The sequence below is a fragment of the Ochotona curzoniae genome, unplaced genomic scaffold, assembly GCF_017591425.1.
Source record: "Ochotona curzoniae isolate NIBS_2020 unplaced genomic scaffold, NIBS_Ocur_1.0 scaffold_3208, whole genome shotgun sequence".
NCBI lineage: Eukaryota > Metazoa > Chordata > Mammalia > Lagomorpha > Ochotonidae > Ochotona > Ochotona curzoniae.
The window spans coordinates 53,948,241-54,070,136 of record NW_024467106.1 but is presented as its reverse complement, the minus strand read 5'-3'; the positions used below and the strand labels follow the sequence as shown (position 1 = coordinate 54,070,136).

At 42.7% G+C, this 121,896-nt stretch overlaps 2 protein-coding genes, 1 long non-coding RNA gene and 1 pseudogene across 6 annotated transcripts; 1 reads left to right on the top strand and 3 right to left on the bottom strand.

The window, feature by feature from the left end:
• Positions 1-6,517: 6,517 nt before the first annotated feature.
• Positions 6,518-18,024, bottom strand: ISCA1 (iron-sulfur cluster assembly 1). The gene is made up of 4 exons (XM_041004329.1): positions 17,862-18,024; positions 11,848-11,901; positions 8,338-8,443; positions 6,518-6,808 (listed from the first exon to the last, which is right to left on the bottom strand). The coding sequence occupies exons 1-4, from the start codon at positions 17,940-17,942 to the stop codon at positions 6,660-6,662; spliced, it is 390 nt and encodes a 129-aa protein (XP_040860263.1). The 5' UTR covers positions 17,943-18,024; the 3' UTR covers positions 6,518-6,659.
• Positions 18,025-21,909: 3,885 nt separating this feature from the next.
• On the bottom strand, positions 21,910-77,663 carry TUT7 (terminal uridylyl transferase 7). Of its 4 annotated transcripts, XM_041004652.1 has the most exons (29): positions 77,571-77,663; positions 75,986-76,536; positions 69,811-69,992; positions 69,372-69,488; positions 68,702-68,879; positions 66,634-66,722; positions 64,758-64,809; positions 63,980-64,049; positions 62,934-63,060; positions 62,327-62,446; positions 57,961-58,113; positions 55,080-55,260; positions 52,578-53,665; positions 51,440-51,590; positions 50,103-50,189; positions 49,383-49,483; positions 47,495-47,552; positions 45,114-45,217; positions 44,424-44,513; positions 43,562-43,675; positions 43,372-43,449; positions 42,603-42,780; positions 40,646-40,693; positions 40,475-40,566; positions 37,079-37,194; positions 35,000-35,325; positions 33,328-33,404; positions 32,948-33,011; positions 21,910-22,902 (listed from the first exon to the last, which is right to left on the bottom strand). In XM_041004652.1, exons 2-29 carry the CDS (start codon positions 76,503-76,505, stop codon positions 22,835-22,837), a joined length of 4,629 nt encoding a protein of 1,542 aa, XP_040860586.1. In that variant the 5' UTR covers positions 76,506-76,536; positions 77,571-77,663; the 3' UTR covers positions 21,910-22,834. The 4 variants fall into 4 exon arrangements, with proteins under 4 accessions (XP_040860586.1, XP_040860585.1, XP_040860588.1 ...); XM_041004651.1 differs by lacking the exon at positions 77,571-77,663 and having other exon boundaries at positions 75,986-76,682; XM_041004654.1 differs by lacking the exons at positions 33,328-33,404; positions 77,571-77,663 and having other exon boundaries at positions 75,986-76,681.
• A 407-nt stretch (positions 77,664-78,070) lies between these two features.
• LOC121144889 lies at positions 78,071-80,808 on the top strand. Its single transcript, XR_005881925.1, has 2 exons — positions 78,071-78,367; positions 80,111-80,808. It is a non-coding gene; the product is annotated as an uncharacterized LOC121144889 (long non-coding RNA).
• Positions 80,809-84,149: 3,341 nt separating this feature from the next.
• LOC121144980 lies at positions 84,150-85,521 on the bottom strand (annotated as a pseudogene).
• Between the last annotated feature and the right edge of the window lie 36,375 nt (positions 85,522-121,896).

The following is a 121,896-nucleotide window of genomic DNA, read 5'->3' as shown; positions in this document are numbered from 1 at the left end:
TATCTATATGTAAGAGCCAGAACCTTTGAGGAACTGTCAACTCTGGAATCCCTGAGGTGTTGGAAAATTCTGGCATAGCTGGAATAAAATTTTTTTGGTAAATGGAATGAATAAATGGATTGATATTAGAAAATAAAAGAAATAGTGAGGAAGGTCTGTTACATCACCAAATGGGTCAGTCTGTCTTAATCTTCTGACAAAAGAGAGGGAAGCCACATGCATTTATTTCACTATATCAGACAAGGTGACTCATGCAGAGCTGGGGCCACGTCAGTGGGGTGTGCAATCCTTTGATGCTTTTCTTTGAAGTAACCCCAATTGTCCATAAATAACCATAAAGGGAAATTCCAAAGCTGCGTAATGAAGGCTCCAGCAGGGGAGACAGAACAGCAGCAGAGCGCAGGCACTCAGGCCCAGCAGCGGGATGGATCCCAGGCTCCAGCTCGACGCCAGCTTCCTGTCCGCACAGACACTGGGAGGCTGCAGTCACAGCTCCGGTAGTTGTATTCTTGACACCTGTGTGGCAGACTGTATTGAGCTCCTGGCTTTGTCTCCTGCTAAGCCACTGTAGGGACTTAAGGAGTGAGTAAGCAGACCGGAGCTCTCTTTCAAATAAATTTAAAAAATAAATAAAAAAGAAAAGAAAAAAAAGCAGTAGCAATAATGTATTTAGGGCTCAAGTTCAGGTTGGTAAAGGAGAAACTATTTATTTATTTAAAGATTTATTTGTTGTCATTGGAAAAGCAGATTTATTGAGAGCAGAGACAAAGATCTTCCATCAGCTGGTTCATTCCCCAAGTGGCTGCAATGACCCAAGCTGAGCTAAATCAGGAGTCAGGAACTTTCTCTAGGTCTCCCATGCCTTGGGCTATCCTCCACTGCTTTCTCAGGCCACAAGCAGGAAACTAGAGGAGAAGTGGAGCAGCCAAGACATGAACTGGCACCCAGATGCAACCCAGTGTGTGTAAAGCGAGAATTTAAACACTGAACCATCATGTTGGCTCAAGAAACTATTTTTATCTCTAGAGCTGTCAACTTCAGATATCAGACAAGATGTCACTGCCAAGGGCCCAGCCCTTCTGTTTGCTCACGGCTTACCACATGGTCTTTCCTCTGCATGTGCTCCACCATTGGCCCCAGAGGCCAAATCAATGGGACTGCCTGATCTCAGACTTGAATCACCTATCACTTTGTAGGTTGGTGATTTCAATGATTTGTCATTCTAAGGAAAGGTTAATGGTTACAACTTGTGAGTCAAAGGCCATCTGAACAGCAACAGACCAGCTTCACTAGGCCTCAGCTCAAATACAGAATCCTAGGTTCCACCTTGGATCTTTGGCCTCCAGGCCACTTATTTGCACCTTGAACTTTGAGAACTGCTTCAAGATGTGACTCCCACAGAGAACAATCACTTCTCAGTAGGGAGGGAGGGACCCACTAAGGCTTCCCGAGGACAGCTTTAAGCTGAGGAAGCAATGCAGGCACAAGGTCCTTGACCAGGGGAAGGCAGAACTCAATGCTGTCATCAATAGCAGCCTTCACTGAAGCCGTTTTTGGGGAGTGAACCAACATGACAGCATGTCATACAGGGACTCAGACACCCACATGAGCCCCACATCTCAGGGACTCCCCTATTCTCTCCTCTCTAGCTAAATATGCCCAGCACTTACTGTGACTGAACTTTAATATCTGAAAGCAGCAGTTGACTTCTCCCAAAGTCATCTTTCAGACTTCAGGGAGAGTCCTGAATGCTTCACTTTAATGCTAAGCTTCCTGCCTGGCACATGTTCCTAAACGGTGTCTGTGAGGACTGGTGCCCACCTCTCTAAGTGATGAAATAAAAGCCACTCAGCCCTGTCAGAAGAGCCATGCTGACTTTGGAAATCATTCCTTACTACCTGCCAATCTGCTGCACACATTGTGTGACATCTCTTCCTGGTGTGTCTCTTGATCAAACCTGCCAGGAAGCTGTGAGGTTCCTGCTGGCCCAGGAGATTCAGCACGTTAGGCACTTAGTTTCTTGAGTAGAGCAGACTTCTCTATAGCTATTCAGCCACCGAGAGAATAAAACTTCTCTGTACGATTACACTCGTTACATAGTTATTTTCAAACAAGTGACTCTGGTCATTTGAAGGAAATGCAACAAAGTCCCCATCAATTATTTTTTTTTTTTAAGATTTATTTTATTTTCATTGGAAAGTCAGGTTTACAGAGAGAAGGAGAGACACAAAGAAAGGTCTTCTGTCTGCTGATTAACTGCCCAAGTGATCGCAGTGGTTGGAGCTGAGCCTATCTGAAGCTAGGATTCAGCAGCCTCCTAGGGGTCTACCACATGGGTGCAGGGTCCCAAAACTTTGGGCTGTCCTCTGCTGGTTTCCCAGGCCACAAGCAGGGAGCTGGATGGGAAGTGGGGTAGCTGGGACACAAACCAGTACCCACATGGGATCCTGGTGCATGCAAGGTGAAGACTCGAGACACTAGGCTACCATGTTGGGCCCGTTTCCCTCAGGTTTTAATCAATGACAGTTAACTTTTAATTGTATTGCGTCTTACTCCCCTAAACTCTTTCAGTTATAATCTCCCAGCACATTTAATCCCTTTTGGTACACAGAAATGGGTGAGAGGGATATCTACTCATGGTAGGATGCTGCCTCATAATCCTCAAAATCCTGACTGTTCTGCAGAGGAACAGATGAAACTGGTAACCTGGCCAAATCCCACAGAAGCCACGACTCAAACCCAGGCTATGCCTCACTTTCACACCCACCTTCTGGAGGGCACTGCCCCCATGTCTGCTGCATTGGTACCATTTTTGCCCAATGTCCTGTCTGCCCATGGCTCAAATGAGACACTGATATTGGCTCTGAGATTTCCAGATCTGGCAAGTATCAAAACATGACAAGAAAGGTTATTTATGATTTTGAAGCATTTTCTGTCTGCTGAAACCTAAGAAGTCCTGGGAATCTGAGAGGCTTGTAGGGTTTTCCCAATACCCCAGACCCCTTTCCTCCTTAAGAAAGTCATTGTCAGTTTGCTGACACCCAGGTCCTGTTCCACATAAGGAAACCTGATGAACATTTTCAAATTCATCAAGGGGATGGTGTTAATCTCACAATGTCCTGAGCTGTCCAGTTTGGCACCCTGACATGGAAGGGCAGGAAGACACATGTCACTTGGTGGTCCGCAGGGTACCCAGTGCTGGATGAAAGCAAAGTCAACCAGCCAGCTCCTTCCTATTCAGTGCAAAGGCTGGCAGGGTAAAGTTCTGAAACAGCTGCAGGATGGAACCCCTTGGCCAGAAATAACTGCAACAGCATTTAGTGCCAAAGAAATGCTGAAGAAGTGACTGGTTGCCCATCTTCAAGAATCTCTTAACATTGTGTCAGAGACAAAACCCAAATTATGAAACAATACTGCTTGTTAAGGTACAGGGTAGGGGTGAGGCGTCCTCGAAAAAACAACACATGGACTTCAGATTTTCTGTTAACGAAATGAGTTTTTTGATTCCATTTTCCATGAATACTTTGTGCTTCCTACTGGCCCTGTCGAAGTTGGGCTGTTCGGGGCCTCACGGTGGTTTTGCCGTGGCCTCCTGCTGATCCCACAGCTGGGAGCCTGAGTGACAGCTCTTCTCCAAGCTGACAGCATTTCCAGGCTTTCCACTCGATCCCCCTTCTAATCCGCTGCTCCTGTCCATGCTTGGCTCTCCTCTGCAATGGATTCCTCCTTCCAAACTTCTTCACTTTTGTTCATTCTGTTCCCTTTTCCCCAAATCTCTAAAATCTTTGAAGTCTCAGTTCAGGGGGTCCTAGCTTCTAGATTAACTTTTAAGAAGAGCACCCCTTTCAGTCCTTGTTACAACATGCAGAATGGAGTAACTGTCAGGAGTGTAGAGAGTACGGAGACCAGTTCTGATATGATTGCTGCTAACTACAGAAAAATATTTTATTCACCATTTTAGTTTTTAAAAAAAATTTATTTGAAAAGTGTAGATATAAAGAGGGGGAGAGGGAAAGAGACTGAAGTACACAGAGACATAGATGGAACCTTCCACACATTGTTTCATTGCCCAAATGCCCAATGCAGAAGGCAGGGGCTGGGTCAAAGCCAGCAACAACTCACGGTCTCCCATGGGAATGGCAGCACCCAAACACTTAAGCCATCACCTGTTGCCTCCCAGGACTGCACATTAGCAGGAAGCTTGGTCAGAAGTAAGGCTCAGACTCAAACCTAGGAACTCTTATGTAGGAGTCTAACTTCTCAAGCAGTACCAACTCCAGTAATACAGTTTACCTACGAAAAAGGTAAGAATCAGACCTATTCAACAGATTGTTGTGGAGATGAGGTTAATAGGACAATTGCTGGAGTGCACTAAGCACGCAATAAATGCTGCTACTCACAGTTCTGAATGATGCTGTACACTGGAGCCTGTCTCACTTGTCACCTCCAGGGTGTCTGGGGGGAAGGGCTGTCTGTTGATCTGGAAGAGCTCAGGGCGAGCAGAGAGTAGGTGATCGCTAACCACTGTGCCTGGAGTGAAATATTAACAATTTTCTTGGAGGAGGTGGGCAGAGCTGAAGTGACAGAGGGAAAGGCATTCCAGATGGAGCTGCTATTCTCTGCATGCAACACAGGTAGCAGAAGCGGCTTGGATGGGAGGATGACCCCACAGTGAAACAGGGAGGAGAGCAAGGCTAATGAAGGGAGCGAACTGAGGACATCCTGACATGTTTCCTCAAGGGGCGGTTGGAGAATGCCTGGTGGCAGGGAGCCCGGGGTCGGAACATACAGTGATTATCCCTTGGTAGCTGTAATGACTATTACCCCCACACTGTTTCCCTCCAAAAGAAAAGGCAATTTTATCATCACAAGGAGGCCACATTTTTTTAATTGAAAACTGAATTTCTGCATACACACAGTAATGCATAAATTATAAGTGGATCAACAATTATATTAACAGTACAAACTCATATGGCATTTACATAAAATTACTGCTCTAGGTTGTGGAACATTTTGTGCCAGGTACTTCAGAAAACAAGACAGAAAATAAAGAACTCAGCTACTTTTATGAGATCAGAAAAAGCATCTATGTTACCTAACAGAATCCTTCATGTGTCAAACTCAGGACAATCAATAAACTAAATTGGAAAAAAGGAACACTTGAAAAGTTGGTGATGCTGGTCTGGCATGGTAGCTTAGTGCTAAAGTCCTTGCCTTACACATACTGGGATCCCATATGGGCGCTGGTCCTAATCTCAGCAGCCCCGCTTCCCATCCAGCTCCCTGTTTGTGGCCTAGCAGAACAGTAGAGGATGACCCTAAGCTTTGGGACCCTGCACCCACGTAGGAGACCCAGAAGTAGCTCCTGGCTCCAGGCTTTGGATTGGCTCAGCTCCAGTTATTGCAGCCACTTGGGGAATGAATCTCTGTATATCTGACTTTCTAATAAAAAATAAATAAATCTTAGAAAAAAAGTTGGTGACGCAATGTTAGGTTAAAAACACTGTTGAGAATGTTAGCGACTGGACTTTGGGGCCAGAGAGTGTCCTCCTGTTTGGCAATTGTAATTAAAGGCTCTGGGTTCTGCTTCCTGATTGCTACCGCCTTCTAAAGCGTAATTCTGAGTCACTGTGCAGTCTTCCCTGCTTGCGTAAATTACTCTTCACAAGTTTTAAACAAGATGGTGATTCACGTAACAGTTTTAAAGTAAGATTCTTCCCACTCAAAACGAAATGAAGAAATTCTACCAAAAAGCTGATCACATGAAGGGCTTGGGCCAACAGTTTCCTTGAACAACTGACTAAAAGTATAGAACAAAGTAATTACCTATAGGGAAGGATAGGGATTCTACAGTGTGATAGCAAGAGAAAAACCCTGGGGGCACTCATGGGGTCCTCAGAAAAAACCCATGGGGGTGCTGTGGGGACTGGTTGGTTTGAAATGGTTCTTTAACCAAAAAACCTTCAGTGGGTTCAAGAGCCCCTCTTTGAGCAGACAATTGGTGGCAAAATAAATGGATTAAGAAACGGGTTGATCAAGCTTTTTCTCACCTTTGCTATAATCAATTCGATGAGAATAGAGCTAGCTATTCTGTACTGCACTTCAAGGCAGTCTGCCCAGTACTGCTGTAAGGAGAGAGAGGCGGCATCCAATGGAGACAATTTTGATAACAATGGAAAAAGGCTGTAACACATCATCATGTTGCTTCCAGCAGCCTAGAATTTTGGCTGCTGACTTTTGAGAGCTGTCAATCTGGTTGGAGTAGCGCTGAGGGAGATGGCCAGGCCACCGCTTGATGGACATGTGAAAGTACATGCCTGCAGGTCCATTTCCTGAAGTTCCCAAAGTGGCAGCATGAAGGACACTGGTTCTGACGAGTACAGAAGGGACAGGTCACAGGCAGGTTCCTTACTTTACCAAGCAGAAAATGATCCAAAGAGCGCCTGTGTTTTGGGTTCTGTTTTCTACAGAGCACACAGCTCCCACTTCTTCCGCGATCTAACAAAATGGCTTCATCTTCAAAATGCATTGCTTTATTCTCCCCACGAGGCAGCCACACGTTACAGACCCAAAGCACGTGCCAGTCACATGAATTCGTCAGTAAGCCCCAAGGATGCATGCGCTTTCCTGGAGCTTTCGCCCAGAGGAGTCCTGAGGTCTCAAATATTAAAGCTTTCTCCACAGCCACAAGTTCCTTTGATGTTTGGGTTATTGAACACAAACTCGCTGGATAATTTGTCTTCAACATAGTCCATTTCAGTTCCTAAAAGTGTCAGCTGTGCTTTCTTTTCGATGAACACTCTGACTCCTTGGGGAAAAGAAGATACGTGTCATACAAGCTGCAGCCTGTGGATCCTGCTCGTTCAAAGCCCGACTGAACTTTAAATAGAACACACCAACAAAAGTCAAGCAGGAAATTTGCACAGGTTCACGATTTCCTTAAAGGGATGAAACACTCTGTTTCCTGTCCACCCCTCTTTCCCACACATTCATCTGTGGCAAAAACAATCACATTAGGGCAGATGTTTTACACAGGCAAATTCCATAACTATGGGCAAAACTACAGTTTCTCTTTCACCCTTTCATTCATTTGTAACATGAAGAAAACATACATTCTCAGCAACAGTTTTGTAAAGACTGAGTCAGGAGCATCTATGAACATCCTGTACCAACATCTACATACTTGACTCACTGCCCCACCTAAGGACAACGGACTGCGACTGAATGGGGCTACTGGAGGGGGACGTGCTGGCACTACGATGGTTCTGTACTGTGTAGCATATCCTACTGGCTATGTCGGTGGGAGTCGGCATCTTCACAAACACAACTGGTTTAAGAATGTTTTTATTCCTTGTAAGAAATGGAGTCATTACCTAAACATAAACTACATGCACATTAGCATCTCAAGTTGAAAATATGAAGCTTTATGATACTTGATGAGTTGATTGTAAAAGTAGCATGTTAAGCAGGCCTTTCCTGGTGGTACCCCAGCATAGCACACTCCCAGCATCCGTTCCCTGCCCTACCAGCAGCGGCAAGCGCTGTCAGAGAGCTGTGGCACTGCACCATGGCAGAGCCACCACTGTAAGCCCCTGGGCGCTCATGTTCTCGCATTGCTGTTTCATGGTTTATCTCATACACTTTATGAGATTATTGCATGGAGACAGAAGATGTGGAAAATATAACTGAAGAAGTAAAATTTTCAATAAATCGCAAATGAAGAAATGCCTCAAAGCATGAGCAGGTATTACTGATTGGAGAGTCATAAAACTGTCACTTCGCACAGATAGGTGGTTGCCTTTGAAGTTGTACACTCAGAAAACCTTTGTGGACATGATGATCCTGCACAGCCAGAACAAACGAGCTTACCCAATACCAGTCAGCAGCAGCAGAGCCTCTGGGCAGCACTGACTGGCTCCAATCCTGGCCTGTGTGACCTGAGGCAGACTGCTTAACTTGTTCGTGCCTCAGTTTCTTCCTCAGCCACAGTAGGACAAAGGGGCCGCTCCTCTCCTGGTGGCTGTATATATCCATCAGTTATGACAGCCAGTCAGTACCAAGCACACATGCTGAGTACTGCTTAGATAGCCAGGAAACTTGAACTTTACCACACATTAATCTGTCTCGAAAACAATCGCACCAGGAAAGACAGTTTTACACAGGTAAATTTTCTGACAATGTTGAGCAAGACTAGAGCTGTGTCTTTAACTCCTTCCAATCTGCAATATAAAGAGAGTGCACACATTCTCCTGGTATTACTGCTCATATCTTCCGGTTGGGCAAGCTAAACATGTTACACAAAACAAAGTGCTCTGAAAAAGTCTGCTATAAACTTACCATCCTGGACGACTTCTTCATCAGAATCTCCTTTCGTCTTTGTGTACTCTAGAGTGTAAGAAAGACCATTACAGCCCCTGGTTCGGACGCCTACTTTTACACCTACCTGGAAAGAATTAAAATATAAACTTTAGTTTTATGCTACAATAAAAACCTGGCTGTTGAACATTATTTTATAATAAGTGAAAAGATAATTACTAGATTTCTTGGCTATAAAATATGTCCCTATAGACAATACAAAATAATCGGGAACAAGCTATTAAAAATTTATTTGTACAGGTCCAGGCGCAGTGGCCTAGCGGCTAAAGTCCTTGCTTTGAGTGGGCCAAAATCCTGTATGGGCGCTAGTTCTAATCCCGGCAGCCCCTCTTCCCTTCCAGCTCCCTGCTTGTGGCCTGGGAAAGCAGTCGAGGACGGCTCAAAGCCTTGAAACCCTGCACCCACGTGGGAGACCCGGAGAGGCTCAGGGCTCCTGGCTTTGGATTGGCTCAGCTCCAGCCATCGCAGCCACTTGGGGAGTGAATCATCAGAAGGAAGATCTTCCTCTCTGTCTCTCCTCTTCTCTGCATATCTGACTTTCCAATAAAAGTAAATAAATCTTTAAGAAAAATTTAATTGTGCAAACATCCTTTAATAGTACAAATACCAGTAGGGATCCAAAAAAATAAAAAGCAACTACACACAAACAATACAGTGCAAAAACCAAAAACAATCCTCCTACACTAAGTCCTACCATAACAAAACAGCCTGTTTCACCCCTGGTGCCTTCCAGTGCCATGAGATACATAATCTGAACGTAAGTCTCATTATACCAGGAAAGGCATCTGATTCACTTTTCACCACTTTCTTTTCCTGTGATTAGCTTCCATAATTATCATTGGCAGGCACTGTCCATGTGCACCAGTGCATGGGTATTATCCAACTCTCAGGTTTTTGTTTTGGTTTAGATTTACTTATTTTGATTGGAAAGGCAGTTATAGACAGAGGCTAGACAGACAGAGAGCTTTCCATCTGCTGGTTCAATCCCCAAATTGCCAGAACAGCTGAAAGGGCTGGTCCAAAGCCAGGAGCTTCTTCTGGGCCTTCCATGTGGGTGCAGGGGCACAAGGATTTAGGGCAGACTCCTCTGCTTTCCCAGACCATAAGCAGGGAGCTGGATCAGAAGCAGAGCATCCAGGACTCAACCTGGTATAGCAGGTAGCTTACTATGCCATGGCACTGGCCTCACTTTTATTGATTTTTAAAATTTTATTTATTTGAAATGCACAAAGAGAGAAGAAGAGACACAAAGAAACCTTCATTCCACTGGTTCACTCCCTAAATGGCTGCAAGGCCTGGACCACATCGAAGCAAGGAGTCAGGAACTTCTCTAGCTTTCCCTGTGGGTATGGTTGGGCTGTCCTCTACCACTTACTAAAGTGCATGTGAAGAGAACCAGACTGAAAGTGGAGCAGCAGTCCGTGCTCATGTGGAGCACCAGCACCACAGGTGGCAGCAGTTTAATCCACTTTGTAGAACAGCCCCCCAAAATGAGATTTTCTTAAAACTCTTTTTTTTTTGCTCTACCTCTCTTGAGATGTTCTCTGAAAGTCTACCAAAGGTTGCGGTTCCCCAAGTTCTTCAGGCCTTCACCTGCCAATCATATTACATCCACGAGGGACTAAATAGTAGGGTTGACCTGCATAATATTCTGGAATACCACAAGGCAGATCTACACTGATCTAAGAAGTTAAAAAGGTGTCCAAACAACACTTCAAAAATGCCAGCACAGGGCTTGGCGCAATAGCCCAGTGGCTAAATCCTTGGCCTTACATCTGCCGGGATCACATATGGCTGCTGGTTTGTGTCCCAGCTGCTCCACTTCCCATCCAGCTCCCTGCTTGTGGTCTGGGAAAGCAGAGGATGGTCCAAAGTATTGGTACTCCGTACTAGTGTGGGAGACACAGAAGAAGCTCCTGGCTTCTGGCTTAAGATCAGCTCATCTTTGGCCACTGTGGCCACTTCGGGGGTGAAGCAGCGAATGGAAAATCTTTCTGTATATCTGTCTTTCCAATAAAAAGAAAAAAAACCTCAAAAAAAAATGCTAGCACATTTCACATATCTAACTTATTATCTCTGTAAGGAGGAAGTAAAATTCCAAATGTAAGTGGATACAAATAGTTAAGCATATATGAAAATATAGCTACAGTTAACTGCAGCTTAACAAAGGGGCTGTTCATATCTTAACTTTCACCTTTTCATGTCAGTACAACAGAAACAAGTATGATTACTGGAAGTGGATAGATCTGGACTGCTCAAATCTACCAAGCTAAAATCACTTTTATGGTTTATACTGTGGCCATTATCTGAACAGAATTGGGACACACAAAATCCTTGTGTGTTCACCCCTGAGAAAGGATTCCTGTGCCGTCCTTTTTTAATGCACATGAAAACTTAGACATTGGCACTGTGGCATGGCCGGTAAAGCTGCGGTCTGCAGTGCCAGCACCCCATATGGGCACCAGTTTGAGTCTTCACTGCTCCACTTCTGATCCACCTTCCTGGTAATGGGCTGGGCAAGCAGCAGAGGCTGCTCCAAGTGCTTGGGCCCTGCACCCACACAGGAGACTCAGAGGAAGCTCCTTGGCTTTGTTCTGGCACAGTCCAGGCCATTGTGGCCATTTGGGGAGTAAACCAGTGACTGAAGGATCTCTTGCTGTGGCTTTGTCTTTTAAATAAACAAATACATCTTAAAGAAATCCAGAAAAAAATATCAGTAGCCATTCCAAGTCTAATTATAAAGCACGGATAGTCCTTAATGAAGTGACAGGCAGCATTCTACCAGCAGTTAACAAGGCACTATAATAAAGATGACACACACATCTCCAGCTTAACAATCCCATCGCCAGGAACAGCTCCTAGCAGGAGCACAGGCTTGGAGATCTAGAACAATGGGCCCAATGTACTACAGTCACTAAGCTAATAGCTGCTGCTGTTTGTGGCAGCACTGACTATAAACAAGCCTGGCTGATGAAATTAAGCCTGCTCATAGAAGGTGCTACACAGCCACAAGAAAAGGAGGCAGATCTGTATGGAAAGATTTTTGAGCTACATCGTTAGGGGTCATCACCAAAGTGTAAAACCAGCACATACAGTGTGCTCTTACTAAAGGACGAAAAGGCAGACGTAGGAGCAACCGCACAGCCTGGCTCTGTCACAACTCAGGGAGAGAGGTCGTGCGACTGGCACCTGGTGGGCAGAGATGTCACACGGGACATAACACCACCCTTCCAAAGCATGAAGGGGCCGGAGAAGTTCCTGTCTACACAGATGGCCAAGAAGCGGGTTCCTGGAGAGTGAACGGCAGCAGAATGGGTGAGAGCGACTTGCTTTTCATTCAGTGTCTCTTTAAAAAATCACAAGCATATTCTATGTTTTAACTAAAAATTTCTAATTAACAAAATTATACTGTCATCTTGAGACAAATTCATTCTGGAAATACAGTTTCAGTTCTCTCCTTGCTTTACTTACATGCTCAGGCTTATCCTTAAGAAGTTGTTTTATCTTGTTTACTGCTGAAGGTGTCTGAAAAAGAAAATGTTTGGTTTTTAGTTATAAAACTTGGATTTGGGGACATTCCTCACCAGCTTGTCTCTGGTGCTTCCAATGGCCAAAGAACACTGCTGCCTCACCCTTGGTGACCTCGGGGCCTGATGGCAGGCCTAAACCCCAAGAGATCAACTCTCATTTTCACATCAAGAAAAGGCTATAATGCTATCATGGTATCAAAACTTTGAGAATCTGAAAAAAAATCTAAGCAGCATCTAATTAATTGTTAATGTTGATAGTATGGTCACTGTGTCCTGGACTACCTAGAGACCCAGATAGGTAATTGTAGGCTACATTCATTGAGCAAGAACAGCTATCCTCCTTAAATTTCAGTTGAGGACACAGTGAGCACTGCCTCTGCTTTCTTTCTTTCTATTCCTGTGCAACTCCTGGCAAATTCTAATATGTGATATATTCAAAACATGGAATTCTTGTTTGATTCCAGAGGTTGCCAAATGAATAAGTAATATGTTCATACTGAAAAAAAAAACCTTGGATTCTTCAGAGCTTTGTATTTACGTGTGTTTAAGACTACTCAGCTACCTCCAGCAAATTCATACAATGAATTTATGTTCCACTGTCATAGGTACCTAAATGGATTTTTCACTTACACGTGAACTAGACTCTGTTCAGAGCACTCTATCTGCAAGTCCTTTAGATCTTGCTCCCCTGACCAGGTAAGTTCTTTACTGGAATCTCTGCAGTGTTATGCACGTCATAAAGGTAATTTTTCTGAGCAACATCTATTGTGCACACCACATTGTGCCCAGCCACAGCACACCGTCTGACACACAGAAGACCTCACAAATGCTGCATGGTCAACTCTGGGAAAACCAAACTGCACATGCTGCTTTAGTTGACTATTATCTCCTTTTTCACTTTAGACTCCATCTACGTACGGCTGGAGCAAACAGTGACCAGCATAAGGGAACTTGGGGTGTGCTTCTCACTGTGCTACCATGTGCTCCTACAGATGTTCCACATGAATGGATCAATGCCTTAGGACATCCTGACGCAGCCGAGCTGGGGGCTGCTCTGCAGCCAGCCTGGAGCTCCTTAAAGGAGAATGCCATCATGGCATGTAGTGAGTGTACGGGTTTGGTGTGACTAATTCCACTTTTCCAGGGGCCAGAGCCCCCCCCCTTTTTTTTTGGTAAAATGGGGATAACAGTCTCTTCTCTCAAAAGGATTAAGTCTTGGAATTCGTTAAAACTATTCATGACAGTACTTGCACAGAGGTGCCAGAATATGGCAATGAAAAAGGGACGTCATTCCTGCCTTCTGTTACATGGGCTCCTCTAGCTAGCAATAGTGAACTGGTTCTGGGAATGGGGAGTTAAAAACTGACATTCTACTGGAGTGTGCAGTCCCAAATCTGGCTGTTAGGATCTAACTTGGCAGTAAATTGTAGCCAGAACTCAGACCTGTGTTAGGAAAACAGAACCAGTAGATGATGGCATGGCCCCAGAATGTGCTGTTCGTGCAGGACCAGCCAGATGAGAACGTTCAAATACAGTTGAACCCAATTAGCAAGTGTCACAAAACCAGTTTACAAGGCTGAGATAGACATTTAAAATAAAATAAAACAACAACAACAAAACAAACCAGAAGAGAAAGCAGGCCTTATATCAGGTACAAGTTCCTGTACCTGTAAAGCACCTGTAACTTGACACTTGTCAAGTTCCTGTAAAATGTTTAGTGAAATTTTCATTTTAGTGTTTACTATTGTGAGTGTGTACATATTTCTTGTCTGTTACTGTAAAGAAAAAGATTTAATGAATTATTACCAGCAAGTGTCCCCTAACGGCTTTCCCGCACAGTTCTACAAGAAGGGAGGCAAGCAGCCGCCAACATGGGGCACAAGGGGGCACATGGGGGCACACGGGGACAGCAGCACACGCTCAGGAACAGTGAGGGTTCCTTTAATTTGCCAAGGTCACAGAACAGCAACCTCAAATAGTTACAGAAATGGAAAAACACATTTTTCTTAAGTGGCTGTTTATCCTTCTAAATGTCTGGTAGTAAGTCAGCTTTCTTCCATTTGTAAATTTTTGTGGTCATAGCTTCCTGTATGAGTGCTAAATTGAAAAAAAAATATTCTGACAAGTTAGGGAAAGGCAAAGGCAAAGCATGGGAAACTTAGTTGGAGCTAAAATCCGAGGGGTAATCCTGGCTTAACCTTGGTTTACCGTGGTCAGATCAAGATGCAGGAGCGCCACAGACATCGTGGCTCTCACCCTACTTCACATACCTGCCCCAAATCATTTTATCTCCCAACAGTGTTCTGAAGTATCTCATTTAGTTTTTTAAGATAATATATTTTCTTCTTTTCTCAATGCTTAACAGAAAGCATTTAACACAGGGAAGAAAGTGGTTCGCGAAGAAAGGGCCACTAATCCCAAAGCTGCTTGTGATCACAGCCTTCAAAAGCACTTAATGGAAAAAGGGAAGCTCTCTGCCTGGAACTCCAATTGCATCTCAGTTTTCCTTTGCCAAGCAAAACCCAAATATACTTCCTAGGACGAGCGCTACTTAACCTAGGCAGAGATGGCTGTTAACCACCTCCACGTGACTGACCTGACTGGCTGAACAAATAAATGAGAATGACTGAGAAGGGAAGGTGTGGACCCTTCACCGCTCAGGGTCTGGCTGCCCTCCGACAGCAATGTTCTAAGTTATGCTACCGTGACTCATGTATAATTAATGACTTTCTAGCTAATGTAAGGTTTTCATTTTTGATGTGAAAGTTAAAATTGCCAAAATGCATTGCGACACAGTTCGCAATATATATGCATGTATATGTATACATAAAAATAATCAGAGCAGCATGACTCTTGAGAGTCTTCTCATATTTTGTAACAAAATATTATGGCTAAAATTATGGGAAAAAGTATTTTAAATGAATGTATCTTATAACTACACAGGAATGCGTTTTACCTTATCAGATGCCATGTGCTTTGTATTCCCTGTAAGAAAAACTTCTCATCCTTAATTTCATATTTCCGTAAGTAATCCCAGGTTGCTTTTCATCTTTGGCTGTTCAAGTAAACATACTGGAACTGATGCTAACTCCATGATTATGCACCCTTCATGTGTGTCACCAACTTAATACCTGTAGGAAATCGCCACTGCCTGCAACCTGGTGGGCGTCACCCAGAGCTTACCGGTCCTGGTCTCAGGTGCAACTTCCAGCTCTGTATGCAGGATTAGGTGTGCCTTTTATCCAATCACAGTGCCACTGGGTGAAGGCCCTCTTACCCCTCCTTTTCTTAAACCTTTATAAACCTGGAACTTGGGTTGAATAAAGGGACATTCCTCACCAGCTTGTCTCTGGTGCTTCTTGCAGCTGAAGTGACCTCGGGGCCTGCTGGCAGGTCTAAAGCCTGAGAAGTATCATAAATCTAGCATTGTTAACATCCAAAGATGACAGATAAACAGCAATCAATGAGTCAACTTCAGCACACATTGCTAAAATCACACTCTCAAAGTGGCAGCATCTACCTTTACATAGATGCACAGTGTACATACACACGTCCGTGTACACGACACACATGTATAGCTCTGTAGCATTAATCCTGTGCTTTTCAATATTGAAGATTCAAACAACGTGCATAGGGCTGCTGAGTCAAAGAATGAAGTTTTGACTCACAAACTTAGAAAAGATTCATCTACAGTGACTACATAACATCCCGCCAGCAGCACCTTCCCTAACACACCATTCTGAGATGCCCAGGGATCTGGTCCTGGGAGTGACCTCACCCATCCATCTTCCTGTGTGTGTCATTGCGCCTAAGGCGTTCCGTTCCTAGTCCAGTTAATCAACAGTTCCTTATTCAATATTAAGCATTTTCTAGTGCTTCTCAACCAGTTTCCACCACAAGTGCAGTCAGGGGCAGCCACCACACACGCCAAGTTAACTTCTCTCTGGGCACTTGAACTGCATTTGTTCTGACCCATCCCTCTCTCACAGGATTTGTGTTTTATGCACTAAGTTTGACTTGCACAATGAAGGAAATTAAGTTGTCTGCTGTCAGGGTAGTGATGAACCTTTACACTTTTTACCTTATTCTGTGTGTCAAGTTCAGCAGCTAGGGGGCATTGGGGAAGGAGACAACCACGAATTTGGGAATTTCTCTGTAGATGCCCAAGGGCATCCACACTGATGCCTACCCAGGACCTCAAGGAAGCTATGAACACACACAGCCCATTGCTGCCTGAGCCCTTCTCTCCAGCAAGTCAACAACCCCTTCCATGACCAGCGCTAGCTCAGGAAGCCCAGTTGGGGCTGACAACGTTGCATCTCCTGGCCATGCTGTCATCAGTTCCTCTGCCTAGTCTCTTCCTGATCCCTGGCAGAATCCACACTGGAAAGCCTTTTACTAATGCTGTAACATGTCAGATTCCCGCTGTCAGAATTTACACATGCAAGGAAAGTTTACCTCTTCTCACCAACTTTTATTAACCTTTACTTTGGTTTGCTCCTGTCCCCACGCACGAGATCCTTGATCACTGCTTTCACACTTAACACGAATGTGTTAGGGTTAAAAACGTTTGCAAAACACCAGCAAGCGAAGCACAGACAGCAATGTGTGTCCTGGATTTGTGAGACCAGGGTCCATACGCTCGGGCTAAGGTGACTGTTGGTTCAAGTCCACAGGCATGGTGGAAAGTAGCAGCGATGTGCTTTTTCCCCCTCCTGCACAGGAGCTTTGAAAAGCAGTCTTAGGGTTAAGCAGGATGCTGCAGCAGGCAACACAGAGCCTCTGCAAGCCTCCGAGTGCTGTGACAACCGGTAATGAAATGGAAAGGAACAAGGGAGGAGAGACTATACCTAACAAAGTGGGGTCTCTTATTATTTCTGGAAGAATGTGAAAAGGAACAGTGTAAAACCATGTCCCTGGAGGCTGGCAACTGGGTAACTCTTGTAGCAGTCATGTTTCCTGTCTCCACACAGCAGGGCCCGATGAACGGGAAAGAAAGGGATGACTTGAGAATTTTGAATTCTCAAGGTACTCCATGGTGATGAAATGGCAAAAACCCTGCCCCAGTCCCCTCCGACTTGTTCTGACCAACCCCGGATGAATTCTGAATTTCCACTCAGACGGAAAGACTCAGAAAATGAGTGTTGTCTTCATCCTCCAGACCTTGGGAAATCCTAGGTTACACGGGGCGTCTTTAAACACAAAAACGGTAACCCCAGGGGCCTGAGACAGGGACGTAGTACAGCACCTTCCTCTCCCTGGCTGTGACTCATTTCCTGACACAGGTTTTCTTAGGACAACTCTCCAGAATGTTCCTTCAGAATCAAACGCGCGCGTGCGTGACAACATTCACAGCACACGAGCTTTCCCTGTGTGTTTTGTAACTACCCCGGGGTGGTGGTGGTGGTGACGGTTGCACAACACGCCGTGCAGGTCCTGAAGGACACACCGTCGTACCCTTCGGAACGGTTCCCTTCACCCCGTGCGGATTCTGCCCCGCGTGAGAACACCCAGCGGGGCCGCAGCCTTCGAGAACCCGCGGCGAGGCCTCGGGCGCCCTGAGGGTAAACCCGAGCGAGCCCGAGGCGAAGACCCCTCGCCCTTTGTGCCCCGCAGGGCCCCTCGCCCCCGCGGCCTCGCTCCCGCCCGCGGACAGCGGCTTTGTGAGCGCGGCGCCCGCACCCCCGCGGCCCCACGCGCCCCGCACGCGCCGCACGGCCTGCCGGGAAACGTAGTTCCGGGGGCCGGGGTCCCCGCAGCCCCGCCCGCGCTTGTTTATCCTCACCGCCGCCTCGGGGGGCTGCGGGGACGGCGGCGGCGAGGCGCTCAGCCCAGCGGCCCCGGCGCCTGGACGTGCCCTCCGCCTGCCCTCCGCCTGCCCCGCCGCAGTGACCTCCCTCGCCGAGGGGACACGGGCCAATGTCACGCGCCCGTCCTCGCGCCGCGGGCACTCACCAGGGTGAGGGCGGCCCGGGTGGGCTGCAGCTTCCTCTTGCTCACAGCCCGGACGGTGGCACGGACTAGCGAAGCCGACATCTTGGCAGTCGCGGCGCGCCCCCCCCCCCGCCCCCGCTGCCTCGGGCCCGGGCTCGGACACCTCAGCCTCTCTCCATGGACACGGCGGGCGCGTTGACGCCACGAGCTCCGCCCTCGCCCGCAGACCCGCCCCCGCCGCCGCCATTGGGCCGGCCGCGTGAGTGACGGGCGGGGGCGGGGACGGCGTCCACTGCCCGGGGCGGAGTCGGCGCGGCTGCGCTCGGGGCTTGGGGACGCGGAAGGGAGGCTGGCCGGCCCGGGCAGCGGCTGTTGTCAAGGGCCGAGTGGCCCGGGCTCCTGGCAGGACGGCGCTAATAGGCCCAGCTGCAGGTCCGCCCGCGCCTTAGCCGTGGAGGCTGCCCCGGAGCGAGCGAGGTCGAGCGCAGTTTCCCTCCTGGAGAGGAAGTTTGGAGGCCTGAGCACCACATTGAATACTCATATTTAGGACCTGTACCTATCAATAACGTTGATGGCGCACCTCTTTGTCAGACCAACGCTGCTCAGGGACCTTTTGGCGTGCCAGTCATGGAACTAGGGGAACAAATTTTGGAACTTGGGAAAACAGACACCCTGGGAGGATTAAGGGCAGTGAGGTTAGCTGATGGAACTGTGGGACCTGTAGCTTATTTTAATGCAGTTGAAGAGCTCGAAGGACAAACAGGCGGGGTTCTGTGGAGAGGTACTGGGGCACAGAGCCCTAGTGTATTTGACCTGGTGTCTTTTTGTTAAACAGTGCAGTTTATGTTTGCCACCCTAAAACCTTGTAGAGTGCCAGGTACCCAGTTTTCTTCTCTGTTTCAGACTCAAACTGAGACCTGGTGAAGAACCCCTTTGGGACATATACTAGAAATCGGTATGGCTTTTATAAAGCTCAAGCACAAGTCTTCAGGTAGAATGTATTTTGGTATTTTAGAAAGCCAGGCCTAGGGCCACAGTAACCTAGTGGCTAAAGTCCTCACCTTGCATGCCTGGGATCCCAGCTGCTGCACTTCCCATCCAGCTCCCTGCTTGTGGCCTGGAGAAGCAGTAGAAGAGGATTGAGCCTTGGGATGCCACACCCGTGTGTGAGACCCACAAGAAGCTCCAGGCTCCTTGCTTTGGATGGGCTCAGCTCCAACTAATTTTTTTTTAATTGCAGCTATTTGGGGAGTGAACCAGAGGATGGAAGACCTTTCTGTTGCTCCTTCTCTCCGCAAATCTACCTTTCCAATAATAATAAAAAAGAAAGTAAAAAAAAAAAAATTTAGGCCTAGAGCTGGGAGTGAGTGGGGGAAGGTATGTGGAGCAGCGCTGTTAGGTTGCTGCCTGTCACTTGGGGAAGTTCCACAAGGAAGTCTGAGTTCATCCAGGCTGCTCCAACTGCAGTCCAGCCTCTTGACGCACATGGGGAAGCAGTGGAGGATGATCCATCTGCCTGGGTCCCTGCCGCACTATGGGAGACCTGGATGGAGATCCAGGATCCTGGCGGTGGTCTGACTCAATCTGAACATCCTGGCCATTTGCAGTTAGTCAACTGATGGAAGAAGTGTCTGCCTCTGACACTCTATCAAATAAAACTTAAAAATCCACCCCAACCTAGTCTTAAATTTCCTCAGTGCCCGTAAGTCTTCTCTCAACTCAATACACTGTTCATCAGTTTTTGTACACAGACATTAAGTTATTTCATCTATTTGGCAGAGGCTTTGGCATACCTGATGTCATGTCAGACTGCTAGGTTCTCCTGATTGTTAAAAATATGTGACTTTTAATCTCAGAGCAGCAGCTGAGAATGGAAATGTGCTGAAATGGGGGCAGGTGTGACCTGCAGATGCTGAAGAACTTGCAGGAAGGAAGCATCCAATGCTGCTCTTTTGGATCTGTTTTTGGTCTTGGCACATCTTTAAAAAAGATTTATTCTTATTGCAAAGTGGGATTTACAGAGGAGAGACAAAAAGCCCTTCCATATGCTGGTTCGCTCTCCAAGCAGCTGCAACACCCAGAGCTGAGCTGATCTGAAGCCAGGAGCCCGGAGCCTCCTCAGTTTCTCCCACACATGTACAGTGTCCCAAGGCTTTGGGCTGTCCTCTACTGCTTCCCCAGGCCACAAGCAGGGAGCTGAAAGGGAATTGTAGCAGCTGGGACACAAACCAGTACCCGTATGGGATGCTGGCACTTGCAAGGCAAGGACTCCAGTCACTAGGCTGTTGTGCTAGGCCTGGTCTTGGCACTTTAAGAATGAGGTTCTAGTATGACTTCATTTGACCCCCGTGACTGTGGAGACAGGTAGGATTTTAGTATCATAGGAATGGGAACTGGACTGCTCCAGCTTAGCTTGATAAAGACAGACCCCGTAAGTCTGCCCCACTTAGTGAAAAGTGCGCATGGTTCTTGACGGCTGCTGTGTAAAGCATGGGCTTCCTTCAAACCAAGTACCAGGAACATCTTTACAGCGTTTGGGGGCACAGGGGTTGGGGTTGGGAAGGATTGTTAAAATTCTGTTTTCAAATGGCTGTTTCCCCTCTAACACTATGGTCCTAATAGGGTTTTATTTGTGATTTTTTCCCACTTGGGAAAGATTTTTTTTTCATAGAAACCATGTGTGACTTACATGTCACTATGAAATAAGCTGAAGTTACCTAACAATTTCAGAAACATCTTCAAGCCTGCCCACAGTTGATACTGGTATTTACAAAGTGTAGCTAAGGGCTACTAGGAGACTGCAGTAAGAAATAGATGCCGTATTTTAATTTGTTTCTCAGGCGGCAGCAGCAAAGAGAGCCTTGGCAGCAGGGTGTGGGTGGAGCCTGTCCAGCTGCACTTGAAAGATAGCTACTCCCTGGGAGTTGGGCTTGGGGCGACCTGTGCTCTGGCTGGGGCACTGCAAAGGGGCTGGGAGCTGCACCCAAGATCAGAAGCAAGGGCAACCTATGCTCACTCTCACCTAGACCCACTATGGGAATGTAAAATAATACTGATAGTTTAAACAAAATCTCGCCTAAATATTATGGGAATAATCAAATGTAGAGGTCACAATACACAGGAAACAGCATCCTTAAAAAGATGCAAAAAAACATGGTGTGTCTGAGACACAAAGAATATAGTCATTTCAAGCAGTGAGAGGCAAGTGGAGGGTAGGCAAAAAGCGCAATGACAAATTCTTAGCAAAACACCAAGCCTCACCATGACAAACTCAAGCCTATCACTGTGGAACCCAAACTTGAGTACTTCTCTGTCTACCAGGGAAGCAAAGAGATAGGCTAATGCTGGGAAGTGACTCCAGTATTTGAGGGACAAAAAAAGGTCAAAAGCATGATTATCTCCCAAACTGGGAAAAGGGGGGAGGGGTACTTTTGAATTTACTTTGTGTCAGACAAGTCACTAGTGAAGCCATCCATGGTCCTACTCAGCTACAGTGACAGTCACAGAAGCACCCAAGCAGAAAAATACCTACAAGGAAAGAGCTGGGCTGCTTGCAGGCTTCTGTTAACACTAAAAGACAGCATCAACAGGCGGCTTTTCAAAGCGCAGCCCCAGCCCTGGCCACTGTCATGCCCGAAGAGCAGCCGCTGAGGAAAGTGACGTAAGGCCACTGCGTCAGCCCAGGTTGCACAAAGCGGGGGATGGGGAGGCTGTGTTCAAGCTGAGCGAGGAACCATCACCCATTTCCTCTTTGCCAGGACTTTTGCGTTCTAGTTCTTCATTTTCCTTCAGTTCTTCTTTAGCTGGAACAAGTCTTCACGTACTTTTGTAAACAGGTCTGTAGTGTTGTCCCAGTTCCCTCAGCAGGGTGTGCAGGCCGGGCAAGCACCTGCCGCACCCCTCAGGGTTGGTGTCTGTGGTGCATTCTCAGTGGCTGGCATAGGGGGGCATGTCACAGGGAACTGCACAGTCTGACTTACTGAGGGGCAGCCGATGGCTATCTTTCCTCCTTGGCTTTTGTTCCCAATGTAATTGAAGACTTTTTCACAAGAAAATAAAGTGGATAGAATTACAGGTTGAAATTGTGATTTTATTTCAAAATCATAAATAAATGGGGCATAGTTCTGACCATGTACTACTTCTGAAAGGCTTGTGAAGTTAGAGAAACAGTTCCAGCAGGACTCCAGTCAGACCCAGATGACACCGACCCATTTGAGGTTGGCAGAGGACGATCTCTTTGCCCGTCAGGGATTCATAAAAGCTCTCCACCCTAATGTCTGAGCGTCATATATGGTAAAACGCGGTTTTGCCGCTTTTCCTTTGAAAATGTTTGAGTGGCAAACAGGACTGCTTGTCTTTCTGACTTCATCTTTATGAGCACAGTAGTTCTCTATCAGACAGGGAGAAAGGCAGAGGTGTCCAGGCGCCCTGCTCCCCCTGCCAGCTCATGGCAACAGCTACGCATGTCCATGTTAGCACTTCTACCAAGGGCAAGAGAGTAATGTTGGTAAATCCTAAGTACAGTAGTAGCAGTTCACACATATTTGATATGCTTTCACACAAGGATTCCATCAACAGCAATAAATAGAATCTCCTCTCTTAAAAAACAAAACAAAAAAGGAATTTACAGGGAAAGGTTAATTTACTTGGAGTTTATCAGCACACTTTTAGTGCCCTTTGAAAGAATTAAAACCATGAAACTGTATTCATTGAATACTGACACATAGTTCCATTTTTTTCCTTTTAGCTTGGCTTAAATACATACATCATGGCTTTCTATTAAAATCCTTAAATCTATGGGGGATTAGTGGCAGGTAAGACTATATTAAATTTTTCCTCATTAATAATTTCATTAAATTAAAGAAAATTCCGACATGTTCCTTGAGTGTGAGGTTGAAGCCTGATCTATGCTGCCATGTCCCTGGAAGTGAAGCTAATCTCCGAGTGAAGGGGAACGCCCGCGTGGCCGGTCAGAGCGTGGCGCTTTCCGTCCCTCATGATTCCTGGGGGGTCCTCTTCGCCGAGCCTTTTCCCTGAGTCATATATTTACTGGAAAGGCTACCTAGAGGGGGGGGAGAAAACAGAACTCAACATAAATGAAACAAACCTGACTTTATCTCAAAAACCATAAACATTCCTTTTCATTGTTGAGTTAGAGACTGTCCCACTCTGGAATCAAGCAATCAGGCTATACATATTCCAAAAAGTATACATATTTAAAAAGCAGATGAGAGCATGATTTGCTGACCAGAAGCTTAAAGACGAGTTGCTGTGGTGGCTGCACGGCTGCCAGTTCCATGCTGGTGTAGATAGTTAGAAGGACACAGCTTTCCCAAGATGCTGTTTTGCATACCAGTACAAAAGAGCAAAGAACTTTCTGGTCAGCAATGACTACCTTACATCGTTACTCTACAGGTACAACGCTGAGAATGACAATTATGTCATAGTAAGTCACTGATACATCAAAGGAAAAATATATTTAATGGATCAGGAACAGCAAGGATTACTAAAACTAAACCACAGAACCATTAATAAATTTTGTCCTACAGTCTGAATAAATATACCAATGAAAACTGAAGAGAACAGAAATTCTTAAGTGTATATAACAAACAGCCAGTATTTTATAAAGGTCGTATTTTAAATCAATGGGAGAAGTATGGGTTATCCAGTACCTGGTATTATGTTAATGAAATATTTTTGAGTGGGAAGGTTACTGTCCTTACATCACACCATTTCTTCATCCACTTCCAAATGAGTTACAGAATTTAAGTATAAAAGTCAAAGAAACAGTGAATACGTAATTATGAGGTAGGGGACAAGTGTTTCACCACCTTTGAGACATAAACAAGCAGAGCTGAACACCAGCAGGCGACCAAGTCAAGAGAGGAAATTTAGTACAGTCTGAATCTCTCCGAAGGTCTGCCTCTGCGGCAGGCGCTCGAGGTGGGGCCAGTGCTGCAGCATAGCTAACAGCCGTCGATGCCCGTAGCGCCAGCATCCCATCCTGTATGTGCCAGTCCACGTCCCAGGTGCTCCACCTCTGACACAGCAAATGTGCCTGGGAAAGCAGCAGAGGGCTGCACCCAAGTGGGATAGCCAGAAACAGCTCCTGGCTCCAGTCTGGCCCAGCTCCAACCACCATGAGCATTTGGGGAGTGAAGCAGCAGATGGAAGACTTCTGTTTCTCTCCTCCCACCCTACCCCCTCTACAACTCTGTTTTTCCAGTAAATAAATAAATCCTTAAAAAACATACTCAAGGGGAGCTACATCTGCTGGAGAACAAATCCTCTCTGTGATTATTCTCTGGACAGTACAGTTTAATGACTGTTTACATAGCATTTACACTGAGCTAGCTACCGATCTGGAGACGATCTAAACAACACAGCAGGATATGCTTTGCCTCGTACTAACAGTCCTAATACTGCCATCTCTTAAACAAGTAATCTGTTGTATTACAATTTAAGAAATGATACCTGAATTAAAATCTAAGAAATGACATGTGAATATCATATAAAATATTTATATGTTAAAAATATGAATGAACATTAAAATAAGTCAGGGAAAGAAGGTGAACTTCATAAGATTTGTAAGCATGATTTGAAACAACCCCAAAGTTGACTGGATCAAACTATTAACACAAACATACCAAAAAAGCAAACCTATCTATATGGTGAACAACTACAGCACCAAGACTGCTATACTGAGCTCAGTGGTAATGAAGGGCATTTTGACAAATCTGACAGTGCATCAAGGGATTCTAAGAATAAGTACAGAAAAGAAATATTCTAATATAAAAACAAGAAATACAAATGAAAATGTGAAAAATGTTGAGTTCAATAGTGATTACAGAAATTCAAGAGACCTGGCAAGATAAGGTTATCGTAATAAAATCTGGGCACGAGAAACAGGTTATCATTGATTCCCTGGGACTGCCGACACTCAGCGTATATAAATCTATCACTCCTTTTCAAAATTTTGCTTCTTTTCATAAAAGGACACCATGCACATGTCATTGTGTGGGCTGCCAGAGGTGAGAAGCCTGGAAGAGAGGCAGGGTGCTGGTAACTGCGGCAGGTATGAGCATTTCGAATGAAAATTCAAATGTCAGCTTCTGTAAAATTAGGATGACATTAAAATAACTGGCATTTTATAACAATATATCTTCATTTCCAATCTCTTAAACTATTGTTATTTTTAATTTGCCATCATAAATACTACTGGGATTTGTTAATATATGCCAAACACTAAGACAAAAGATTGGGAACAGCAAGGATTATTATTTCATGTAATACAGATCCAAAGATGTATGAATGCTTGGAGAAAAAAAAATTATTTTATTTGAAAGGAAGGTTTACAGAAAGAGAAGAGAGGTATCCTCTATTGGTTGGTTCATTCTCCAAAAGGCCATGATGCGCAGCTGGGCCTATCTGAAATGAGGAGCCAGGAGCTTCCTCTGAGTCTCCCACATGGGTGCAGGGGCCTAAGCATTTATGCCATCTTCTGCTGTTTTCTCAAGCATATGAGCAGGGAGCTGTACTGGAAGTGGAGTAGCCAGGATTCGAACCAGTGCCACCTTGCAGGTGGAGGTTTAACCTATATGCCATGGTGCCAACCACAGGTCAAATATGATAATTAAAAAAAGTCAGGGTCCTGCATTTTATATAGCAGGCTAAGATACTGCCTGCAACACCAGCATCCCAGTCCCAGTCCAGCTGCTCTTTTTCCGGTTCAGCTCCCTGCTAAGGTGCCTGAGCAAGCAATAGGGGATGGGTCAAGTATTTAAGCCCCTGCACCTGAACGGGATATTAGAGTGGGGTTCCTGGTCTTTGGCTTCAGCTTGGGCCATCTGATCGGTGAACCAGCAGATGGAAGATCTCTTTCTCTTTAAATGCCTTCCAGGTAAATACTTAGTTTTTAAAATTTCATTTGAAAGGCAGAGAAAGATAATTCCATCTACTGATTCATTTCTTTTTATTTGGGGGGTGGTATTTAATTTGTCACATTTACTAGCGTCTTTCCTAACAAAAGTTTCTTTTTTTTTTTTTAAATTACATTTTTGACAATCTTTATATAGCTAATTAGGGTAAAAAGGTTCAAGGGCTACAGGAAAGTGGGTAAGACTATTATTTCCATATTGTTTCCTTCATGTATCTGAGGTAAAGGGAGATATTAAGGGAGAAACCCCACCCAGTCTCCCACCCTCCCCAGGTCGCAGATGTGGGGCATGCTCTGAGATACTTGCTCAAGTTGTTTTGATAGTTCAACAGATCTACTGATTCATTTCTGAAGTGCCCAGACTGGGGTGAGAAAATAAACCTGGGTCTTCTATGTGGGCAACAGGGAATCAAGTTGTGTGTATTAGCAGGAAGCCAGAAAAAAGTTGGAGGAACTAGGATTTGAACCATGAACTCCAATATGGCATCTCAAAGATATCTTAACTGCTGTGCCAAAATCTGCCCATTTTAAAAATAAGATTTTATTTTTATTGAAAAGCCAGAAATACAGGGAAGAAAGAGAGGAAGATCTTCCATCTGATGATTCATTCCCCAAGTGACCACAATGGCTGGAGCTGAGCCGATCCAAGGCCAGGAGTCCGGAGTGTCTTCTGGGTCTCCCACGCAGGTGGCACGGTCCCTAGGCTTTGGGCCGTCCTCCACTGCTTTACCAGGGCACAAGCAGGGAGCTGTATGGGAAGTAGGTCGCCGGGATTAGAACTGGTGCCCATAGGGGATCCTGGCACATGCAAAGCAATGACTTCAGCCATCTGGCTATTGTGCCTGGCCCTGACCATTGTTTTTCAACATAAAACTGTGATAACATGAGGCAAAGTTTAGCCATGGACTTGACATGATAGCCTAGTGGCTAAAGTCCTCACTTTGCACACACCAATATCCCATATGGGTGCCGGTTTGCATCCCAACTGCCCTGCTTCCCGTCCAGCTCCCTGCTTGTGGCCTTGGAAAGCATTAGAGGATGGCCCAAAGTCTTGGGACCCTGCACCCACATGGGAGGCCTGGAAGTGATTTGCATTATTGTAGCAAGCTTTTTTTTTTTCTGCAGTAAAGTTTTGTAGTTGCTTAAAGTACTTTAAATATGTAGGTCTTTTACTCAAAGATAATTACAGAAATCCTGACTTACTGTCAACCAGTAATCCCATTTCTAGGTATATGTCCACTGTCTTTAATTTCCCCTACTTATTAGCTCTCAATATTCTTATCAGTCAGGTATTGTTAACCGCTTTTCACAGCTGAGGTAACTGAAGCAAGTGGAGACAGGAATTTTTTTTTCACAAAGCTAGCAGTCTTGCTGTCAGGCAATTCAAATGAAGCCCTTTACACCATTTTGCCTTGCCCCCGGAAAATGTATATTGTACCCAAGCATGGGTTAATATTTTTCCTGTGGAAAGTGTTTTGGAAATAAATGCTCAAAGCTGAAGCTTGTAAACATAGCCTCCTTCTGCCCTGATTTCTGTCTATGCAAGTCTTAGAGGATCTGGGGGCGGGGTTAAGGGCACCAGCTGTACTGGAGCCTGTTTCCCACACAGTCGCCTGCTGCAGTCACTCCCGGGTTGGATCTGGCCCAGCACTCTTGCTCACCGTTCATAGTTGCTCTCAAGACCGGTCGGTGCACTTCAGAGTAGGCTCTACTTTCACCTGACTTCTGGGTGGTGGAGGGTACCCCAGCAGAAATCTTTCATTCCATGTGTCCCCCTGAGAAGGATCACAAACTTCCCCAGGAGGCAGCTGCTCCTTTCGTTTTTCAGAGCCTGCTGCCTGCCTCTCTTTTGTGTACAGCATTCAGCTTTTTTGGTGTAAAACTGGCAATTCCCTGGAGATTCTCCCCCAAATTATCCAATCTAATTCATTCTCATTTCTTTTACATTATGCTTATAAAGACATCTGATGCCCACTTCAAAGGTTTTTCCCTATCAAAAAAAAAAAAAAAAAAAACAACCCACCCAGAGATTTTGCATACCTAAAAAATAAATGTGGACCTGGCATAGTAGCCTAGTGACTAATGTCCTTGCCTTGCATGCACCGGGATCCCATATGGGTGCTGGTTTGTATCTCGGCTGACTGGCTCAGCTCCAGCCATTGCAGCCACTTGGGGAGTGAACCAGAAGATAGGAGATCTTTCTTTTTGTCTCTCCGTTTCTCTGTAAATCTGAATTTTCAATAAAAATAAAACTTTCAAAAAAATTCAGATCACTTTATATATTCAAGATAACACACTATGTTATGGGTAGAAACTCAACTACCTAAATAAGTTAACAGTTCCATTGAATTTCCTCCTGTTGAACAACATTCAAAATCGATATAGCTGAACACTCCTAGTGTGGGGCTTGCTTAACTTTCCTAGGCTGTGCATGGTGTCATAGCCGGAACCAGACTGGGCTTGGGAAACCAAAGCCAGAGCTCCCTGCTGTGGAAGCTGCAGGGGATGCGAGATGGCTGTTTCTCAATGATAGAGGCAAGAGACAACTAGGACTTCTCACACCATTTGCTCCCTGGAGAGATCCAGTACATACGAAAAGAGAGCACGTTCCTCTTAACTGCAGGAACTATCTTTTATTACCCCTCAGTAGATGCCTAAAACTGAAGACATACAGTGCCAGACCCTATCTAAATCATTCCAGGTATTCTCTTCCTATATACACAAAACTGTGACAACATGAGGCAAAGTTTAGCCAGGGTCCTGACATGATAGCCTAGTGGTTAAAGTCCTCACTTTGCACACACCAATATCCCATATGGGTGCCGGTTTGCATCCCAACTGCCCTGCTTCCCGTCCAGCTCCCTGCTTGTGGCCTTGGAAAGCATTAGAGGATGGCCCAAAGTCTTGGGACCCTGCACCCACATGGGAGGCCTGGAAGTGATTGGTTCAGCTCTGGCTGTTGTGGCTACTTGGAGAGTGAACCAGCAGATGGAAGATCTTTCTGTATCTCCTTCACTCTGTAAATCTGACTTCCAATAAAAATAAATCTAAAAGAAAAAAAGATTAGCCATAAAACCAGAAATGATCAAATAGAACAATTATAACTGTATGCTGAAATAAAGGTTGTGTTTGTGGTTATTCTCCCCCTTTCAAAATATCTTACTGTACTGTTTTCAGATCTCAGTTGACTGCGGGCAACCAGAAGCTCAAAAAGGGATTAAAATATATAGGTAATTCTACATTATGTATAAATATAAACATCAGATCATACCAACAAAGTTCTAAAACTTGGAAAGCTTAACAGATATCATAAATTATAAAATCATTTCTAAAGCTCCCCTTCTTAAATTCCATGTTTATTGCACAAAGAAAAAGATGACAAAAAGTTGCTAAGATTGCCTGTAGGAAAATACTCAGATGTTGAGATCACATTTCATGTTACTGGAAATTGCTGAAGAAGGTACAAAGTCTGGTAACATTATTCTGTTTTTAATATTCCACCTCAAGTTTCTTCCTTGCCTTCCAGGCCCGAAACGCTGGTTAAAACCTTTCAGAATCTCATGGTTGCTCAGTCATGTCAGCCTTCTTCCCCAGGGGACTGGGGTGTGGACTTTAACCCTACAGGAAGGCCACAAGGTCCACAACTCCATGCTGGTCTCACTATAATCAGGTTTCTCCCTTATTCGCTAAAGAAATGGCACTTCTCAAAGTCATCTATGCCTTTACAGTGTCAGATCCAATGTTTAACTCTGTACCTCTCTGGAGTGCCCACTCAGGGCTGGTCAGGCCCTTGCCTCAGTGGCCTCTGTAGCTCAGTCTCTGCATGTTTCTCTCTGCCTTCTGCATTTACCAGCTGGGTGACCTCACTGAGAACAGACAGCTTTCTGTCTTTAACCTGCATTTCTCCAAACACTAGGTCTGTACAGCAGTACTTGAAAAAACTGGTGGAAATGGAATTAGCAGTTTATTTTGGTGCCAAAAATCTAAAATACATACACAATTTTTTTTTTGCTAGTATATTTTTCATGACATTTTGAAACTCTCTTGCATGCACAGATTTAGCAATTTTTCCGTATATTTAATTTTTCCATAAATTTTTCAAAGTGCTGCAATATACACCCAGTACTTTGATATCTATCCATAGTTCTTTAATTCCATCTTAGGAGTTCAAAATGAATTCACTTTATCCCCCAGATATCTGTGTTTCCTAGCACAGGAAGCACAATCTCCATTTTTTTCTCAGTGATTAGGACAAAATTAGCTTGTTTTTGATTTTATTTTTTAAAAAGGATTTTTTTTTAAACTGGACAGTCAGGTACACAAGAGAGGAGGATAGACAGAGAAAGGTCTTCTGTTTGCTGGTTCACTCCCCAAGTGGCTGCAACAGCTGGAGCTGAGCTGATCCAAAGCCAGGAGCCAGGAGTTCCCCTGGGGTCTCCAGGTGCAGGGTCCCAAGGCCTTGGGTTGTCCTTGACTGCTTTCCCAGGCCATAAGCAGGGAGCTGGATAAGAAGTGGGGTAGCCAGGATGTGAAGCGACATCTGCATGGGATGTTGTTTCATGCAAGGTGAAGACTTTAGCTACTAGGCTGTGGGCTTTTGTTTTTGTTTTTGAAAAGCTTATTTATTCAAAAGAATAGGGACAAAAGGGGAGAAGAGAAAGACAGGGAGGGATAAAAGGAGGGAAGAATCTCTCCAATCAGTGATTCACTCTCCAAATGTCTACAATATCCAGGGCTGGGACAGGCCAAAGCCAGGAGCAAGAATTTAATTTTCATCCTCCCTGTGGATAGCAGGGAATCAAAATTTGAGTCATCATTTGTTTCCCTGCAGAGTACACATAGGTAGAAAGCTGGAAGGGAAATAGAGGCAGGACTCAAATCTAGGCACTCAGAATATGTGTGTCTCAAGTGGTGGTTTAATGTGCTGTGGCACCTAGACTGCTCCAGGCCAAAAACCTTAGCATCATTTCTGCCTAATTTTTTCTCACATTTTAGCATCCAATCCAGTGGGCCTTGTAGGGAAAGTGTGGGTACCACTCTGATGAGTTGCAATTCCAACTGTGAGCATGAGAACCAGGGCTGGGGCTGAGCATAGTTGGATAAGCTGCATTAGTGTGAGCTTGATGGTGTGGCTGGCTATGTTGAGCTAGGCTGCAGTACCCACTGGTGTGTATAAGAGCTAAATGGGATGCAGGACGGACTGGACTAGTCAGCTGCATACTGGCAAATACAGGAACTATGGCTGGGGTTGGGCCTGATCACTCTGACTACACTATAGTTTCCACTGGTGTGCTCGAGGGCTGAGTGTGTGGTGGGCAGGGTTAGGCTGAGCCGCAGCATCTGTTGGTTTGTGTGAGATGAGGCTGGGAACAACAGTGTGCATGAAGGTTGATGCTAGTGATGGACTGAGCCGGACCCCACACTGGCTGGCACATGCAGGAGTCAGGCTGGGGTTACCTCTGGCAATGCTTCTTTGGAGACCTCCCCAGTTGTACCGCTGGATTAAAAACTCCAACTACAGGGAAACCACAGCTTTTGTGGTCTGATCTTGAATGCATGTATTGCATTGGTCTCCTTGGTCTCCTCAGTTGTTGATGCCTGCACAGTAGACAGCATGCCAAGATGCACATAGGGGACATGACAATCAGCTCACTGAGGCCTGCACAGGACATCTAGTACAATAGCAGAGGATGGAGAGTGGGACAAATTGGACAACTCTCCAGGCCAAGCTATGACAGCAAGTATCTGGATGAGCAGAAACACTAAGGTAGATCATGTCAGCCAATCCTTGGAAGGATTTCCTTAACCTTGGAGCAACAAAATCAACAGTGTCTCAGAATTGTTGAAACCATTTAAGCAGTACCCTTAGAACTTGCTCCAGATTGGGGCTCCTAGGATGGCATCAAGCAGTTGTCCCTCATCCCCGGGTACTGATGCGGTAGGCTAATGGGAGTGGCCTTATTCCCTTCTCTCTCTGCCTCCCCCAGATATAGCCAGAAAAAAAAAATTGGAAGCAATTGTCTCATCCACTTTCCCCTATACCTTGACCCTCCCCACCCTAATCAATGATCCACCACATAAGCATACATCCTTCTTAACTATGTAGACAACATCAAAAATAATTTTTAAAAAATCCAATCCACCAATCTTGTTGATGCTAATTTCAAATATCCAAACATGAACAATCCATACCTCCTCTACCACTTCTACCCAAGCCTAAGCCATCTTTCCAGCTATGTAATAGCGTCCTGGTTCATGTTTAAGTTTCTGCTCTTGCCTCTACATAGCAGCCACAGGGAACTTTGTAAAATAAACCTCAGATAATATCACTCATTGGTTCAAAACCCTCTAATAGCTTTTGTCATGTCCCGACTGCTGCTGAAGGTGCTTCACCATGCAGATCCATCCACTCTCTAGCTCTTGCTTCTCATTCCCCTGGCCCTCCACCCCCGGCCACTGCCATTGCTGGCTGTTGCTGGGGGCAAGAACTGTTCGGCTCCACAGGTAACTGCTCAACTTCCATTTCTCTTTCACTTGCTCCATCCATGCATCTGAGGATGTACTTAAATTGTTGCTTATCAGAGGCCACCTGACTACCACATGAACTCTTGCTGACACTGTCTATCATCACTGTCTTCTGACAAGAAAGTACGGCAAATGAGAAGAGCCTTTGATTCCTCACTGCCTCTCTTCAGTGCTGAGGCAGGTGCTCTGCACTCAGAAATGCCTGTGGAGGATGACCACTATTTCTTCAAGAGTAAATGAACTAGACTGAAATGGGAAGACTGGAGTTCAGGCTAAGAGTCACTTTTTTGTCCTTACTATGGTTCTTGGCAAACATCTCCTAGGAGGACAAAACACTGCTGGCAAGACAGAGGGAATTTCCAAGCAGAAACACATAGTGTCAGGAAACAGCTAACTGAAGACGATGCCTCCTACATAGTAGTGGTAGAAGAATCACTTGGAACGTTTGAAAAGCACAGTCCCAAGATTGATCACAAAACATCAGATTTAGGATATGAAGATGATTGTGTTTTTAAAAGTTCTCCCTATAGATGCTGATGTCCAATCCTTGTTAAAAATCACTCTTTCCAAGTGGAGTTTCAAAAGGCATGTGGTAAAGTATGAAGTAAATAAAATAATATACATTTGTTTCTAAAAACCCACATACCTGACTGGGGACTCAAAAATATTGCTGTTTTTTGTTTCTTTTTGTCTTCATGTAAAAGCACTGCCTAAAAAATGAAATACACTGATTTACAAAATCGAAAGGAACAGTATCTGAAATAGCCTTAAAACTGACACCACATCCAAGAAGAGCTGAAATTAGAAACGGGAGAGGCAGAGGGTGCGAGTTAGTCACATGCAGGAAACACTGCCATCTTGTGCCCAGCAAGCCCTGACACACAGCTCATGTGAGTGGCAAAGAGACAGCAGTGGGGGTGGGGAGGAAGGAGGGAGAGCCAGCACAGAGCTGCACAAGCCCAGGAAGGGTTTCTGCAGTTAAGGGGTGATAGAGAAGCTTCCCTCTCCATTTTGAACTCCGTTTACCTGAACAAAGGTACCAGGTGACCTCAGAGGGCTAGGTGAAGAGGGGGATCCAAACAAACAATCTGACATACACAGACCTAAAGAAAGAATGCAGCACTTCTTGTTCCTACTTTAAATTCAGAGCAACAGCTCTGTTCTCAAACGTTTGTAGAAAGACTTTCTGCTATTTTAGAAGGCTCCACCATGTCTACTGGGAGAACAAAATAATATATTTGAAGAAACGAGAGGGAACAACACAATTTTCAACACAGGAAGAAGCTGAAATTTTCAACTGCTCCCAAGAGAAAGCGGTGACACCCTAGCTCCACAAGCCGCCTGTATCGAACTGATATCCAATCCTGGCTAAAAAGCAGGTGCTCATCAGAGCTGAGCAGCTTCTGTACTCTGCTCACCACCACCACACAAAGGGCAGCCTCCCAAAACAAGCTGGGGTAAATCTGCCTGAAATTCCATTTATACCATTGGGCATCCTTATGTATCAACTGGGAATATTAACTACCACAACTGACTACATGAAAATTAAATTAAATGAGATTATTTGTACAATACACTTTCCTTTTATAACCCTAAGAAAATCATTTTATTCCAGTGCTATGGCCCATTTCAGGGCAAAGTTCTGAATTCCTTATGCTGGTCCATGCTAGCTAGTCAAAGCTCAAACTTTCATGAACATTTAAGCCCTATTTTATAAATGGATGAACTATTTTCATATTTCTAAAAATGATGAAATAAAATGGAAATGAGGCGCAAGTGTTCTAAGAACAAAACATGGGCACACTGCAGCACAGTAAGAAAGTGTAAAGCAGTGCTGACACTCGTAACGCTGTGCATAAATATGATGGATGGCAGCAACAGGGCTAACTACTCATAGGAAAGCACCATTCCCCTGGGTTCCTTTACTGTGCTTATCAGCTGTGCTCTGAGAAACAATGTGAGAGCGTATACTTACTTGTAACTCATCAGCTTTTATATCTATGTCCTCTTCAAAATCTGTTATACAGGTGCCTAGCAGGGTCACTTCACTCATTTAGTCAAAATGGCCACTTCACATAAAACTTAAACATGCGGGCTCTGCAAATGTCTTAAAACTACAAACAACATATTTTCTTCACACCAAGAATAATCATGCTTGCTTATAGAAAACTGACAATCTCTGAAGATAAAATCCTCCCTTGTTCTCTCCAGAGAAAACCACCATTTCCAGTTTAGCATATTTCTTCATATTCCCTCTCCTGTGCATGTGCTGCATGTATTCAACAAAAGCTTCAGTGGCCCAGGGGTGCAGAGAGTGGAATGTGCTGAGAAAACAGTCTACCACCTACTGTACAGGCGTGGCAACGGCACCCTCTGAGTGAAGTTACGGGAGGCGTGGCCTGTGTGCTGGGGACTGGGGCTAAAACTTTTAGGTATCTGGGATGATAAGACTGTCATTTCATTAATATTCTTAGAAAACCCATCAAAATGATTTTTGATAAGATTATAAATAAACCCAGAAATAAGTTTTAAGATATATGCAGTATCAGAATTAAAGGGAAGTAAAACTCATTTTCCTAAAATGAAAATCTTTTTTCTTGTATGAATATATCAGAGAAATATGACTACACCAGTTAACTGTAAAAAGACTTCCTTGCAGTTGGTAGTGCCAGTAGCAAGGTGTGGCGTGTGTCCATACCTGGGGAGCCTTTAAACTGTGGGCATTCTTTTTTGATGTGCCCCTCTCTCCCACAATTGAAACACCGCTTCTCTCTGAGGTCTCTGTCATCTGGCCTCTTCCACTTTTCCATTGGTGGCCTGAGAAGCTTCTCCCTTGTCAGGTCCACAGGCATCCGCATGGGCTTGGCTTTTGGGGGTGTACAGGGCATGCTCTTATCTTCTTTTGCTGACACTTCCCTCTCTGTGTATTTGTTTTGAATTTCTTTGTCCTCTTTGTTTCTTTTTTCTTTGTTTTCAGGGTATCTTTGGTTCAGGGTATCTTCCTGATCTCGCCGTCGCCTCACTCTGGAAAAACACAAACATAACAGTAATGAAAACATCTAAACAGAAAACAACACTAACATGAAGGTAACTCCAGGTTTCACAAATAACCAGGAAGAAAAATTCTCAAAGGGAAGAGTAAGAATTTAACAGATAGAAATCCATTATCCTTATAAGAAGCTCTTAAGAATTTAAAAGTTTAGTTTTTCTTTTTCCAAGTTGCTCTCATGCTAACAAAACAAAAAATCAATGCAATAAAACACACCACACATATCCAAATCCAAACTTTTTGAATTAGTGCAACTCCTTGGTTCAATGGCTACTTTGATACTGATGTTACTACCAGATGATTGGCTGAAAACCCTTTCTGATAAATTAACATTCCTTCTTAGAAACTGGAAATGTGAGATGTGGGGCTTTACTGAACGTTCACATGAGAAAGGGATTATAAGGAATTTTTACTTTTAAAATGTCAACATTCATTTCTTCCATGTGCTATGTGATCACCATTATTTGAATGATAAAAGTTAAGTACTAAGAAAGAGCCCATTAGATTCCAGCTGGTACTTGAGTAGTTAAAACATTGTCCAGTCAGACACCCATCACTATTGCCCAAAATATTACGTCTCAAACAAGCAAGCCAAAGTATGTCCACAGTACCGTCCCCACCCCTCCGCTTCACAAACATCAGCATCAGAAAGCATGGTGACCAAACTGAGAAGCTTATTAACAATTAAGGGTTAAGCTAACTAATAATGAAGGATTCTATATCCCAGTAAATTCTCAGTGATATAAATCCCAACATGATCCATCTAAATCACAGGCTATACCTTGTTTACAATGGAAAACCTGTGGGAATTAATTTGATTGTTAATTGCCTAAAATGATTCTAAACTTTTCACTGCTGTAAAAGGGGAAGGATTTCAGTTTTTTCTATTTTGCACCTATAGAAGAGGTTAATTCAACATTATGGCCATCACCAAAATTTTAAAAAGGGACTACAAATAGAAGATTATCTGCTCAATACATTTGAGTCAACTCTCATCACTTACACTTAATAGTGATGTTTTAAATCACACATTTAAGAACCTTAAATGTATCTGGAAAAACTTGTGATTTCATGCAAGGTTATTCCTTCTATTACAAAAGAGCCTTATTTAAAAGCTCAGGGTGCTAGCAGTGTGGCACAGGCAATACAGCTGTACCACGTGCAATTCAGCTGCATGCTCACAGCCTGAAAAAATAACAGAAGCAACTTCTCAGGCCGCTGCCAGAGAAGCCGAGAGGCAGGTGATGGGGACCTCAGGCAGAGGCATGGCTTCACGTGTGGGAGAGAAGGGCACATAGGAAGGAATGCCCACAGTTTAAAGAGAGAAGACAGCCCAGGGTTTGGACCCCTGCCACTCATGTGGAAGAGCTGAGAGAAGCATCTGGTTTTGTGAACCAGTGGATGGAAGGTTTCTGCTTCGCCCATTTTCAATCTCCAACTTTCAAATAAATAGTTCAGTCTTGGGAAAAGGACCACAAGAAACTCCAGGCTCTCAGCTTTGGACTGGTCCAGCTCCAGCCCTGCTGGGCACTTGGGGAGTAAACCAGGGCATGGAAGACCCTTCTCTGTCAATCCTCCTTTCAAATAAAAATAAATAAAGCTTTTTTAAAAAGCATTATTGTCTCTCAAAAACAAAAACAAACACAAAAGAAAAAAGCAAAGTAAAACAAAGAAAAACAGCCCCAGACACAGAAAATAAAAGTACTCTTTTTTTTAATATTTACTTACTTTCTCCTCATAGGACAGTCCTTCATGAAGTGTCCAATTTTCCCACAAATTCTGCAACATCTATCATTTGGGGCAAGTTCACCTTCAGTTAGTACATCCGGATCAAAAAAATATTCCTATAAGACCATAAACACAAAAGCGCAAACTGTTAATGAAATCAAACACAAAGACTACCAAGATGTTAGAGAGATATCTTGGGTGTCGAGCAGGGATATGTTTTTAACAAACATTATTTATACTGTTTAATTCCAAACAAAATCTAAAACTAGCAGGAATTCAGATTCAGGTCAGTTTTACCCATATTCATTTTTATTTATTCCTCTTGGTCACACAGGGCACTGTTTGATCCTCACCCTTATGGTTTAAACACTGAACTAAACAGGAGCATTTCCCATCCCTACCAGCCACCTTCCCCAGGAATCAGGAGGGCATTTAGGATGGGTAAAAGGGGCTCACAAGGGCCCAGGGTGGTAGTCTGGTGGCTAAAGTTCTCGCCTTGCATGCAATGGGATCCCATATGGGTGCCGGTTCTAATCTTGACAAACCCATTTCCCATTCAGCTCCCTGCTTGTCGCCTGGGAAAGCAATCGAGGACAGCCCAAAGCCTTGGGACTCTGCACCAGTGTGGGAGACCTGGAAGAGGACCCAGGTTCCTGGTTGTAGATAGGCTCAACTCTGGCCATTGTGGCCATTTGGTGAGTGAGTGAATCAGCGGATGCAAGATCTTCCTCTGTCTCCCCTCCTCTCTGTGTATCTTTCCAATAAAAATAAATAAATCTTTTTTTTAAAAAAGCCTCACAAAACAGAAACTCAACCCTAAGAAAGTGAACATGATGTACATTTTACATGGAGGAAAAGAAAAAAGCCAAGTATTGCTGCTGTTTTGCCATGGCTCCTGAAGTCAAAAACCAAACCAAACCAAGCCAAACAGAAACAGAAGACAATAATCTTGACTCCAGCCTCATGGCTACTAAAATTAAGGTGGGAACCAGCAGCACAGACATTACCTGGGATCTCTCAAATGCAGAAAACTGGATCCCACTTCAGGACTACCAAATGAATTAGTACTTGCATTCTAGCAAAATCTCTAGGTGACTGAATTACTTTCAAAAGTGTGAGTGTGGAGGAATTAGTAATACATAGCTAAAATCAGGTTTGCAAGAAGCAAGCAGAGGACAGAAGTTAAGTAAAAAGTCTCTATTGAGGGGCTGGCAGCATGGTGTAGCAAATTGAGGTCTCCCCTATGGTGCTGGTATTAACTACAGGCATCAGATTGAACCCCAGCTACTTGACTTCTAATCCAGCTTCCAGCTAATGTGCCTGGGAAAGTGCTTGGCCACACAAGGGAGACCAGCTAGAAGCTCCTGGCTCCTGGCTTTGAGCCGACCCAGCTCCAGACTTTGTGGCCATTTGGAGAGTGAACCAGCAGAGGGAAGACCTTTGTGTGTCTCCCTGTTTCTCTTAACTTTGCCTTTCAAGTAAAAACAAATGAATCTTAAAAAAAAGTGTAGAAGAAGATCTCCATCTCCTTTTTCTCTAACTGTGCCTTATAAATCTTTTTTTTCCCCCTAAAGACTTTATTAGGGTTGGGGCAGGAAGGGCATTAGAGGTTTCAAGGGTACAAAATTTCACTCATGAAAAATACATTTTTTGAGATCAATTGATCAGAGTAACTAGCCAGTAATAACATGTATTTTAAAATGAGATTAAAAATCTCAAATTAAACTGACAGAGATGCCCGTAGATCTACTGTAAGCATTTCTTGGAGCACACATGGATCAACACATCACTGTGTTCCATAAATGTACATAATCATGATATGTTAAAGGCATTACCACTAAGTCTTTATCTAAAGATCATTAATGCAAGAGAAAAACAACTTTATCTTTAAATTCATCAAGTCACTGGTCATTTTCCTTGCACTGAAATACAATTTTTTTTTTAAAGATTTCTTTACTTTTATTTGAAAGGCAGATTTACAGAGAAAGATATTCCTTTCACTGGTTCATTCCAAGTGGGCCCACTGCACAATGCCTGGAGCTGAGCCAATCTGAAGCCAGGAGCCAGGTGCTTCTTCCAGGTCTCCCACATGGGTGCCGGGTCCCAAAGCTTTGGGTCGTCCTTGACTGCCTTCCCAGGCCACAGGCAGGGAGCTGGATGGGAAGCGGGGCTGCCGGGATTAGAACCGGCGCCCATATGGGATCCTGGGCGTGCAAGGTGAGGACCTTAACCACTATGCTATTGTGCCGGACCCTGAAATACAATCCTTAAAGCAATAATTTATTTAGGGGCCAGCGGTGTGGTGTGGCCTGTGAAGCTGACATCCTCTGTGGGTGCAGGTTCAAGTTCCTGCTGCTTCATTTCCTGTCCAGCTCCCTGCCTATGGCCTGGGGAAGCAGCAGAGGATGGCCTCAGTCCTCATGGCCCTGCAACCTTCTGGAGGCTCCTGGCTTTGGACTGTCCCAGCTCTGCTACTAGTGCCCATTTGGGGAATAAGCCCATCTCTGTTTCTCCTTCTCTCTCTGTAAGGTCTGCTTTTCAAATCAAAATAAATAAAAAATAAAAATAAAGTGATATATAGTCAGAGTGGGCCATGTCAAACCCAGAAGACCTTCCTGGTCTCTAATGGGGGTGGCAGGGGCCCACATCCTTGAGCCATCATCTGCATCTTTTCCAGTGCATTAGCAGGAAACTGGACTGTAAGCTCAGCAGCAGGGTCTGCTGGTGTTTCATGGGGCGGCTTAACTTAATGCAGCACAATGCTGGCCCTTATTTTCAAAGCTGTTCCAGTGCTGGTATGTATTAATAAGGAAAATCATTAGCAGCAATATTATTAATCTCTCTACATAAATTTGTTTTCAAAGGTTATTGATTTTTATTGGAAAGACAGATTTATACAGAGAAGGAGCTGCAGAAAGCGCCTCCTTCTACCAGTTCACTCCCTGGATGGCTGCAATGGCCAGAATTGAGTCGTTTTGGAGCCAGGAGCTTCTTCTGGTTCTCCCACATGTGTGTAGGGTTCCAAGGCTTTGGACCATCCTCTACTGCTTTTCCAGGCAACAAACAGGGATCTGAATGGGAAGTGGAGCACTGGGACCTGAGCTAGCTGGTAAGCATATAGGATCTCGGCGCTTGCAGGGGGAGGATTAGCCAATTGAGCCATTGTGTCAGGCACCTCTTTCCCATTGTCCCCCTGTCCCATATTCTTTCTTACTATGCTTTTTTATTCTCCTGACAAGTGATCTCTAACTAGGCATCTTGAAGAAAGGTCTTTAGAAATGACTCTGAACTACAATTATCTTAGCCAGACCTGGACTTTGGAGTAATAACAACTTCACTGAAGTACAGTGTACACGTTAGGTTACTAATATTTTTTGGCATTTCCAATAAACTCACCATTTTTGAAGGGTAGTCCTTAGGAACTCCTTTAACTGGACTGCCAAACACTCTTCTACCATTGATAAATGCTTTCATTATAAAATTTGTCACTAAGAAGAAAATAGTTGAGAGGCTGATCAGATGAAATAAAAGGAAAAGAGACTATGTCAAAGCTGCAAAGTAACTTACTTTTTCTTGATAAACCAGCTCCAAGATTATGATTCAAATCAAATGGGTCTAAGTAAAGAAAATTAAGAATAAGATTATTAAATAGAAAATATCATTGTGATTTACATCCAATAAGTGCTGCCCATATAATAAGAACAAAGTATCAAATATTTGGCTTATCATGAATAAAAGCATTAAATGGCTGGCTTTTCAGTGGCCTTCAAATCTATAATAGAGCTAAATATCCTACACTTTCAACTATGAGACTGGGATATTTCCAAAAGTGTTTATCATGACAGTGATTTTTATTTAAATTTGTATAAAATACCTAATATTGTAAGCATCTGCCTAAGTTTGAACAAAATACTATTTGAAGACACACTAGTTGAATATTTTCTAATGATGCGAGCTTGGCTTATATATAAATCACAAATATGTTTAAACATTTTAACAGAGTGTTCCTGATAAGCAATAAGTCTCTTTAAGATCATGTTAGGGGTTGGCATCGTAGCAGATAAAGATGCCTCTTGCAATTCTAGAATCGCATATCTGATCCAGCTCCTCACTTATGTGAGGAGAGCAGGGGACATGGGTCCAAGGACTTGGGCCCTTGAAACCCACACAAGAGATCCATCCAGTAGAAGGCTCCTGGCTTCAGCCAGGACCTGCCTGGGTCGTCATGGTCACTTAGGGAGTGAATCAGTAGATGGAAGATCTCTTTGTCTCTCCCTTTCTTTGCAATTCTGCATTTCAAATATTTTTATAGGATCACTTCAGAGAATAATTCATTTCAGTTTTCAAAAAAACATACAAGCACAGACATCTGGTTCCAATGGCATGCCAACTCAATCTCAGCATACCATCCCAGCAAAAGCTTCATATAAAGACTTCCATATAATCTGTTATAAAAGATTTTTTGTGTTTTTTTTTTTTTTTAATCTGAAAGGCAGAGTTACAGAGTAAAAGAGACAGAGAGAAATAGAGACTCTCTCCCCCACTGGTCCACTCCTCAAATGGCCTTGACAGCTGGAGCTGAGATGATCCTAAGCCAGGATCCAGGAACTCTTCCAGTAACTGGGTGCAGGGCTAAAGGACTTGAGCCACCCTCCCTAGAGGCTATAAACAGGGAGCTGGAAACAAACTGGTACCTATATGGGATGCTGGAGACACATACAAATGCTTAGCCTACTATGCCAAGGTGCCAGTCCCCCCATAGAATCTTAATTCTAAGACAGCTATAGATATAATCTACTATGGGATATTTGTTAGATGATTTACACAGTGGTGGGAATGATGTCCAACATGTATATTCAGCATAAATAAACTATAAAATAATGGTATAAAAATTTCTTAACCAAATACTACTTTAAAGGTAATTTACTCTATATACATGATTCTTAATTTATACATCATATGTAGACATTTAACTAGTTCCTTCATAAGCCTCAAAAAAATATTAACCAAATTAAAGAAAAAAAAAATGAGGCACTGTCATTATGGTAATGTGGGTTAAGCTGTTGCCCACAATGCATGTTGAAGTTCCAGCGGCTCATTTTCTGTTCCAGTCCCTTGCTTATGTGGTCTAGGACAGCAACACAAGATGCCCGTTTACTTGGTCCCTTGCCACCCAGATGAAATTCTTGGCTCCTATGTTTGGCTTGGTCCCGCCCCCAACAAAAGTCCTATTATACTAACGCTGCCTTAATTCCAATGTCACAAGTTATTTTCCTGTGCAGATTCACAAACAGTAACAGATGGTCTTGATGAACACAGACTCTCTCCTGAGAGGTCCCTCATGAGAGAATCAGTGTTGAGGTTGGAGACAGGTGAATTGGCCTGATATCGACAACAATGGGAACTGCCACAGCTGGCATCCTGCACGCTAGCTGGTGGCTCTCCGAGAACAACTTTGTACAAGAGGAAGAATGATGCCCTCCCAGTTCAACTCTATATTCTAAATACTTGATTTTATTTGTACCTTCAATTACAATATATTTTGAGGTCCACTGTTTCTTAAAAGTCGTAAGCAGACTTTTCCTCCTGATGCTAATAACATGTTCTTTAAAATCAAATTCTTCTGTGTAGAAACGAAGAAGTCCCAGCCATAACTGCCCGACAGATTCTGTATTTTTTCCATACTCTGGCCAGTAGGCAGGCTGGAAACAGAAGGGAACAAGAAATATCATGCTCTGTGTAAAGTGAATACCAACTATTCATTTGTTGTTTTAGGGAGCAAATTCACTCTTCTGATTAAATAAAACACACAAAAAATATAAATACACAAATTTTTTCACATATAAAAGTAGCTTGCAAGAATATTAATCTCTATGATTTAAGAGACAGGGACAGCTCAGTCTGCAATATTAAATATTAGAATGTGCTAGTGGGGGAAGCTGGAAACAAACTCGATGATCCTTGGCAATCGCACAGTGTACTAGGTGACTGTATTTCAGTGGAAGTCCTCGCAAATTTGTAGTACAAAAAGCGGAGAGCAGACAGTTCATTCATGTAGAATAAGTTACCCAATCACTTAGAGTCAGTGAATACTACAAAAATACTAAATATAGTCCTTAGAAACTCACCTGGTTTAATAAAACTATTTTCACTTCAAAGCAAGCAAACACCTGTAAATGCTAGTTTGCTGCTAATAAATATATATTTATACCACATGGCCATTTATACTATAGCATAGTACAGCTAACTTTTAGTCAACGATGCAGGAAACTCTTTACTCTTAAGATACGTACCAGATCATATATTTGATCAAAAAAATATATATTCCAGCCATCCACAAGTATTTCCGGTTTCTTTTCACCTTTGTAGATCTGAAATTAATTTTTGAGGCTATCAGTATGGATTACAAACTCAATATATTAATACAGAAACTTACAGGAAAACAGTTAAAATTCAATTTTGAGGGATTTCTTTCAGTTATACCTCTTGAAGGACAGGAATGACTGGTGGATTCCGCTGCTGGAGAAAGTACAGCACCATGAGCGTGTAGGCGTACGATGATAAGCTGCCTCTAGATGCGTCACCAATGTCACACATCTAGAGGGGAAGAAAATGAAGAACAGGAAACATCATCGCTGCTTCCTGATAAATTTGCAGCTATTCTATTATTGCTAAAACTAAGGTGCTTATTTTTTGGGAGTACTATAAAAGTACAATTTTCAAAGGCTAAGGTAAACCAGTGAAACAAACTCAGAAAACTAGTAGACTATTAGGTGCAAGCAAGGTCATGTTTGTCGCCATCCTGCAGCAATGGACTTGGTGCATGGAGCCAATTTAACATGCGTGGACTCTGACTGATGATGGAAAGCCGAAGTTTATTAGTGGCATCAGACTTTATGCACCGAGAGTCTTATAGGATGATAAAGAAGGAGGTACTGAGCTTAACAACAAAACCAATCAACTGCTTATATACTTTTGTTTGGAACTCTTTTTTTGTTTATCCCATCAAGTGTTCTCATTCACATGCTGTCCACTCAACTGTTCTCAGACAAATGATATCCTTCTAGTTATACAAATGGCACCCACTCAGTTGTTTTCATACAAATATTATCCTATCAATTGTAATCCTGTGCTTGCTGACCTTGCAGGGTCACAATGTCCTTCTACAACCATGTAAAATTCAAAACAATAAAAACAGAAGCTGCTGCCTAAGCCTTCCCAAACAATTACAGCATACATAGGAGATGCTGCTGTTCCTTAAAAATATTAGACATATGTTTATAATAAGATTTTAAGACATGATCAAATTTCATGGTAAATCCCAACACTAATCGTACTCACTTACCTTTGTAAACACTTTCATGGTATAGCACAGATATTTCACTCTGGGATCAATGTCTGAATAAGCAGATAAAAGCCTTGTGTTATGAAGGGCCTGTTAAAAGGGAAATTACACTATAAGGCTATTAATTACATGAAAAGGTCTGAAGCTGGAATATTCTGATTCACTTTAGGCAGAAGACATTTTTCACCAAAGAGAAGTGTCATTTACTAGATAATACTGAAGACTTAACAACTGACCTCATGACTTCTACTTCATATACATATTCTCACTGTAAGCATCTAGAAAATACAGGCTATTAAACAGGGCCAGAGGGGGCTCATAAAACCTTAAAGCAAGCAGGATATAAGACCAAAAGGAGCTGGGCGCCCCTGACTACATATACTGTGCCCACTTCAATGTATAAAGGTATCTGCAAAGATAACCTTTACTCCATATTACAGATTCAGGCAAAACAATGAGCCTCCCCTTGGTCTCATTTTCAATGGATACTAATACTAATTGCATTCCCTCTGTATCCCCAGACCCAGAGCAGCAGTCAGCACATATCCAGCACTGAGAAGAAACTCTACAAACAAGAATTAAGATGCCTGATTCTAGAATCACAAATAAATTAAAAGCTTTAGAAATAGAATGAAAAACTGAGAAACAGAGGAATTCATTCCCCCTTAATCTCCCTAAAGATCATCTTACCAATGTGTTATACAAACTGATATCCACTTCTAAGCCACTTCTCAAATGGAAGAATTTCACAATTGGCACCTTCGCTGTTGTAATAGGCAAGATGTTTCTTAGACCTAGGTTGAGAAATAAGAGTATCATTACCTACAGCAGATAGGGACAGATGTGGCCCAGATGTTAATGTTCCAATAAAACATGAAAAAGCCTAACTTGGGTTTGTTCCACTGCATTCGTTATTAACAAATAACCAGGAAGACTTTTTAGCCAAAGTTTATACTTGGTTAAATACACTGATATTCTAACTGAAAGGATAAAAGCAGCAGCAGGTGCCCTCACTGGATAACATGTGTGCATTCAAGGCTGTCACCCAGATAAACACAAGACAGCACAACCATGGGTCTGCACTATGTGTCTCTTCCTATTCTTCTGTTAGGTCATTGACAAAAAAAAGCCTTTCAAACAATCACCTGAGTCCTCAAAAACTAATCACCATGGAGTTACAAATACCTGGCCCATTATCTGCAGTTTTCCTAGTGCATTAACAGGAAGCTGGATCAGAAGTGGAATAGTCATGTCACAATCGGGGAACTAACTCAGTGTACCTGAATGCCAGCCTGTTCCCTATCCACACCCAATGTTTGCTGATTGCATGAAAAAGGTCACATGACTGGTCTTTATCATGTGATGTTTGCAAGATGAAATTACCGAATAATACATTTCTTAGAGTATCTTTAAGTGCATCCAACTGTATTACTCTTAATCTATTCTATTCTCATATTATAGAAAAGCAACTTACTGTGTATGACTCAAATAAAATAGATAAATCTTAAAGATATTAAGTTGTAAACTTAGCCCCATAATGAAATTCTTGTTTCATGTAATGTACATTCCATTAGGTATTTAGGGGATAGCAATATGATGTCTACAGGTTAACCTCAAATAGTACAAAATAAGCTGAGAACAAGAAAAGAAGTAATACTAAATCAAATGTAAAATAACCATTGGTGGGTCTGAAGCAAGGCACATAGAGGCAATTTTTGCCACTTCATGTTAGAAGCCATTTATTTCAATCCATCTCTGGGGTTGGCATCCCATATGGTTGCTGGTTTGAGTTCTAGCTGCTCCACTTTTCATTAGCTCTATGCTAATGCACCTGGGAAAGCAGTGGAAAATGGTCCAAGTATTTGGGCTCCTGTACCCACATGGGAGACCAAGAAGCATCTCCAAGCTCCTAGCTTTAGTCTGGCCCAGGGCCGGCCACTGGGACCATTTTGGGCTGTGAAATCAGTGGGTAGAAGATTGCCCCTGCAACTCTACCATTCAAATAAACTTAAAAAAAACAAAAACAAAAACAAAAACCAAAGAGCTAAAAAAAGTCTTTCTGCACTAAAAGCAATTTAGCAACTGTAGAGACTTAATGTTTCAGTTTCTTTGTACAACCTTAAAAACATTAACACCAATCTCCTATGGTATTTGGAGATAAGAAAAACTGCCTACTTCAATGAAAAAAGGAAATTACATCAACATACATTGAAAAGACCATACTAAACAAATAAACAAAAAAGCCTTAATGATGCAGGATTACTGTCATTGAGAATGAAATGAAAATGTGAAAATTCAGCTTTTCCCCTACAATGTAAATGTGGTATCCCCTTTAACTCCTAGCAATGGGAGACATAGAGAAAAGGGACACTCAAAGTGTACCCTCATGTCTGTGTCTATGCTGTGAACCTATAGAATCTATTCTTGACTACAAGAATGCTTTTCAAAGACCAATCACGCACACTGAGTTCTGAGAGAATAGAGACCAGCTCCTGTTCACCTTCATTCTCAGCTTTTACCAAAGAAGTTTCCTGATAATTTCACTGTTAACAGCATCCACAGCAAAACAATGTACTCACAGCATTTTGGCTCTGTGTAGGATTTAGACTACGTGTTTTACAGCTATGAGCACTGGAGAAATGACGCAGTGGAGCTTTCTCTAATTTTGATGAGATGAGATCTAAGCAGTGACCTGTCTGGGGCCACATCCCACTTAGTGAAGCACAATGCTGTAAACACAACCCTAAATCAGGATCTAAGCTCTATTACACTTCACATCATTGTCAGCAACTACCACATCTTCATTTATATTACTTCAATTAAGCAAAATCATCTGCAAATTCTTCTATCTGGCACATGCGTTGTCTTGAAATAAAACTAAGTGAGGCAACAAATACATACACACTGTCACCAACTCTTCTGTTTCATGCTTGGCAATATTCAGACAAGCACCGATTTTGTAAATATTCTTAAATGAGCCACTACACTGCTTCACTGATGTTAGTAAATTCTGCATTTGAAAAACACTACATAAGGCAAAGATGTGTAGACAAAGTTTGTTGCAGCGGTACCTGAATGTTTCCTGAGGACTTTTGCCAGTTCTTCAATAGTTCTCACACAGTCCAACCCCTACAGCAAAGACAACACAGGGCAGTCAGAACCGGAAGACAGGCTCCTACACAGGGTTCCATTTCACCTTCAGAAATAATAAAATTAATTTCAACTTATTCTGATTAGATTTTCCCTTTTAGTCAAGTATGAGACAGCATTCAGAACAACTACCCTAAAGATGCAAAAAGCAATAAATACTGTATTTCCCAAATTGCTTTTGAAAGTCAAATACAGGCTAAGATCAGGAAACCTTTGGACCAAGAGCTTTCAGAAAAGTCATTGAAGTATGGACTGGATTTTCTATTTTTCCTCCCTCTATGTAATTAGAATACTCAGAAGTGTATGAAGTGCTAAAACATGCAAAGTGGGGGCTTCCATGTCCTATCTTCATTTGGGTAGAGCTTCATCATAGTTTAATTAATGGTTGACAAATCGCCAAGCAGAGTAATTAAGGTAATTATTTTCCCATAGGACTAGTCAATGTACTTAAGGGGGCCTACACTGTGGCTCAGTGGGGAAAACCATGCTACCTAGGAAGCTGGCATACTGTATGGATGTTGGTTCAAGTCCTGGCTGCTCTGCTTCTAATTCAGCTTCCTGCTAAATGCGAAAAGATGGCCCAAATATTTGAACTTCTATACCCTGTGAGAGAAAAGGACAAAGCTGCTGGTTCCTGACTTTGTCCTGGCCTATCCCAACTACTCAAGCCACCTGGGGAGTGATCAACAGACAGATAATTTCTCTGCCTCTCTCTAATTCTGACTTCCAAACAAATAAAATAAATCCGTAAAACAAAGAGTACTTAAAAAGAAATTCTAGCCAATCTTAATCTACATATACCCTTTGGGTATACTACATACATGTTACTATGCATATCTGAAATTTAATTTTTGGATAAGTTCTCAAAACTAGCTTCTAAGTCATATAAAGATGTGTAAGAGGGTCCTTTCATACAGCACACTCAATCTGGCTCATAGATCACTTTTGGATCTTTTCTCAAATCAGATACATGCTCAAAGTGCAAACAATTGAAACCAAGAAACAAAAACGGTGTTAAACACCTGCAGTATTTGTCATTGGGATATGCAACATCTGGACTGTTGTTAAAAAAATAAGGACTCAGCACTTCTCAGGCTTTAGATATTTACACAGGACTTTATAAACATTCATGTTTTCACAAGCTGATTCCATTTTATGGGCCTTAAGATCTGTTACAACCACTCAACTATCAAGTTATAGAGTGAAAGCAAAGGCAATACACAAATGAATAAGTGTAATTCTGCTGCAAGAGGACTATTTACAAAAACACACAGCAAGCCAAATTTAGCTCAGGGGGTTTAGTTTGCTAATTACTGACATACACGATCTAAGCTGATATAAACAACAATCCTCAAGGTAGAGGGACAGATATTATATTTAGCAGTTTATTTGCCAAAGACCACATGTATATTAATCAAATCATATTCATCTGAAATACAAATTCTCTTGACTATAAAATTAGCACTTATCACGTACCAGATGGCCTCCTAGCAGAAAATGTCAGATAACCTTCTGTGGATGTGTGCATCCACATCAACTTAGTGACTAGGCCATTGGGACACTGGAGAAGCCGACTGGGCTGTGAAGAATCCCCACTTTCATTTGTAATACAAATGGAATAACAGGGTCAAAGTATACACCTTTCCAATCTTTACATTCACCTCTATACTTCTCACTGCATTTGGAGAGGTGTACCAAGTGGTACACTCCAAACAGTATGTCTGATAAAATAAAATGCTAAGCTGCATTATTAGTCAAGTGTGGTCGAATCATAGTGTAACAGAAAAGTCAAATTTTATGGCCACGTACCTCAGCAGTTTCATGTCCATTGATTGTCATACAGATGTCAAGGTCACTCTGTTTGAACCCAAATCCATTTTTGGAGGAACCAAACAAGCTCAATTTAGTTCCTGTTGAGGATATATGAAAAGTAATAACTAATGACCTGACTGGATACATTCAATTCTTTAAAAAAATCAAAATGGCCCTCTCATGACTGAAAAACACCCAGTTGATGACAATCCTAATTTCATCATAATGTGAAGGATATAATTAGCCAGTCATTTATTATAAAAATTTTCTCCCTCAAAGTCTACTTTGAATAAATACAACCTGTATATGGGATGGATTACCAAGTGTCATTTTATTCTTAATTGTTGTAGGGACATTTCAAGGTAAGGGTAGATTGTCTCAACACATCTAGTTAATAATGTGGGATGGGATTACTACTTTCAGTGTAAATAAATGCACTTTCTAGAGGTGAATTTTGACTGTAGTCACAACACTACATGAAATCTACATGTGGTATCTATTAGGACAAATCTCCATTATTATGTTTTTTTTTTCTATTGGTAAACAAGGATCTGGTGGACTAAAAGCAGTCTTAGGGATACCACAAAATAACTAAGACACTGGCTCCTGCCACCAACATGCCAGGATAAAACTATTCTTAAAACAAAGGTGTTTAACACATGGCCTCATTCAGAGACAAGCCATGATATCTTTCTTTAAGTCAAAGGAAGTATTTACCTGGGAAGTCTTGCCTTATGAAACTTTCTAGGTTTTGTCGAATATGCTCACGAGTTTGATCTTCTGAAATAGTTGGAGAAAAATCCTCTGTTCAAAACAGACATGTTGAAAAAAAAAAAAGACTGTCAACACTGAAAACACTGAGAAATCTGTTTAGAAAATAAAAGTTAACAGCTCAGAAAACCCTCCATCTATCTTCTCAGAAAGCATCATTAATGTAAGACTTAGAAAAAGGAGTTCATCAAAGGATCTGATCTTGAAAGACACTAATTTGTCATGTTTTTAAAGATTTATTTATTTTTATTACAAAGTCAGATATACAGAGAGGAGAGACAGAAAGATCTTCCGTCCAATGATTCACTCCCCAAGTGACCGCAATGGCTGGTGCTGCGCCGATTTGAAGCTGGGAACCAGGAACCTCTACCAGGTCTCCCATGTGGGTGCAGGGTCCCAAAGCTTTGGGCTGTCCTCGACTGCTTTCCCAGGCCACAAGCAGGGAGCTGGATGGGAAGTGGAGCTGCTGGGAATAGAACCGGTGCCCATATGAGATCCTGGTGCGTTCAAGGCAAGGACTTAAGCCACTAGGCCATGCCACTGGGCCCAGACAGTAATTTGAATAGGGAAGCTGCACCAGGGTTTCAGAGAGCTGGGCTCTAGAAAGGGTCCTGCAGGGAAGCCTCCCAGAACATGAATCTCAAAGACAAGAACATTTACATGTATCTCTGCTCTAAGGAGAACCTGTTTGCCTTGGTCTTTTCTTAGTTATTAATCCCCAAAAATGTTTCAGAGAAATTATTGTTTAAGAAGTATCTTCTGGTACACAAGATGCAGGGACAATAAAACATTAGGTTCTTCCATTCCAAGCAGTCAAATGAACGTCAGAATTGGGGTTACAAGTTTTTTTATTGCAAAACTTTCAAAACCCTCTAAATCAATGCTTCCCAAAATTGGTATTCTTTTAAGGGCTGTTATGTAGTCTGCTAATAAGTACAAATTACCTCTAAGCAAAAGAGAGGTGAGTAGAGTTACTTCTTACTTAGCCCAGAATACTCCTGCTCATTGAATACTATTAACTGCGTTTAGATAAGTATCTCAACAGAAAACAAGTTCCTGTTCAGTACTTATTCTTAAAAGAGCCTCCTTTCTCTCCTTTTCTTATTTATCGTATATCCAAAAAGAAACTATGACATGGAACACTGCAGACAGAACAAAGAATGAGGCTTAAGAAAAGGCTTAAAATCTCAGCAGGGACTAGAAGGTAGCAGGACAGTAATTCCAAACACTGCTAAAGAAATGTTCACTTAGTATGACAAATAAAAGAAATGTGAATAACTTACTATAACACTGGATGCAAACTTGATCCAAGATATTTAAAAACTTGGGTGTCAACGGTGGCAAAGGTTCCAGCTGGATTCTTTTGAAGTCCTCAGGACAGTCCTTCTTGAGATGACCCTCCCGTTTACATAAGCTGCATACTACCATGGGAGACTGTAAGAACAGCACAACAAAACATGATTTAAGTGTAACGTTAGGGGTGGGTGCTTGGCCTAGCAGTTCAAGGCAGCATTATAAGCCAATATTGTGAAATAAGAAGTTAAGACACTAGCTGTATTACTGTCATCCCATGTGGAGACCAGTTTGAGTTTTGAATTCTCCAATCTGGTTCAAGTGGCTGGGTCCCTTGTCACCCATTTGGGGAGACCTGGATGAGGCTCTGGGCTCCTGGCTTCAATCTGGCTCTGGCCTGGCTATTACAGCCATCTGGGGACGTGAACCACTAGATGGACCACTGATCAATCTCCCTCTCTGTCCCCACTCGCTGCAATTCTGACTTTCCATAAATAAATAAATCTTTAAAAAGACGGCATTACATATCAAAGAACTTCCTTCATTTCTAGCTCCAGTTCCCGAGTCCAATTTGTTCATTTAACTCCTAGAAGTTTCTAGGGATGGTTCAAATAACTGGAGTTCCGCCTCAAATGTATCAAACTTTGATCGCATTCCTTGTTCCCAACTTCACTCCTAGCCCAGCCCTGGCCACTTGCAGGAATTTAGGATGTGAAATTCAGTACACAGGAGCTCTTTCTCTGTCTATATGTCTCTTTGCCTTTTGCATTAAAAAAAAAAAAAAGAAGTTGCCAAATAAAGGGTCCGGAATCTTTTCTTTAGAAATACACAGTATGCTTTTCACTTTCCCAAGGAACGAAATATGGTAGTTCAGCCATTCTAAACTATCTAAATGGTGGAGACCATCACGTTATCCATTGGAAAAAAACCAGTTTTACTACTAACATTCTCTTCCCCATACAAACTCCACTGGTCTTAAAGAGGGAAGTGGACCAAATAGTGGTAGTGGAATATAACAATAACTTGATAATGACAACTAATGCAGGTATCATTCTAGTATGGAAGAATCATCACTGAAACAAACCTGCTTAGTCTCCTTAGCCCGTGCCTACTAGGGGCAATTCTTACCTTGCCTTTGGTGAAGATAAGCTTACTAAATTCATAGAAGAAATTAGACGGATCCACAGGTGAATTTTCCTCACATATAATTTCCTCTTTAAGAGTTATTTTATTAAATTCTACGAGTAGAGCACTGTCTACATGTTTTTCACACTCCTTGGCAGGCTCCTCTACTACATAATTGTTTTCAGACAGGGCATCTTCATCCCCAGATCCGGTATAGGTGTTATCTAGCCCATCTTCTTGAACAAGGTCACCTCTGCCTTCCTGCTGGTTAATGGAAAGCCTAGGTTCTTCCTCCTCTTCCTCCTCTTCCTCCTCTTCTTCATCAGAGCAGGTGGTTTCCAATGTCTGGTCCTGCACTGAAGGAGCAAAGTGGTTTAGAGGGTCTTCTAGTTCTTCAGTGCCTTCTATGCTTTCTTCATCAACATTAGACTTGCCAGACAGAGTAGTGAGTCCATCATCCTCTTTAGCCACAGGATCCTGAAGGCCGTTGAGATCCAAACAGCTGTCTGTCTCATCCTTGCATGTGCTGCCACAGCTGACGAGCTCTCTGTGCTTACATCTGCTTAACGTTCCATCTTGGGCAGTCGTGGCATGCCAGTCCTCCCTGACCATCGTCTCTGTCTCACTGTTACTTTCTGTTTTTTGATGGTGCACACTGAGATCCTCAAAATCATCACCATTGACTTGTACCTGCACACAGCCTGCGTTCTGTGGGTGGACCCTGACGGGTACCTTTCCAGTCTCTTCAGTTGGTGGACTTCCAAAGCTTTCACCAGTCTTTCTCTGAGTACGAGTAAATGCCTGTGCCTTGCAGGTATTTTTAGATGAGCTGGTAGTAGCACCAGGATCTTGAGGCAAAACTGAGTTTTTTAATTTATCATCTTTCTTTTGAACATCTGCATCATGATTGATTACTTCTTTAGAATGTTCTGAAATACATGTAACTGAGCTCAGAGGTTTTGACAGGCTGGACTTAACTTTGTGTGGAATAGCAAAATACTTATATGTCGTCCTTAAACAATGAAGTATGTAATCAAACACAGGTTGATTATTTAAGGTCCTTGCCACATTTCTTTTAACAGAGTAAGGATCTGTAACAACAACAAAAATTCATGATTTTATACATTTTACTTCAGGCTTAAAAAATCAGCCTGCTGTACATAAAAACAGATAACAAATAAGCAACAATAAAATGTATCACATTTCTTAGATGCTTTTTACAAAAAAAAAAAATGAAAACAAAACAAAACAAACAAAACTGGGGGCAGGATCCGAGAAGATCCAGTTTAAGACCAAAAAAGCAGTGTCTGCGGAGACATGTGCTCTATAAAGAGAGCCTGCTCTGTTGAGAACCAGTACCCGTTCCCTATTTGCTCTGTGACTACAGGGAGAGGAAAGATGTCACCACGGTGGCTCTCATGCCCTTGGCAAGTCAGGTTTTCCCGACAGGCTCTGTTGCTGAGTGCTTTGACTCCCCACTCAGCCAGGCCCTGAGGTTGGTAGAGCTTACCTCCACTCTTCTGCCCTGGGAAGCCCCATCACTGAATTAGTTGGACTGAGTTTCAGGGGCGAGAAGGAGGCACCAGGAGAATACACCACTTCTCTCACTCTTTTCTCCTCCCCTAGAACTCCAGCAGGTTAGGCAATTGGCCAGAAGAGCTGAGCCAGAGAAAATGCAGGGGAGGGTTTAAAAATGTGAGATCCCCATAACTGCACACAGAATTTATGCAAAATGCAAAAATAAGGGAAAAAAAACACCCTCTTTATGTAACGTATGGCTTGAAAAAAAAATCAAGGAAAAATAAGAGAATTCCTTTTAGGAGTTTTTTTTTTTTTAAAGGAAGAAAATTAAGATTTCCGGGGGGGGGGGGGAGAGGGGCTATCTCCTGACTTCGCAGAGGACTAGCCCATTCGGTGACCCTACAGGGCACACCAGTATGTTTCTCATAGGATGGCTTCAGTTAAGCAAGCGTTCCCCAGAAAAAAAAAAAAGGTTTTTAGGGAGGAAGCTCTGGATGTTTCTGCAGATATCCCAACCTCAACTATCCTGTTCCTTCTATCAGATAGTTATGTTATCAAGAGCAGAATTTTTCAAGAGAAAAAACTGTTCTTATCTCTGTAAAACTAAACATCATCAACAGCAACCAATAGAAAGATGGAATTTAAAAAAACAGAAGTGAACAGCAAAGAGGAAAGGGAGACTCACATAACCAGGGCAAAAAAAACTGTTTAAGATGTCAAGCCATTCACAAAGACTGCACGGTTTCAACCAGCCATTACTCCACCCGTTTTACTTCAACATGTGAAACCCCAGGTAAATGAACACTTTGGTCTCTTGGAATTCCCCATGTAATACATCCAAGATTCTAACTATCCATTTCACTTGTAAGGATTGGGGCATGCTCTAAAAGTAAGAGCTGAAAAGAGACTGAAATAAAAAGCATGCTGTTAGACTGGGACCCTTTAAAAAAAAAAAGGAATTAAAGACAACACAGTTTGAGATACCTTCAATGGCAATGCGCTTTTTGGGCCAATCCTTGGATTCCCGAGACACAGACTCTTTGACACGGATACTAATCACTAAATCAGCCAAATTAAATTCTAAAGCATAGAATCGCAGCAATTCCACCCAGAGCTGCCCAACTGGTACTGAAGGCTGTTGTTTTTTATCAAATATTAATGACACCTATTAACAGCAAAGAAAAACAGAGATTATTTTCGATGTCATCACAATCTAAAAAATCAGAGTTCACTCAATCATCAAAATAATAAATCTGAAAGATCTTAGCAAAGTCACACATTCTAGAATCTTTCTAGATAAACCAAATTGCAAGTTCTATTTTGTTTGTGGTATCGTAATAGCATCATTTGAATGTACTCTTGGGATTGTAATATCTTAAAATATAGTCATAAGAGAGAGGACCAGTTCTATTTCAACAACAGTCAGAATCTTAAAATCTGAGTAACAGGTGGAGAAGACTGCGCATGGGTTGCTAACACTAACATTCTCAGTAGTGTTAGTAAACTGTTCTTCCTGCTCCAGATGGCATCGTTTTAGGTAGATGCACACAGAAATGGACAGGGCTTAAGGCACAGAGAATAAAGAAACACTCTTTCCATTGCCTTGATAAATACACATAAGCACAATGAATATATTAATGGAAATTCAGTTTAATGTCAAATAACTCTTACTATCAGAAATTTGATACAAGTTTTATAGTCACAGACTTTATATTTGAACATATTTCACAAAATATATTAGGAAATAATAGGATCTAGGACAGAAAAAAAGGAGAGAGGTGGTCAAATAAAGATTCTGCTTTTCCAGAGCTCTTCATCGCTGTGTGACTTTACTCTTACGGTTCAACAGAGCATAATGGCTTTGGAACGTTTTTGGACAAGCTTAGGTCTGACACAAAATCTGCCACTTATCAGCCATGTATGGTCTTGGATAAGGTCTACCAGCTATCTAAGCCCTGGTTTCCTCATCTGACAAATGGGGATAACAGTACCCACCTCATAGGGTTGTTGGGAGGGCTGAGTGACATAGTGTCTGTAAAGTGCTTAGCACAGTGCCTGGCACACAGTGTTCAAAAAAAAATGGTCGCTACCATTATCTGCAGAGTAGGGATGATACCACCTATAACACAGGACAGTGAGGAGGATTACATAACAAACAAGGGAAAGAATCTGGCAGACGTGGTTGCGCTGTGTATTTTTTCACGTAGGACAGTCTTAATAGGCAGAAATCCAAATATTGCTACAACATAATGTCACAACTGTAAGATGCTCTTAAGAAATCAGCTAGTTCAACTCTCATATTTTACAAGAGAAGGAACCAAGAGCCCTCAGAGTTCTCATGACTCTGCTAGTCAGTGGCAGAATGAGAACATCTTTGGATCCAGGTAGAGTGACTTTTCACCACCATATCAAACTTCCCTAATGTTTAGGGAACCACGCAATTTCACAAGTGACAGCATGTTAATCTCTCCAAAGCACAAAAATATAAAAATACAACAGTAAATGGATTGAGCAGTAGTTTTTCTTTTGTATTATTTCTCTAGTTCACATAAAAAATGTCTTTCTGGATAGTCTACAAATTAGTGATCGCATTTTACCATACTAGCTTTAAAATAAATGGTAAGGTAGTTTGTTAATCACTAAATCTCAACCACAAAGGTCTGTCAAGTAACATAAAGTCATCTGATAGATTTATAACGTAGAACTAATTGACATGGAAATCATCTAGGTCCCAAACACCAAAACTGAGGACACAAAGAAGACCTCCAGAAACTGGGAGCTTCATGAAGTTTCACCTCTTCGTCAAGAGCATTGCCAACATTACAAAGGATTTTTAAGCATCTCACTGAAATGACTTGAAAATACTAGTATTAACATGGGATTTGACATAATGCAGCCCACAAGTGCTTAGAACATTTTCTGGCAGAATACCCTGGCTTTCAGTTAAAATTAGAACATCAGCTAATATTCACTGAGTGCTTACCACATGCATGGCACTGAGTTAAGCATTCTGTAAATCAATTACCCTGTGAGAGGGTACCAATATCATCACCATTTGCAGGAAGGAAACAGGGGCACAGAAAGTTCAAGTGTCTTGCCTAAGAACACACAGCTAGAAAATGGCAAGCTGGAAAACCAATTTACTAAGTTTTAGCTTCACAGTCTGGCTGGAATTCCTGAGACAAGGAAATAAAATAGTGCTGTTTGGAGGTAACCCCCACTTCTTCCATTAACCCTCCCAGTGGTCAAAGATTCTAGAAAAGACAGCTGAAGAATCCAAAACTCAACACTATCTCCTCACTTCCACCATGCACTGAAGAAGTGACAAGATTTGTCCATACAGAGCTGAGATTAGAACACTGGTTCCAAAGGCATTTTATGGCTCTTAGTATCATTTTACTTCAAGTAATGATGGGAAAGCATAGTTTGAAAAGAATATTATAAATTATGAGTATAATTACACTGTGCAGGTATGTTTTAAATTCTAATGGCAATTCTTCCCTTATTCCCCATCCACATCAAATACTATGACATCAGTAAACTGACTCATTATTTTTAGTAATTTAAAATAAGCTAACTTTCTTATCTATTCAGATTTCATGGTATTATGTAAGACCTAAGGACTTTGAGAATAAACAGGGCTTTATCTTAGAAGACTATTTCAAACTCTGAATGCAGAAGAAACTATAAATGATGGTTTAATGTTTTATGTTTTGTAACTTTTTTACCGTTTGTTCAAGGGACTGAACAGACAGACTACAAAGCCACAAAGTAGTTAAGGAAAGAAGACAAGAAGACTAACTGGCCATAAACTCTGTCACTGATACCTGAAACAGACAGCAACACTAACTGAGAGAGAACAGACCTGTCCCCGTTTGACTGGAACGTCCTTGGCCAAATCTTCTTTTCCTGGGTTTGTGTCCCCTGAAGCATTATCAGTATATTCCCAGCTCACAGTGTCTTTCTCAACATCTTTGAGGTTGAAGTTTCCTAGTTTGTTTAATGAGAAACCTTCAATCTAAGAAAAATCAGACACATACTATTAGAAAGCAGACAGAATTAAATAATTATATAATAATCAGAGCACAGCACTGTAAAGGAATGAAGAGTTGTCATGCTCACAATTCATTTTCTTTCTTCAGTATTTTAATTATGCTTATTTTAAATTTTTTGTCTGAAAACTCCCACATCTGCCATACAAGTCTGGTTCTGATGCTTGCTCTGTCTCTTGTGTTTTCTGCCTTTCTTATGCCTCAGGTTACTCTGCTGAGACCCAGACATTATGTACTGGGTAAAGCAGCTGAACTAAACAGGCTTGTAGGATAAGTTTTTACGTTTACCTGGCTCGGAGGTTAGGTTATGTTTACCATCTGCGGTAGGTACATAGATGTCAAGAAATTAGAATTTCCTCTGCTTCTTTTGCTTTGATCTCTCCTGTTGGGCCTGCATTTCCCTACAAAGTTCTGAAATAAAGCCCAAGACTTGTAGTTCTTTCTATAGGGAACTTTTTATACAAGAAACCTATTGATGGGAGGGTAAGATGTGAGTAGAGAGGAAACACCAGAGAATCCTAAGGTTAGGTCTGTCTGCAGGGAGCCCAGTGTTGGGGGCTATGGCCTTTCAAAGTATTTCTTAGTCTTCTTTTGCGCCACTTAGATCCAGGAAGGCTATGGGGGTGGAGCGGGATGCTTCTCTTCTCCTAGGTATACCAGGTTCCAATCAAACCCAAGATAGTTATGTATGTAAATAAATATAATAAAAGTTCTCCTTGAGGAGGCAGACTTCTGTTAAGAAAAAAAAAATGCTCTAGGATCTCATCAAAATTGTTCCTTTTCCTCTGACTCTGCAAAAAACATTACTGGCTTTCTCTCTAATCCTCACCTTCAGAATCCATGCTGGTGGGGAGGAAATTTAGGGAGTCCCTCTTAGAATGGAAATGTATAACTCTCAGGCTTTCCCAACTGTCTCCAGAAACGTGTTAAGTACACTAAATTTTCTATGTGGGTAGTGACTCCACTGGCAGGATTCTGCTTTGGGGCTTCTGTTCTGGTTAGCTTGGAGTTATGGAATTTATATGTTTTCCAACTTGGGGCAACATTTTGCCCAGTGATCTCAATTGTGTATTGGATTTCAGAACAAGTGTTGATTTTTTACTTTGTGAACTGTTTTCTTGTCCTGAGGAAGTGTGAGAACTTCAAATTGGACTGGTTCAGGAGCTAGCCAGAGACATGCCGAGTTGCACACAGAATTAAGGGTTCTATTCCTAACTTTCCTTTCTGTCTGCTTGACCCCTGTTATTTTCCGGTAGCCCTGGTTCTCTGGGCTTTTGTAAAGCTGCCTTCGGGGGGTAGGGCCATCAAGTAGTAAGCTCAATTGTACTGGTTATGTGCTCCAACTTTGGTCTGTCTGCATTTGTTCAGTCTCGAGACATTCATGTTGTTTTTGTATTCTGTACAGAGTTCATAACCTTCACCTGCAGGGGTATCATCTGGAAACTGGAATTTCTACTGAGGGAGAAATGGATCAATTTTTGTTCTCCTACCTGGTTTCAGAAGTTTCACATTATCCCACTGAGAACTCAAAATGACTAAGGCTCAGAAACTAATTAACTTGCTCAAGTGTATTACAAGGATGTTAAGTAGAAAAATCTCCACGAATTTCAGTGTTGCAAACTTACTTTTCTTTCTAGTATATTACATGGCATTCCTATAATGTGAATGACTGTTTCCTAATGACTAGGTTTATACAATACAAAGTAAGACAGACTGCAAATAATATCTACTATAAACCTAGTAAAACATTACTGAGGGGAATAAAAGATGCTGAGTAAACATGTGGGATCCTATTCATCATTCACAATGCATGACAATTACCTTCACACACATTAAGATCCAGTGACAATAAAATCGAGATTTTGACTGAGAGTCAAACGTGGGAGAGGATGGTCTCCTACATGACAAAGATGAGGATAGGACAGGGTGGCTTTGAGATAGGTCAGAGTCCCAAGGCATCATAAACTAACCTTTTGTGAGAGAAGTTAATCTGGTTTATCTCTAGTTCCCTCAGGGCCTAGTACATTATGTAGTGTAAACAGTACTTTAAAGATTGAAGGAATTCACACTTGAGATGCTTTCATACACATGCTTATAATTATAAGGATTTCAATGGATTTTCTGCAAAAATAATATATGTAAATTATGTGGCACATGAATAATTCCTTTTGCCTCACTGCTTTATATTTTTGAGTAGGTTTCTGACAGAAATCAGGAAACCAATACCTAACCAGATGAAAACACTGAAAACTGTGTATCATTTGGTTCAAGCAGTACAGTCCGCCTTTAGCCGATCCATAGAACTCAGTCCAGTGTTTACCACGTGATTGTTTCATCATGAAAGTCTGAGAAATCAAATGATATAATGAAAACGAAATCACAGGGTTTTCATGATCATTGCATTGGAAATAATGCAGCGGTCACAGGAAGGCGTATTCCTACCACACGTAAACAAATCCCCGGGGAATCACATCACCCAATTAGAAACACCTTGTTCCTGCAGCTTCATGTCAGTGACCCGTGATTACTTAGACAAGATCAGAACACATGAAAGGCAGATGTTATGCAGTCACACAGTAGTGAGCAAAACAGTATATTCCACCTGTTCCAAGGTTCTTTTAGGTAGCGCAGTCAAACTGGCTTGTTTCCATCCTACACTGCTGGATCAAAGTGAAAGGACAACTTCAAAGACTTCAAAGATTTCCAGCTGGGTCTGGTGGAAAAGATTATCAACTAAGACTTAACTCCTCTTTTTTTCTGCCAAGAAAATAGTCTGACAAAGACATCCACCTGTAGCACTGAATTTTTCCCCCCCCAATATCTTAGGCACCTTAATGTACACAGCCTACTGTTTTTGGCTTATTCTACTTCAAGCTTTATTCCTAAAACTTAGCACATAAAGTCACTGCTAATAATCAGATTAGTAAATATGAAAAGAATATGCTCTCTAACCATGTTTTCTTGATTCAAGATCACATTGTTCTCAGCTTTATTTATTTATTTTTAAAAAGATTTATTTGATCATTTTTATTGGAAAGACAGATTCACAGAGAGAAGGAGAGTCAGAGAGAAAGATCTTGCATCTTCTGATTCACTCCCCAAGTGGCCACAATGGCCAGAGCTGTGCTGGTCTGAAGCCAAAACTCAGGGGCTTGCGCTGGGTCTCACACACAGGTGCAGGATTCCAAGGCCCTAGGTTGCCCTCGACTGCTCTGCCAGGCCTAAGTAGGGAGCTGGATGGGAAATGGTGCAGCTGAGATATGAATTGGCACCCATATGGAATCCTGGCATGTGCAAGGCAAGAACTTTAGCCACTAGGCTACTACACTGGGCCCAAGAACACATTGTTCGTAAATGAGAGAGATCTTTATGCAGCAAGGAGAGAGGTAGTTAAAATATCAAGGTACTAATAGGACCTTTCCACTAAGTATAGCTTTCATAAATAAGTATTTGGCCACTATCAAGATAAGCACCTAGGGATTAAGAACAAAGATTCCAAGAAGATGAAAATAACATTATTTTTATTCTTTCAAGTAACCCTTTCTTAAATTGTATTGTTCAAACAAATCAATTAAACTTTAATTTATCCATAAAGAAAGTGTGGTCATATTACCTCAGACTAATTTACTGTAAAGATAATCCTAAACTATTTTTCAAGAGATGACTGTTAAGTGTTGCATTCTATACCTCAGGTAAAACTTTCAACTCTCATTCTTTTGTTGTACAAGTCATAGTATTTTGTTTCACAAGTTATAAAATAAAAGAAATACGGCTATTAAGTTAGTGAATCAACATGTTCTACATCCTAATCTGTTAATTCCAGTATCAAATCAGAAAACTGTACCCAAAGAAAGGGTGTAACAAATGACAAATTTTAACATTAAGTCCAATATCTCTTGTTTGAAATACTGAGGACAACACGTAGTTTAAAAAATCAGAAATTTACAGTTTAAAAAAGTAATGACATTCCTAGCAATGTATAGGGCATTTATAATCAAACACACCGGCTTATTTCAGCAATCTGTGGTAGGAATATTCACAACAGAATAAATATACCTGTCACTTCTCATTTGGTTAGCAGATTCTGAAATTAAACATCAGGGGTTGCAGTACCAGTTATATATAAATCAGTAAAACCACTATCAACTATATAAGCAAAAAAGAAAAAACAGTTTGTACCCATGGTCCTAGGTAAACAGGGAGAAGCGGTTCTTTTCTTTGTTGCAGAAAAAAAATGGCCATCAGAGCAAACACATAGGGTGGCAGGCCTCCTTCTTCAGGGCGATCTATACTGCAAAGCTACACATGAGAAAAAAGAGAAAAGCCAATTTTTTAGAAGTTACATGTCCTTTATACCATTTGACCTAAAACTGACTTCATTCCCACATATTCCATGATTTACAGATTTCTCAAAAATGAAATAATACAACCCCCTCACACTTTTGCCTCAACTACAAATGGTGATTTTGAGTGTTTCAATTTCAAATAAATAATCCTTTTAACCGAATCAGTTCATGAAAGGCTCTAAGACACTCTGCTCTTACATTTTTTGACATTTACAATAAATCCACATGCTTGGTTAAAACATTCTAACTACTTAAAAATGGTGGTTCAATTCCAAATACAGGCCAACTGGCTTGCTCAGTTTAATAATGCTTTCCTCCTAATCTACAGCTTTACAAACGCCTATTTTGGTCAATAAACGTGATTTAGAGTGAATGTAGAAAACAACAGCATTAACAGAAAGAACAAGATACATGCTTGTATTTAAGGAATTCCACCTTACCTTTGCCCAGTGCCTAAATGCAATCACCAAAGGAAGTAATCTGGGCTCTGCTTTTCCAAGGACAGCTAAGTGCTTTGTTGTCAGACAAGCATTTTCATTTCCTGCACTCACTTTACACAGTAGACCACTGGTGGAGATGATGGTAAGGATGGAAAGAAAAAGTGTTACACACACATTTCAGGCACTTTTCATGCCAACACCTATATTACACTGACAATTAAAAAAGGAAACATGGGGCAGGTGTTGTGGCACAGTGGGCAAAGCATGCCACTGCTTAGGCTGCTTACATCCCTGATCAGAACAGGTTAGAGTCCAGCTACTCTGCTTCCAATTCAACTTCCTGTTAATGTGAACAGAAAAGCAGAAAACGGCCTAATTACTTGGCTTCCTGCCATCCTCGTGGGAGACCTGGATGCAGTTCCCAGTAACTGACTGTCCTTGAACACCCTGGTCAGTAAAAGGCATCTGAAGAGTGAACCAGAGGATGCAAGATATCATTCCACTTCTCAAATTAATATTGGGAGATGGTAGCTATTTTCAGCAAATTAAGGAATTGGAATTTTGAATTTTCATGAATGAAAAATATTGGGGGGGATATCATGCAAATAAGGAAATCACTGCAAAATATTTCAAATGAAAGTCTGGTTCATCTTTATAATAATAAAAGTACAAGAGTCAGACAACCTACAGACTACACTCTTATGGTGGTGATGGTAATGCTTCCAGAAGGTAAGCTACACAGGCAAGAATGGCAAATAAAAACGATTATTGCAAGTAGTAATTTGAGAATGCTATTGCCTAGGAAAAAATGGGTTAAATGCTTCCTGCCTACATTTTTTTCTTCCAATTAATTTCATTATTTTTAAAATGAAAGATTTAACTCTCTTGCACGCAATGTCAGAAGTATAGGGAGAATACTAGTAGAAAATTTGTAAGATAACCACATAGAGAATTTATAATTTTAAAAATTGGTCATTAGGTTTAGTAAAGTTCTTGCAGTTTTGGCATACTGATAGTTAAACATAAATAACTTAAAGAAATCGGACCTTTGCTTTTCTCGGCAGACTACCACTGGCACCCTGGCATGGAAATCTGCATCAACATCAATGAAAGAGTCTGAGGGGAAAGAAAGCATTAGGTTAGTTAAAGCTGTGTTTAAAAGCAGAACTAGATAAAGAACTACTTGTGATTAATCTGGTCTTTGGAAAGATTTACTTAGAACAAAACCAAACCAAATCAAGTAAAACAAGCCTCTAAAATGGCTAGAAAAGAAAAAAATACGTAAGATTCCAGCACCACCACATTAATCAAAATCTTTAATATTAAATGATCAAATCAGCAAGCATTTAAATGTTACTTGCATAATTGCAAATACAGATGGGACACTTGAGAACAAAACTCCATTAGAGTTCCACAGAGGACATTACATTGGACATACTGAAGCCTAATTGGGAACAACTATTTGCAAGTTCTTTGATCAAACTCATCACACCTTTTTATGATTTTGTAAAATACTGGTTTAAAGCACAATTAAATAAATAAAGCAAATAATCCTTCAGCTTTACAGGAGTAAATTTACATATCTTGCATTTTTCAGTTAAGGTATAGGACTCCTTAAATTTTTATGAAACGGCTATTCTGTATAATAGAGCTATTAAAAGGCTGTTTATTAATAACTCACAGGCATTTGTTTTGATTTTGCACTGGATATCACCCATTTAATAATTTAAAAATCATGACTATTTTCAAAGATTGAGAAATAAATTACATCCAAGTAATAAACAAAAGGTTTAAGAGTGAGATATGTAAAGAATTTATCCTTACCACTGTTCTTTAAGCATTCTTGAACAAGTAAGAGGACATCTGGCTGAGACATCTAGGAAATAAATGAATACGTGAAATAATCCCTGCGCACTTTCACTTCACTGATACAGTCAAACTGAAGTTCCCTGGACGGCTTTCAAATTAAGAAATGCACAGTGCTTCCATAGTAAAGGAATTACTCACGCGGTGTGCACACACGGGTCAGATGAGCACCACACGAGCATGAGCATCGACAGGGGAGACCTACTCCACAAACAACTCCTGACTGATTCTTCAGGTAGATGATCTAGCAGCAAATCTCAAAGTAGTAACTGAAAGTTAATAATACTGCTTCTCACTCTGTAAAAAAGACCCCTGTAACAGGTACTTTACTAGTCCTGACTTTAGACTTGTCATTCTTTAAACCCATATTTTAGAACGCAAGCAAAATCATTTGAAAATCTGGATCCTAAAAACCTCAAAAGCCTTCTTCCTTCTCTGATATCAAGCTTATTCTCTTGGCCAAAGGACTGTAAGATGCGGCCTGTTGGGTCCTGGACTGCCCCAGCTCGGACCACTGAAGCTACTTGGGGGAAGGAACCAGCATATCTGTCTCTCCTTTCTCTCTCCCTCTTTTTTTAAAGATTTATTTATTATTATTATTTGAAAGTCAGATGTAGAGAAACGAAAAGAGATAGAGAGGAAGATCTTCTGTCCACTGATTCACTCCCCAAGTGGTTGCTAGCTAGAGCTGAGCTGATCCAAAGCCAGGAGCCAGCAGCCTCTTCCAGGTCTCCCATGCAGGTGCAGGGTCCCAAATTTTGGGCCGTCCTTGATTGCTTTCCCAGGCCACAAACAGGCAACTGGATGGGAAGCGGGGCTGCCAGGATTAGAACCGGCTCCCATATGGTATCCCGGCACATGTAAAGTGAGGACCTTAGCCACTGGACTACCATGCTGGGCTCTCCTTCTCTCTCTTAAATCTATCAGATTAAAAAAATTTTAATCTCTTTTTTTAAAGCACAATTATTTCAACCAAACAGGTATACAATAAAGGAAACTCAGGAGCTAATTAAGCTTTTAGATCATAAGTGTTTATCTGTCTACACTGCTTAAATTCTGATTTCCTAGATCCTGTGCTGTGGCCCAGCAAGTTAAGCCACTATGGATATTGCTGGTATCCACTGTGGAGTATCGGTAAGCCACAACTGCTCTGCTTCCAACCTACCTTCCTGCTAATGTGCCTCAGGAAGCAGTGGAGGATGGCCCGACAATGTGAGCTCCTACCTAAAAGGTGGCTCAGGAGGAGCTCCTGGCTCTTAGCTTTTGCCTGGACCAACCCCTGTCCTTAAGGCCATTTGAGAAGCAAACCAGTAGACAGAAGACAGGACTTTCCCTCTTTGCCTTTTAAACAAAACAATCTTCAAAAAACACTGCAGAAAGGAAACTGGTTACGAATTACATAATTCTCGGATTGATTTAAAAGACCCATTAGGTATGAATCTGCTTAGAATTAGAGGCTATCACTGTAAAACCAACGATGCAGAAGCTTGGAAATAAAGGGAAAGAAATCTATATACCCAGCAAATATTAATTAAAAAAAAGTGTGAAAGATCTGTAGAGTGATATGTATACATGAAAATGTGCAGAATATTTTTTAAAATACATTAAAGCTGAAGGAAAGTAGAAGACATAAAATGAAAATTTCTGAGGAAAAAACAAGCCTTTACAAGTAAATATCTAAAATACACATGTGTAAATATGTAAGACATATTTATACAAGAGAAAGTTCTAAAAGTTCATGGCAAATGAAGCCCATGTTTGGTTTTTTTTTTTCATTATCCACATTTTCATGAATTTTTACATTAACTTGAAAATCCAATGTTTCAGTACTTACCGTAGCTGGAAATTGAATGTCAATGTTGACATCTGAATTTCTGAAACCCATTCTGCTACAGGAAGAGCCATACACTCTCAGGGAGCAATCTACAAAACAAAAGTCACACAAGGTCAGGTTTCTTAAAATGTGTAAACTGTTACTGTAGAATTGGATAGCACTTAAAAGTACACCCAAAAGCAAAACCTTCCTCAAGGCTGGCTAAGTGAAGAGTGGGGTCAGCTGACTGCTCCTCTGCCAGTTTTATGTAACAGAGCAGGCTGCAAGGATTGTGGTTCCCCTTAACAGTCACTCCTACATCAGTTATAAAACAGGATAAACATTTCCGACATTTTTATGCTACCATTTTTTTTTCAATATCAAAATGCACAGGCTACCTGATTTATTTAACAATTACAAACCTAAGAGTACACTCAAGAGCTAATACAAGCATTTCATTGTTCAGAAAGCACAGCTAGGTATAATTTGGAGGTTCAATAAAACAATTATAAACATGATCTTTCAACACAGTTGCATCACTTACTACATTATTAACAAGACACACTTAATATCATCTCCTTAGAACATTTTGGAAAATTATAATAATAATATTGATAAAACTAAAAATTCAAAATCCTCCTTTACCTCAGATACATGAAGGAAACAATATGGAAATAATAGTCTTGCCCATTTTCCTGTAGCTCTTGAACCTTTTTACCCTAATTAACTATGTAAAGATTATCAAAGATACAATAAAAAAATGGAAAAAGTTAAAAAAAAACCTAAAAATTCATTTATCTATACAAAGTACTTTAAAAAGTTCACAAAAAATAATTTATAAAATAACTAAATAATTAAAATTAATAAAATTTTGAAAATTAAAAAAAAATTTAAGTAAAATAATTAAAAATTAACAACTTAACTCCATAAATATGAAGAAGTCTTCAAAAAGTTTATAAAGAAGGCATAAATACAAAAATAAATCATGGATATAAAAAAGTTTGTACTAAAATAAACATGTTTTAATTTCATTTTTTATAAAATTTTAAAGTACCCACATTTAATTCATGGTACTTATTTGCAAATTTTTTTAACTACTATTGTACCAAAATATACTTTCTTATCAAATGATTTTTTTTCCTTTTAAGTTTCCTTAATGAATTGGGTTTTAACAGTTTTCCGTAACACAGCACAATCAAGTTTATATGGATTCCTATGCGGGAAAAAATCATTGAAATTCCAAGTGACTTTCCCGGAGATACCTATAAAATGAAAAGAGCAATTCTATCCCCCTCATTTTTAAGTGTGTGTGTGTGTGTTACAAATACTATATGCATGATCCTCTAGCTGAACAAACAGCTCTAAGGATTACAAGGTAATACACTGAAACACCTGCAACCTTTGATGTGAATCAGAATTATATAAGGCACTCTCCAACACTGGTTGTTCTAAGCAGTAAAGATGATTATAATTCTGTTGCAGACAGGACTGGGAATGATTAAGCCATTCTAGCTCTTTATTTAAAGCAAGGTGAGGGAAGAGAGAGTTAGGGGGTACAGTGGCAGGCTTTGTAGCTGCCAAAAAAAAAAAAAAAACTGACGGTAGCTGTGTTGGCATTTACCACACCTGCCCCAAACCCCTTACAAATCACTTACACCCTAGTGTTTCAAGTTCATGATTCTTTGTTTTAAATATAAAAAGGATAATAAGACTTTTATTAAGACAGATAACCTAATGATAGAATACTTCTTTTTAACTCAAACAGTGCATCAATTTAGACAAGTGAGAGGGTAAACAAACGGAAGCACATCAGTCTCACTGCTCCCCAATAGTATGTGGCATCCTACTAATATTACAGTTCACACACTGAAATTTATAACTAAAACAGGTTTATAATGATACTGCATGTAAAAATTTTTGTTATTTTGGGGGAAGGCAGAAAAAAACAACAACAACAAAAAACCCCACTGAAAACAAGATTTTTTAGAACATGGCAAATGAGTTTTTAATAGGAGAAAATTACTACTGTCAGGAAAAAATGAACGAGGTACTTTCAGGCAGCTAAACAAAAAACAAATCTGGAAAATACCTGGTAACTTGTGTTGGAACACATTTTCCATGATACGTTTAATTTCTAGCCTCTGTTCCAGGTTCTCATTGTGTAAGCCAGACTCCTGTACCACTTTGTCAATGGCAATGCCAATTGCATTTATCTGGGAGGGTGTTGGCGGGGGTAACGTAGTGAGCAACTCTTCCTCCTGCTTCTCCTTTTAAGATCAATGTTGAAATTAAATATGACTCACACAGTTTTTACCTTCTACCATTCACTGAGACAACACCCTACAGAATCTTCTGGAATCTTTTTCTTATCCCTCCTTTTTGTCTTAGCAGCGTTACTCCTTACCCTGTCACACACATACACACCTTTTAATGCACAAAAAATGAGTTGGTGATCATAGAGGGTAGACAGGAACAAGTAGAAAGAGCAAGGAAAGAAGATTAAAAACAGCAATGACAAACTGATGATTTACTTTTTTTCTAAAACAGATCCCATCAATGACTTTAATATATCCTGATACTGTCCTTTAAGATAATTCACAAGACTGCCCAGCAGACACATTGTGCCACTATATTTTCCCAAGATAAATTCAACCAAGTACTAAAATTATAACATGACCTTAAGAAAAAGAAAATGACAAAGGTGATAAACAGAACAACTGGTAGGTTTGCACACTTGGTTGAAATTACATTAAACTTACCTTAATGTTTTTCTTGTGTCTCTTCTCTTTGATATGCTTATGGGCAAATGCAATGGATTCAATTAAAACATCACAGAGCTTACAGGTGTACTTTGCTGTAGGGTAGTTGCGTGGTCGCTATAATTTGAAAAGATTTAGAAGAAATGTATGTGGACCTCTAAATACACTTGTAAACAAAAATACCCAATAATTTCTCCTTCACTTATATCATTGACTCTTTACCACTACCCCAATTGTTAAATTGATTTAACAGCAATTACCCTTAATTCCACTATATATCACAATAAATATTACTTTTAACCTGTTCTTGTTAAATACTGACAACCAAATAGGACAAGTAATTCATCAAAGCCATTCCCAACCACTAACCATTCCAAATCATCAACAGTTTGCACAAAACAACAATTTTAACTAGCAAGTATATGTACAAAGTTTTTACCCTTTTTAGCCTGTCAATGCAGTCTCTTTTCAACCGCTCCTCCGCCTGCTGTAAGCCCAGCAGCTCCTTTGTGGAAAGCACAGACTCGTCGATCACAGGACCTTCCAACTCTCCATCTTGCTCATTTTCCTCATTTCTAGTTTTTGGTGCCTTCCTAGGTCTGGACCGCTGTTTCTTGTTTTCTTAATTTGGGGAGGGGATATGATTGGCAATATTGAATAATACCACTCCTGAGTAATAAGCAGAACCCTCAGATTATTTAAACACCCTATTATTTAAACCATAGGACAAATGACATCTACACAGAGCCCATGGAAGAAAGGTAGTTGCCCCATGGGCTAAATGCCCGAATATTTAGTAAGCACCTCATCTGACTACACCAATCCACAGAAGTTGTCTTTTTTAAAAATTGAAAATGAATTCAGTGTTAATAACAATGTTTTACTATCTCTTCACTGTGTACTGCAGAACATACTTGGACTATAAGAAAAACCATCCTTTGAAGGCAAGTATACCTGCAATTCTAATAAACTGGACATATTATTCCATATGTACATGTATTCAATATAGCCTAGTATACCTATACTATACCTATTACTAAAATTAAAAATCACCTGTATTTGCTTTTACTTAGTAAAAAGATTTTTTTTTATCTGAAAGGCAGGGTTACACAGAGAGGAGGAGACACACAGAAGTCTTCCACCCACTGACTCCCTCTCCAAAATGGTCACCACAGTCAGAGCTGGTTCAGTGCTAAGTCAAAAGACAGAAGCTTCTTCTAGGACTCCTACAGGAGCCCAGGTACTCAAGCTAACTTCTGCTGCTTTCCTAGGGCATCAGAAGGCATCTGGACTGGAAATGCAGTAACGGGAATGGAGGACATAAACCTCCTATGAAGAAATTTAATCCACTGTGCAACATCATCAGTCTCCGTTTTCATTTTTTAAGAAAACAGTCTCAATACGCTAAAACTGGATAGTCTTCTATGTAAGAGGACAACTGATTGGATCTATTAGCTTGTTTATAAAACAGATCTCTCCAGTCAAGGGTGTGGGAACAATTGATGGCATCTATAGTATATGTAATTTCCTCAAGCTCTCCTCCTTTACCTATGTGTCTGTCAGTCTATAACGGTCTGATGTCTACTGGCCATCAATCAGGAGCCCACAGGTACGACCACTGGCTCCACGTACCAAGTCTAGTCCACCAGCGAACACTTACATATTCTTGGAGAACTTTGAATCACTTTATTTTTTAACTTTAGTGAAGAATCATTTAATTGTGCATTACCTTCAGTAATACACAACTGGGGTATAATGCATCCACAGTCTAATGTCCAAGGCCAAACCTTATTTACCAAGCATAACTATTTCCCATTCTATTTTCACTTTCATTTCCCTTGACTGGCCTGTCAACTGAGCATATTTCAATGAAAAACAAATTAGCAGCTGAAGCAAATTCTGCATTAAGTACAAATTCATTTGTTCATAAATGTTATTGCAGCCTTTTTAATAAATGTTCCTGTTTTCAACTTAAAACCTCTCAATCTGTGAAACAAGTTAGTTGCGGGGTTAAAAAAAAACAGCTTTAAAATAGCTTTGGTAACTCCTCAATCAAGTTCTAAAAATGACGATATCAGTAATGCACAATTAAAACAGACTTATTGCCCAAATTAAAATCCTGGTAAATAGCTGGAATCATTTCCAAAGGCTTACTTTAAAAGTTCCTGAAAATCAAAAGCTATCAAAACACTGCTTGAGGCAGCTCCTGCAACAAGTTCCCACAAGAACTCATTAGTACAACAATTACGATGATTTCGCTGACAGAAACAAAACCCTGTGTCAGAAATACAGGAATAGCACCACCATTTAAAAAAGGTTATTGCCATGAGCCCCAAAAACAAACAGAAATATATAAATAAGAAATAAATATACGGAAATTCTGCCTAATGTCAAACTAAAGTGCAGAAAAGTTTCTTTCCCTAAATTAATCAAAATGGAGAGAACAGATAAGAAAAACTAAATGGTAATCACTTAAGCAGAAAATCAGGCTATCTCACTAACTTCCTCTTACTACCTTACACTCAATTAGATACATATGACCTCTGGAAGTCACTTGATCTAAACACATTTTTGAGGTAAGCACTGCTTTTAACTTAAAGCTGTGTCCATTTTCATTTACCTTGTGTATCTTTCAAACTCTTACCTTTCTCTAAAGAACTGCGCATGACTTCAGTGCATGAAAAAATCCTAGAAATCTCACTAGAGTTACACTAATACTTGCATGTGTAATATACTTTAGCAAAGTCCATGTTAGCTCACAAACCTGTAGTTGATACTCAACTAAGCTCCTTTAACCTCTCCTCTGATGGTCACAAAGGTTTCTCCATGTATTTACTGGCACTGTCCAGAAGACAGATTCTCTTTCCCTCACAGACCACAATTAACTCCTACTGTGTTTATGCACAGCAATAGGTAGCTGTAGAAATTGTGGAGTGCTGATGGTAGATACCATTGCTATCTGCTCACATGACAGCAGGCCAGGCTCCTTACATGCTTTCTCTCATTGAGTTCCTACAGCCATTCTGATGTGGACATCAGTGTTATGTACATTGTCCAGACAGGGACTAACTCTGTCCAGAGTAACTCAACCAGGCACTCATGGTGATGACAGAGGAAAGGGACTTACGATGCAGATTAAACAAAGGAGGAATTCTGGGTCCAGAGTAATGGCTGAATTGGCTAATCCTCCCCTTACAAGCTCTAGGATCCCATATGGGCACCAGTTCGTGTCACAGTTGCTCCACTTCTCATCCAGCTCCCTGCTTGTGGCCTGGGAAAGCAGAAAATGGTCCAAGGCCTTGGGAACCTGCATCCGTGTGGGAGACCCAGAAGAAGCTCCTGCTTCGGACCAGCTCAGTTCTGGCTGCTGTGGCTATTTGGGAAGTGAACCAGTGGACAGAAAACCTTTCTGTCTCTCTCTTTGTAAATTTTCCTTTCCAATAAAAATAAACAAATCTTTAAAAATATAAAGAAATACAGGTGAAATTCTGAATTCCAGCCTCTAATAACAAAGGAAAAGCTAGGGATAAGTCCTATTGGGAGCTATCCAGTCATATCTACACTGTGCTAGGCCATATAACCTCTGATCAGAGTTTCTACAGGATTCCAGACAAAAGTATCAAATCAAACCTCATGGGAGGGCCTCCTGGAAGCCCAGAATGGACACTATGGAAGGATTTCCAGAATTACTCAGAGGAAGACATTCTGGCCCGTGCCAGGTTTAGTGTACGAGGAACACCATTTAGCATCAGCATCCCAAGAGTCCCATGTTTGTCTGCATATGGCCCGTTGTGCTATGCTTAAAGGACACATACAATGGAGGTCATTAATGGTACTGTCCCAAATACATTAAGGAGGCAATCTCAGCAGGATGTATAGAGCATGAGCAGGGGTGCTAATGTAAGCCTGAAGTAGGAAGTAAATGAAAAAGGAAGTCTAGTACAATTTTCATCATATCTTTTCACATTAATAAGACCCTTTCTTCTTCAGATCCAGTTTCGATTTAAGGACATTTCAATTCTTTTAATGAGATGCATGTTAAGAATTGTTTGAAAACAGTGGGAAGTTTGTCCTTTAAAATTGCTTCCACAGTAAAAAGCATTATTCCAAAGCTGAGTCCTTGCACAGTCCCTCATGAAGATTCTCACAGGGCAGCAGCTCAATGTCCTTCATTAGAAACTGTGAGAGCGCACACCTGTACTTTGTATGGGGCGAACACGGGAGCTTTTGGATTGCCTTCCACTCAGACACTGAACAAGGTTTCCTATTCAAACTGAAAAACAACTTTTCATTCAGTTTTAAAACCAAATGGGAATCCATATAATAACCTTCTGGCCTGCAAAGTATGTTTTAGTATGTCCAGATGCAAATTTTTGGTCAATAAACCTCTAAAAAAATGACAGAAGATTACCATTCCAAAAAAATCAACTGTAGAATAATTAAGTGTCCACACCCCACCTGGACATAACAATACAGAAATACTTAAGCACAGGGTTGGACACTGGGCCTCTCAATTACACCAGCATCTGGGATGCCTGCAACCTCTACCAGGGTGCCTATGTTCAAGTCAGGCTTCCTGCTAGAGTAAAGCTCTGGGAACAGCAGCCATCACTGTGGGATATGCTTCCTGGCTCTAACTGGGGAATGAGCCAGGCAATGAAGTGCGTGCACTTTCTCAAACACAGAAAAACAGATTTATCATATACATGAAAAAAAATTCAAAACCAAGAAAAGAAAAACATAAATCAAAAACTTAGAAGCTGTCAGTAGACATTTAGTTTCCCTGTCAAGACTTCAGGCAGTTACAAAGTTCCACTTCCTCAAAGACCACTGTGCACAAGCAGGCTAGATAAATTTAACCTTAGGGCCAGCGGTGTGACATAAATAAAAAGTCATCATCTGTGATGCCAGCAACCCAAACTGATGATGGTTTTGCCCCAGCTGCTCCACCCCAAGCTAATGGCCTGGGAAAGTAGCAGATGTTGGTCCAAGTGCTTGGCCCCTCGCAGCCACCCTTTTGGGACCCAGGTAGATGCCCCTGGGTTTGTCTGCCAGTCCTGGCCATGCCTACCATCTGGGGAATGAATCAGGAAATGAAAGATCTGTTTCTGCCTCTCTGTGTAACTCTCTCAAATAAAATAATTCCTTAGCCTAAATATGTAAATATTAAAGAAAAGACTCTAGCCTCTATGGGCTCCAGCTGCCAATTTTTAAGACAGTGATTCCACGTCTGACAATACTACACGAAATGATTCTTTCAAGTGCTTTCTACTTTAGATTTACAAGCACAATGCTAAGAAACTGTTTGTTCCCCACTACTGAATTCACAATACTTCACTGTGTTAATACTACCTGATATGGACATTTACTCTAAATAAATATCGAAAAATACCTAATAGCATCAATTCCCCAATTAAGATGAACAAGTGCTCTAGTTTTTCATGTTTAATGTAAGACTGTGTTTTAAAAAACTTAAGGATTCTATATGAATGAGTCAAATATTAGGGTCTTACACAGGTAACATATCAGGGTACTCACAGAAAAATCCAATTTAAATCTTACTTTGGTGTAAAACAATTTCAAATTCATGGATACTTGTATTTATATGAAGTAGCCACTGTTAGATACTATGAAGCAAAAAAGCCTCTCAGGCGGCATCCACTTTGCCTGAAAACATTTAAAGGCAAAAATGTCTTATAAGAACTGGCCGGTCTGCAACTCATTGTAAATGGCCACTAAAAAAGCTTTCAGCTGTAAACTCAAAAGTCCATTTTTCCAAGTATCATTTCCATTTTCACACCAAATATTATCATTTCATGCTTTTTCAATTCAATGTACATCTTCATTTCATTCAGTTAACGGTCATTCATTGGTTACAACATTCCCTTCCTGCATAGGAAATGACACTACAAGGACAATCTATTTTAAGTTCTAAAAAACTTTAGGAAAATCACTTTGGGGTCAATTACTATCAAATACGCCAGGGCACTTAAAAACGTGTTTTGGTTACAGAGCTGTTTTTACTTCTGAATTTCTAAACTTAGGTCTACGGACTAACACCCCTTTTTGTAGAACAAAAATATTAAGTAATTCTATCTAGACTGTTAATCTTATTCCAAATACATTTATTCCTTTTATTGCAGACGATACATACAGTCTATGCTGTGCTTCTACAGGAAATAAGGAACTACTTTAGCTTAACTTCTGATTCTGTCACATTCTGTCTTTGTATTCTGTCATACCCGCATTTAAACAGAAATGGCGATTGTATTTTGAAAGCCCACCACTCAGAAATTACAATATGGTCCAGGGAGAAATGATCACCCTCTACTGTGAAAAAAAACAAAAACAAAACACCAGCAGAAAGTACATGTACTACAGTAAAACAAGCCTCATGGCAGTCAGTTTTTAAAGGCAGCAATATAGGAAGTGTGCTGAGACTGCCCAAATATCCATTACACTCTTTACAACAATCATATGAAGGAAGTGACCACTCGAGAAGCAGAAACAATGAACAACTGGATCGGCAGGGTTGGAAATAAGGCGCAGGCAGGTCAGAAGGAAAAGGACAGTCCTGATTCTGGTTTGTAGTATATGACAAGATACGACATTACCAGGACTTCCGACTTCCACTTCGGACATGGCTTCTAGGCTTGTTAGGTCCTTCTGGAACAGCTGTCTTACAGCTCTGCAGCCTCTGCTGTCTGGCCGCCTATAACCATCTTCACTGTCTTGAAAGGAGTCTTTTCTTGGGCGGCTTATGATAGGAATTTTTGGTCCAAGTTTGAATTCTCTCCAACCATCGGAATTACCAGCAAGTTCTTCAGCAAGCCATCTCTTACCCTGATCTTTGTGGCTGTCATTTATCCAAGCAGGTGGGCTGTAAATTGGGTTCTTAAACGCGTAGGGATTGCTGGAAACCACATAAGGTCCTTTTCGGGGGGTATTCCCATAGTTCCCTGGTGTTACCTTTCTTTTTGGAAGGCCTTTTTCCATTTTATTGCCGTGGCCTTTGGCATAATCATCCATTACCAAATAATCCTGCTGGGGGCGGCCCCTTCGGAAATCATCATCATCAACAGTTCCCCGGTCTTTAGAGCGTCTCACAAAATAAGGTTTTGCTGCATCTCCCATGGTCTCTGACTTCAGTTTTCTTACTCTGCACCTGAAAGAAGGCATTTTGGGGAAGACATACAACTATAACAGGACATAACACCAAGTACCCAAATTACGACAAACCCATCAAAAACCCCTCTTTTTCTACATGATTCTTTCCGTAGAAGTCCAAGCACAACCCTGAATATCACTGCATTGGGCTACACTGGTTAGGAGGCTTAGTCTCATATTAGTCTCATGTACAGCTAGTACTTACTATTATTAACACGAAGACAACCTGTATAGGAAGCTGCTGTCCCCAGCACCGGAGTAGGGCACCTTGCTACTCAAGTTCATTGGCTTTCACCTAATCGAGTACAAGAGGCTCTCTTCCAAGAAAATCTTTTCCCAAACATAAACAGTTCTGTTACAAAACTCCCCAATAAGCCTTTCAGCAAAAGCATTTGGCAATTACTTTGTTACACAAGCTAATCGAAACTTAGACCGAAAGGAGTGCCTCTCCTCTCCTCTCCTCTCCAAATCCACTCGGGTCGTTACCCCGACGCCCTGCAGAGCCCACGGACTGGTCCCGGTAGCTGAGGGGCTCCAGACCCGAGGTGACGTCTCGCCGAGGGGACTGTGCTCCCTCCTCTAAGGGACAACTCCAGCTAACTTCCCCTTTTCCATTCCGCAGCCCCAATCAAGTTCGGTTCCGTCACAAACAACAATTCTCCGCAGAACGACACTCTTCGGGGGATCCCCCACCGGCCTGCCCCACCCCCTTCCTGAATTCCGAACTGCCTCAGTTTCCCCCCTGAAGGGAGAAAGAGCAGGTGTCCCCACACTCCTGGCCGAAAAACCACCACAGGGACCAGGAAGCAGGAAGTGACCTGCAGCGTCCCTGGGGTGCCAGGGTCCCCCCCTAGCAGGTCAGGGGCCGGGGCCCAACGACCCGACTTCAAACCCCTTCAGGTGGCTGCCCCTGCAGAGTCTGACACAAAGTGAAGACACCTCGAACCCTGAGAGCTCAGCCCCCGCCCAGCCAGGCGCTCCTGACCACCGAGACTGGAGCGAGGAGGCCGGTGTCGCATGCAGCTAACGTACCTCCGGGGCCCAGGCCCGACCTCGGCTCTGGAGCCCAGCGCAGCCCCAGCCTGAAGCAGCTCTCGGACCGACGCCGGGAGAAGGCGTCCGCAGCACTCACCACCTCCGCCGCGGTCCCCCGCCTCTTCCTGTCCCAACCCGGCTCCCTCTCCGTGTTTTCCTTCGGCCCCACTTCCGGCGCTCAGCGCCGTCTCATTGTGCGCGATTGGGAGCCGCCAGAGCCCCCGCCCCAGCGCTGCGCTGCGCACGCCGGAAACGCGCGCCGCGCTCGCTCCTAAGTCTGCCCGTGGCCCCGCCCCACCGGCCCCGCCCCCGCCGCGCTCATCCTAGGGCTTGTCCGTCGCCCCGCCCCCTACACCCCGCCCCCGCGCCCTGCTAGGGCTGCCCTGGCCCCGCCCCCGCTAGGGCTGCCCTGGCCCCGCCCCGTGTCCTCCTAGGGCTGTCCTGGCCCCGCCCCCAGGCCCCGCCCTCGCGGCGCCAGCTTTGGCTCCTGGCGCGGTTTCGGTTGCGCCCGGTTGCGGGTTGTCCTCTCGCGGATGTCGGTCGGCACCGTTCCCGAGTTTCTCTAGGAAATTTCGGCGTGAGGGGGCCTGGCCCCGCTGCGTGCGTGCCCGTGGGGTCCCCGGGCCAGGCAGCCAGGCAGGCAGGCGCTCGCGGACCGTTTTGGCTATGGGCTTTGGGAGTGTTTTTGGTGGTAATTCCGCGGTTGAACGTTCCGTCGAGGCGCCGGCCGTTGATCGTCTCGCGTCCACCCAGACTTTTGGGGGTCGAGGGAAATCCTCTGCTTTGTTCTCTGTGTAAGGATTAGTTGTACTTGAACCCATCGGTGTGTTTGGAAGAATATGTGTACGGGCCAAGGACGAACCAAGAGGTTCACACTGGAATTTTTAGACCAAAAAGGGGGAGGTGGGGAAAACCACTCTTAACTACCTTTTTATTTTCTGAGGTATTCTAAATGCTTTAACTTTTCTGCTCTTTAAGAGCGTTTCAATGCCCACTCAAACGAGGTTTTATGGGGCTAAGCTCTTAATGACAGAGTCCTGGCTGACCTAAGAAGGTTAATCTATTTAATCCTCACAGCCGTTCCAGAAGAAAACGTAATTCTTCCCATTTTAAAGATGGGTAGAAGGCAGCTTTTGTTTCTTTAAATTTTCTCTTTTTTTGAAAAGGTTTTACAGATATAGGAGAGACAGAGAGGTCTCCCACCTGCTGGTTCACACCCCAGATGGCTTCAGTGGCGAGAGCTGAAACAGCAACCAGGACCCTCATCCACATCTCCCACGCAGGTGCGGAGTCCTAAGGACTCCGGCCGTCCTCCGCTGCTTTCCTAGGCCACCAGCAGGGAGCTGAAAGGGCAGTTGAGTAACTGGGACACAATCTGGTGCCCGTACGGGATACCCGCGATTACAGACGAGGATGAACCAGTTTAACCATCGTGCTGGTCCCAGTTGGTTTTTAGAAGAAATCAATGCCACTTCTGGAATCCAAATCCTGCCCATCAGGCACATCAAAGTGGCGTAAGACACAGTATTACCACTTGTGTTTTCATTTCTTAATGAGATGCTTTCATTCTGCTCACACAGAAGTCAAATACTTCTGTCAGGTAGGCAGTGGCTTTTAACCTAGGAGACAAAGGGTGTGTGGTGATGCATGGTGAGGGTTATTACGGGAAGCAGTGGCGTCACCACACCCAGGTGAATAATTCAAGGATGAAAAAGAACTGGCTTAGGCTCGGTCTGCCTCAGTCTCCCAGAGTAAGGGAGGTGTCCAGAAGCTACATGTTTTTCAGGACTTAAAATATCTTGGCTTTGAAGTATTTTCCCCAAACCTGATTTCTCTTATTCTAAATGAGTGGCGATTAAGATTGTTCTTGAGGATAAATGAAGTACTTTAAAGTGAGGTGTGATACTAATCAGGACACTGGCAGCAAAATAACACCACTTTTGTTATCCTTATTGGAAATTCACATTTTTGGGGTACTATTGGAAAGAATACTGAATTTACTTTCTAAGATATATTTTATTTGAAAGATAGAGTTAGAGAGACACAGAGATCTTAACAGCTGCTGGTTTACTCTGCGACAGCTGGAAATGGGCCAAGCTGAGGCCACCAGCTGGGAATTCCATCCAGGTCTCCCACATGAGTGTCGCATGCAAGCATTTGGGCCATTTCCATCCTGCATTAGCAGTGCAATAGCATGGATTGGAAGTGGAGCGGCCGGGATCCAACCTGTGGTGGCAAAGATTCTTCCCTGGTTTGCTGCACTACTACACATTATCTGGAAGTGTTAATTCTGTTCAGTAGGTTGTAACTTGTCTTCTGTTTGCAACAAGAAGCCTCAAGTTGTGATGTCTGGACAAGCTGAGCTTTAACAAACCCAGTGCCCTTTTTTCTGTCTAGCTGTCGAGTCAGGAGTGTGGGAATTAGATGCATAGCTCTTTTGGCCATTTTTACCTGGTGTTGTCTATCAACTTTTATATATATATAATATATGTACAGTACATGTATAGAATATTGACTCTTTGTTTACATTTGTTCAGAACCCAAGGACTTCTCACCATATCTACGGCTTTCTGCCTGGAGCTAGTCACCGTCACTGCCACTGCTTAGCCCGGATTGCTGCAAGCAACAGCTCTCACCACTGTCCTTCGGCCACCTGTTTTCAACACTGCCTTTGGAAAGTTTGGCTTCTGTAAAATGCATATTAAGACACAAGCCAGACTGTGAGAGTCAGATGGGTTAATAGGCAGTTAGGTAAGGTCCCTGTGAAAATGGAAAAAGGGGACAAGGTCCCTTCAGAAGTCAGAGAAAACTGTTTGCCCCTCCTAGGCGTGGCCTGTAATAGCACTTAGTTTGATCCTAGGAAGACCCAGTGTTTGCTAAAGATAGCCCAGAAAGGCTTCCCTGACCCTGGCAATAAGCCATGAGACTCACTACTTGCTGATTGGTCAATAATTCCTATCCTTGGTTCCCTGAGTGGTTACTAACCCCTGCCTGCATAGGCCAATTAGAGATGCATCTTTCCATGATCTTTGGCCCCTAATTGGATATAGCTTTATCCCTTTGAACTAGCCCGTCAAAAGCAGCACACCCTTTGGGGTGTCATTTTGTGTGATCCCAAGAGCCTGCACTTGCCAACTGTGAGGGCAGCTCTCCCCTTGGAATGCCCCCCACACTCCAGGTCCCACCCTACTGCTGCAACAGAGAGTCCTGTCAATAAAACTTCTGCTTTGCTCACCATCCTTGTCCTTCCAGAAGTTCCTTGCCATGAGACGAGAACCAGCGTCTTCCCTCATAACTAATCTTCCCCTTCAAAACTATAACCAGACAATGCTAGGGTACATGAGGGGGAGGCACTAAGAGATAAAAATATGAAGCAGACCAGCATTTGCACGTTAATAGGATCTGCTGTCCCAGATCCTATTTTTTTTTTTTAAGATTTATTTGTTTGAAAGGCAGAGTTAACACAGTTAGAAGGAGAGATAGAGTAGTCTTCCACCTGCTGGTTCACACCCCAAATGGCCACAACAACCAGAGCTTGGCAAGGTAGATTCTTCCAAGTCTCCCATTTGGGTACAGGGGTCTAAGCACTTGGGGCATCCTCTGTTACTTTCCCAGGTGTGTTATAAGGGAGCTAGATCAGAAGTAAAGCAGCTGGATCTGGATCTAGTGCCCATTTGGGATGCCTATACCACAGGTGGCAGCTTTCAGCTATGCCACAGCACTGGCCCCTCCAATAGCTTCTTAGGTGAGTCCAGCACTTGCCCAGGGGGACAGCTTCAGGAATCTTCTTGCCTGTGCAAGGGGGGTGGGGAGCGAAGGAGCTGTTTTAGTTCCAGTCACACTAGGGTAACAATTTGGAAAAATCTCATCAATTCCACACCTGGAAAGTCCTTTGCCCAGCAATATCCAAGAAAGAAGGAGAGACAAAATGGTAAGCACATATCTATATCTGGATGCAGACTGGACCCTTAGTTCTTTGCTTAGATACCTGCCTGGCCTGTCATGTGTATTTTCATTAAACCTGGCTAGCTTGCACACTGCTACGCTATCTCATATTGGAAATTCTTTTGTTGGGCAAAGACAAGGACTTTGAATCTAGCTGTCTCTAGTAGTAGAAACGCAATGATATGGGCTGTAAGCCAAAAGGAATCTTGTACTGGCAAAAATAAAAGGAGATTGCTTCATGACCAGATAAAATGAAACAAAACAGAAAAACAAGCAGGACTTGCTTTGAGGGAAGTTGTACTACATGTTAAGTTTGGGGACAAGATCCTGGAAGCATATGCATATTCAAAAATACTTGGGAGTGCATGTATGGCTGCTAGGTTGCCATGTGTGTTACATGATTTCCATGTTTACTTGGAGGTAGTTTGTTATAACAAGGGAATTGTTGGCTTTATGTCAGAAAAGTAAAGATGAAGGCATAGTTGTCACCTATGAGCAGGCCTCTTGAACTGGCCACAGCTGGATGGGGCCTTTCAACCTCATAATGGCAGTGTTTGGCCACTGAGCTTTATCTTCAAGCATCCAACTGCCTTGCATGCATGAGCACTGGGTTATTGGGGGAAGGGGTGTAAACATGTAATGGCCTCCCATGTTCCTGGGAGTAGAAACTAAGGACTCTTTTGCACTGGTCACAAAGCCCCTGTGGACCTTACCCCTTATCCCTCTGAACACCTGTGAGGTACCCTTAGTTATCTTTAACCCACATCATGGTTTTTTGTCAGAGAGCTCCTAAACTCCAGGAGATTTCCTGTGTTCTAGGGGTGTTTTGTTATTCATAATGAGCCCCTTTAGTTGGGATCTGAGTTTATGCGCAGATAAGAAGGCCAGTTAGGGTAGAGACCCTAGAGAGCCTCCCGATGGGGTCAGTTCCCAGAAACACTGAGAGATCGAAGCACTGATGGATTGGGACTTAATGCCATATTTACTAAGTCCTGGCAAGGGGACCCTGAGTATCAAACTCAAGGAGAGCTTGAATGGGATTGGATGATGAGCTTTCCAAGGCTGAGCACAACAAATAACATAGACCGTCTGCATCCTGCACTGTAGCTTGCCCTCAAGACCATGTGTATATGTGGGGGTATACACACACTTATTTTCTTACTATTATGACTTTTTGCCCACTGCAATTCATGGAATAAACAAGACATATAAAAACATTGATATAAGGTTTACAGAGGTAATGCCCTAGGCCTGGGAGATATATGTCCAGTAACCTATCAGAATACTCCAATCACTATATTTAATAAGTCCTGGGATATTCCAAAGTCATCAAATTCCAGTTAGCATTTGTGCACTGAAAAATCCAAAGGCATGGCTTCACATAAGTGAGGGTGAATTTTCCATGATTGGAAATTATTCTTTTTAGAATCTGGTTGGCTACAAACACTTTCAGAGATGGTGAATATGGTCCCTGATTTTAGCTCCTACTTACCCTTCAGGAGGACATTTCTGAAAGTGGCATTAGAGCATAGTGAGCTAAGCCATTACCTGCAATTACCTGCAATCCTGGCCTCCTATATGGGTGCTGGTTGGTGTCCTGGCTGCTCTGCTTCCAATCCAGATCCCTGCTACTGGTCTAGGAAAAGCAGTAGAAGATGGAACAAATTTGGGATTCCTGTCTTTCAAATGGGAGACCCAGATGAAGCTCTTGGCTTCTGTCTTTGGCCTGCCTCAGTCCTGGCTATTGATGCTGTTTGGGAAGTGAATGAGCATGGAAGATACATTCTGTCTCTCTGTATCTCTTTCTCTCTTTGTGCGTCCTCTCTAACTCTTCCAAATAAACAATCTTAAAAAAATTTCTGGAAATAAAGAACAAAGGATTGCTCAAGGCTGCCCAGGATGGCTAAGACAGGTCTTTGTGTACATAAGACTAGTCAGTCTGACCTAGTAAGTAAGATGAACAGCTCTGCCCGGCTACTCCTCACACAGAACCCAGAGTTCTCGCGAGCTGTTTCTCTTTGATGTCGTGCAAGATTTTAGCGCAGTTTATTCTCAAAATTTTATTCTACTTTAAAAATATTTAAAACTTTAAAAAATGATTTGTTTTTAGTGGAAAGTCAGATCTAAAGAGAGGAGAGACAGAGAGAAAGATATTCTGTCCACCAATTCACTCCCCAGGTGGCTATGATGGCCGGAGCTATGCTGAACCGAGGCCAGGAGCTGCTTCCAGGTCTCCCACATGGGTACAGGGTCCCAAGGCTTTGGCCATCCTTGACTGCTTTCCCAGGCCACAAGCAGGGAGCTGGATGGGAAGTGGAGCAGTGGGATATGAACTGGCACCCATATGGGATCCCAGTGCACGCAAACTGAGGATTAGCCACTAGGCTACCACACCAGGCCCTAAAATATTTCTTTGAATGACAGAGAGGGAGGGAGGGAATCCCCATCTCCCTGTTGATTTCCCACACACCTGAACTGGACTGAAACTAGGAGCTAGGAACTCAACCCAAGACTCTTCTATGGGTGAGAAACCCAACCATTTGAGCCAACATCACTGCCTCCCAGGGTTCCCACCCACAGGAAGTTGGAATGAGGAGCTAGAGGCAAGAACCAGCTTGATGTGGGTGAAGCAAAGATTTAGAAAGGGATAAACAGCTCAGGCTTGCCAGCACACAAGTCATGTACTCTATCCAAATCCCATCACTTTCCATATAGATTAATCATGGTTAAAGACTCAACACATCCATTTCTCCTCTTGCAGCTAAGCCTCACTTTCTATCATGCTCCAGAGTCCATGAACACTTCAGTGTGTTTTGTCCCCTCCACCCCAGCTGGAAAGTAACTTTTATTGAAGTCTCACCAGTTGCACAGTCTGTTCCTGACATTGATCCTTCTTTAGTGATCCCATGAATGCCTTCTCCACATTCTGGAAGTGGCCATGGCCAAACTTGGAGGTGGTGCTGATGAACTCAAGGTCAATCTTGAGGGTCTGCTGTTTGTTCTATGCAAGCAGAGACTTCTGGAAGGCTAGCAGTCGCTACCTTGTCCTTCACCACACAGCTTTTCGGCATGATGGTCATTAGTGACTTCACAGCAAGGACAAGGCCTCTTAGAGAGTCGGTATTCTTGTTTGGACAAGTCATGGTTGACTTGATCACTTCGCCATCCTTAATCAGGTAACCGTGTCCAATCTTGTAGATCTTTCTGTTTATCTCGTTGATGGTGGCATTTCAGCCCAGTCAGTCATGGAGAAGGCCACGTGTGCAGGGTGCCATACCGTAGTACAGGTGGCTTTGTGCAGGCCTCGGGAACAGCTTCTTGTGCCAACAACTGGTGATTACCTTTGTAGCCTTTGCCCTTAGTTATCCCAATGATATCATTCATCCTGTCCTGACCAAAACTTGACACACTGAGACTTGCTGCTCCAGCTGTTCCCAGTCCCAGTCCCAGTCCCCATCTTCTGGATCTCCATCAGATGGGTTTTTTCTGATGTAGAGGATGCAGGTGCAAATGGATGTGGATGATGATGCAGATGACCTGACAGTACTTTTTCAGCTGCCTCTTGCCGATGTCATCCTGCCTCTTCTTGGTGAAGGATACTTGGTGAGGGAATTCAACTTACACCAATTCTTCCAAAAACACCCTTCTGTACTCAACACTGATGTGCTTGGCAACAATGATCCTTAAGGTCTAGAGGTCCTGAAAAGTTGCCATTAGTCCCTATACCTTACAACCACCATGAGCAGTATTTTTGCTGTGATCACAGTCTCAACTTCCTTCCAGTTCAGTTTGGACCCTGATCTATCAACTTCCTGCATGATGTGCATCTGTTGTGTGTCTGCCCTCCTCCTTCTGGTTACAGCAGTATGCTGAGTTGAGCATGAAAGTACATGAGGTGTGTTAACTACTGCTTACTCCACCCTAATTACCCTACTACCTTCATCACACCATGGATGCTGTTACCGTGCGACTTTGAGCTGGGTGTTCCCTTTACCGAAGACATGTCCCGTAAGTCACCTGTATTGCTCACCTCCTCCTCCCATAATATCTTAGCTCAAAGATCACACTGTCATTGTGGCCCGCTATGACCAACATATAAGTTACAACCACAAGCCTCTCTTCTGCCTTCCTAACACACTCCTCTGGTCTATTTAAAAATGTGTCTTAAGATTTATTTATTTTTATTGGAAAGTCAGATATACAGGGAGGAGAAGAGACAGAGAGAAATATCTGTCCACTAATTCACTCTCCCAGTGGCCAAGACAGCCGGAGCTGAGCAGATCCAAAGCCAGGAGTCAGGAGTCCCAGATCCCTGCTTGTGGCCTGGGAAGGCAGTAGATGATGGCCAAAGTCTTGGGATCCTGTACCTGTGTGGGAGTTCTGGAAGAAGCTATTGGCTCCTGGCTTTGGAATGGCTCAGCTCTGGCCATAAAATGAGGAGGTCTCAAACAAGCAGATGGAAGATCTTTCTATCTATGCCTTCTCTCTGAAAATCTGCATTTCTAAGAAAAATAAATCTTTAAAAAAATTATTCATTCACTTTTACTTTATACGAAAGGTGAAGAGAGAACAACACCACCAATCAAAAGACAAAGAGAGAAAGCAAGTGAGCGATCTTGGATCTCCTGGTTCACTCTCCAACTGCCTGCAACAACCAGGCTGGGCCACACCCACTCCTGAAGACCCAGCACTCAGTCTGGGTTGCCCATATGGATGACAGTGTTCCATGTACTTCTGCCATCACCCTCTGCCTCTCAAGATGCACATTCTCACGAGGCTGGAATGGGGAGTGGACCTGGAACTACGGCTCAGTTACTTGGTTACTGGACATTAGTTCCTTGAGCACCATCAGAAATCCCAGACCAAATGTCCACATCTGTTTTACTCTTGTAACACTATTACTCCTTGTCACATGCCATACCATTTATTTATTTGTTTCTGTTGTTTCTTATCTATTAATCTCCAACCGCTAAAATGTTAGTTCAACACGGGTAGAGACTTGGCTGTTTTATTTACCAAGATGTTCAATTATTTGGGCCATCCTTTGCTGCCTTCTCAGATGCATTAGTAAGAAGCTGGATCAGTAGAGAACTCAGGACCAGCAGTAGCTCAACTGGCTGGTCTTCTACCTCCAAGCATGGCATCCCTTATGGGTACCAGTTCATGTCCCAGATGTTCTACTTCAGATTGAGCTCCCTGCTTGTGGCCTGAGAAACCAGTAGAGGATGACCCAAGGTTTTAGGACCCTGCACCTACATGGGAGACCCGGAAGAAGCTCCTGGATCCTGGCTTTGGATTGGCTCAGCTTGGCCATTACAGCCATTTAGGGAGTGAACCAGTAGATGGAAAATCTTTCTCTATGTCTCTCCTTCTTTCTGTAAAATTTACCTTACCAATAAATATAAGTCTACCAAAAAAAAAAAAAAAAAAGGAGGAAGAAGGAGAATTAGAAAAAACCCTGAATTAAGCCAGCATTCTAATGTGTGTTGCTGGTGCCAGTAATCATGCCTTAACCTGTTGTGTTACAACACTAGTCCCCAAAAGGTTAGATACCACATGTTTGCCTTGATTTAACTTGTAATTTTTGTTTGGTTGTTGGTTATTTTTTGAACCTGTCATTGATACTGTCTCAACCCAGATGTTTCGAAGAATGGAACTTGCATTATTTTTAACATATTGTTTACCCAATACTATGTCAATTAATTCCATAATGTTGTATATTGATACTGAAGTTTTGTTGGGGCTTTTAACTGACCGGATCTTTACTCTGTTAGCCCTATCTTCAGACCAGAGAAGGTCTCCCCAAGAGGCCACTGAACTTATCTGGACAATAAGACGCTGGACTTTATGCTAGGTATGTGCTTGCAAGGAAGGAATCTCAACTGAACTTGAACTGTGGTATGCAGCAAGGTGGAGGAATCCACCATGGGGGGAGGGGTATGGGAGGGGCGGGGAGAATCCCCAGTGCCTATAAAACTGTATCACATAATACAATGTTAACAACAATAAAAAAAAAAAAAACACTAGTCCCAGAATACATTAATTCTGATTAAAATTTGACCCCTTTGAAATACTTCCCAAGACCTATGGAAAGTCATTGGGCTTGCATTGCTTGGGCTCGGGTCATTCACATGCTGCTATGCATATGCTTTATATCAACCTGTCTCTGGATTATGTTTCTCTCATCACCTCCATAACAAAAGACAGGATAGCAAGGGAAAAGCCTTGTTATTAGTCTATAGTTGTACACAGGGACCATATAAATTATAAAAATTCAAAGAATGAACTCTAGTGCTGGGGCTGACATGTCCTTTACGTGGAAGAGAGGGACATAAGGATGAGATTGATATTAGTAGCAAGTCATGCAAGGTGAGAGAAAAGACTCCATTGAGAAAAGAGTGCAGGTGGTAAGACTATGTAACAGGGGATTGACATTATGGCACAGTGGGCTAAGCCACTGTCTGCAATACTGGCATCTCACAAATGCTGGTTTGAATCCTGCCTGATCCAGCCTGGGAAAGCACAAGTGCTTATACCCCGGCTACATGGAAAACTCAAATGGAATTCTAGACTCCTGGATGGGAAGCGGAATGGCCGGGATTAGAACTAGTGCTCATATGGGATCCTGGCATGTGTAAAGCGAGGACTTTAGCTGCTATGCTACAGCACCAGGCCCTAATTTTAATTTTTAATAGTAATTTTATTTTTAATATTATTTATGTAGTTAACAGGTACATGCCTATGTGGACCTCCAATTAGGAGAACCCAGCGTCAAGAAATTAGATTTTGAGAACAGACTGCAGAAAGTTATGGGAGCTGGAGGGACCAAGAGAGCGACCAGAAGCCATAGCGTGCAAAAGCCTAGGCATTTAGCAACCAAAGTTTACCAAAGAGTAGCCTGGGCCCAGGGCCCCTCAGTCGTCTCCAGATCTCTTCCAGCCACGTGCATCCACAGGTTGGTCCTGAAAGAAAGATGCTAAAAAGGGAAGGAATGGGGCTGACATCGTGTTGTGGGTAAAACTGCTACCTGTGAATCCTCATATGGATGCTGGTTTGAGTTCCAGCTGTTCACTTCTGATTCAATTCCCTGCTAAACTGCCTGGGAAAGAAACAGAAGCTACCCAAGGTATCTTGGGTATAGTCCCCTATAACCATGTGATAGTTTGAATTAAATTTCTGGCCCCAGGTTTTGGCCCAGCCCAGTGCTGGCTGTTGTGGCCATTTGGGTAGTGAGTACAAGGTAGAAGAGCTGGGTCATCTCAGCCCTGGCCATTGTGGCCATTTGGGGTAATGAACAATCACATTGCAGCCCTTTCCTAGCTTTCCTTCTCTCTGTAACTCTGCCTTTCAAACGCAAATCAACTTTTTAAAAAAGTGTTAGTTTTGGGAGTAAAACACATTTGGCTCGGCTGCACAGACATTTCCCTGGATAACAGGTCCACTTTCCAGTATACACCAACACCAATCTGTGGTATCAGTCCTTCGGGAAAAGAAAGGTGTTAGTACACTGCTACACAGTACAGAAACAGAGATTGGGATGCACATCTGTGTCCCCCGTGGGAGTCTGGGCCAAGTTTTACCAACTGGGTAGAAAAGCTGAGAGATAGCATAGATAGCACTGAAGAATGAGAGGAGGCGACCCTTCTACGTGGTGACGTGGTGAGAAGCACAGCTGTGAGGTGTAGGAAACACTGGGGAGCAGGGTTATTCAGTGTCCATAGGAAAAGGGGTGGCTGAGGTTTCTGAGGGGAAAGGAAGAAAAAGCAGGCTAGGCCACCCCCGGGGCAGCAGGAAGGGAAGCAGAACACCCATCTCGTGGAGGCTGAGCTGAATGAGGCACAAGTTCAAAGTAGGTGATCTAGCTTCAGGTTGGGCTCCGGAGACACTGGACCACTAACAGCAACGCAGGAAGATTTCAATGTTGCAGATGCTAGTGGGGCAGTCAAGCACCGGGGAGCCACAAATGTCACTTTCAGGCACACTGTCTATGAATCCTGGGCAGCAATTCTGGTGTTTCTGGGATCTCCAAGATGCTAGGGATGACAGACGGTACATAGGCCAGGAGATTGTCACAATGGGGTAAGCAATGAGCCACCCAGGTGGAAAACCAACTGGAGTTGTAGTAGCCAGACTTGGAGATAGGTACATAGTCAGGCCATCAGGTGCATCAAGGACAGGTCACTCACGTGTACTGGTACTGGATTGTCCCCTTGGTTTGCTTTCCTCTTGATGCCCTCCTCCTAAACTCGAAAGGTTTCTGTTCTATTTGCCCATTCCTTTGCCAAAATTACTTCTCCCTTTCTGTGCCTTCACAAGAGGTCTGATCACATTTTAAGTTCCCGTTTTCTGGCAAGGATTGCTCCAAATTCAGTCACACGGGCACTCAGAGCCCCAAACTGCACTCAGAAAACACTGGGACAAATAAAAGAAAACCCCAACGTGTGGAACCAAAGAGGCCCAACTGGAACCTGAAGGCCAGAGCCCTTTCGGAAGGGAGGGTGCCAGCAGGGAGAGCTGGTGCTGCAGCCTGTCTTACTAAACTTGACTGTGGATCATCTCTTTCCAAACACCTGCAATCTGTGCACAAGTTTTCTACCCAGCCCGTAAAACTTGCCCCAGAGTCTTCATGGGGGCCACCAATATATGTTCTAACTTCTGTCTCTTACTGTTTAACCGTGCAAAAAAGCCTTTCTTTCCCTAAAGTGTGACAGTTGAATGTGCTAATAGGTACTTGGGGCCACGTCCTTGACAGAATGAGAAAAGGGGGAGCCTCTTTAAAAGGTGTGCACGATGCTTGTTTCTGCCCATGAGGTACTTCTAGTAAGACAAAAGTGCCATCTCGCTCTTCTGAGCTTCTAGTCTTATCAGGAAAACAGAAAGAAGGACTTATGCACCACACCCTTCCGACTGGCTTTTTCGCTTTAGCATGAGTGAGCTAAGCAGTATTACAGTTCTGGCCTTCCGCCCCACCCTGTTGGTTGCTAGCTGTTATCCTGCTTACCATCACTGTGTTTAAGATACCACTGGCACCATTTTCTCAGGCCTGTCCTGAGCCCCCTCCTGATGCTGCAGCAGGTGGTTTCTATCTTAGCTAAATCTCACTTCACTCACAGCAATGTTCCACATGAAGATTCCTCTCTCATGTGAGGTCCTATTTTTGACAGGGCTGGCAGCACACTGTGAAGGGAACAAATCAGATCTCGAGTCTTCAGATAAAAAGAAATCTCTGTTTCCTTCAAAAGGAGAAACAACTGATATTGGGCAATTCTGTGGTCATGTTGTTGACACGGACATAAGAGGAAGGAAGCGGCCCTGTATTGATGGAGCAATCCTGGGCCTGGGCAGCATGTTGCACGTGCCTGGTTACCCTCTGGTAGTACTGCAATACGTGAGTTAAGTCAGAAAACAGAGGCTGTGAGACCAAGCCAGGAGGAGGGTAACATGCACTCACTGGTCTTTCGGATATCGAAGCTTACATCTTTCTTTTGGTGTTCCTTTCCTTTCTCATCACACCTTGCACTTAGCTTCTGTCCCCTGGCTTAGCCTTCACAGCTGTCAGCAGAAAGGCTCCAGATCTATTTAGAAAGTTAATGTAAGGGACGTTTGTGTGTTTAAGATTTATTTGTTTTGCTTGAAAGTAAGACCGATTTACAGAGGGAAGGGATGGAGAGTGCGAGTATGCTGGCACATTTCCCAAATGGCTGCAACAGCTGGAGCTGGGCCAGTCCAAAGCCAGGACCTGGAGCTTTTACTGGATTTCCATGTTGCCACCTTCAACTGCTTTGCCAGGTCACCACAGGGAGCTAGACCAGAGGTGGAGCATCTGGGACTGGAACTGGCACCTATATGAGATGACAGTGCCACGGGCTAAAGTCTAGGCTACAATGCCACGTTTCCAGCCCCTAGTCCATGTGCTATTTATAGAACTCACTAATTTTTCTTTTTGTTGCCTCTTCCTCTTTCCTTTCCCAGGCTCTGTGTGTATTATTTAGCACAATCATTTAAAAGTGAATTTGAGACCTCTTTATTTTATTTGGGACTCTGTACCCACATGGGAGACCCTGAGGAAACTCTAGGTTCTTGGCTTCAGATTGGCTGTTGTGGCCAATTTGGGAGTGCACTACTAATGGAAGATGTTCCTTTCTGTAAATCTGCCTTTCTAATAAAAAAAGATAAATCAGAAGCAGAGGAGCCTGAAATTGAGCTGTTACTCTGATATGAGATATTGGTATAGCAATAAATGCTTAACTTGCTGAAACAAAATGTGGCCCTACTTATCATTATAGTGTACCGTCAGTCCTGGCCTTTGTACGTGATGGCAGGTTCTTCAGCCTGACCCAGCCCAGCCTTCTCCCAGTCCCAGCTCCTGCAAGTGTCAGGTAAGTTCTGGGCTCCAGCCAGGCTCAGCCTGTCACCAGCCCTACTCTCCAGTGAAACTGGCAGGTACTGTAGTTCCAGAGGTAAGCTCACAAGTCCTCTTCAGATCTGGTTCTGTCACATTCTGGTGGGTGCTAAGGCCCAGCCTGACATAGCCCGCGCCCTGCCCTGACACTCATGAGTGGGTACTGTGGCCTAGACCAGCTAGGCAGCCCCTACCCCTGCTTCCAGCCACTTGCTAGATCCAGGTTTTGCATGTGCTGACCTGTGGCAGACAATGCTATTTAGCCCATCCCAGGTCTCTCATATGGGTGGGTGTCTTGGCCTGACCCAGACATGATTCAAGTTTCCCCCTTCCAAATCATTCTGTCTCAACTCTCTCACCCAACTACGAGTGCAGTGGCCCAGTCTGTGGAAGCCCCCCCAGAAGTTATTTCTTCTCTGTCAAACTTACCCTCAGTTGCTCCCACTGCTACACATGCCCAGACCCCTTCCCCAGGCAATCTGCAGCCTCCCTGCCTAAGGGTTGGGGTGGTATGTCCTGGTCTGGCATTCACTGACTTCCCCACATGTCTTTAAAAAAATATGTGTAATAAAATAGGGCCCAGGGCCTTGCATGCAGTGGAATCCCATATGGGCACTGGTTCTAATCCTGACGGCCCCCATCCCATCCAGCTTCCTGCTTGTGGCCTAGGAAAGCAGTGGAGGATGGCCTTGGGACCCTGCACCTGTATAGGAGACCCGGATGAAGCTCTAGGCTCCTGGGTTCGGATTGGTTCAGCTCCAGCTGTTGTGGCCACTTGGGGTGTGAATCAAGACAGAAGATCTTCCTTTCTGTCTCTGCTCTCTGTATGTCTGACTTTGCAATAAAAATAAATAAATCTTAAAAAAAAAAGGAAACTAAGTTGGCATAGTGATCTAAGTTAATACAAATTTGGCATTAACCAGGCCCAGAATGCCTGCCAGCTATTGACTGATTTTCTCCCAGAAATGTGACATTTGCCTAAGTACAAGGCAACCTAGGCAGTTGTCTACAGCTGGGGTACAGCACCTTTTATTAGATTCCACATGAGTAAGATCATGTGGCACTTGCCTTTTGTGCTTGACCTGTTCCGTTTAACATAATGATCTCTGTTTCCAACTGTGCTATTGCTGATGACAAGATTTTAGAATTATTTTTTTTATGGCTGAATGCTATTCTGCAGTATATAGGTACTACATTACTCATACATCAGTGGGTGGTTACTTACATTGCTTTCATTTTGTAGAGCATTTTCTGTGTGCCCAGAACTATAATTCTGGGACACATATTCTCTCATTCTGCCTTTACCACTACCCTTGAGACAAAGATGACTGTTGTTCCTTTTGTAGAGGTCCAGAGCTTAGAACCCATAGAGGGTGAGGAAGCTTGTTCTCAAGCACACAGCTAGGACTCCATCAAGCCTGGGATCCTCAAAGTTGAACTGTTTACCATGGCTACTCTGTCAAGTCAGCACGTGGGTTTACTCTCTCTGTGTACCCAAGTGACCTTTGTCCACAGAAATCCCACGAGCAGAGGCAGTAATGCCTGTAGTTAGAGCAGGCTGCCTGCTACTCCAGTATCACTGCTCAGCTTGACTCGACCTTAATTACAGGAGCGCCCATCTGCCCTTGCCGAGCACTCCTGCTCTTCTGCCTTCGCCTTTTTATGACTCATTGATTTAAAAGCTTCCACCTGTATTTCTTTGGAAACACCATTTTAATCATTTTCCAGGAAAAAAAAAAATCTCCTTCTTTTTTCACTTTTCCTTAGGATCAGAAGAGGCAACATCTTCCAACCCGTACCATTCTAGGCAATAGAGAACCATGGTCAGAAACACTTAGCCTGCTTTTGTGGTTACTTGCTTCTGACATCCCCCAGCACATGGGCACACATGTTTTTGCCTCTGCAGAATCATACTTCAAAATACCCTCCTTCAAAACTCTCCAGGGTTACAGATAATGAATGGTTAATTATGGTGACTGCAAGATACGCTGAATGTGTGTGAGCGTGGGAAGTGGGGGTGGAGTTGTAGGCTCAAGATAGAGCACTCTAGCTCTGGGGCCTGCATGCTGGGGACAAAGGTTGATGCAACCTAATGACAAGTCCTTGCCAGCAAAAATGAAGTGACTCAGGATATAGAGGTTCCACCCACCCCTGCATCTCTGAGCTGGTGGTGGCAGCTCCCAGGCAGTATTTGACTCATCTGTACTTATAGAACCCTTTGTTGCTGCTTTTTTTTTTTTTAAAGCACATTCTTGGACGTGTCAGCAGAAAAACACAGCAGTTGCTTGCAAAGAGAATTTGTGTGAGTGTGTTACTCCTTCTTCTCCCTCTGCTTGGGAACATGGTAGGGAGAGTGAACTATTGATTCTGAGAGATCTGTGTGTTCTGACAGATCCAGTTGTGGAGAACAGGAATGAAGGCAGTTTAGTGTCAGCTTGGGTGTCCGTATGTTGAGGAGGGCATGAGTTAGAATACTTGCATTATGTGTCAGAGGGCCTGGCTTGGGGACCTGATTCTGTTTCTGAGTTCAGTTTCTCACGGGTGCAGGTGATGTCTCAAGTACTCGAGTCCTTGTCACCCACATGGGAGACCTGGATGAAGCTATGGGCTCTTGGCTTCAGTCTAATCTTAACTCCAACACTGGCTGCTGGGAACATTTAGTGAGTGAACAGGCGGATGTAATACTGCTCTCTTTCACTGCCTTCGAATAAGTAAAATTTAAAAGTGGGAACATAAGCTTCAGGAGGACGTAGTAATTCAATTTCGTAAATGAATACTAGCACCAAGAAGAGGAACCTGAAAAACCTGCAGTTGCAGGCATCCTTGAAGTAAACATACACAGGTGTCTGTTGCAAAATCATGTTTGACTCGGAGTGTCCCGAGGCTGTTCCACTCCTTGTGTTTTTTCCATGTGCACGTCTCAGGCCAGTAGACTCAGGCTCCAACCTAAAATGCTCGACCTCAGGTCACACAGGCAACTGGCTCATGCTGGCATAGGAGTACACATTACATTTTTAAAAAATTTGTTAAATGTTTACCGTGGAAGAAAAGTCCATATTCTGTAAGACACTGAATCCTGGTTTCTATTCTGGGGTTCTATTAGCTCCTTCCTTTGCTGGAGTCTGAGAGGAGCAGTGGAAAAAGTAGCCAAGGCTGTCCTCACGGTCACCTGCCTTCTGGGCAGTTTGCTTCCTGCAGTTTCAGTTAGCTGTGGTCAGCCAGCCCTGGATCAGCTCCACAGTCCTCCTCTGATGGCAGGGCAAGGAGGTCTCACATATCTCGTCACCTGGACCTTGGAATGGCCTACATCGTCGCCACGACAAAGGTCAATACACCATGATAAGATATTTTGAAGGGTCTAGCGTTGTAGTGCAGCATGCTTACTAATCACCTGAGGTGCTGGCTTCCCAGATCAGATCCAGCTTGCTGCTAAGGTACCTGAGAAAACAGGGGAAGATGACTCATTGTGGGAGGCCCCTGCCACCCACATAAGGAGACCGGGATGGACTCATGGACTCTTTCTTTTTCTTTCTTTCTTTCTTTCTTTCTTTCTTTCTTTCTTTCTTTCTTTCTTTCTTTCTTTCTTTCTTTCTTTCTTTCTTTCTTTCTTTCTTTCTCTCTCTCTCTCTCTCTCTTTTTCTCTCTCTCTCTCTTTCTTTATCCTTTCAATATCCATTTATTTACTTGAAAGGCAGATTGAGCCACAGAGAGAGAGAGAGAAAGGAGAAAGTTAGAGATTTTTTTCATCTGCTGGTTATTCCCCAGATGGTCACAAAGCCTGGGGTTGGGCCAAGCCAAAGCCTGCAGCCAGGAGCTTCTTATGGGTCTCCCATGAGTGTAGGGCAGCCCAAGGACCCTGGTCATCCTCCAGTGCTTTCTCAGGTGCACTAATAGGGAGCTGGATTGAAAGTGAAACAGCTGGGACTTGGACCAGCTTGGTGGGTTGTGGTTTAACCCACAGCACTGGCTCCACTGTAACCATTTCTAAGTATACCACTTATGATATTGTAGCCCTCCTTTAGTATCTGTGATGAGTGGTTCTAGAACCACTCCAAATACCAAAATCCTTGAGGGCTCAAGTCATTAAATAGTGTAATTTTGGGGGGGCATGAACCCACAAATATCTTTCTGAATCCTTTAATTCACCTGTAGATTACTTATTTTTAAAATTTTTTAAAAAGATTTTATTTTTATTTTTATTGGAAAGGAGGATATACAGAGAGGAGAGACAGAGAGGAAGATCTTCCGACCCAAGTGAGCACAACGGCCGATGCTATGCCGATCCAAAGCCAGGAGCCTCTTCCGGGTCTCCCACGCGGGTGCAGGGTCCCAAAGCTTTGGGCCGTCCTCGACTGCTTTCCCGGGCCACAGGCAGGGAGCTGGAAGGGAAGCAGGGTGGCCGGGATTAGAACCGGCGCCCATATGGGATTCCGGGCGTGCAAGGTGAGGACCTTAACCACTTGCGCCACTGCGCCGGGCCCTGTAGATTACTTATAATATCCAATATGGCATCAATGCCATGTAGAGTTGTCACAATAAGGTGTTTAGGGAATAATGCTGAGGGAGGCAAGTCGGAACATGTGAGGTGCAGATGCCTCTTCCCCCAGTGTTTTGATCTGCACTGGTTGAGCCCATTGTCATGGAACCTGCAGTAGTGGAGTTGATGGATGCAGAAGACATCCTCTGTACTTGCACGGTTGCATCACCATCAGCACTCTCTGCTTCCAGACCTTTTCGTCTTCCCTTTTTCCCTCAGCTCTGGATAACAGTCATTCTTCTCTATGTGCCTATGAGTTAAACTTCTGTAAATACCTCTTATGTGAGGATACTTCTAAAAGCTGATGGGAGGCAAGCATTTGGCTTAGGGGTTAAGACTCCCACATCCTGTAGCTGATTCTACCTGCTGACCTGAATTTCCTGCTAATCCATTTCTTGGGAAGCAGTGTTGTTGGTAATTGTCACCCAAGTGAGTGACCTGGCTGGAGATCCTGCCTCCTGGCTTCAGCCATAGCTTAGTTCTCACCATTGCTGGCATTTGGGAACTAAACCAGCAAATAGAAGCTCTTTCTTTCTATTTGTCTCATTCTGTCTTGCTCTGCATTTCAAACTGAATTAATCACTCACTTGAAAAAATAATAAATAGAAAACCAGAATTAAGATAATTTCTTCCGGTATAAGAAATTTTGAAATCTATGAATTATTGTTCTCATAATGCACTTTTTTTCTAGAAACTATTTGAAGACCCATTTGAATGTGGGGCCTATTTTTGTGTTTGTCTTACTTCACTTAGCAAAATGTCTTTTTTTTTTTTTTTTTAAGATTTAGTTATTTTTATTGGGAAGGCAGATTTACAGAGAAAAGGAGAGACAGAGAGAAAGCTCTTCCACCTCCTGGTTCACACCCCAAATTGGCTGCAATGGCCTAAGCCTAGCTGATCTGACATCAGGAGCCAGGAGCCTCTTCCCAGATCTCCCATGTGAGTGCAGGGTCCCAAGGCTTTGGACCATTCTCCTCTGCTATCTGAGTCTGTAAGTAGGATGCTAGATGGGAAGTGGAGCAGCTGGAGTATGAATCGGTGTCCATATGGGATCCTGGTGCTTGTAAGTTGAGGATTAGCCAATGACATAATCACACCTAAGCATATTGTCCTCATGAGTCATCCTTATTGTAGCTAGCAAGTGTCAGGATATCCTTCTTGCTTCTCAGTGTACAATATTCCATTGGGTTAATTTAACTGGTGGATATGAACCAGATCTTGTATAGGACAGCTGGTACCCATCTCACCCTAGATTCTGGGAATGGCTTGAGATTACTCAGATAGTCCCGGCACCTGTGGGACCACAGAGCTGGGGGAATGTGAAAAGACGCAGGAGGAATTCTCCTCTCACCTTGGCTGACTCCTGAAAGAGCTTTTGGGCCATTGGGATCCACAGGCTCTGTCTGAGACGCTCGTGAGAGAAATGGTTCTGCTACCACGAAATGTTCTTCTACATCTGAGAGACAGGGAATGCTGAGCCTTCATATCGCCAGGCTTTGTGCGAAAGAGAGGAGAGAGAGACAGAGAATGAGCAAACACCCTATCTGCTGGCTACCTCTCCAAACGTGTACAACAGAAGGGACTGAAACTAGGAGCTGGGAACTCAACCTGGGCCTTCCCCATGGATGGCAAGAACCCCACTACTCCAGCTGCAACTGCTATTGGGCCATCCTCAACTGCTTTCCCAGGCCACAGGCAGGGAGCTGGATGGGAAGAGGGGCCGCCGGGATTAGAACCGGCGCCCATATGGGATCCCGGGCGTGAAAGTGAGGACCTTCAACCAGAGGCTTAACCTGCTGCACCATAACACCCATCTCTTTAAAATTTTTAATTATTTTAATTTTTGATGATTTTTACATAGTTGATTGGATGATAAGGGTTAAAGGCTACATGGAGGGTGAGATTATCATTTCCATATTCTCTTTTTTTCTTTCCTGTATCTGGGGGAAGGAGGGAGATAAGGGGAGAAACCACACCCAGCCTCCAGACCATCTCAAGATCCCTAGTGTGGGGCATGCTCTGAGGGTCCTGCTCAAGAGCTTTTGATAGTTCAACAGTTTTGAATTATTGCCGATCTCACCACTCCAAGCATGACGTAATCTCTCCAGAATCCACTGGCTGACATAATCCACTTTAGAGTCTCCATTTGCCCAGATATTCACTGCCAACACTTGGCTAAGTAGCTGATGGATTTGTTCTGTCCACTGTCTTCTGTTGTGGTACTAGGTGTCCAATGTATTGCCATATCCTCCACTTGTACTTGGATGTGCCATCCACTGCTCTGTCTAAACCACCAAAAAGGCCCCTAACATATGCACTGCAGAGTTAGACCATGGAACCCACAATTCTCTCTATGTTTGAGGTTCTGAGCCCAGCAATTCAGTTGGGGGAATCCCTAGAGAAACTTCATCTGGGGTGATCCCAAATATGACTCTTGTGTGTGCTTGGCAATACAGGGTCTGGCACAGTCCATTGCAAATGCTGCTGGTTGCAATTGCTGGGTCAGTTTTGCCTCCAGCCTGGTGTTCTGCACGAACTAATGGGTGTTACAGTTCAGCCCGATCCTGCTCACCACATACTCGGGCTTGATGCAAACCAGTGGGAGCTACAGCCTAGTTGGAATGACCCACAATAACCCCCACAAGTCCTACCCTCTGCTCTGGTTTCTGTGCTTCCTAGTATGTCCTGAAGACTAGTCTAATCTGTTCCACATCTCATTCAGCTCTCATACATGTCAATGGACATACAAGCCTAGTTCAACTCCACCAGCCCCACTATCCAGTCCATACATGTGTTAGCAGGTCCCACTCTCTGTTTAATCATGCCTGTCCTAGTCCTGGTTTTCATGTTCTCCAATGGGAGTGGCAACCCAAGAGGGAGATTCCCACTGCTTCCCTATTGGGCTCACTCCCACCTCTGGATCTTGTGCTCTCCAGGTGGTTCTGTAGTTTAACTTGACAGAATTTGCCTCCCATGTCAGCATTTGTCAGCTGATGCTGCAGCAAAGTTCTACCAACCCATACCCACTCTGCCTTATGCATGCACCGGTAGGAACAGTCAACCCAACCTGGCTTTCCCCTCATCCAGTCCACATGAGGCCAACAGGTGCTGTAGCCCTTCCTATCTTGATCTGCCTCCAATCCCAGCTCTCACGCTCTCCAGTGGGAGTGGTGGTCCAACAGGTCCCTCCACAGCTCCCATACCATCTTTATCCCCTCCCTGCTGGGTCTCATGTGTGCTGGTTGGGTGTTGCAATCCAGTCTGGCATGGCCTGTCTCACCTTGGCATTTGCCAGTAGGTACTGTAGCCAGGCTGGGCTGGCCCACCCCCAATTCCCACTCATGCTGCTGGGGGCCATAGTCTAGCCTAATCCAGCCAATCCCCAGTCCTGGCCCTCATGTGAACTGGCTTGTGTTGTGACCCAACCCAGCATAACCCACACTCCGTTCTGGTGCTCAGATTTGCCATCAGGGAATGTGAACTGGCCCTGCCTGGTTTGCCCCTGGTGAGTTACGTTCTTGTGGAGCACAGCATAATTTCAGATGCAACAGATCTTCAATGTGTATGATCTTGAAGTTATTTTAACATTCTCTTCTTATCTATTTCAGAGTTTTCATGGGCTAAGGGAGCTGCCCTTGTCAGAGATCCCAGGAGTAGTCGTCAGGAGTCATAAGGCTGCTCAACATCTTCTGGGCTACTTGTCAACTGACATCAAGTGCGGCTGTTAACCTGAGGGCCAGTGGCCAGATAACTGATGTTCTTGATTTTGCTATCAGAGCCTGGGTTACTCTTTGGGTCGTGGCTGATAGTTATCTAATTCATGGATAAATTGGTGATTTGAGTCCTCATTGGTGTCTTTGTGGTTACTAACTAATGATTATTTTTAGCTCATTTTAAACAATAATAGGTTGGCAAGTCTGTTAATGTTCCAGATTAATTTTTTTTTTCTAAACTTCTCCCAGTGCTCACTGGTCTCTGGCACTTATAGAGCCACAAGAACGTTAACCAAAGAAGGGAGTAACAGAGCTGACAGTTCTCTCACCTGACTCAGCCTGTGCTCAGAGGTGCAAGTTGTTTCCACCAAATCTTTCAAGTAAGCCTGCTGCTGGGATCCTGGACCCCTCTGCATTTACCTACTAGGCTTTATTCTAGGATCTGCAATGGGTCTGGTACAAAGTATGAGAGGCCACTGGCTCTATACTGGCACTTCTGACATACCCATGATGCTGAGAGGCTGAGATGCACAGGGTTTGTAAGGTCAGTTGGGCTAGTTCATCCTCCCTACTTCAGGGTCACAGGCAGTGAAGGTGAAGCTAACATCCGGTTTCATCTCTGCTGCAGATACGCTGGGAGGACAAACTGTCCAGGGATGGCTGGACCCATCTCAGGCTTTTACAACCAACCACTCCCAGTAACTGCCTTTTGTCGACACATTTCCAGTGAAACTTTAGAGCAAACTAGGCAAGAGACAGATAATGATGCAGGTGGAGCAGAAAATGGCTCAAATACCTGAGCACTTGCCACCCACCTACATGGGAGACCTGGACGGAGTTCTAGGGTCCAGGCTTACGTGGGATGCCACAACCGTGACCATGTGCTTCTGTCCTGTTCTGCATCCTGGCTCAGCACAAGACTCTCCCTTTAGATGTGCCCTGCCATCTATACTCTCATCAGATGTCAGACCAGTAGGTTTGCCTGAGTGTGTGCTCTGAACCTGTGAAATTGTTAGCAGAAATAATCCTTGTTGCTTCATAAAGAGCTACGTTTAGTTAAACTCACCATAAGCTGATAAATAGGGAAGGAAAGCTACTTCCTTTAAACTTTCCTTTCTATTTCTATCCCCTAAGATCTTGATATCCTCTCATGTAGTCATCTTATTTTTTTTAAGATTTATTTATTTATATTGGAAAGACAGATTTGCAGAGAGGAGAGCCATAGAGAAAGATCTTCCATCCACTGGTTCACTCCTCAAGTGTCCACAATGGCCAGAGCTGAACAGATCCAAAGTCAGGAGCCAGGAGCTGCTTCTGGGTCTCTTACATGTGTACAAGGTCTTAAGGCTTTGGGTCATGCTCCTCTGCTTTCCTAGGCCACAAGCAGGGAACTGGATAGGACGTGGAATAGCAGACACGGGAACTGGCATCCATTTGGGATGCTGGTGCTTGCAGCTAGAGGATTAGTCAATTGAGCCATCATACCAGCCCCTATCATCTTATTATTTAAGTAATTTTAAAAAATGAGTTACTCAGAGTTCTTTCTTGTGCAAGAGTCAAAGGTCAGAAATCTGTAATTATGACTTTCTCTCTTTGAGTTAGGGATTGGGAAGGTAGGAAAATATCTAGCTCAATTGATAAAAGGGAAAATGTGGTAAAAAAAACAAGACTTTAAATAGATACATTAAAATGGTTGAGCAACAAGCACAGTGAGTAAGCCGGTTATCCTGCAGGAGAGGAGGCGAGATTGTCAGGAAAATGAGCAGAACAGGCTGGGGGCGTCAGGACGACACCTGTGGTGTATGCTTGTGATGGGAGCATGGTAGGGAGGGCTGAAGCTCTGAACTGCCACGGTGTGCAGGCCCAGCCTGGTAGTCCCTCTTGGGGGCAAATTAAGGACCAACCAAGAAGCCACTATGGTCCTTAGCTTCCTCCCTTTTTTCCCTTTCCTCTTTTGTAACCTTGGTTTCTTGGTTAGTCATCATTTCCCTTTGTATTTTGTTGTCTTTCTAGTTCCTTGTTTCTGTAATAGTTCATTTTCTGTTATCATAGCAACATACCTGAGGCTGAAACCTATATACTAAAGCTATTTCTTAAGTTTGTGGATGTGATGGACGAGGCTTTCTTGCTGTGCTACTTTTGGTGGAGAAGCAGGAAAGGATTTTCTGTGTGCAAACGAATCACGTGGCAAGACAGGGAGTCACAGAGATTCAAGGTGCCAAGCTTGTTCTTTTGTAGTCACCCAGTTTTCAGAGAGCCAGTGGGAATTCCAGAAAAACGAACACACATACCTGTTAGCTTTCAGAGCCTGACATTCTCTTTTCTGCACACTGGATGGCAGTAGAGTTAAAGAAAAAAAAGAATCTAGTCTTTCAGGAACTGCTTGAATTTCTCCATAGAACCCCAACCCAGCTGGTGCATCCCTTGTTCCTTAATCAGGCCTGTTCCAAGCCACAGATCTTGCATGTGCCAATGGAGATTGCAGTTCCTTTGGGTGAGCACTCCTCAATACATTCTGTCCCCAGACCAGATTATTTTGTATGCTGGTTAGTGTCATAGCCCAGCCTAATATTACTGCTCTCTGTTCTGACTCTTCCCGGGTGGGTACTGTGATCTAGCCCAGCCCTAGTTTTAGTGCGTACCAGTGAGTGGTGTTCAGTGATGGTCGATGCTAACTACCCCAACTAAGGTCTCCCACATGTGCTGCTACTTTGGTCTGACCCTTAAAAATCCTCCTGTTCCCTCTTCCAAACTGCTCAGTCTCAGCTTCCTCAGTTACCCACAAGTACAGTGGCCTTGTTATGGAGATCTCTCAGTAGTTCCTTATCTGGACAACAACCCTCAGGTCCCTGCTCATCCCAACCTTTGCCATCCCCCAGACTCCCTTTAAGCCCACATCCCCAGGTTCCTAGAGTGCACTGCTGGGCGATTCATGGGCTTTGCCTGGAGCCATCGTTGGCCAGGCCAGGACGAGTCAAAAACCCACACTGGGCCTGACTTGGGGCCAGCCTGCCACAGTCCTGCAGCAGATGGGTTTAAAGCCCCGGGTCCCAAGTCTGGATGGACCACATGGCTAAACCTATACACTTTATGTGTTGAGTAATGTAGGCAAATAAAGCAAAAATGATAAGGTGTCTATCTAAACATGGAGAAGGTACAACAAAAACAGTTTTTTCAACTCCATTATAATCTTCTACAACACTATTGTGTTCATGGTCAAATTGTTGGTTGTCAGGTGGTGCGTATCTGTATGTAGGAGACTTGAGAGCAGAGTCCCAAAGAGACACTTGTTCATAGCAACGTTACTCAAAATGGCCACAAGGTGGAGGCAAACCAAGCGTGCGTCTATGGATGAATGTGATACATACACACACTTTTGAGCTTTGGGGATGGAATGGAATACAGATAAATGCTGTGAGATGGATGAACATGGACAGTATTACGCTAAGTGAAATAAGCTGGACGTAGACAATTACCTTGCAGGTGATTCCACATATATGAGATACTTGGAAGAGGGAAATTCACAAAGTAGAACAGAGGCTAGAGGAACAAGGATAGGGTATAACAGACTTGGTTAACGGTGCAGGGTTTCTGTTGAGAATTACACAAAAGCTTTGGGGATCAATAGTGGTTGTACAGCATTGTGATGTTACTTAACACCACTAACATTTAGTATCGGAATGTTGACGTTGTGCACATTTTACCACCGTAAAACACTTCCTTGATTTTTATTATTCATCTTATTTGCTTTTCCCTTTCAAGGTAACTAATTTAAAAGGACTTTCAGATATGGAATACTTTTCAGCAATATTAGTCATAGTTTCTTTTATTATCTTTTTATTTGTTTTGAAAGAAAGATAGCTCAGATAACAAAATTGTTTTAATTATATTCATTACACAATGCATCTTTTCATATGAAGGAAGAGAATGAATTCATATTAAGAAATTTTTATTCATAAGGATACAGAATTGGAAGCCAACTACATGTTCAGTAACTGGACAGCAGTCAAAGCATTTTAAAACATTGGGTCAGTAGAGTGTGGTACGTTTGTTAAATGATGATGTGAAAGTTCTTATAATAAAAGCTAAGTGAGGGCCCGGCGCAGTGGTGCAAGTGGTTAAGGTCCTCACTTTCACGCCCGGGATCCCATATGGGCGCCGGTTCTAATCCCGGCAGCCCCGCTTCCCATCCAGCTCCCTGCCTCTGGCCTGGGAAAGCAGTCGAGGATGGCCCAAGGCTTTGGGACCCTGCACCCGCGTGGGAGACCCGGAAGAGGCTCCTGGCTTCAGATCGGCATAGTATCGGCCCGTTGCGCTCACTTGGGGAGTGAATCATCGGACGGAAGATCTTCGTCTCTGTCTCTCCTCTCTGTATATCTGCCTTTCCAATGAAAAAATAATAAAAAATAAATCTTAAAAAAAAAAAGCTAAGTGAAAAAGGTAAGCTGTAAAAATTTTTAAAAAAGACTTTAGCTTTTACTGGAATGTCAGAGAGAGAGAGGGGGAGAGAGAAAGAGAGAGAGAGAGAGAACTAACTTTCCAACTATTAGTTCACCCCCCTGTAAATGGCTGCTAAGGTGCTGGGCTACCCTGAAGCAGGGAGCCAGGGGCTTCTTATACGTCTTCCACATGGGTACACGGGCCCAAGGCCTTGGACCATCCTCCACTGTTTTTTCAGTCTGTTAGCATGGAGCCGGATTGGAATTGGACAGCCTGGACTTAATTGTTCTACATAGGGATGCCAGCACCATAGGGTGAAGACTAGCCTATCACACCACTATGCTGGCCCTGACAAGCTATAAAAATTTATAGTGAGTAGAATCTCATGGTAGTTGGAAAATAATCCCATATACTCTAGGAAATGAAAAATAAATTGTAACTTATCAAGATGTTGTTGGTGTTAACCTCTGGTGCTAGCATTATCAATGCTGTTGGTTTTTATTGTATTTTTTTTAATATTTACATTTCCCAGCCCAGATTTTACCATGAAAATCTCAAGCATAAGGAAAATCTGAAAGATAGATATAGTGAACATTCATTCTTCCTGTTATATTCAACTGACTGTTTTCATGTATTTCATTTTATCTCTGTTTATCATTTTCATCTTATTTATCATTATCGCCATTTGCTTTAGGAGTTGGCAAATGGTGGCTCAATGCCAAATCTGGCCCCGTTTTCAAATAGCTGAATTAGGAAAGGTTTTATGAAGGAACAAAGTGTGCATAATGAAAATTATGCATGAACTTCCAAATTTTTTACCACTCAAAAATGTGTGTTTGAATGTATCCAAGAACTCTGTGAAATATCTTCACAGATGTTGGCAGGGTGAGGCAGGATGTATTTTGTGTTAAAAATAATCTTTCTAAATGACTCTAATAATTTTTAAGGCTGGGTGATTTGTACTTGGTAGTTTACTTTATGACTTCTTTTCCCGATTTTTATGTGTGATTGGAAATTTCCACAACACAAAAGATGTGTGTAAACATCACCTTGGTAACAGGCTTGATTCATAACCGACATCCACCGAGACAAAATGCTACATAAAGGATGTCAGAACACTGAAACTTTAATGTGAAATCTGTGTGTGTTTGTAGGAGCCTTGTATTTTAGAAGAAACATGGCAGTTAAGTCAAACAAAACATCGAAAGAAGGCTTAAATATTTGAATGGATTTTGAGAAAAAGACTACTTTATTCTCTGGGAGGTTTGTTTTTGTAAACATTCCATTTTTTTGTGGGATGTGAATCATGTGTTGGAATCACCTGATTTAGCTGTGGTATAACTAACTCTAGAAGATTTGGAGAAGATTCTGTTCCTAAAATCCCCCACTACCAATCATGATTGCGGTTATATGAGATTTGTGTCTTGAAAAAAAGTGATCTGTGTCCCCAAGCTCTGGAATTATTGAAACCATGTACTTTTGTAAGCTCATCTTTGTTCTGTTTGAGCCATAATGTTATGTCTGCTTTCACCACAATCATATGAATAGGGAACCGTTAGACCAGTCTCTCTCCCGTCATGCAACAGGGCAGAATCTGCTTCACGCAGTTCAAAGAGCAAATTCTTCTCCTTGCTGTATCAAAAGCTCAGAGATAAGTATTCTTTTAAAGCTTTTAAAAAAAGATTTATTTAAGAGGTAGTGTTACAGAAGATGAAGGGCCAGTTAGAGATCTTCCATCCTCTGGTTTATTCCCCAATCAGCCGCAGTGGCCAGGGCCATGCCAGGTCAAAGCCAGTAGCCAGCTTCTCACATGTTTGTAGAGGCCCAAGCACTTGGTCCATCTTTCACTGCTTTTCCAGATGCCTTAATAGGGAGCTTGATCTGGGGTAGAGCAGCTAGGACACAAACCAACACGTCTATTGAATGCTAGTGTCGCAGGCAGCGGCTTAACTCACTGCAAGGCAAGGCTGGCCCTGAGATAAATATTTCAGTAAGTTATTTTTAAAAATGGAGATAACTGTGACTTGTTAGTTATTAACAAAAAAAGTAAGCAATAAAATGTTGGAAAAGAATTACAGGGTGCACTAAAAAACTTTATTTTAGCTTTTCAAAATGTGTTTATTCAGACGTTTGAGTTACAGAGCGAAAAGGAAGCCCACAGACAGAGCTTCCACTTGCTGTCTTGCTCCCCGGGAGCCCTCTGGATCTCTCATTTGAGTGCCAGGGGCCCAAGCCATTTTTACTGCTTTGCTTCCAGACTATTCTTAAGGAGGTGGTCAGAAACAGAGCAGTCAAGGCATGACCCAACACCCACATAGGAGGATATTGACTTGGCAGGTAATGGCTTGAACTGTTATGCTGTAATACTGGCCCAACCTTGAGAAATTTGATGATGATGATGATGACAATTTATCTATTGATTTATTATGATGTTTATTTATTTATTTCCATTGGAAATACAGATTTACAGAGAAAAGGAGAGACAGTGAAAAAGATCTTTCTCTTCATTCACTGGTTCACTCCCCAAGTTGCCGCAATGGCTGGAGCTGAGCCAATCCAAAGTTAGGAGCCAGGAGCTTCATTCAGGTCTCCCACATGGGTGCAGGGTCCCAAGGCTTTAGGCCATCCTTGACTGCTTTCCCAGGCCACAAGCAGGGAACGAGGATGTAAGTTGAACAATCAGGATATGAAACAGTGTCCATGAGATGCTGTGTTTGGGGGAGGCTTAGGTAATTGGGCCATAGTGTTAGCCCCCAAGAATCTTCAGTGATTATAAAATGTAGTAGTGTTATATTTTTGCAAAGATAAGCGATTTTCATATGCTCAGTGGGGTCACAAGAGTTAAGATATGAATTTATGGAAAATTAAATACAGAGTTGGAAGATATACTTGAATTTTCTTAATAAGTATTCATTCTTATGGAAAGAAATGGTCACAAATCAGTTTTTTCTCAATGAGTAAAGTCTATACTTTTATAACTATTACCTCTTTGTTTGCTGTCCTTATGTGATAATACATTTCTTTTGGCTTATATACAAATTTGTATTTTTTAATATGTTATTCACTCTTCTAAGTATAAATGTTTGACTTCATGTGGGTTTATGAAGCTGTTTTTCATTGCTAATGTCATTTCTTCATTTCTTCCACATAACTTCTTTCATTAATTCTTTTATCATGCATTTATTGATCACCCATTATGGGCAATTTTCTTTTTTTAAAAAAAAGATTTATTTTTATTATTTTTTTATTGGAAAGGCAGATATACAGAGAGGAGAGACAGAGAGGAAGATCTTCTGTCCGATGATTCACTCCCCAAGTAAGCGCAACGGCTGATGCTATGCCGATCCGAAGCCAGGAGCCTCTTCTGGGTCTCCGACGCATGGGTACAGGGTCCCAAGGCCTTGGGCCATCTTCGACTGCTTTCCCGGGCCACAGGCAGGGAGCTGGAAGGGAAGCCAGGATTAGAACCGGCGCCCATATGGGATCCCGGGTGTGCAAGGCGAGGACCTTAACCACTGCGCCACCGCGCCGGGCCCTATGGGCAATTTTCTACGTGGTAAAGGAGTTATGTTTCATATAGTTGCCCTAAACACTGAGTTAGTGAACTCTAACACTGCTCCTGGGAGAAATACAGGGTTGGCTGCTGCTGCTGCTCCTTTACCACGTAGAAAATTGCCCATAGTGGGAGGCAGCAGGTGATGGCTGACATGATTAGGTCCCCAACACTCTTATGGAAGATGCTGCTTGAATTCTAGTCTCTTGGCTTCAGGCTGATTAGGCCCAGGCATATGAGGAGTGGATCTGCAGAGGGACACTCTTTCTCTGTCTGACCCTGTCTCTCTCAGTGTCTTTTTTTCTTTTTTTAAAATACTTATTTATTTTTATTGCAAAGTCAGATATACAGAGAGGAGGAGAGACAGAGAGGAAGATCTTCGGTCCAATGATTCACTCCCCAAGTGACCACAATGACCAGAGCTGAGCCAATCCAAAGCCAGGAGCCAGGAGCTTCTTCTGGGTCTCCCACATGGGTGCAGGGTCCCAAGGTATTGAGCCGTCCTCAGTTGCTTTCCCAGGACACAAGCAGGGAGCTGGATGGGAATTGGAGCTGTCAGGATTGGAACCAGTGCCCACATGGGATGCCAGCGTGTTCAAGGCGAGGTCTTTAGCCACTAGGCCACTGCGCTGGACCTCTCAGTGTCTTTCAGATAAAATGAAAAGAAATAGATAAAAATGGAAAAGGAGGGAAAAAGGGTAGTTTAGAGAGTCGTTATTGTAAGTCAAGAAAGGAAGGCAAGGGATGCAGGATTCAACAAGATGAGTGCATGGCAGGGGCTGATGGCAGGGCTGATGGCAGGCTGGTGGGCCACCAAAGGATTCCTATAGATGCTGTGGAGACCCTTATTCTTGTTTAAGTAAGTGTTGGATTCAGGAGAGCTTGTAGCACTGTTAAAAAAAAGATAACAGGGGTCTGGAGTGGTGGCCTAGTGAATCAGAGACGGAGGATCTTCCTCTCCGTCTCTCTTTCTCTCTATATACCTGCCTTTGCAATAAAAATAAATAAATCTTAAAAAAAAAAGAAATTAAGGAATCACAGAGAAGGGAAAAAAAGGGGTTTCAGGTCTTCTGACAGAAAAAGAGAACCAGAAAACATTTCCAAGAGCTCAGGATGGGTAGGAGGAGGCCAAAAGCCGGAGGGGTTAAGAATGCCGAGGCAGAAAAGACTTAAGCAGTGTGTGTCAGTGCTATGAGGGACACTCTGTCTCCACAGCAATGTCAGCCAAAGGGCTGGGTTCCAGGAAAGGGTGATGCGGTTACACAACACGCCACAGCTCGGCCTAATGGACGCTGACACTCAGCCAGCCGGGGGATTTCCAAAAACCCAGAGTGTTGTGGTCAGTTTTGGCCTCTTCTCTGCACCAGGCTATTCATTAGGAAGAACCGCTAGATTAACCCCTGGCCATAATCACCTATGATGAGGGCTCATGTACTGATGCTTGTTGTGGCTAACTGAGGGGACTCCCCGGGGAGCCGCCATCTTGTCTCAGCCCTTCTGGTGCCCGGAGTGGGAGTGGTGCATGCTGGGAGCACGCCAAGCGCAGACGCACTCAGAGGCAAATGTGCCACTCCCAGCCGCTGACCTGAAGCCTCCGGGGGTGCAAGGACGACTGGCCGGTGATCAGCGGGTTCTTGTAGCCATCAGATGGGCAGAATATGTTGGGGAATTTGAGGTGTTTGGAGTACATCAGAGGTTTGTTCAGTTCTTTCCTTTGGCTTGATTTATGGCGTCTGGTGACAGCAATGACATAGACAAAAAGCAAACAGAGCATGTGTCCCTGCTGGAGGAGATGGGGGACACTCCCAGCCACTTGGGATCTGACGCCTGCCTAAGTCACCGACCTTTTCTGCGACTGTGCCTCCCCTTGAACTTCCTTCTTGGAGCTGATTCCAGCTGCTACCCACGCAGGAGATCTAATGGAATTCCAGGCTCCTGGCTCCAGCCTGGCGCAACTGCAGTCGTTGCAGTCATTTGTGGGAGCGAACCAGCAAACGGACCAGCAAATGGAAGGTCTCTCTCTCTCTGTCTCTCTCTCTCTCTCTCCCTCCCTCCCTCCCTTCCTCCAACTCTAGCTTTCAAATAAACAAACAACAAATAAATCGTTGAAGCCAACTAACCAATGAACATTCTATTGTAGTGGAATTTCTCTTATAAAACCTCTTTGGCTACCCTCTGCCCTGCCTCTTCCCGCATACATGCAGGGTTTCTCGCTCCATTCCATACCCAAGAATCGATTTGGGTCTTGGCTCTGACTGCCGCCTGCAACTTGCTGCTAGTGCAGACCCTGGCAGGCAGCAGTGACTGCCCGAGTGATCGGGTTCCTGCCTCCCATGTGGGAGACTTGATTGAGTTCCGTAGGGTTCCTGGCCCCAGAAATAGCCCAGTCCCTAATATTGTGGGCATCAGGGGATGAGAGTTCTCTCCGTCTCCAATTCTAAAACAAATACATTGAGAAGGGAAAGAATGGCACTCATGTGCTTTGTATGTCTTTCAGAGCCTAAGGAGCCAGTTGAATTGATCTATGATTTACTCACTGGTTTCTCTTCCTCCTCCTCTTCTTTTGTCCTTTGATGACAGAATATTAAAATCAGCACACAATCAAGGTAAGTTAAGAGAATCATAAGCAGTTATCACGTCTATTCTATATACCTTATCCTCTGCTAAGGCCCACCTGACACTGGAAAGTGTTCCGTTATAAATCTCATCCTTACATACCAAGTAACAAAGGCTTGCAGAGGCTAACTCATTTATCCAGGTTTGAATTAAATCTAGCAGACCAGATTTAAAGGTTCTCTCCTTTAACCTCCGTACGATTCTGTCTCCTAAACAACCAACAGCTAGAAGTGGTGTTTCGCACAGAAATTTTATTTTTTTGGTAGTTTGGTGTTTTTGATTATTTTAAAAAAAATTTTTTTTTAGCTCCGATGTATAAGTGACAACATGTGGTATTTGTTTTATGTGCCCAACTTATTTCCCTCAACATGATTAAGCACTTAAGCATTTTTTAAATGGATGAATTTATTTATTTAATTTGTAAGACAGATTTACAGAGAGGAGAAACAGAGAGCTAGAGAGAGAGGATCGTCCATCTCTGATTGTCTTCCCAAATGGCCTCAATGGCTGGAGCTGAGTTGATCCAAAGCCAGGCGCCAGGATTCTTCTCTGGGTCTCTCACAGGGGTGCAGGGTCCCAAGCGCTTGGGCCATCCTCTGCTGCTTTCCTAGACCATAAGCAGGGAGTTGGATGGGAAGTGGAGCAGCCAGAACATGAACTGGTGCTGGTATAGGTTGCTAGTGCTACAAGGTAGAGGATTAGCCTGTTAAACCACTGTGCTGACCCTGTGGGCCTAAACATTTTTATGCTAGCTCTTTAACTTGATGATTTGCTAAAGGTACTGTAAATCTCTGATTAAGATTTGGTTTAAGAAACTTCACTATCCTTGTTTTTTTTTTTTTTTTTGTTTCAGGGAAAGGCATTTGGCTTTCTCTAGTGTTGGAGAATTCGTCTTTGGCACGTTCAGAGCCAGCAGGTCAAATTCATCTCTTACTGCACTTGCACCAGCAGAGGGAGCAATGCACTTAGCCTTTGATTTCTAGAACTGAACAGCTGTGATTTGCTTGGGGCCTGATCAAATAATCTCTATCACCAACAGCTTCTTTGATCTAGGGAGAAAGAAAGATGTTTTGGATCTGGGGATTCAGATTCTGGGCAATCTCGATATTACATAACACAATCAGTAGAGTTCTAGATTTGTTTTCTTGAAATGGGGGAAAAGTTGAAGGCTGCCCAAGGCTGGTTATTCTGGGCTCCCCTCTGTGAGAAGTCTTGTTAACATTTTCTACTAAGTCCACAAAGAGCTGACCCAAATAGACTCACTGACTGGATTAGCTGCTGGCATCCAATAGCTCTTGTGAAACAGGCTGGGTATTTCTGCATGCTTGAAATCTTTGTTGTGGCTGCTGGGTTGGGAGCTGGGATGCCTTCTTTCTTTCTGACTCAGCAATCTCCCACTCTGCCTACAGCTGACTCAGCACAGAGGACTTTTATGCTTCATTCCTGCTATGCCACTGCCACCCCCTCCTGAAAGGATAGGTTTATGCAACATTTTGCGCATCCTTTCACCATTGCATTCATCCTGAATTTCCAGTTACTTACCCCCAGCTTAGGGCGGGGGTGGTGGTGGTGGTGGTGTGGTGGTGATGGTGGTATACTTTTCTTTGCCTGGAAATGAATGCCTGAGTAATATGAGACGTCTTCCTCTCATGAGAAATGCTTATTCAGAAAGAGTTATGCATGCATCTCAATTTTTTTGGGTGCTTCAAAATAAATATATCTTTTTCTGTGGCATTCGTACTTTAAACTTTTCACCCTTTTTTTTTTTTAGTTTTTATTTTAACTTTAATGAGTTTGTAACAAATTCAATGTGATTTGTAAATACAATTCTAAGAATGTAATGATATTCTCCTCCTTTCTGTCTTACACGTTCACTTCCTCTCTCCCTCCTATCATTTTGTTTTTTCAGTTTTTGACATAAGAGTTTAAATTTACATTACAGTAAAAAAGACTTAATAATTCACCGAGTCAAGAGTTTAACAAGCAAAAAGTAAAAAAATCTGAGTTTAGGGAACATACAGACAATGGCAATAAATATTAATTACATAGTAAAATGACGATTTCATCCATATAGTGTAAATATTAAAGTCATTGCAAATCATTTAAGCTATAGTAGCATAGCATTCTTAACCACTGGCTTGACAATAATGTAAAATAAAGTTTTACAAAACTTTATTTGCAGCAATATTGACACACAACACAAAAATATATATTTCAATTCCATTTTTTTTGTTGGAGTTCTTGAAGTACCCTTGTAGTTATTCACCTGTTGCTGTCACATTTCTTTTGGTTATAATTCTTTAGAAAGTTGCTTTTTTCCTTATGGTAGTTCTTTTATTTCTTAAGTATTTAGACAACTCAATCTCATTCTGGATTTTTCCTCTATCTAGCTGCAACGTGAATTAGTATGAGTCAAGACCTGTGTAGGAAAAGAACTTGTTTAAATTAGGATCATAATCTTTCCCATGAAAGCTAAGACTCATTCTCCCCTTGGAAGTGGTCAGCCTCTCATCACTGCAATGGACACCTCGAGAGAAGCTGACCCTGAGAGGAATGAGAGGATGTTTGGGCTCACGGTTATGGAGGTTCACAGTCCAAGGTTGGGCATGTCCCATTGCCTCAGCTTCTGGAGATGGCATACTTGCAGGCAGACTCAGCACAGCACCGAATAGCACAGCACAGGGCCAGTGGGCACGTGGGTTCATCTATGTCTGTTCTTCTAAAGGCACAATAATTGGATCAAGAGCCTGTGTCCCCTGAAATGTACTCCAATTGCATCACTTCCCCAAAGGGCCCATCTTTGAGGGCCATAGCTGGAGGCTCACATTCTCTTTGGTTTCCTTGGCATAAGATTTGGGGACCAAAGTCTAAGGCCTTTAGGGAACACCCAGGCAAGCATCTAAACCATAGCACTTACTGTCATGTACATATTGGTATAGTCATTATAGCATTTTTCCCCCTTTTCCATCCCTCCCTTCCCCATTCCTTGCTTTTATCCTTACCCTGGGATACATGTTTCAAGATCCCTAGAGGATGCTTTGGCCCTGGGGATACAGCTCAGCCCTGTAATTTAATACCTTTTTCTTAACTGAGAATTTACTGCATTTTGTAGATTAAGATGTGACAGAAAGGGCCTGGTGGCGTGGCCTGGTGGCGTAGCCTAGCGGCTAAAGTCCTCACCTTGAATGTGCCGGAATCCATTTTGGGCACTGGTTCTAATCCCAGAGGCTTCACTTCCCATCCAGCTCCCTGCTTGTGGTCTGGGAAAGCAGTCGAGGACAGCCCAAAGCCTTGGGACCCTGCACCCACGCGGGAGACCTGGAAGAAGTTCCTGGATCCTGGCTTCAGATCGGCATAGCATCAGCCGTTGCGCTCACTTGGGGAGTGAATCATTGGACGAAAGACCTTTCTCTCTGTCTCTCCTATTCTCTATATATCTGACTTTCCAATTAAAAATACAATAAATCTTAAAAAAAATAAGATGTGACAGAAAAACTAGCATGACTTTTGAAAAGCAGAATGGGAGAGTGAGAGTGAGTGAGTGAGAGATTGATTTCCTATTTTCTGGTTGACTGTCCAAATAGTCACAATAGCCAGGTCTGGGCCACTCCAAAGCCAGGAGCCAGGAACTCTATCCTGCTCTCCTACATAGATGGCAGGGTCCAAGGACTGGGAACAGCTTCCACTGCTCACCCAGGCGTATCAAAAGAAAGCTGGATGGGCAACAGAGCAGCTGTGGGTGTAACTGACACTAAATGGTCTGCCAATGTTGTGAGCTGTGGTTTAACCTGCTCTGCCACAAGGCCAGCCCTTAGCATTATTTCATTGCTTACTTTTTCTGCCTTCACGATTTACTATATACTTCAGCAATCTTATTCAATTTTCTCTTTCATCATTAGGTAGAGAGCTTTTACTTTTTCACGTTTATGGTTTGTCTCTGACATCTGAATTGTCAGCATCCCATCTTGTGTGCTTTGGAGCACATTACTGAATATAATGAGGGTGACTTGACCACAATCCCCACAGCACCAGGGCAATTGATCTGATTATCTGGACAGCTGCACCCATGTAGTGTGGATTTGCTGGACAAAAGAGTGATTCAGGTTTTGGGCAGGACTGAGTGGGACAGTGTGACATCTCATCACACTGGTCAGCATGACACACAATTTAATTTTATGGTTTTCTTCTGAAAATTTCCTTTTAGTGTTTTTGAACCACAATTGATTGCAGGCAGATGAGACCTTGGAAAGTGAAACTGTGGGTCAGAGAGGACTCTTACCTACCTTGTACTAGTTTTTCCAGGCTTAGCTGTCTATTGGTTTTAGATGTGTTACTTGAAAATTGTACAACTCGGTATTGTCTTTTAGTAAAAATCAGCTTTTTTTTTTTCATAGACTTGACTGAGTTCATTGTCTTTTAGTAAAATTGATTTTTTTTTTCATAGTTTTGACTGAGCTCACTAAGATTTATTATGGACTTTTTTGTTATCTAATTTTCAAACTCCCCTATTTCCTATTTTTTTCTGAATTCTTTTTTTTTAATAAGTTGCATTAAAGTTTTTAAAATTTATCGCCTATTTTGGTTTGAAATTATGGCTTCCTCTATCTTTACTATGAAATGAATTTTACATATAAGCTTAACAAATCCTATTTTTTTTTCTGTCAATGCAAAGACTCTAGATTGGTAAACTCTGTCTACATCTTTCCCACTGTAATGTATGCTATTTCTGGAATGTTCCAGGAATTTTGCCCTGAACTTCCATGTGGTAACAGAGATTCAAGTACTTGAGTCATCATTTGCATGAACAGGAACCTGGATTGGAAGTGGAGTAGCTGGGGCTTGACAGGCACTCCAAGATGGGGCATCCCAAGCAACAGCTTAACCATTGTGCCACACACCAACCCCGCTTAGTTTGTCTTTCATTTTGAAAAATGTTGTCTGGCTTCTTCTCGAGTTGACTTGATCATTTTCATAATACATGGCCTTTTTCTTATGGTTTTTATTTGTTCATTCATTTTAAATAAGATTGTTTGTGTTCTCTTTTGCAAAGTGTATAATTCAGATTTTGGGTGAGCTAATTTTCCTGTTTATTGCATCTTCTGAATTTCCCACTGGTTTTCTAAATAAAAACATAGTTGGTTTTCCAACTATGGTAGCTTCCTCTTTTTGTTCTGGGAATTTCCCAAGTTTTAAAAAAATCCCCAAAATTTTATTTTCCATTTTTTAGAAAGGATGCTGAGTGCTTCTAGAACCATCCTCTTATCATCCATGTGGTTTGTGGTTCCCAATCATGTGAATGTCACACATTTAAACCTTATAATCCTGTGACTGGGTGCTGGGAGTTGTGATCTCTCACAGATGGCTTGTGTTAAACCTCAGGTTGTGGGTAGGTGGCAGGTGTTTACACTGCTTGGGTGGGAGGAGCTGTTTCATTTCATTCCATTTTTATGGAGGAGTTAGTTGTTCAATGCATCAGTGTCAGTCCACCTGCTGTCACAGGCATCCTGGCTTGTGTTCTCACAGTGCCATTAGGTTCTGTCTTGGGCCTCTGGAGCCTCTGATGGAATCTTAGGCTCTTAGGAGACAGGAGGTGTCCATTTGCTTAGGGTGTTGCCACCTAACCAGCTGCCAGTGAGAGCTGCTGGGAGCAAAGCTTTATTTACTATAACAATGAAAGGAACTGGAAGAAGGCAGTGTTCCCTAAAAGTGATTGCCTCCTTGAGAAGCAGTCTATGAGGGCATCTAGAGCCAGGCTTAGGGGAGTGACCAGGAAGGAGAAAAGGGGATGCAGGAGGGCTCCTTCTGCAGCCTATCTGGGTGTTGGGTTGAGACCTGGCTGCTCCACTTTTAATCTAGCTCCATGCTAATGGCCTAGGACAGCAGTGGAGGTTGACCCAAAGCCTTGGACCCTGCACCCATGAGGGAGACTGGGAAGAAGCTCCTGGCTTTGGGTGGTTCAGTCTTGGCCATTGTGGCCATGTGGGAACCAGTGGATGGAAGATTCTCTCTCTTTCTCTCTCTCTGTTTTTGCCTTTCAAATAAGTAAATAAATCTTAAATAGAAGACACTCTGGCCCAGGCTGGATCCTGCCAGCTTTCCTTCATCACACTGGCCTCTCTGAATATAAGGTGCCAGCCTGAGCTTGATGACAGTTCTCCCTGGAAGAGCCAGTACCTCAGTTGCTCTGTCCTGAGCCCATGCCCTGCCCCTGTCTGTTTGTCCTACACGCTAAGGGACAAAGTTCCTGAGTGGTCACCTCTGTCATGCCCTTGATTTCCTGATCCGTCTGAAACAGCAGAGATCCTCCTTAGCTTAGCCATGCTTCGATTCTTTTGTAGTTTTCTTTTTCTTTTTAAATTTATTTTACTTGTTACGTTTAAATGTTTGCAACGAGAGGATGTTTCTTCTTTTAAAATGCTGTTGCTCTCTGAAAATGTAAAAATTCACAGTCTGCTGTGTTTCTTTGTCTTAGTCATCCTTTCATTCTTTGGCCTTTTGTTGCTGTTGCTTACAGTTGAAAAACTGCCATTCTGAAAATTAAATGGCTCTAAATATGCTATGTTATCTAAGAAAAGTGAACATAATAGATAATATGCAGCTACTTGTATTTTATGCATTCTTTTTGCCCAGTATTTTAATTAACTATATATATATACTTATTTTAAAATTAAATTTTGATTTCATATTTAAAAAGTTTACTTATTTTTACCTATTTGAAAGCAAAGAGACATATGGAGAGAGATTTTTCCATCTGCTGGTTCACTTCCCCACATGCCTGCAGTAGGCAGGGCTAAACCAGGCTACACTTAGGAGCCTGACATTCCATCTGAGTGTTCCATATGGATAGCAGGAACCCTCAAATACTTGAACTATCATCTGCTGCCTTCCAGGATGTACTAGCAGGAAGCTGTATCAGAAGTGGAGCAGCTAGGACCCAGATTGACACCCCAATGTGGAATATGGGTGTCCCAAGCAGTGGCTTCACCAGCTGTGCCACAATTTGTACCCCATGTGTATTCTTAGTAAAATATCCAAAATCAATGTACTTAAATATAATTTTTCTCAAATCTTAAAATGATACTTGTCTTCTTCCCTGGTCTATATTAATTCAGAATACTGGAATTAAGAATTTTGAGGATCTGAGTGTCTAATGACTAAAGGAGGATTTTTATTAGCAATATGCTCTAGAATGATTGATTATATTTTAGTCCTTTTTCTCCCCTCCACCTATCAGACAATCAAAAACAAACTAAATTGATTTTGTAGGATTATTAGGCCTTCAGGGGATTTTCCTTGGTAAACACTTAGTATTTGCTTATGTCAAGTTTTTAATGGAGATTGCTAACTTTTCAAATATTTGTTAAATTGTAGTCCGTCAGTCCTATTTGTACTTAGGATAGTTCACTTACTGAAATCGTTGAAGATTGAAAGATGCTTGATTTCTTTATTTGTGAATTTTTTCTGTTAATTAAAAAGAAACAGGCAGAATAACATATATATGCTATTACAGCATTTTCTTACTACACACACACACACACACATGAGCTGTGCCAGGCCATCAACCCAATTTTGATTTACTATTTGATTTTTTTGGCAACAGTTGAGCATTCCCTGACAATCTACCTTCCATTACAAATATTTTAAAAATGAGGCAGGCGGGGTTCTCTCTTAACCACCGTCTTATAATGTAATGAAAGATACACACAGCTGCGGCAGCACCATGCAATTACTGAATTTGTTTTTGACAGCTCCCATTTGCAGGGGAGAGGAAAGCATGAACCACACATGCAACAATCCAAATCTGTCTACTGTGAACATTCACACACATGCTTGACATGACACAAAATATGTCATGGGAATCAAAGCCAACATCATCCTTTTCCATAGCTATTTACTGCTCATGGAAAGTTGAAATAAAAGCTCGTATATCAGCATTTTCTTTTCCCAAGGGGGAAGGTATTTGATTTAGTAATCACTTACCATGGTAGGTATTAGGGTGCTAGAGTGAGTTAGAAAGGTAGGCATGTTCAAAATGATGGGAGAGATTGTTGTAAGGAGTAAATGGAGCACTGCAGAGTCATCACGTTTACTCCGAGCAGTTTCCCAAGCCATCTGCATGGTGGTCATGTTCTAGATGGTGTGATAATTCCTTATGGCTTCCATTACTCACCCTTGCAGGCTCAAGGCATTCCTCATTGGGCACCTGTCTGCTAACTTATTATTGACCATGAGAGGTTGAGGGGATTCTGCCATGTACCATGCATGCTTGAGGCATGTCCTGAATTTTTCTGAAACTGAATGGTTCAAGAGGACTGGGCCCGAGATGGACCTGAAGCAAGAAACAATCCTGTGATCAGGATCTTGTGTTTGCCATTTGAGCTCCTTTCAGGAGTATGGGAAATATTTGTCCACAGTGTTGGGACTTGGGGTAAGGATTCTGAGCAATGCTTGTGGAGAGTTCTATGAGGAGCAGGGACCTTTCTAGTTGATAAGACACTGGTTGAGGTGCCTACATCTCACATCAGAGTGCCAGGAATAGATGCTTGCCTTTGGTTCCTGCTGGCTCAGCCACTGCTATTGCAGGCATTTGTGGAGTGGACCAGAAGGTGCAAGTACTCTCTCTCTCTCTCTCTCTCTCTCTCTCTCTCTCTCTCTCTCACCCTTTCTTGCTCTGTTTTTCTGTGTCTCTCTTAAGCAAAAGAAAGCAAGGAAAACTGAGAAAAATATGAGAATTTGAGTTTGCTCAGAAATACTATGAAGAGGCACAACTTCCTAGATGCTTCTGGTTCCAGCTATTGGGTCAGATGAAGAGAACACTTATCATATTGAGAAGAAATTGGAAAAATTCTTAAAAAAAGAGGAACAGCATTGTGGTATAGTGGATCGGAGCTATGTATCCTTATATAAATAATTATGGGAAGAATAAAAGGAGTATCACATCAGTATTGTGTTGTAGGATTGAGAGGAGGACAGAAAGCAGGCAGAGCTCTAAACATTAGCATGTCTCACATCCCTCGTGGAAATCTGACCACACAGTGCTAAAGTTCTGCCTGTATCTACATCCCTGATTGTCTTGTTCCTACTGGTAACAAACTCATCAGCGGTGAAACCACATACAACTAGCATGAAGAGTCATTAAAGGCAGGGCCACATGCATCCAGGAGCAAGTTCTGGGGAGAAGTTCTGGAGGATTTGTTGTTTGGAGAAGGAGATCATGAAGGAGAGGAATTGGACTTAGAAAGAATGGTGAGCTTGAGTTTGGGGGTTCCAGAAATTTCCTGCTCTTGCTGTCTTTGGGCCAATCTCAGGTAGTTAGGTATCCACAGTGTTTTGGGTGTGCTACTCCACAGGAAGACATGAGGGCCTGGATAGATGCAGGCCCCTCCATTGGGTGACCAGAGTGCCCCATAGAAGAAAAACAATCAAACTGCTTATCTAAGAAGCCATTAGCCCATCTTATCCTTTCTTCTTTAATTTTCATGTTATTTATTTTTTATTTTATTTGTAAAAGTAAAAAAAGTTAGCTTTGTAACAGAAGAAACAGTGCAAACATGTATCAGTAAAATTTGATATTACCCTCAATTATGTCATAATGAAATACTGATGACATAGTACTTTGTTCTGTCTCTGCCATCCCTACCCCAACGCACCACATATGCTTGTCACCTCTGTGAGGTTTAGCTTTGGTTATTCTTTTTATAAAATGAAAATTTTAATACAGAAATGTTTATACTATACAGTTTTGGTTTCCCTCTAGGGGTGGGGGATAGTTATGTATCCCAACTTGTGTGGGTAGGGATAGTTGTGTATTTAAAAGTGAAACTGTGGGTCAGCACCAGGGCAGAAGAGAAGGCCTCGCTGACCCTCCTCCCAGGTACACATCTGGAAAATATTGCACACAGAATACTCCTGTCTGAGGGACAGCCACATCCAGTAGAAAGACAGATACAGTGTGCGCTGAGAACCTACCCACAGCAGAATGGTAGAAAAATGGACATTCTCTTCTGCCAACCCCTTGTGAACACAGTATCTTGAGAGGTTGTAAAGTAACAACATGAAAACAGAGGGAAGTATGAACATCATTGGGAACAATCAGCACATGGTTAAACTCAGAACTCTTCTGTTGTGATGGAAGAGTCAAAACCAATCAATTAGATCTCTAGTACATAGGTTGGTAGACACAATCACTCAGAACAACTGGAATAATTTGTTTAGGCACATAAACTATGAAAGATGGAAAAATGTGTCATTAATATTGAGGGACATTAAAAGTTAAGAGTTTGTGCAAGTAACAATCAGACTCATTATTAGCTTGAGATAGTCTGTGTTTGGGGTAGGCATCTGGCCCAGTGATCAATCTGTCTCTTGGGATGCACACAGCCCATATGGCAGTACCTGTGTTCCAGTGTTGGCCATGCCTGTCCTTGATCCCAGCTTCCTACTAATGTGTCCCTTGTCAGACAGCTCATGTGGTGGCTCAAGTGGATGGGTCCTTATCACCTGTGTAGGAAAGCTGTATTAGGGTTCTGGCACTTGGTTGTGGTCTAGTTCCACCTTGGTTGATATGAGCATCCAGGAAGTAACTAGTGGATGGGAACTCATTCTATTTGCCTCTCTGTCTTTAAAATAAAAAAAAAATTAATAAAACCAGACTGTTACTATAGAATGTTTTATGTTAATTTCATGGTAACCGCAAAGAAAAAAAATCCTTGATAGATACGTAAAAAATTTAAAAAATTGGATCTAGAACCTATCATTATAGAAAGTCATTAAACAGCAAAAAAAGACATAAAGAGGAGAGGGACCCAGGCTAACAATTAACCAGAAAATACTGAAAAGAATGGCAGCAGTGAAGTCCTTACCTGACAATGATTACTCTGAATGTAAACTCATTAAATTTGCCAACCAGAAGACTAAGCAAATGAAGTAACCGAATGAAATTACAAATCCCATCAAGATGTTACCTACAAGAAACTCATTTAATTTCTAAGGACACAAATAGATTAAAAGTAAAGTGATAGAAAAAAACATTCCATGTAAATGTTAGCCAAAAGACAGCAGGGGTAGCAAGACTTGCATTGGAGGAATAAGCTTTAAGGGAAAACCTTAAGAAGAAA

What these genes read in the sequence shown, in the direction of transcription:
- TUT7 (XM_041004651.1), bottom strand. Translation starts at nt 76,550, where the DNA reads ATGCCTTCTTTCAGGTGCAGAGTAAGAAAACTGAAGTCAGAGACCATG. An exon ending in TTGATCAAATATATGATCTG is followed by an intron (nt 42,781 to 43,371) that starts GTACGTATCTTA and finishes TTCTGTTTCCAG; the next exon opens with CCTGCCTACTGGCCAGAGTA. An exon ending in AAAATATATTGTAATTGAAG is followed by an intron (nt 40,694 to 42,602) that starts GTACAAATAAAA and finishes TTCTTTACTTAG; the next exon opens with ACCCATTTGATTTGAATCAT.
- ISCA1 (XM_041004329.1), bottom strand. Translation starts at nt 17,942, where the DNA reads ATGTCGGCTTCGCTAGTCCGTGCCACCGTCCGGGCTGTGAGCAAGAGG. An exon ending in CCCGGGCCGCCCTCACCCTG is followed by an intron (nt 11,902 to 17,861) that starts GTGAGTGCCCGC and finishes TTTCTTTTTCAG; the next exon opens with ACACCTTCAGCAGTAAACAA. An exon ending in TTAAGGATAAGCCTGAGCAT is followed by an intron (nt 8,444 to 11,847) that starts GTAAGTAAAGCA and finishes AATTCTTTCCAG; the next exon opens with GTAGGTGTAAAAGTAGGCGT.